Source organism: Mauremys reevesii, linkage group 26, assembly GCF_016161935.1.
Source record: "Mauremys reevesii isolate NIE-2019 linkage group 26, ASM1616193v1, whole genome shotgun sequence".
Classification (NCBI taxonomy): Eukaryota; Metazoa; Chordata; order Testudines; family Geoemydidae; genus Mauremys; species Mauremys reevesii.
In genome coordinates, this window is record NC_052648.1 from 12,759,274 (window position 1) to 12,897,864 (window position 138,591).

The 138,591-nt window shown below is 58.1% G+C and overlaps 4 protein-coding genes across 8 annotated transcripts in view; 2 read left to right on the forward strand and 2 right to left on the reverse strand.

The window, feature by feature from the left end:
• The first annotated feature begins 6,267 nt into the window (after positions 1-6,267).
• On the forward strand, positions 6,268-19,385 carry HMG20B (high mobility group 20B). 3 transcript variants are annotated; one of them, XM_039515692.1, is made up of 11 exons: positions 6,870-7,425; positions 7,561-7,686; positions 7,834-7,936; positions 10,566-10,671; positions 11,085-11,288; positions 11,722-11,842; positions 12,007-12,059; positions 12,833-12,911; positions 13,556-13,771; positions 14,391-14,523; positions 15,530-19,385. In XM_039515692.1, exons 3-11 carry the CDS (start codon positions 7,899-7,901, stop codon positions 15,540-15,542), a joined length of 963 nt encoding a protein of 320 aa, XP_039371626.1. In that variant the 5' UTR covers positions 6,870-7,425; positions 7,561-7,686; positions 7,834-7,898; the 3' UTR covers positions 15,543-19,385. The 3 variants fall into 3 exon arrangements, with proteins under 3 accessions (XP_039371624.1, XP_039371626.1, XP_039371625.1); XM_039515690.1 differs by lacking the exons at positions 6,870-7,425; positions 7,561-7,686 and adding an exon at positions 6,268-6,322; XM_039515691.1 differs by having other exon boundaries at positions 6,870-7,686.
• A 2,354-nt stretch (positions 19,386-21,739) lies between these two features.
• GIPC3 (GIPC PDZ domain containing family member 3) lies at positions 21,740-32,410 on the forward strand. The gene is made up of 6 exons (XM_039515876.1): positions 21,740-22,000; positions 23,782-23,967; positions 25,155-25,335; positions 30,578-30,690; positions 31,606-31,687; positions 32,256-32,410. The coding sequence occupies exons 1-6, from the start codon at positions 21,767-21,769 to the stop codon at positions 32,405-32,407; spliced, it is 948 nt and encodes a 315-aa protein (XP_039371810.1). The 5' UTR covers positions 21,740-21,766; the 3' UTR covers positions 32,408-32,410.
• Positions 32,411-35,679: 3,269 nt separating this feature from the next.
• On the reverse strand, positions 35,680-104,305 carry TBXA2R (thromboxane A2 receptor). 3 transcript variants are annotated; one of them, XM_039515253.1, is made up of 5 exons: positions 104,145-104,305; positions 80,004-80,555; positions 79,319-79,427; positions 40,293-41,307; positions 35,680-35,971 (listed from the first exon to the last, which is right to left on the reverse strand). In XM_039515253.1, the coding sequence occupies exons 4-5, from the start codon at positions 41,112-41,114 to the stop codon at positions 35,702-35,704; spliced, it is 1,092 nt and encodes a 363-aa protein (XP_039371187.1). In that variant the 5' UTR covers positions 41,115-41,307; positions 79,319-79,427; positions 80,004-80,555; positions 104,145-104,305; the 3' UTR covers positions 35,680-35,701. The 3 variants fall into 3 exon arrangements, with proteins under 3 accessions (XP_039371187.1, XP_039371186.1, XP_039371188.1); XM_039515252.1 differs by having other exon boundaries at positions 79,319-80,555; XM_039515254.1 differs by lacking the exon at positions 104,145-104,305 and adding an exon at positions 84,075-84,242 and having other exon boundaries at positions 79,319-80,555.
• A 29,927-nt stretch (positions 104,306-134,232) lies between these two features.
• The window catches only part of CACTIN (cactin, spliceosome C complex subunit), a 10,209-nt gene continuing 5,850 nt past the window's right edge, over positions 134,233-138,591 (reverse strand). The window contains exons 9-10 of the mRNA XM_039516127.1: positions 135,558-135,817; positions 134,233-134,872 (exon numbers count right to left, since the gene is read on the reverse strand). Of these exons, the coding sequence (XP_039372061.1) occupies positions 134,382-134,872; positions 135,558-135,817 (751 nt within the window). The 3' untranslated portion in view covers positions 134,233-134,381. The remainder of the gene's footprint in view (positions 134,873-135,557; positions 135,818-138,591) is intronic.

The window sequence follows — 138,591 nt, forward strand, 5'->3', positions numbered from 1 at the left end:
AGGGGGTCGCTCTGGGGGGCTGTGCAGAGAGTGGCAGGAGAGGGCACCGGAGGGGTTTGCTGGGGAGAGTTCACTGGCGCCGAAGACGACCAGGAGCCCCCAAGACTCACCACTGGCCTGGAACTTTGCTCAGGCCTCCTGAACTCTGTGCGCAGACACACTGCTCAGTGTCTGCCCTGTCAGACTGTGCCACCGCTGGGCCCGTGGGGCCTTGGCTGGGGGGCAGCCCTGTTCTACTGCTCCCCCTATATTCCCCCGTTGTGTTTCTCCTCTCATCCCTCTGTAAATAAATATCTCCCTTTGTTATAGCCATTGTACTTTTCCTGTGGGGGGGTGTGTTCACTCTGGGGGGGTTGGAACAGGTGCCCCTGGGGTGGAAGGGATTTTTCCTGCTGCCTTCCTGCGCGCGCCGTCTCTTGGCCAGAGCTGCCTGCAGAGCAGACTCCATCTTGGCCACGAGGGCGCTAAAGTTACACTTGAAAGTGAGAACAGGCATTTGCATGGCACTGTTGTAGCCGGCTTCGCAAGGTATTTATGTGCCAGATGCACTAAAGATTCATATGTCCCTTCATGCTTCAACCACCATTCCAGGGGACATGCGTCCATGCTGATGATAGGTTCTGCTCGATGATAATCCAAAGCAACGCGGACCGAAGCATGTTCATTTTCATTAACTGAGTCAGATGCCACCTGCAGAAGGTTGATTTTCTTTTTGGTGATTCAGGTTCTGTAGTTTCTGTATTGGAGTGTTGCTCTTTTAAGACTTCTGAAAGCTTCACACCTTGTCACTCTCAGATTTTGGAAGACACTTCAGATTCTTAAACCTTGGGTTGAGTGTCTGTAGCTATCTTCAGAAATCTCACATTGGTACCTTCTTTGTGTTTTGTCAAATCTGCAGTGAAAGTGTTCTTAAAATGAAAGCATGTGCTGGGTCATCATCTGAGACTGCTATAATGTGAAATATATGGCAGAATGTGGGTAAAACAGAGCTGGGGACATACAATTCTCCCCCAAGGAGTTCAGTCACAAATTTAATTAACACATTTTTTTCTAAGAGCATCATCAGCATGAAGCATGTCCTCAGGAATGGTGGCCAAAGCATGAAGGGGCATATGAATGTTTAGCATCTCTGGCACATAAATACCTTGCAACGCCAGCTACAAAAGTGACATGCAAATGCCTGTTCTCACTTTCAGGTGACATTGTAAATAAGAAGCGGGCAGCATTATCTCCTGTAAATGGAAACAAACTTGTTTGTCTTAGCGATTGGCTGAACAAGAAGTAGGACTGAGTGGACTTGTAGGCTCTGACATTTTACATTGTTTTGTTTTTGAGTGCAGTTATGTAACAAAAAATCTACATTTGTAAATTGCACTTTCACGACAAAGAGATTGCACTACAGTACTTGTATGAGGTGAATTGAAAAATACTAGTATTGGAGCATAAGCTTTCATGGGTGAATAGTGGGTGAAGAAGTGGGTATTCACCCACGAAAGCTTATGCTCCAATACTTCTGTTAGTCTGTAAGGTGCCACAGGATTCTTTGTTGCTTTTTATAGATCCAGACTAACATGGCTACTCCTCTGATACTTGAAAAATATTATTTCTTTTATTTATTATTTTTACAGTGCAAATATTTGTAATAAAAAATAATATACACTTTGATTTCAATTACAACACAGAATACAATATAAATGAAAATGTAGAAAAACATCCAAAATATTTAATAAATTTCAGTTGGTATTCTATTGTTTAACAGTGCAATTAAAACAACAATTAATCGTGATTAATTTTTTTGAGTTAATCGCGTGAGTTAACTGTGATTAATCAACAGCCCTAGTATCTATGTTGAAAATGAAGGCAGATCACCAGAAGGTGATGTATCCCAGACATGTTCCTTTCAGGCAGGAGGTAACAGAGGCACACCTCCCAGTCTGCTCTGTTGTACACCTCACAGTGTGGGTCTAGGCAGAAGAAAAGATTGTGAAATCTACAAGAGAGGAACATCCCAGGATAAACCAAACGGCAGGAGTATCCTCTTTATGACTAAAGAGACAGGATTGTTAGGGTATATCTGGAGGGCAAAAGGAAACACAGGCTCCTCCATCCAGGAGGCAAATCAACAGATGTTTGTGTTATGAAAGGAGGGTCACAGCCAGCCTGGCTGGAAAATGCTGGTGAGCAATATTCCACAGGCTATGAAAGTGTCTTGTTAAGGAGGTCAAGACTCTAGAATGCTTGTTAGCATTTTGGTTTATATGTAACTGTTGCCGGCACAGAGGGCCGAGGACAGCAACAGTGGGGGTTCGTTGCCCGGTGTGCGCCGCACTAATTAACACACCAGGGTGGAGAAGCAAAACCAGGTTTATTTGAGCCCAAATAAGGTGCAAGGGAGACATAGCAATCTCAAATCCTGCACACAGATACAAACAGCTCTCTCTCTTTTTACATGATTTCAGCTAAGCATTTTCATTCCCCCCCACACTCCTCCCCCTTACCCCCCCTTCTTCCCCCTCCCGTCTATTTTCTATAACAAATACATCATGCAAGTAGCCATTACACTAAGCAGATTAAATCATACTTGGCAAAAACCACTTTAGCTCGTTAGTACCTCTTCTGTGAACAGTTATCTGTACTTTCCCACCGTGGAGGCCCCGTTCTCATGCATATAACTTTAATTACAGCATCTGCTTTCCGCCTATCTTATTTAGTATTGGCTACATCTAGTGTCAAGCAGCCTTGCAGCTGCCAGTAGTCAGCACATAACACAAGAGGTTACAAAAGTTTAGTAAGGCTAACAAAAGCACTTTACATAAAGGTACTTTGGGTCACATAGGCCCAAAGCCATCCTCCCGAGCCACCCAGATCCATGCCTAGTGACACCAACATAACCATTTGTTTCCAATATTTCTACTTGCTACTGCCTGAGTGTCCAGGCTCTGTTCAGTAAACTTAGGCCTGATTTCACTATAAACCAGGGATCGGCAACCTTTGGCCCGTGGCCCGTAAGGGTAAGCCCCTGGCAGGCAGGGCTGGTTTGTTTAACTGCCACGTCCGCAGGTTCAGCCGATCGTGGCTCCCACTGGCTGCGGTTCGCCACTCCAGGCCAATGGGGGATGTGGGAAGGGCGGCCAGCACATCCCTCGGCCTGCGCCGCTTCCTGCAGCCCCCATTGGCCTGGAGCTGCGATCGGCCGAACCTGCAGATGCAGCAGGAAAACAAACTGACCCAGCCCACCAGAGGCTTTCCCTGATGGGCCGCATGCCAAAGGTTGCTGATCCCTGCTATGAAAAGATCTGAGCACTGTGTGTTAAGCGGAACGGTGATCCAAGGGAAAGCTGGTGATCTTTGTTTCTTTGGAAGCAGTGAATCTGTGAATACTGCGAGTGTCCAGTGAACCAGGTGATGGACGCTCCAGGGAGACGCTTGGAGAGCTCAGGGGTTGGAACATGACAGTAGCTAACTTGGGGAGAGAGGGAGTTGGGGAGCTGACCCCCAGCAGGCACTGAGGAGGCTTCCTCACGCTAAGGGCAGGTGGTAGCAAGGAGCCTCCCAGCCCTAGGTCCTCCTGGGAAGCATCACATCTGGGCTGGGGCATTGTCATGTTACTAGCATGGCAAGAGATGTTGACCAAGTGAATCTATTTTGTATCTGTGCCTTGAAGATGGTTTTAAAAACAGCCCTGAAGCCAGATCCACTGCGGCCATTGGGTATTGACGTTGTATCTGTGCACAGCTCTGAGCTTCTGGTTCTCAGGGATGCCTGGGAGCCTTTGGTGCCCGTTTCCCACCTCGGGGGTTTGCAGACCCTGACAACTTTTCTGGGGCTCCTTTGATGCTCAGCCAAGGCCAAAAATGGCAGACTGCCATGTGCGATTTGAAGCAGGTTCACAAAATGCTGGAGGCTTGGCCAGAACCAAGCAAGTTTTGTGTCTCTTCAAGTGTAGGGAGTCCTGGCTGTATGGGGGAGGCATATTGGGGGATGGGGGCCCTGATGGGGAGGTTGGGGGGTCCTGGCTGGGGTGGCTAGAGAGTCTGTCTGGGGTGTGTTGGGTGGCGGGGAGTAAAACCCTGGCTGGGGTGTGTTTGTGTGTAGGCTACAAACCCTGGCTGGGGTGGGGGTACAGACCTTGGCTGGTGGCTGTGGGCGGTAGAGACCTTGCCTGTGGGGTACAGACCCTGGCTGGATGTGTGTGGGGAGGGTACAGAACTTGCCGGGAGGAAGGCTGGGGTATGTGGGGAGCACAGAACTTGCCTGGGGGTATGTGTGGGGGTACAGAACTTGCCTGGGGGTACAGAATTTGCCTGGATGTGGGGTACAAAACTTGCCTGGGTGTGTGTGGGGGTACAGAACTTGCCTGGGGAGGGCTGGGGATGTAGGGTGTGTGTGGGGTCATAGACTCTCTCTGGGGTGTGGGGGTACAGAACTTGCCTGGGTGTGTGGGGTACAAAACTTGCCGGGGAGGGCTGGGGATGTAGGGGTGTGTGTGGGGATCACAGACTCTCTCTGGGGTGGGGGGTACAGAACTTGCCTGGGGGAGGCTGGGGATGTAGGGTGTGTGTGGGGATCACAGACTCTCTCTGGGGTGTGTGGGGGTACAGAACTTGCCTGGGAGGCTGGGGATGTAGGGTGTGTGTGTGGGGGGTCACAGACTCTCTCTGGGGTGTGGCGGGGTACAGAACTTGCCTGGGAGGCTGGGGATGTAGGGTGTGTGTGGGGATCACAGACTCTCTCTGGGGTGTGTGGGGGTACAGAACTTGCCTGGGGAGGCTGGGGATGTAGGGTGTGTGTGTGGGGGTCACAGACTCTCTCTGGGGTGTGGGGTGTACAGAACTTGCCTGGGGAGGCTGGGGATGTAGGGTGTGTGTGGGGGTCACAGACTCTCTCTGGGGTGTGGCGGGGTACAGAACTTGCCTGGGGAGGCTGGGGATGTAGGGTGTGTGTGTGTGGGATCACAGACTCTCTCTGGGGTGTGTGGGGGGATACAGAACTTGCCTGGGGAGGCTGGGGATGTAGGGTGTGTGTGTGGGGGTCACAGACTCTCTGGGGTGTGGCGGGGTACAGAACTTGCCGGGGAGGCTGGGGATGTAGGGTGTGTGTGGGGATCACAGACTCTCTCTGGGGTGTGTGGGGGTACAGAACTTGCCTGGGGAGGCTGGGGATGTAGGGTGTGTGTGGGGTCACAGACTCTCTCTGGGGTGTGGGGGTACAGAACTTGCCTGGGGGCAGGCTGGGGATGTAGGGTGTGTGTGTGTGGGATCACAGACTCTCTCTGGGGTGTGTGGGGGGGTACAGAACTTGCCTGGGGGGGCGCTGGGGGATGTAGGGTGTGTGTGTGGGGGGGTCACAGACTCTCTCTGGGGGGTGGCGGGGTACAGAACTTGCCTGGGGGCAGGCTGGGGATGTAGGGTGTGGGGGTCACAGACTCTCTCTGGGGTGTGGGGTGTACAGAACTTGCCTGGGAGGCTGGGGATGTAGGGTGTGTGTGGGGGGGTCACAGACTCTCTCTGGGGTGTGGGGGGGGTACAGAACTTGCCTGGGGGGGGAGGCTGGGGGATGTAGGGTGTGTGGGGGGGAGTCACAGACTCTCTCTGGGGTGTGGGGGTACAGAACTTGCCTGGGAGGCTGGGGATGTAGGGTGTGTGTGGGGGTCACAGACTCTCTCTGGGGTGTGGGGGTACAGAACTTGCCTGGGGAGGCTGGGGATGTAGGGTGTGTGGGGAGTCACAGACTCTCTCTGGGGTGTGGGGGTACAGAACTTGCCTGGGAGGCTGGGGGGGTGTGGGGTGTACAGAACTTGCCTGGGGAGGCTGGGGATGTAGGGTGTGTGGGGAGTCACAGACTCTCTCTGGGGTGTGGGGGTACAGAACTTGCCTGGGGGAGGCTGGGGATGTAGGGTGTGTGTGGGGGTCACAGACTCTCTCTGGGGTGTGGGGGTACAGAACTTGCCTGGGGAGGCTGGGGATGTAGGATGGGGGTGTTACAGACTCTGGCTGGGGAGAGGGAGGGGGAGGGGAGTCGATTACATTTGGAAACTGTCCCTTTAAGACCCTCCCCTCTCTCTGAGGCTCCGGAAACCGATTTCTGATTGGTTAGGGCCCCTGTCGCGCGCAACCGAACTTGACGCAGCCAGGCACGCACTGCCGTAGCCCCTCCCTCTGTCTCTGACGGAGGCCGTCCTGCCCAATCACCGCCTGCCTTATCTACATATTGCCCCCAGGATGGCCAATCCAAGTCCTAGCTGTGGGTAGCTCATTAGCATAACGAGGGTGGGAGGGAGCAGGGAAGGGCGGTTGAGACTGAGACGGGGTTGCTGAGCCAGGGAAGTTTGGGGCGGTTGGTGGGGGCTGGGAGGTGGGGTGCGGGGGGATTAGAGGGGGGGAGAGGAGGTGGGGCTGGGCTGGGGAGGAGGTGGGGGTGCGGAGGGGGATTAGAGGGGCGGGAGAGGAGGTGGGGGCTGGGCTGGGGGAGGAGGTGGGGGTGCGGGGGGGGATTAGAGGGGGGCCGGGGGAGGAGGTGGGGGGGCTGGGCTGCGGGAGGAGGTGGGGGTGCGGGGGATTAGAGGGGGCTGGGGAGGAGGTGGGGTGCGGGGGATTAGAGGGAGGAGGTGGGGGCTGGGCTGGGGGAGGAGGTGGGGGTGCGGGGGGCTGAGGGATTGGGGGGGGTCCTGGGTTGGGGGCTATGAGGAAGCCCCGGGGAAGGAGCTGCTGCAGATGGTGCTGGGGGTGGGGGCAGGCATTGCTCACAGAATCAGAGAATCTCAGGGTTGGAAGGGACCTCAGGAGGTATCTAGTCCAACCCCCTGCTCAAAGCAGGACCAATCCCCAACTAAATCATCCCAGCCAGGGCTTTGTCAAGCCTGACCTTAAAAACCTCTAAGGAAGGAGATTCCACCACCTCCCTAGGGAACCCATCCCAGTGCTTCACCACCCTCCTAGTGAAATAGTGTTTCCAAATATCCAACCAAGACTGGGTGCTCTTCCCCTGGTCTGACCTTGTTAGTCAATAAAGGGCTATAATAAGGGGTGGGGGGGGGCAGAGCTCCCCATCCCGCCCCTCACTCCCCAGTCCCCTCTCCTGGTTGTCTCCGTGACCACTTGTGTCCCATGCTCAGTGCAGGGCCTGGGAGCCAGGAGGCCTGGATTCTGTTTCTGCCTTAGCCACTGACTCACTGGGTGACCTTGCACAAGTCATTCCCTGCCTCTGTGCCCCAGGTTGAAGAAGCCCATGAAGCACTCTGAGGGTGCAGATTGTAATTCACGTTATAGTGTTACGCTTGTGAACTTTAGTAGGGTTGTGGATCAGGGCACGTAGAGCTTCAAATGAGCATCTTTTCTTATATAAATTGAAATAACTCAGCTGGGAAATTCCCCAAGCAACATCCACTCTCCTGGCCTGCACAGAAAAGCAGCTGCTGATCAGACTGTTAAGTATGAAGTGCTGTGCCAATGTTGCTTTAAATAATTGTATCTCTTGAATATCTTTTCTTTTCAGTGCAGTGTTAAGGTTGCAATTTAAATAACCTTGTTTTGTTTTTCACATTTATCATTTTGCTTCTAGAGGTGATAAGGGAAGTTATTTGACCAGGGTCACACAATGAGCTAGTATGTGAGCTGTGAATAGAACCCAGGAGTCCTGAGCCATCAGAGCAGGAGACAATACTTCCTCCTGAGTGGGATGTGTCAGGTGGGCACTGGGGCCTTGTTTTGGCTGGATTGTAGCTTGCTCAGTTGCTGCTGGGTTTGAGGTTTGCTACCTCCAGTTTCCAATAACCTTTCTCCCTGCTGCCCAGTTGCTGAAATGTCCATAATGAAACTTGATTGCACGTTACAGGTGGCCTGGTCTGAGCTGCTTGAGCATTTCCTGGTGCTCTTAGCTGGTGTCTGCAGAACTTGGTCATGTCGCATGGTGCAAAACAGCTGGCCGCTGGGATCTTGTAAGTGTTGCAGGTTCTTTCCCCTTACGAGACTGCAACAGGCCGACTGTTGTGGTCATGGTGATGCTGACAGGCCCCGTAGTGCCTGACAGCAATCAAGTCTAGGTAATAGATTCATAGAGCTTAAGCCTGATAGGACCATTAGATCATCTAGTCTGACCTCCTGCATAGCAAGGGCCAGAGACCTTCACCCAGTTACCCTGGATTGAGCCCAATAGCTTGTTTGGCTAATGCATCTTCCAGAAAGGCAAGTGAAGGCTCCCTTGGTAGTTTGTTCCAATGGTTAATCAGCCTCACTGTTAAAATGTTGGGCCTAATTTCTAATTTGCCTGGCTTCACTTTCCAGCCATTGGTTCTTGGTCTGTCCCTCTCTGCCAGATTAAACGGCCCGTTAGTCCCTGGTATTTTCGCCCCAGGTACGTGTAGGCTGTTATCAAGTCAGCTCTTGATCGTGATGAACTAAACAGATTGAGCTCTTTAAGTCTCCCACTGCAAGGCATTTTTCCAGATAATTTTTTGTGGCTCTTTTCTGCACCTTCTCCAATTTTTCAAGAGCCTTTTTAAAATGTGGACCCCAGAACTAGATGCAGAGTTCCAGTGTTGGTCTCACCTGTGCCACATACAGAGGTAAAATCCACTGCCTGCTCCTGCTTGCTGCTCCCCGTTTGTACGTCCAAGGATCGGATCAAAGATCTTGTTGTCTTAGTATCGTACTGGGAGCTCATGTTGAGTTGCTTCTCCATTATGACCCCTAAACCCTTTTGGAAACCCTGCTTGCTTCCTTTCTAGATGAATAACTTTGCATTTGGTTGTATTAAAATGTGTTTTGTTTGAATGGGCCCTGCTTACCAGACACTCCAGATCACTCTGTATGGCTGCCCTGTCCTCAGCGTTAGTTACCACTCTGCCGGTCTTGGTGTCATGCGCAAACTTTATCGGCACTGGTTTTATATTTAATTCCAGATCATTGATGAACATGTTGAATAGCATCAAGCCTAGTACCAGTCCCTCTGAAACCCCACTAGAAACACCCCTATTTGATGGTGATTCCCCACTGGTAACTACCCTTTGAGATCTGTCACTTAGCCAGTTCTTAATCCATTTAGTGCTTTATAGATAGTGGAGCCTACTAGTTTCTCTATCAGAATGTCATGCAGTAGTAACTCAGATACCTTACCAAAGTCTGTTACATCTACACAGTTACTTTTGTCGGCCAAGCTTGTAATCTCAAAGAATGAAATCAGGCTTGCTGACCGGACCTGTTTTCCATAAACCCAGGCTGACTGGCCTTAATCATTTTGTATTTTCTGTTATTTTGCACAGGACTGATGTCAGGTTAACAGGCCTATAATTATCTGAGTCATCCCACTTGCACATTTGGAATATTGGTACAACATTAGCTCTTTTCCAGTCTTCTGGAATTTCCCTGGTATTCCAAGACGTACTAAAAATTAACATCTCCTCCGAGATCTCCTCAGCCAGCTCTTTTAAGATTCTTAGGTGCAAGTTCGCCAGGCCTGCTTATTTAAAAATACTTATCCCTAGCAGATGATGTTTAACATCCTCCTTAGTTACTAATGAACTCAAAAGTACTTCATCATGCTCCTATGATACTCGATATCATACTACCTCTTTCCAACTGCAGAGCAGAAATACAGAACCTTTTTCTGCATCATCATTAACAGGTTTATTTTCTCCATCTAGTAATGGGTCTGTACCTTTGCTAGGATTTCTTTTGTCCCTATATACTTAAAAAAATTCCTTCTGATTGTCTTTAGCTTTGCCAGCCATGGATTTTTCCCTGATGTCTTTAGCTTCCCTTATTAATTTTCTGTACTTCATAACTGCTAAGTTATATCTGCTGCTATTTACTTCCCTGGTTTTACATTTCTTATGGATTGCTTTTTGATTTCTAATTCCTGCCTTCACTCATCCTGATCCTGTAACTGGACTTGTTCAGGGGGAGCACCACTGGGGTTCCCTGGGGGCATATCTGATTGCGGGAGCTGGGCCCTAGTTTGCAGTTCTGCCTTGGACTGTGGCTTGTGTAAGATGCTCCAGATGAAGGCACAGCTCTGCTGTATGATGCACCAGCACCAGCCCTTTCCTCCTCTCCATACTGTGCCGGGGGGTGTGTGGAATGTTGTCTCCAGCCATAGATCAGTGGATGCGCTGGGTACAAGGACTGACGGATGGCCCTTGGAACTGGCACCCAGAGGAGTATAACTTTAGATCCAGTTCTCAGTCATGTGAGAACCCTTCTCGTTCTGACTCTTCTCTGCAGCTGCTTGACCTACCAGCAGAGGGTGTGACTTGGGCTCTAGCGTGTGCAGGAGTGCGCCAGATTACCCTGGGCCATGCTGGTCTTGGTGGGGTTTAGTTACTACAGTGCTAACTGGTCCCAGCAAGGGCTGCTGTGGGGAAGGGTGTGGGAGCTCTGGCATTGGGAGGAAGTCGCCATCAGCTACCTCCACCCAGCTTCTCCCAGTAGGAGTCACTCTTGTGAAGGGCTGTGGAGAGTGCTGGCTGCGTGGGAAGCTCAGTGCTCCCAGCAGGAGGCGCTGAAGAGCGTAGCAGTGTGCACCAGCAATGCCATCCCAGTAGTGTGACACAAGCTCTCTGGTTGCAGACATGCCACCGGCAAAGGCCAGCATGGAAACTTCCTGGTGGCCATCAAACAGGAGAAGGGGGAAGTTGCCCGGACCAGCAGCGAGAAGCCCCACGGCGAGGAGGAGGTGAGCCCCTCTGTGACGTAATCTGGCTCTTCTGCTTTCCTGGCCCGCCATGGGCACAGGATCCCTGTTGTGGCTTGTCCAGGCTCCTGCTGGCTCGAATGCAGCCGCACGGTGCTGGGACAGCTGGGTTTACAGCGCTGCAGGGAGCTGCTTTGCAGGGGGTTTGTGCCACAGAAATGCATTTGCTTACCCTGCAGTAGTCCTAGCGTAGCCGTGCAGCGTGCCAGGCTGCCGCAGATGGTATGGGGGCCTTGCGGCTGCAGCCCGGGGCTGGGAAGAGAGGCCAGGAGTCCTGGGCTCGGGAGGGCTCACCGCAGGGGGCTGCATGGTGCTCTGTCCTCGCTTCCCCCTGTGGACACATCCAGTCCAGCAGGGCGCTTGGTTTCTTTCCCTCCCCTGCTGTGGGGCGACAGCCAGTGAAGAAGAGGGGCTGGCCCAAAGGGAAGAAGAGGAAGAAGATCCTGCCCAATGGCCCCAAGGCCCCAGTGACCGGCTACGTCCGCTTCCTGAACGAACGCCGCGAGCAGATCCGCATGCAGCATCCCGACCTGCCCTTCCCAGAGATCACCAAGATGCTGGGAGCCGAATGGAGCAAACTGCAGCCCACGGACAAGCAGGTACTGCGGGGGGGGGAGCGTCCGAGGAGACCCCTCGCGTTAGCCCAGCCACATCCAGCTGGGACCTGGCTCACAGCCGCGCTCAGGCTGAGGATTGCACCTTGAGTTGGAGGCTGCATCTGGGCCGGGGTCTGCGGGACGTACCCTAATTGGCTGCTGTGCTGTGGGTCTGGGGTCCGTTCCCTTCCATAACTGTAGGGCATACACGGAGCCCCCTGACTGGCCGCTCAGTGAGGCCAGAGTGCCAGCCAGCAGTGAACTCCTTGTGGCTGCCTGATTCGGCTGCCATTGATCCAGGGGAGCGGGCCCTGACTCGTGGAGTCACGCCCTGGAATACTTGCTGGGCCCCTCGCTGGGATCCAGGCTCTGGGCTGCTCCTCGCCCCCGTTCCCTGCGCTGTGGGGCGTGCCCGCCTGACCCCGGCTGATTTCAGCGGTACCTGGACGAGGCGGAGCGCGAGAAGCAGCAGTACATGAAGGAGCTGCGGGAGTACCAGCAGTCAGAGGCCTACAAGATGTGCACAGAGAAGATCCAGGAGAAGAAGATCAAGAAAGGTTGGTGCTGGGGGCGTGTGGGGCTGGGTTTTGGCACGGCCCCTAAGCCCAGCGTGGTGCGCTCTGCCCTGCCCCCCACTGACACTGGGGTGCGAAGGGGCTGGCAGGGTGGGCCTGGCACAGCAGGGTGAGGTGAGTAAGCTCTGACCCCTTTGTGCCCCCAGAGGATGCTGGTTCTGTGTCTGTGAACACTCTGCTGAACGGGCACCCGCACAAGGTAAGGACCCTGGCGGCTCTCTGGGAGGGTGGCAGTGCCCACGGGAGGGGCCGGGGTGCCAGGTGCCAGCTGGGGGAAGTGAAGCAGAGGAGCACGGAGCCCCTCGTAGAGCATGAGGTGGTAAATCCTGTCCAGCTGCCTGGGCCCTGCCAGGGCTGCCACGGGCTGGTGGGTGGCAGTGGTGAAGTGGGGCCTGACTCCATGCCCAGGCTAGCTGGTGTGAGGCGTGTCCGGCTCGTGCTGTATGGCCCTTAGCTCAGTGCATGTGTCATGCCCCCTCCTCTCCCCGGCGATGCTGCTTACCCAGTCCATGTCTGTCCCCCCCTGTGCCCACACATCCACTGACCGTGCCAGGGGCTGCCTGTCTGTCCCCTGCCACCTCCCTAATGTCCTTCAGGCCATTGGCAGACTTGCTGCATGTGACCCTGGCCTGGCAGTGGGGCATGAGGGGATCTTGGCTGCAGACTGGGATTAGACAGAGCTGCTCAGCTGTGCCATGTGGAGCTGCCACGGCTGGGGACTATGGCTTGGCCTGGCCTGTTGGGGTGAGCCCGGGACTATCGCCCGGCCTGTGCGGGACCCACCAGCTCCCCTGGGGCCATGTGTTGGGACTGGAAGGAGCCCTTACGCCCCACTGCCTTCCCCCATCCTTGAGCTGAAGCAGAGCAGGGGCCGTGTGTGTACCCCAGGGGAGGCAGGAACCCGCCCAGGCAAAGGGAAGTTCATCCCTCGGGCTAGAGTCACCCTGTTAACCTGCATCTGCTCCCGCCCAGGGCGGGGACTGCGGTGGGGACGGCTTCTCCACCTTTGACGTGCCCATCTTCACCGAGGAGTTCTTGGACCAGAACAAAGGTACCGAGCCTGCGGGAGGGGGAGTGTTTAACTTGGTGGGGCAGTGACCGTCCTGCATTGTGTTTGCACAGCTCCTAGCGCAGTGGGGCTCCCTAGAATACTATCAGCGACTCAGCCCAGGCCAGGCTAGAGACCGTGGTGCCCAGTGCTCTCACCTCCCAGCGGGGGCGGGCCCAGGATCCCTGGTGGAAATAGACCCCTGGCGCTTGCCGTAGCTGCTCCCAACCTGGCCCATGTGGCTGGGCAGTGCCTGATCCGTCCCAGCAAGCCGCGCGCAACCCCTAATGCCCCAAGGGGGGTCGCAGCCTGTGGACTTGGCCTGCACCTGCTGGTCCCATCAGCGTCACGGCAGGGTGCCAGGCAGCCCTTGGAACAGAGCTGCTGATCCCAGCATCCTGCCCGGAGTCGACTTCCACCTCAGTTGGCCCAGCAGGGGCCAGGTGCGGGGGTTGATGGGCTGAGAACACGGGCAGCACCTAGCGCCGTGGGGCCCTGATCCTATGGGCTCTGCCATAACCGAAGTCGCTGACGGCACTGCTGTGTGAGCCCGGCATTGGCCCCAGGCCTGGCTCAAGCTGGGGGGAGCTGGCCTCTCCCCCTTCCTCTGCACTGACCCTCCCTCCCTCCTGTCTGCGGTGGGGCAGCGCGGGAGGCCGAGCTGCGGCGCCTGCGGAAGATGAACACGGAGTTCGAGGAGCAGAACGCCATCCTGCAGAAGCACACGGAGAGCATGAGCTGCGCCAAGGAGAAGCTGGAGCAGGAGCTGGCACTGGAGGAGAGGCAGACGCTGGCCTTGCAGCAGCAGCTCCAGTCCGTCCGTCAGGCCCTGACCACCAGCTTCGCTTCCCTGCCCATCCCAGGTGAGCCCAGGCGGCAGAGAGAGGAGGATCATGGGAACACGGCCTACAGAGAGCCCCTCCCTGAGCAGTCCTCTGGCCGTCGGCTGGGCTGTCACTGGAAGGGGGAGCCCGGGGGTCTGATACTCTGCACATGAGGGGTGGCTGGAGATGGGGCGTGGGGCCTCAGAAATCTCCCTCCTTTTCCCTCTCATCTCCAAGGATCCCAAAGCACCCCATGGTGGCACTGAAGAAAGGCGTCTCTTTGGCCCCCTGGCAGTGTAGCCCCGCCTAGGCTGGAGTGTGGCTGGCTCAGCATGCAGCCAGCAGGTGTGGGCAGAGGGCGGAGAAAGTGTCCGTGGCAGAGCAGCCGTGGCTGTGGCGTGGGGGTCTCCCCAGCACGCCCACGTGTGGTAAACTCACTCCGGGGGTGAAGAGCCAGCTGGGGTTTGACCCAGAGGTTGCAGGGGACGAAGGGGTGAAGGGCTCAGTTCTGAGGGCGAGGCATCCTGCTGCCCTCCATAGAGTGCCAGTCCTGACCCCTCCAGGGCTGCCCGTGCATCGCTGCCGCTGGCCTCAGGGGGCATTGGGCTCGGGATTCCGGCCGGGCTCCTGCGCTTTGCTAACCAGGCCCCTGTCCCAGGCACTGGAGAGACCCCCACGCTGGGCACCCTGGATTTCTACATGGCCAAACTGCACAGCGCCATCGAGAGCAACCCGCTCCAGCATGAGAAGCTGGTCGTGCGCATCAAGGAGATCCTCTCCCGGATAGCCAGGTGAGGGGGGGCTCTTCCCTGCCAGGCCTGAGGGCGGGGGCCTGCAGGGTTTGGTGACTGGTGGGGCTGGGACCCGCCTGGCCTGGGCATAGGCCATGGTAGCTGTGGGCTGATCCTGGCAGGTGCTCAGTACCCAGAACTCTGGGAGTGAGGCCAGGATTGGTGCGGGGAGGGGGGTGAGTCAGCTCTCGGCAGGCGAGAGGAGGATGTGGTGGGATCGACCCAGGCTGCCCTGGTGCTTGGCTTCCCCCTGGACCATTCTGGGGGGATGAGGGAGGCATGTGGGGCCCTTGCAGCATGTCACACTGGTGGTGCCAGGGGCTGTGGGGGGATCTTCGCTGCCTGGCTGTGCTCTCCCTAGGCCCCAAGCCTGTTCTGACAGCCCCTCACAGCCAGCCACCCCTTCCTGGGACGCAGGTAGAACAGCCCAAAGGCCCCCAGGGCACCCACAGGCCAGCTCAGGGCTGAGCAGACCTGTGACTGGCAGCGTCCTTGCGTGGTGCTTGCAACTCCACATTTTGGGGGCCACGTGGCCAGGGGATGCCCCCATTTTAAGTGGCCACTGTGGGGCGGGGGTATGTCCTGGGGTCCCTCTCCCTGCTGAGATTTCCTCCCCGTCTCACTGCCCTGGGGCACAGGGAATTGGCATGCTGACCGCTAGAGCTGTCCTGAGCTCCTGCTTGCTGGCTGGAGCCGGCCCTGCCTGGCAGGGACTGGACGTGGCCGCTGCCCCACAGGTGAAGTGAGCTGCTGGCTCTGGCTCGGTTTCCTGGGGGCAGGTGTCTGCGTTGCAGCAGCTGCCCCTGGGGTGAACTGTTGCCCGTGTGGGCAGTCCCATGGAGACCGAAATCCCCCTGTCTCCAGGGTGGGCTGGAGGCAGGCTCCTGGGGCACTGCCTGTTCTGGGGAGGAAGAGCCCCTCCGGCCCCACACCGCTGCTCCCCCACCCCCGAGCTGCCGAATGAGCCGAGAGCCGAAGCAAGCCGTGTTTTTCCTTCCTGTTTTAGTGAACACTTATGAAAGGCCTGGTGTGTCCTGTGGCCCAGCGCTGACTTGGACTGGGACCCTCAGCCACCTCCTCCCACCCTCCCTGACACCTGGAATCCGCTGGAGCCTTGCGGCTCAGCACCTCCGCCTTGCACAGATCTTTGCTGGAGAAGGGCTTTGAGCGGGTTGAGTAACTCTTGGTCCTTCCGTGCAGCTGAGAACTGTGGGCCAGGCCCCCGTGGGGCCTTGAGGGGCAGGCCGCCAAGCAGGGACAGCAGGGCAGCTTGTGGGGTCACTTCTCGGCTCCTCCTGCGCCCCGGCTCGCTGAGTGCCAGGGCTGGGGCTCAGTGCAGTGCCCCGGCAGCATGGCTGGATGTGCTGCAGGCCCCATTGCAAGCAGGTCCTCGATTCTCCAGCGAGGCCCCAGGATTGTGCAGCGATGCTGGAAATCCTCCAGCAGTTGCGTTAAATTAAACCACAGCCTTAAAGCTGCCCCTGGCAGCTCACTGTGACAGTAAATCAGGGTGTCTCGGGCTGGCCCCACCCCCCAGCTGTCAAGGTGACGGAGAAGTCTGTCTTGCCAAGGCAGGGCAGAAGCGCTTGTCGCTGGGAGGGTGCTGGTGTAGACCAGGCACTGCTGTCCTTACCCTAGTGTCACCTAGACCTGCACTGAGCAGAAGAGGACACAGCAATGATAAGGCCATGTCCTGCCCATGTTAGCGCAACCTCTCCTAGAGCTGCATCAGTGGTCAGGCAAAAATAGATGGGTTCCCTCTTCCCCCCACACAAAAAATGTCTGTAAACCCAGCCCGAGCTCTCAGCAGTGAAATGGTTCAGTGTTGGCATTTAAACTACCATCATTAGGTTTCAGAGTTAACCAACTGCCGTGAAGGGGGCTGTTCACCCCTCTTGGAGCAATTGTTTCAGGCTGTCTGCAGACTCAGGTGTTCACGCTTGAGTCACATGAGGGCTGTCGCTCTGATGAGCGCTGCAATCCTGGCACTCTGTGGTGGGACGGGAGCTCTGCTCCCCATCCCTAAAATAGCATGACTGAGTATTATGGGGCTGGCCCTTCCAGTCCCTGCTGAGCCCTGCCTGAGGGGGCCCGGGGAAGCCATGTCTGCAGGCCGGGGTCAGGCCAGCTCTCTTGTTCTCAGCATGGTGTCCTCTGCCTTAGTTAGCTAAGGGGCGTGGATGGGACCAACTGGGTCAGTTTGGTTACAGTCCTGCTGCCTGGAACAGGTCCCTGCCTGCATTTGGGTCTGTGGTGTAGATGGGCCCTTGTCTGCTCACTGCTGAGTTAACCCAGGCTCTTACCCCAGTGGAACCTCAACCCCCTCCTGGCCCCACACAACCCTGTCCCCTGAGTTTGGTGGTGCTCTCAACCCCGGCTAGCTGGCCCGAGTGCCGCTTTCACTCGGCGGGCAACCTGCCCACTTTGCAGTGCGGGTGCAGGCTAAATCACTCAGTGCTGATAGTCCTCCAGTGCCTTCCCACAGGTCCCCCGCGTGCCCAGGACAGATGAGTTCTCCCACAATTCACTGGGAAAGCCTCCTAGAGCAGCTCAGCTCACTGCAGCACAAAGCACCTGGGAAGAGCCCCTGAAGTCCTAGTGACACCCGGGCGAGTGCCGGGCCGGCACAGGCATAGTAACAGGTCGGACGCTGCTCGCCCTGGCTGGGCTGGCCTGGCCTGGGCTCAGACCACCTGCGTTACTCTGCAGTGTAGTCATATCCCACCAAGTCCCCAGGGTTACGTTCAATTCCCTGCCATCCTGCCCTGAGCCCACAGGAGTCGTGAGGGGCAGAGGGTGGGGAGACAGCACCCATTTCAGTGCCCAGTAGGTGCCCGGAGCTCTGGGAAGGGAGGCAGTGCAGTGGAGAGCTGTGCCCTGACAGGAGGGCGCCGTTCTCTGTGCGTGGGCAGGGGTGGGAGCCCCACTCCATCCTGGCCAATCCTGTAGACACCACGCCAGGGATGGCCACCGAGGGCACGTCTACACTGCGGTTCAAACCCGCGGCTGGACCATGCCAGCTGATTCGGGCTCACGGGGCCTGCGCTACAGGCCTGTGTAGTTGTGGTGCAGGCATTTGAGGTGGAAGGTCCCAGAGCACTGAGCCCGAAAGCCCCTTAGCCCGAGCCCTGCAAGCACAAGTGAGCCGGCCCGGGCCAGCCACGGGTTGTTAATTGCAGTGCAGACGTGGGCTCACCTCTTAACACTTGCCAGTCCGCCGTAAAGGCCAGAGATGTGGTCTGGCTCCAAACGTCCTCGCAGCTGGGGCAGGAGGCCTGGCCCGGCTGGGACAATTCATTCGTTTTTACAAAGTTATTTAATCCAGGCGGAAGTTGACTGTGACCAAACCTCTGGGTGAGCAGCGAAGAGTCGCTCAGTTCCCTCCCGGAGCCTCCTGTTGGGCTGGCCTGTGAGAGATGGCGCTGGAGCGTGACGCTCTGGGCTGAGGGGTTTAGATCCGATCACAGCACCTCTCCAGGCATTTTGGTGGGCAGAGTAGGGACCAAACTGCTGGGCCAAGGGCAGTGCTGGCAACTTGCCTGCAGCTCCTAGCACCAGGCACTGCCAACACCGGGCACAGGGAGCAGGTTTCCTCTGCAAGGAGGGCTAGGTGTCTGGGGGAGGAGTACGGTGCGCGCTCTGCACTGCGGGTACCTGTGGCAGGATCCGTCCTTCCCTGGGGATGGACCATCTGTGTGTGCTGCCACTTGGAAATGCCTGTCCGCAAGCATGGCACCTGGCAGCAGCCCAGCCCAGCCCTGCTCAGCCAGCAGCACGGTGCTTTTCAGCCTGTGCTCCGCAGAGCCCTGGGGAGCCGCTGCCTGTCTAAGGGGTCCACGAAAGGGTGCCGTTACCACAGCCCAGTGCTTTTCAGCCAGTGGCCCGCAAATCCTTGGGGGCCCCCAGACTGTAAGATTTCCCAAGGAGTCTGCACCTCCATTCGAAATTCTGTAGGGGTCTGTAAATGAGAAGAGGTTGCAAGGCCCTGGAATAGCAGGTCTGTCTTGGCTGAGAACAGCTGCTGAGTTACAAGGGGCCGTGCCCTTGTGGTGGCGGGGCTGGGCCTTGGCTTGGGAGCTCTGGGTAAACTCCCAGCGCTGGGCACATCATACGGCTCTCTGCCCCTTGCCGTCCTCCAGCGGTGCAGGGGAGAGCGGCTCCCTTTCCTACCTCCCGAGGAGGCGTGAGGCCAGATTCCCCAGTCTCAGCAGGGGGCTGAGATATTCCAGTGATGGGGCTGTGGGAGCACCTAGCTACCCCCTCCCTGTGCTCAGCGCGCTCCAGGAGCTGCACCCACTGGGGCCCGCTGAGCAGCATTTTCAGTGCCTCTCCTTCTCCGTCACCTGAGTAAGGTCAAAAAGAACAGGAGTACTTGTGGCACCGTAGCGACTAACACATCTATTTCAGCGTAATATAGTTGTTAGTCGCTACGGTGCCACAAGTGCTCCTGTTCTTTTTGCGGATACAGACTAACACGGCTGCTACTCTGAAACCTGAGTAATGTCAGTGGCTTAAAAGTTCCCCTTGTGCAGGAGCTGCCCTCGTACCTGCAGCGCCCATCCCTGTTCTGCAGAGCTCGGGGGTCTCTGTCTTAACTCAGTGTCCCCCTGAAGTGGGGTTAGTCACTGATCTCAATCATGTAATTAGAGAGACTTATTTTCTTACTAGCACTACGTAACACAGCACGATTTCCAGTTAGCAGTCGCCTCTCCCTTGGGGCTAATGCTCTGTCCGCTACGGAGCGACAGCGAGAACTGCACTGGTTTATGTAAGCGTCTCCATGTCGCGGCACTTCGGCCGCAGCCTGCAGTGCCTGGGAACGGCCAGGGAGACGTTTTATACAAATAAAAATGGGGCAGAGACTCAGTGTGTTCCCTGAGTGAAAGTGGTCAGGGGTAGGGGTGGGATCGTGGGCAGAGTGTGTGGGGGGGTGTAGGGTGACCAGACAGCAAGTGTGAAAAATCGGGACAGCGTGGATTTTTAGGAGCCTAGATAAGAAAAAGACCCAATAAGTGGGACATCTGGTCACCCTAGCAGCACTGCCGTGGTCCCCCCGTTGTCACTGAGTGACACCTGGCTGCTGGAACAGCCGAAACCCTCGCTGTCTCGCGCTTCAGCAGGCACACCACGAAGCAGCCCAGCCCCTGGCTATCTCCTCCTTTGGCGCGGGGTGAATCTGGGATGCGGGGGCCTGCTCTACATTACAAACAGAACCATCTTGCTCTGGTCCCACTACACCCCCTGTTCCTGAGCTGCTCCTCTGGCTCCGAGCCGGGCACCGAGGGTGTCTGGGAGGGCTGGTGCACACCCAGAAATAAGCCAGTCGTTCTTAGCAGTGCTTGCTCTGAGCTCGCTTTCAGCAGCCCTCGCAATGAGGCTTCTCGCTTGACTAACCCTCTTTCAGAGGTGAAGGGCTTTGAAGAGGAGCATCCCCGAGGCTGGAGGGTTTTGTGGCTAAAGCCCAGGGCCTGGGAATTGGCAGATCTGGGCCCCTCCTTGGCTGTGCCACAGACGTCTGTGTGACCTTGGGCAAGACACATGACTTGAGATTAGAGACCTGGCTGCTGCACGAGCGCAGGGTGAGGGAAGTGGAGTGTTTGTGAGCAGCATGTGATTCTAGAGCAGATACTGCGGGGACAAGTGCCCCTTAGGACACAGATCCATAGAGCTTCTGAGTGTCTCAGAACCAGTGACCAGCGCCCAGTTCTGCCGCCGCTGTTCACAGCGTTCGCTCCTGCAGTCGTTCCGTGCTCCCCGGGTGGCTTAGGCCTCGCACTGCCCACTTTGCGTGTGGGGAGCCTGGAGAACCTTCCCTGGCAGGCAGGGACCCCGTCTAAGTGGCTGTCCTGGTGATGCAACACAAATGTCCCCTTGGGACAATGGATGGGAGTCTCCATGATTCCAAATCAATGTGACTCAACTCACATGGCAGAAGAGCCTTTTTATTTTCTCCCAAACTCCCCTAGGATCTGAAAGTCAAGCTGGGTTCCCCTGCCTCCCTCAGCAGCCGCAGCAATGCTGGTTCTGCAGTAGGACCCTGGCTGTCCCTTTTGCTGGTGCACGAGATGGAACAGAATCCTCCTAGCAGCCAGGCAGTTCCTGCAGGGCTAAGGACTTGGTGGTGTCAGCCAAGGCAGCAGCTGTGGCATGAAGACAGAGCGCAGCCATGTGAAATATTTGCCTTCTCATTAAAATCCCCCGCCCCGAACTCAAAGTTCTTGTTTAGATTTCCTTGGTCTGGGTTTTGCAAAGAGCTCAGCTGCTGCTCTCCCATCCCAGAGGAAACCCCAGCGCTGGACCGGAGATGCTGCCTTCTGATCCAGATAACTTCCACCTCGAGATCAGTGCAGCTTTTCCATGCTGAGGTGGAAAGCCAAACCCACCACTCTGCCAAGCAATGCAGGCAAAGTCCCTTTTGGGGCAGGGCACTACGTGGGCTGAAACCAGCTGGGAGGGGGGTTGTTTACAATACTCACTCCTCCAAGCGATCGCTTTCACACACGGCTTCTGCTAACACTGGCCAGGGGCCGGGGGCACCCTCCAGGGGCTGGTTCCTGTAAGAGGTTTAGGAGTCTGCCACTGCCTCCGGCCTGGCCTGGCCCCGGAGCACCAGGAGTGGAGGCTGCTTCGGGGCCCAGCGCTGCCTGTGCATTTCCTGGCCAGTGGGGTTTGAACAGCTGCCCGTCTCCGGGGCTCGGGCGCAGTGCCCCTGGCCAGGGGAAGTATGTAACCCCTGGGAACCTAGCACGGTCCTTTGTTCCCCTCCAGGTGTGTGACTGCTGCTGCCTTGCAGTGACCAGAGCCCAGGTGCCAAAAGCTGGTGCACATACATCCCCAAATTGCTGCTTCAGTCCTTGGCAGTGACCCATCGTAAGTGCTTCAGAAGGTGCTGTTTTTATAGGGTCTCTCTCCTGGTGGTAAACACCCTCTGGCCGTTAGCTGGAAGCTGCGGTGGTGGAACAGCCAAATCCCCGTTGCCCCTCGTAACCCCTCAGCAGAGCAGCTCTTCCCGGGGGGTTGCTGCTGGATCTTCCCACCCCCCAGGTCCCTGCAGCTTGGAGCCCTGCCGGCATGGAGGGGAGCTCATCTGACGCTCCTTGAATTACCTGCGCTCCGGGGATCAGATTCGCTGGGCTGGGAGCTGGAGCCATCTATAATTCAGTGGGGGCAGCTCCCATCGTGGCCCTGAAAGCAGGGCGGCAGGATGCTGCAGAGATCAGGCGAGGAGGAGGAGGAGAAGCCCATGGAGAACGGGGTGTCCCCGGAGCAGGGGGCCACAGAGGCCTCGCCTGAAGTGGGGAGAGCCGGGGATGGTGCCCCCGCTGCCTGCTCGCAGCCATCCCCGCGGGTCCGGCCCAGGCTGGTCTTCCACACGCAGCTTGCCCACGGCAGCCCCACGGGCAAGATCGAGGGCTTCAGCAACGTGAAGGAGCTGTACGCCAAAATCGCCCAGGTCTTCGGCATCTCTCCCACGGAGGTGAGGCAGGAGCAGTGGGGGGGGGGGGGGGACGGGGGGGCAGCGGCTAACCCAGCCGAAGAGCCAGGATACCTGAGCCCGACGCACCCGTGCAGGGGCCGAGGCTCCCCACTGCCCTCAATCTGGAGGGGGCACGTTGGAGCCCTGCACGTTCCAGCTGGCTGGCCCTGGTCACCAGAGGGTTAACACCAAGCTCTCTGGTTACGCTGCAGGACGCCATGGAGCGTCTGCCTAGGCCTGGGCTGCCTTCCAGGCCCCGGGTCCTCAGCTATGCGCCAGGGTCCGTCTGGTACATGCCGATCCGGTATGGTCATTACCAAGCCCCCTGTGGGCGGGAGCCCTGGGCTCTCTCTGTGACCCTGGGCAAGACACGGCTTCCCCGGCTTCCCCACCTTTCCAAAGATCTGCGCCTAGAAGCGGCTGCGGATCAGTACGGGCGATAAGAGCTCTGGATGGTTTGTTCCGTAGCCAAGAAACCTGGGACTCTCAGGACCAGCTGGCACAGGTTTACCTATGCCGTGGCTGGCTGCCTACCCCATGGGGCTGGGTGCTTTGAGCTGAATGGCGCTAGGGAGAGGCACGTTATTCCGCCGATTGCCCCGTAGGGGTTCTGCTGGCCTGGGGGGTCAGCAATGGGCTGCTGGAGCTCTCACCTTTAACCTGGTTCGATCCAGCCCAGGCGAGTTGTGACTCTCACTTGTTACCCTCTGATGCTGCTCAGGAGCGTGCATGAAACGGGGATCGCTCTCGTGTGGGCAGAGCTGAGGCTGCCCGTCAGCTCCCTCGTGTTGTTCCTGTTCACGCCTAGTTCACTACTCCTGGGCAGGGCCGCAGGAACCCGTGCTGCTGCGGGTGCTCTCTGAGAGCCTGCCCCTGCCCCTCCATCTTGTCGGGGTCAAGCTTGCGACCTCAGCTGTGGCTCCGGCAGCATAGTGTACGGGAGACTCCAGATCCATGTCTCAGAAATTCACCCTCGTTATTCGTCAGTGCATCCTAGAGACCCCAACCGAACCCAGGCCCTGATTGTGCTGGGCGCTGCACAAACACCGTCAGCCAGGCCCTGTCTCTGAAGAGTGTGAAATCCAAACAAGCCCGACAGGGAAGGATGGTTTTCCTCATTTTACAGATGGGGTCACTGAGGCACAGAGCAACTAAGAAATTTGCCTGATCTGTCAGAGTCAGGAAATGTACTGAATCCAGTCTGGTTAATTAACCCACAGCCAACCTGCTTCTAGAATAACAAAACAAACCCCCGTCATGTTTGAAATGCACCTAGTTTTGCCCATTCTGAGTTGCAGACCCTGGAGTTCCAGTGAAGGCTGCGTGGGGATGGCTTAGTTCTGTGGGTGGTTTGTTTATTTTTGCACAGTGATGGTCACCCGAAAGGTGTTTGGCTCAGGGCGCTGCTCAGGAATAATGTGGGGTTGTTGCGTGTGGTCGTGGGCCTCCGTTTTCACAAGTGGCTGCAGTCGGGAAAGGGAACGTGTCCAACAAACGCAAGGTTCGCTTCCCCGATTGGCCCATCTCCCTTTTCTTGAGGCAAGCGCCTTTCACGTGATCCTCAATGCACAAAAATAGATAGAATAAGCCCCAGGACCGGCTTGTCCCCCCCCCCCCCAGGCAAAAAGCAGAATTCCAGGTAATTTCCCACGTGCGGGTGGGGCTGCCATGGTTCTGGGTGCTCTGTGCCCCTCTGGTGCATGCCAGCCGCTGCCCTGCTGAGTGTGTTCCAAGCTTCCCACTCCGGTGGGCAGAATGGTGAGGGAGCTGCTCTCTGGCAGATCCTCTTCTGCACCCTCAACACCCACAAGGTGGACATGCAGAAGCTGCTGGGGGGCCAGATCGGCCTGGAGGATTTCATCTTCGCACACGTGCGGGGCGACACCAAGGAGGTGGAGGTGACCAAGACGGAGGATGCGCTGGGGCTGACCATCACCGACAACGGGGCAGGCTATGCCTTCATCAAGGTGGGTGAGGGCCATGGGCTGGAGGAGCCGCAGGGGTGGAGGGGGAATCGTGCCAGGGATTATCCATGGCGGGGGGGTTAATGGAAAATTGGGGGTTTGGTGAAAAGTGGCTGTCGGCTTCTTGTGGGAAACCTCTGTTAAAAACCTGCACCCCCGACACCCAAACTGTCTAGAGTTGGGAACCCTGCCATGGTGCCCCTGGGAGCCACAGTTTGGCTGTTTCATGTTCCCATTTGCCTTACTCCCCAGCTGGACTCTATCTCCCATGATGCCTCACCGAGAGGGGAGAGCCTGGTGCATCATGGAAGTAGTAGTCCAACCAGGAAAGCCGGCCCCTAGAGGAGGGTAGGAGCAACAATCACTGAACTGCAACTCCCATGAGGCACCAGGTGGCGTTTCTCAATCGAAATATTGACCGTTCAGGATGGGGCCGGGGGCGAGGAAGGCTGGTTTCCAGGAGATGGCCCATGGGGCGGCTCATGCAGTCCGGCCCTGGGACTGCTGAGTCGGGAGCAGAGAGTTTACAGATATTTCTTCTCATTAAAATCATCTCCCCACACATGTAACGGCCCCATTCACTGCACACAGCACATGGAGTCAGATGGGGATGAATGGGGACATGGAGGAAATGGCGCCAAACAGAGAGAGCCTCGTTCGAGGAGGCGGCGGAGAGAGCTTGGCCGAAAGGCTCTGAGAGCCGGGCTGCTCTGGGGAAAGCGGAGCGGGGGCCTCTGATCTCACCTGCAGCCCCCCTGCTTCAGGGCCTGAGCCAGCCTCTAGCTGCGGGGTCAGGAGGGGCCTGGCCCCAGGACAGGTCACTGTAGTGCTGCCTGCAGGGATTCCTGCACCTTCCTTGGCAGCACCTGCTGCTGGTGCCGGGAGATTGGGCGGGGTGGGTCAGAGCCCTGCGGATCGTCCCCCCCCCACAGAGTCCTGGAGCTGGGGGGAGGGAGGCAAATACCCCCCCCGGCCCCCGCTAACCGGCGTGTCCTGTGCGCCCCCCCACCCCGGCTGTGTCCTCGCGCCACCCCCTGCCCCCGCTGACCGGCGTGTCCCGTGCTGCCCCCCCTCTGGCTGTGTCCTCGCGCCGCCCCCTGCCCCCGCTGACCGGCGTGTCCTGCGCTCCCCCCCGGCGGTGTCCTCGCGCCGCCCCCTGCCCCCGCTGACCGGCGTGTCCCGTGCTGCAGAGGATCAAGGACGGGAGCATCATGAACCGCGTCCAGACCGTGTGCGTGGGCGACAGCATCGAGGCCATCAACGACCAGAGCATCGTGGGCTGCCGCCACTATGAAGTTGCCAAGATGCTGCGGGAGCTGCCCAGGGCCCAGCCCTTCACTCTGAGGCTGGTGCAGCCCAAACGGGCCTTTGGTGAGTTACACGTGCACAAGCACACACGTGCACAAGTACGTGCACACACGTGCACAAGCACACATGCACACAGCCACTCTGCAACCGCAGGGTCAAGTGTTTGCTGCCCTTGGCCTTTGACCCAGGGGATGGGGGTTAAACTGGCTGCCTGAGCATCACAAGCTGCTGCAGATTTGCCCTTATCATGGGCGCCAACGTATATGGGCTCCTGGGGCTTTAGCCCCAGGAATATTCACAGACAGGGGCTCTGCTCCAGCAATATTTGGAGCTAGGTTTCTCCCCTGCTCTGCGCTGCTGGCAGCCCAGAGCCCTTTAAATCCCAGCCGCGGCCGGGAATCAGAGGGCTCCCGGCCGCAGCTGAGATTTAAAGGGCTCTGGGCTCCCCGCCGCAGCGGGCAGGGAGGCTCTGGGCTGCCCGCTGCGGGATTTAAAGGGCTCTGGGATCCCCGCGGCTGCCAGCAGCCCAGAGCCCTTTGAATCCCAGCCCCTGGCCGCTGATTGCCCCCTCCCCAGACCCCGGCCCCAACTGCTCCCCAGGACCTCCACCCCCTATATAAGCACCACTGGTCCTTGTTCCCCGATTACCCCCTCCCGAGACCCCTGCCCCTAACTGCCCCTTAGGACCTCAGCCCCTATCTAAGCCTCCCTTCTCCTTGTCCCCAACTGCCCCCTCCTGAGACCCCACCCAACTTCCCCCCCAGGACCGCACCCCCTACCTGTCCCCTGATAAACCTCCTGGACTCCCATGCCTATCCAATTGCTGCCTGTCCCCTGACTGCCCCTTCGAACCTCTGCCCCCACCAACCGCCCGCTCCTTGTCCCTTGACTGCCCCCCGGAACTCCCTACCTCTTCTCCAACCCCCAAACCGCTTACTGTGCCACTCAGACCAGCGTATCTGGCTCCGTGCAGCTCCAGACAGTTGCTGCCATGCTCCCCCATGGAGCCCACAGCCCTCTCCCACCCCCAGCACCTGCCTTCCAGATTTGAACACCTCAAAATTCAGGAGTGCTCAAGCTCGGTAGGGGCAGCTTTTACTTCATTTCTCCCAAATCAGTTTCCCCTGCAAGGTGCCAACTGAAGGTGTTGGAGAACAGAGAGATCGGGTGGCCTCCTAATGCCTGGAAAAGAGACAAAGGCCGGAGGAGGGAGTGTCAGTGCCTGTGCGGACTTCTGGGAAGTGCACGGTGTGGAAGGGGATGCTGGGATGCTTTGGAACAACTCCATACAAAGCCAGTCAGGACTCTGGGGGAGCCTCCTCTCTCGGAGCAGACTGTCTCCAGGGCAAGAAGCTTACACCTTCCTGGGTCTGACCTCGGAGCATTCAGCCCTTCCACACCATGCACTTTCCAAAGTGAGTCTGCCCAGGCTGGTCCTGGGGCAACCAGAGGTCGCTGCACCCCAACTCCGCAGTCAGATGTGACTCTCAGCCAGACAGTAAAACAGAAGGTTTATTAGATGACGGGAACACAGTTTAAACAGAGCTTGTTGGTACAGAAAACAGAACCCCTGTCAGGGTCCATCTGGGGGGTGGGGAGCCCAGAACCAAGTTCTGGGTCTCTCCCCATTTCCCCAGCCAGCTCCAAACTGACACTCCCTCCTCTGGCCTCTGTGTCTCTTCCGGACAAGGAGGCCACCTGATCTCTTTGTCCCCAACACCTTCAGTTGGCATCTTGCAGGGGAAACTGAGGCACCCACACAGTATTCAGAGAAAATATTAAGAACATTCCCACTTCATCACAACAGGTGCAACAAAATATAATACTGTATATTGAAGTAGGCAAGTGCTGCTTCTGACTTTCCACTTTTAATTGACCCTTGTAATCTTGTGGCACTGACGCGTTGTAGCTTCATTTTATATCGGCTTACAGGGCGGGAGTAGGGGGGCACCACCATTTTGGGCCCCACCAAAAATTATACAAACCTGCCGCCTATGGCCCTTATCACAGAACCAGCATTCAGAATAACTGGGAATCACTCGTCAGTAGAGACCCCAGGCTGCGGGTCAGGAGTGAGGGGCACCGGCTGAGCTGGTGGGGGGACCCCAGGGCTGGGCTGGCAGGGTCTGCGGGTCGCGAGTGAGGGGAACCGGCTGAGCTGGTGGGGGACCCCAGGGCTGGGCTGGCAGGGTCTGCGGGTCGGGAGTGAGGGGCACCGGCTGAGCTGGTGGGGGACCCCAGGGCTGGGCTGGCAGGGTCTGCGGGTCGGGAGTGAGGGGCACCGGCTGAGCTGGTGGGGGGACCCCAGGGCTGGGCTGGCAGGGTCTGCGGGTCGGGAGTGAGGGGCATTACTGTGGCAGACTTTAGGACTGTGGCGCAGTGTCTCCATTGTCAGACGGGTGCAGGGAGGGGATGTGGTCTGGGGTCACAGCGAGTCTATGGTCGAGCTGGGCACTGAGTCCCGATCCTGGGTCCCAGCCCAGAGTGTCTGACCCATGAGTCCATCCTACATCTGGCCTGGGTTTGTAGGACCAGTGATGTTAGGGGTGGGAAAGCCCTGAGCCCCCGCAGCCCATCTCCCAGCGAATGGTACAGAGAACATTAAACAGCCGCCGCCTGGGCCACCCAAAACGCTCCTCCGCAGCTCTGCCAGCGCTCCTCACTCCCGACCCGCAGCCCCCCCACTCTGCCAGCGCTCCTCACTCCCGACCCGCAGCTCTGCCCCACTCTGTGGTGCCACTCACTCCCGACCCGCAGCCCCCCCACTCTGCCGGTGCTCCACAATCCCGACCCGCAGCTCCGCCCCACTCTGCGGTGCCCCACTCCCGACCCAGCCCCACTCTGCCAGCGCTCCTCACTCCCGACCCGCAGCTCCGCCCACTCTGCGGTGCCCCTCACTCCCGACCCACAGCCCCGCCCCTCTGCCTGCGCTCCTCCCTCCCAACCCTCAGCTCCGCCCCACTCGGCGGTGCCCCCCACTCCCGACCCGCAGCCCCCCCACTCTGCCAGCGCTCCTCACTCCCGACCCGCAGCTCCGCCCCACTCTGCGGTGCCCCTCACTCCCGACCCACAGCCCCCCCACTCTGCCAGCGCTCCTCACTCCCGACCCGCAGCTCCGCCCCACTCTGCGGTGCCCCTCACTCCCGACCCACAGCCCCCCCCCGCTGCCAGCGCGCCGCACTCCCGACCCGCAGCTCTGCCCCACTCTGCGGTGCCCCTCACTCCCGACCCGCAGCTCTGCCCCACTCTGTGGTGCCACTCACTCCCGACCCGCAGCCCCCCCACTCTGCCGGTGCTCCACAATCCCGACCCTCAGCCCCCTCCTGCCCACTCCAGCCTGGGGTCTCCAACCCAGCTCTAGCAGTGCCTCTCGGCCCCGGCCTGCGTCACCCTCTGCTCTTCAAGCCAAGGACCTTCTGGAGCAGGGTCGCCGCCCTGCTGGGCAGCGTGACGTTCTCATGACGTGCCCAAGCCTCCCCCAGCCCTGCTGGCCCCATCCCCCGAATGTGGCTGCTGCGTCTGAGCCGTGGGGGCTGCCCTGGTGGGAAGGGAGGGGGCCAGGAAGCCATGGTACAGCCCTGGGGTTCTTCCATTCCCCCTTCCTTCCCCCCTCCCCCGGCCTCCACCTGCCCCCTGTCTCCTGCTCCCCTGGGGAATGTCGGGCAGCCCATGTCAGTGTCTCCCACCGGGGGCGCTGACAGCACGACTGGGCCCGGTGCTGAAGCCTGTACCCGGCATGTGACCTGCTGCCTCCGGGGGCGCTGCTGGGGCCGAGGGACTCCCCGGGGCTGGGCCCGGCCATTGGCCCCTGGTTTGAGGTAGGGTTGCCAGGCATCCGGGTTTCGACCGGAACACCCAGTCGAAAAGGGACCCAGGCAGCTCCGGGCAGCACTGCTGACTGGGCCGGTAAAAGTCCGGTTGGCACGGGGCTGGCAGACTCCCTGCCTGCTCTCCCGGAAGCGGCCGACATGTCCAGCTCCTAGGCACAGGGGCAGCCATGGGGGCTCCCTGCGCTGCCCCCGCCCTGAGCGCTGGCTCTGCAGCTCCATTGGCCAGGAACCTCGGCCAATGGGAGCTGCGGGGGCGGTGCCTGTAGGTGGAGACAGCACGCAGAGCTCCCTGGCCATCCCTTCACCAAGGAGCCGGACATGCCAGCCACGTCCGGGAGCCACCCGAGGGAAGTGCTGCCCAGAGCCTGCACCCCAAATCCCTCCTGTGCCCCAACCCCCTGCCCCAGCCCAGAACCCCTACCCGCACTCCAAACCCCTCAGCCCCACCCCAGAGCCTGCACCCCCAGCCAGAGCCCTCACCCCTCCTGCAACCCTGCCCCAGCCCAGTGAAAACGAGCGAGTGAATGAGGGTGGGGGAGAGTGAGTGATGGAGGGAGGGGCTTTGGGGCAGGGGCGGGGTCGAGGGGCAGGGGGTGGGCAAGGATGTGTAGTTTTCTGTGGTTAGAAAGTGGGCGGCCCTAGTTTGAGGTGGGAGTTAATTGTGTTAATTGGGGAAGGGAGCTCGGATCCCATTAATTCAGGCCTGGGACCAGTTTGGGGCTTTCCGCTTCCACCCACTGCGCAGCTGGGGGATCAAGGCGACTGTGCACCCCGTTGGGGCCGGGGGCTGCCTGCACTGGCTGAGCTATTGCTAGAACGAGTTAATGCCGTTCCCAGCCTCGCTGCAGCTTTTAATCTTTCCCACGGCCCTCCAGCACCCAACTGCCCCTCCCCCCCCACAACCCACCACAGCCCACGTCCCCCGACACTGATTTACCCCCACTACTGCCCTCCCCCACATGCCCTCCACACTGCCCCTCAACACCCCCGGGCTGCAGGCATCCAAGGGATACTTGGTCCTCACGCAGCCCTTGACAATGGGCTCTGTGGATCAGCTGCCACGTTCCACCCCAGAGGTGGCTGCATTCCAGCCATGCAGAGAGAAGGGCTCTGTGCTCTACTTTTGGGGTGATGTTCAGTGGAGCTTAGGCTGTTCTCCCTGGGGTGCCCCAGGCTCCCATGTGGGGCAGACCCTGGATAGGCCAGTTGACAGAGCCCCAGAGTGTGATAGGCCCTAGCGGGCTGATCCACCCCCACCCACTGCCAGGGGTCAGTCACTTCCTGGGACTTCCTGTGCGGGAGGATGGGGGGGGGTTGGGCCAGGGGCCCGTTGCCCAGGCCCCCAGGGGGTGTCCCAGGTGGAGCTGGGTCTTTGCTCCCGAGCTGGGCATGGTGCCCTGGCACTAGGGAAAGACACCAGGACCCTGTGCCCACCCTGGTACCCGCTCTGAGCAGCCCCCTCGCCTGCCCCCCAGATATGATCGGGCAGAGGACCAAGAGCAGCAAGTGCCCGGGCGAGGGCAAGGGGGCCAGTGGCAAGGAGACCCTGCGGCTGCGTGCCCGGGGCGCCGCCAGCCTGGAGGAGCTGGTAAGTTGGGGGGTGTATCCCCTCCCCACAACCGAATCGGGGGAGGAGGCAAAGGGGGAGGATACGTGTATGGGGTGAAATCCCCGGGGGCCTGTGAGGGGGGCTCACACTGCCATTCCCCAAAGCTGGCTGCTGCCACTCCCGCCCCCCGCCCAGCCCCCCACCACCGGAGCTCTGCCCAAGGACCCAGGCGTCCTAGCGAGAGGAGGCAACTCCAGGACCTGCAGGGCGAGGGAGCCAGGGGCCTGGGCACGGGTGCCAGTGACTACACGGGCTCACACAGGTGGGTGCAGTGAGTCCCATGCGTGCACGGTGCTGTACACACAGTCACCGCCCCTAGGCCATGCCAGGGGGGACAGTCGTGTGAAAACGTGCACAGCGCCAGAGATGCCCCTCGTCACGCCTGGCTGTGCGCACACAGACACGCGTGTACACTCACCGGCCGGCTGTCGCGGAGCCAGGCAGGGCTGGGGGGGCGGGTACCTGCTCCCCACCCCACCCCGGTGCTGCAAAGGGGCCGTTTCCTGTCGGTGCCCCCTGCTCTCCGCCTGGGCGGGGGGGGAGTCCAGGGCCGGCCCAGTGTAGCCGCTCTCCATGCCAGGGGGCCCCGATCCGGGGCTGGGGGAGGTGACCCTGTGGGGGGTCCAAAACCAGCAAGGAGCAAAAAGCTGGTCTGGGTTGGGCCAGGGAACCCCCTTGGTGCACAGTCGGGTCCATCTGGCCAAGGCCCCTCCCCCCCCAGGGGCTCCCCTCCGCCAGCCCCTGTGCCCGTGGGGGGTGCGCCCCAGTCCACGAAGGCCCCTCCCATGGAGCCAGGCCTGACACTGGGCCTGGCCCGGGGCCTCCGCTCCAGCTCCCTGCGGCGACTGGGGGCTGCGATGGTTGAGCCTCCAGTGACCCGGCCCCTGCCCACAGCCCAGCGCCCGGGAGGAGGCGGCTGCCCGGAGCGTGGACGACCTGCTGGAGAGTTACATGGGCATCCGGGACGTGGAGCTGGGTGAGCGGGGCTGGGTCCCGGGGGGGACAGGTTCCAGGGTCCTGGGGAGGGCAGGGGCCGGGCCCCGGTGATGCGGGGGGTGGGCAGGGGCTGGGCCCCGGTGATGCGGGGGGAGGGCCGGGGCTGGGCCCTGGTGATGCGGGGGGAGGGCAGGGGCTGGGTCCCGGGGGCGGCGGGAGGGCCGGGGCTGGGTCCCGGGGAGGAGCAGGGCTGGGCCCCGGTGATGGGGAGGGCAGGGGCTGGTTCCCGGTGATGAGGGGAGTGCAGGGGCTGGGCACAGGTGATGGCGGGAGGGCAGGGGCTGGGCCCGGGGGATGGCAGGGGCTGGGCCCCGGTGTTGGGGGGGAGGGCCGGGGCGGGGTCCCGGGGGGGCGGGGAGGGCAGGGGCTGGTTCCCGGTGATGGGGGGGAGGGCAGGGGCTGGGCACGGGTGACTCGGGGGAGGGCAGGCTGGGCCACTGCCTCGTTGCCCTTCTCAGCAGGTCCCTCGGCCCCAGGGCCTGTCCCGGGGGTGTCGGGGCCCGGCCCGTAGCCCTGCCCCCCAGCTGAGCTCTGTCCTCTCTCCGTAGCCTCAACCATGGTGGAGGTGGCCCGGGAGTGCCTGAGCCCCGCGGACTTTGCCAAGAGCCTGGACTCGGTGCTGGGCGAGTTCGCGTTCCCGGGCGAGTTCGTGGCCGAGGTCTGGGCCGCCATCAGCGGAGCCAAGGGGGGCAGGAAATAGGGGGGGCGGAGCGCTTGGCCTGTGCCGCCTGCTCCCCGGCTATGTGCTCCCTCCCGCCCCAGCGGCAGCCCCCGTCCTCCTGCTCTGGGGGGAGCCCTGCGGCGCCCGGGCCCAGCGCCTGCCCCTCCGAGGAGCCAGGCCCTAGTGAGATGGGGTGGTGGGCCCGGGGCGGGGCGGGGGGGGGGCTAGTCCAGGCCGTGGTGCCCATCCTGGCTACGAGCCCAAGAGCTGGCAGCTCCTCAGGGCCTCAGTGGGTCCATCGCGGCCTCCCCCTTCTGCCCCCTGCATAGCGGCCAGGGCTGGGGCTGAGCCCGGGGGGCAGTTGGGGGAACCCTGGGGAAGGGGGGACAGGCCAGGACCCATGTGGGGACGTGGGGCTGGTGCGACTCTGACCCTTTCCTCCCCCTTTGTGCCGATGACTCCCCCCCCCCCAGCCAGCCAGCGGGCGAGGGGGCAAGGGCCCGGCTCTGAGGGGTGAGGGGGCAGGGGCCCAGCTGTGGGGGCCCAGGGGACAGGGGCCCGGCTCTGGGGGCCCAGGGGACAGGGGCCCGGCTCTGGGGGCGAGGGGCCCGGCTTTGGGGGGACAGGAGCCTGGCTCTGGGGGCAGCTGGGTCAGTGCAGCAGCCTCCCCCATTGGGCTTGTTGGCCGCTGCAGGGCCAAGCGTCTCCGTGGGGGTGTTTTGCCCACCACCCCTGGGCCCATGGCAAGCCCGGGCTGTGCCCCAGACGGGGCCGGGGGGCAGCAGTGGGACCCCCGGTCGTGCACAGGGCTGGGTCAAGGTGGCACTTTCTGGCTGCCCGGGGCCGAAGGGGCCCAGGGACCTGGCTCAGCGGCTGTTGCCGACGTCTGGGGCCTGCAGAGGTGGGGAGCGGCATGAAGGCAGCAGCCAGCCCCGGCTGGCGTGGGGGGCAATCGGGGAGGGAGGAGCCTCAGCCCCCCCAGCAGATCGGGGTGGGGTGCCGGCTCCGCAGGCCTGCTGGGGGCTCTCTCTTGTGGGGACCTGCGGCTGCGGGGCCAGTCGGGCCCCAGTGCCCTCCCGCCCGGGGGCGTGGGTCAGACCCCGTCTCGCCCGCTGGTGCTGGCCAGCCCCGTGGAGCCGCTTGCTGGGCCCAGCCGGGCTCCTCGCCAGGCAGGGACCATTCTGGGTGGCAGCCTCAAGGGAGGCCACGAGGGGGAAGGGCTGCCCTGGCCACCTGTCCCCCCCCGCCGGCCCTAGCCCCACCCCGGCGCATGGAGGAGCCAGGCCCCCTGGCAGCGATCGGGGCAGAGCCAGGCGGCTTCGGTTTGTTCAAAGCCTCCATATTTCTCTGCTCGTTTGCCCCGGAAGCCCAGGGCCCCTGAGGGCTGAGATGAGGAGCCGCAGCTGATGGGAGAGAGCCGGGCCGGGCAGGAGTCGCCGTGTGAGCTCACGTTTCATGATATGTGACGCATTTCTCAGAGCCCCAGCTCCTGGAGTCCCGGGATCGTGGGACAATCTGGGCGTTCATTAAAAACAAACAAACAAGGTCAGTTTCTGGCTCCTGTGGTTGTGGAGGAAACAGTGGGAAACGTGGCAGGCGAACGGCCCAAAGGGCCCCAACCCCAAAGCACAAGCCCCCCCGTTTGTTAGATCCTGTCAGGCGGGGGAAGGGCCGCAGAGTGCCTGGGCTGGGGGGCCGGGAGCTCTCTCCTGACAAGCCAACCTCCACGAGCTTTAAAGTCCCTTCCCCGTGCGGCGCCCCAGAGCTGCGCCTGCCCGGCCGCTCTCCAGTCGGCCACAGAGTCTCCCAGGGCCCGGAGCCCGGACGGCCCGTGTTAAAAACAAACTCCCCAGTGTTCGCCGCGCACCTTCCCCGGGCAGAGCCAGGCGCCGAGAGCAGGGCCAACCAGGCTTTTATTGCTGGAACGAGCGTGCGGATTGCTGCCGGCGTGCCAAGGTGATCGCCTGCCTCCCAGCCAGCCTGGCCCCTTCCTGTGCCCCCTTGTGCCCCCAGACAGCCCCCGTCCCCCAGGCAGCCCCCAAGAGCCCCCACCCTGGATAGCCCCCATCCCCTTCCCCAGCCAGCCTTGGCCCCTTCCTGTGCCCCAGACAGCCCCGTCCCCAGGCAGCCCCCAACAGCCCCCAACCCCTGGATAGCCCCCATCCCTTCCCCAGCCAGCCTGGCCTTCCTGTGCCACCAGCCGGCCTCCCCTTCCTGCCCCGACAGTCCCCTGTCACCCTCCCCAGCCAACCTCTCCCCTTTCTGTGCCCCCATGTGCCCCCAGACAGCCCCAAGAGCCCCCACCCCTGGATAGCCCCCATCCCCTCCCCAGCTGGCCTGTCCCCTTCCTGTGCCCCCAGCCAGACCCCATCCCCAGCCAGCCTCCCTTCCTGCCCCCAACCGCCCCCTGCCCCTGGACATCCCCCAACCTCCTCCCCCAGCCAGCCTAGCCCCTTCCTGTGCCCCCGGACAGCCCCCATCCCTGTGCTGCCCCTCTAGATAGCCCCGTCTCCTTCCTGCCCCCGTCCCCCTCCCCCAGCCAGCCTGTCCCATTCCTGCCCCCCCTGCCCCGGACAGACCCCTCCCTGTCCTGCCCCCCCAGCCAGCCTGTTCCCTTCCTCCCCCTGCACGTCCCCAGCCCCCTCCTGCCCCCGCCCCAGGCTGCAGGGACAATGGCTCCCTTCCAAGCAGCAGTGGGGGCTGTCGTCCATGGGGCCGAGTCCAACACCCAGCCAAGGCCCAGGCAGGAAATTCCAGCCGTGACCCCCGGCCCGTGTGGCGCCGGGCGCAGCATCTCGGCGGACACCGGGAGCGACGCGCCAGTGGGTGCACTTGCAGTGGGGGGGGGGCACTGGTGGTGGGTGCAGCTGGGGTGCTCGGTGGGGGGGGCAGCTCCTACTCCAACGATTGTGAGTTTTTAAATGAGGTTTTTCTGCCCAAGTGGTAAAGCCAAGAGTCGTGGAGGTTGGAGTGGGGGGGAGGGAATCTCCATCCCGGGGCTCTCAGCACCCACCCCAGGAGCACATGGGCCGTGGGTGCTGGCACCCTCCAGGATGGGGCGTGGCCTTTGGAGCTGGTGCTGAGCTCCCCATTCTGCCAGCTCGTGGCTGTGGCATCCAACCTCATGCTTCCTGGCAGGGGTCAGGCAGGGAGCTCAGCCCCACAGCTCCCTGCTGCCAGGCGGGCCGGGCCCAGAGATTGGAGGCAACATCAGTTCAGGTGCCAACCCAAAGCGTCTGTCCCTGGGGCAGCCTGAGTCCCGGCTGGGGCCCGTCTCTCCCTCGTGCCCCCCTGGCAGTGCCCACTCCTCGCTGCCCGCCCAGATGCCCCCCGCTACTGCAGCACGGACTCCTGGGTGAGCTTGCGGCGCAGCGAGGGGTTGAGCATGGGGTAGAGGGAGCCGATGGAGGGCCGTGTCTTGAGGCTGGGGTAGATGCGCTTCAGCACGGCCCTGCGGAAGAGGATGTAGACCCAGGGGTCCAGGATCTGGTTCCAGGTGACCATGCGCAGGTAGATGAGCAGCATCTCCTCGGTCTGCCGCGGGATCTGGCGGGGCAGCAGGTCGGGCGCGGGCTCCTGCAGGACCGTCTGGATGATAAAGATCTGGGGGGGAGGGGAGAGGTTAGGGGGAGGAACAGGTGCGGGCAGGGGGTCTCAGTGGGCCTGCAACCACGGCGGTGTCATGCCCCATGGCCTATGTCCTGCCCCTGCCTGTCCATCTGTCCAGCCCACCACAGGGGGGTCACGCAGCATCTGTCTGTCTGTCCATCCCACCACAGGGGGTCACGCAGCATCTGTCTGTCCATCCCCCCACCTGCCTATGGCCGTGCAGCGTCCGTCCGTCCGTCTGTCCATCCCCCCAGCCGTCTATGGCCACACAGCATCTGTCCATCTGTCATCCCACCACAGGGGGTCACGCGGCGTCTGTCTGTCTGTCCACCCCCACCCCCCCGTTCCACCTCTGGCCGTGCAGCATCCATTCGTCTGTCTGTCCATCCCCCCAGCCGCCTCTGGCTGTGCAGCGTCTGTCTGTCCATCCCCCCAGCCGTCTATGGCCACACAGCGTCTGTCTGTCTGTCCATCCCACCACAGGGGGTCACGCAGCGTCTGTCTGTCTGTCCCTCCCCTCCCCCCTCCGCATCTGGCCACGCAGCTTCTGTCTGTCCATCCCCCCCCCCGCCTCTGGCTGTGCAGCGTCCGTCCGTCTGTCTGTCCATCCCCCCAGCCGCCTATGGCCACACAGCATCTGTCCATCCCACCACAGGGGGTCACGCAGTGTCTGTCTGTCTGTCCATCCCCTCCCCCATCCGCATATGGCCACACAGCTTCTGTCTGTCCATCCCCCCACCCGCCTCTGGCCATGCAGCATCCGTCCGTCTGTCTGTCCATCCCCCCACCCGCCTATGGCCACGCAGCGTCTGTCCATCCCACCACAGGGGGTCACACAGTGTCTGTCTGTCCATCCCCATCCGCCTATGGCGCGCAGCTCCATCTGTCTGTCCAGCCCCCGACCGCTTATGGCCACACAGTGTCTGTCTGTCCATCCCCCCACCCGCCCCTGGCCGCACAGCGTCTCCCTGGCCAAGGACTCCCAGGGGCGTCTGCTGGCTGCACCCAGCCCCTGGGCTCTCCCTGGCTCTGGCCCCCAGCCGGGGGTCCCTGCACAGGGTCTCTCTCCATCCAACCCCTCCACTAGGGTTCAGTGGGGCTGTGGCTGGGACACTGGCGCCCCCTGCGGTTGGATTTATTATTTCTCTCTATTCTGGTTGTGCACAGAGCCCAGGGCCAGCTTTAGGAAGTGCGGGGCCCAATTCGAACAGTTTTTGACTAAAAAAAAAAAAAAAAACCCATGTAAAAACACGTGGGACTTGTACTCACGGGCGGTGCTCTCTTTGGCGGTGGGTCCTTCACTCGCTCCAGGTCTTTGGCAGCACTGAAGGACCCGCCGCCGAAGTGCCACCGAAGAGCCAGAGCACCGCCAGGTGAGTAAAAATTAAAAAGGTGCCTCTAGCCAGGGAAGGGATTCTCACTGGGCATGGGACCCTCTTAGGCTCGGGGCCTGATTCGGGGGAATTGGTGGAATAGGCCTAAAGCCGGCCCTGACAGAGCCACCCCCCCCCCTCCAGGATCGGGCCCTGCCCAGTGCGGTGCCGCTCACTGACATGAGGGGGCTTTGTGGCTAGTGCATGGGGCTGGGCCTCAGGAGCATTGAGACCCTGGTCTGCCAGCCTCCATGGACAAGCCCCCAGCCGCCCTGTTCCTCAGTTTCCCCTCTACATGGGGGAGCCGGTCTGCCTGCCTGAGGGGCTGAGGCACATGGGGTGGGGTGTGCCTAGCCAGGCGGGGGGCAGATGGGGGTAGTCAGGGCACCGGGGGGGATGGGTCAACGCACACCAGATGGGGGGGCACTGGAGCGGGGGTGGGTTGGTCAGTCAGGCCGGGGGCAGGGGTTGTCAGACCTGGAGGGGCGGGAGTGTGTGTGTGGAGGTGTCAATCAGGCCAGGAGGGGCGGGGGTATGTGCAGGGGGTCAGTCAGGCCAGGAGGGGTGCTGGAGGCGGGGAGGTGTCAGTCAGGCTGAGAGGGGCGGGGAGTGTGTGTGTGTGTGGGGTGTCAGTCAGGCAGGGATGGGGTTGGGTGGGTCAATCAGGCCAGGAGGGGCGGGGAATGTGGAGGATCAGTCAGGCCAGGAGGGGATGCTGGAGGCGGGAGAGGTGGTCAGGCTGAGAGGGGCGGGGATGTGCAGGGGTCAGTCAGGCCGGGGGCTGGAGTGGGGAGGTGTCAGTCAGGCTGACGGGCGGGGGTGTGTGTGGGTGGGGTGTCAGTCAGGCTGGGATGGGGTTAGGGGGTCAGTGAGGCCAGGAGGGTGCTGGAGGCGGGGTCAGGCTGAGAGGGGCGGGGATGTGCAGGGGTCAGTCAGGCCAGGAGGGGCGCTGGAGCGGGGTCAGGCTGGGCGGGGAGGTGCAGGGGTCAGTGAGGCCAGAGAGGGGAACTCAAGCCAGGGGCGCGGCTGGGCGGGGGGCAGCCAGATCCTGATGCTGTTTATTGCTTGTCCGTACTGGGGGGGGGGCCCCAGCTCAGGGCTGATGGGGGCCAAGCCACAGGCAGGGCCGACAGGGCGGGGGGGGGGCGGAGCCGGTACAAATTACCGGGGCCCGGGGCCCGGCTTCGTCAGCCTGTTTAGCTGGGCCGCCCTGGCTGGGGGGCCCGAACCCGCCGTCGGCAGCCCTGGCCACAGGGAGGCTGGATGAGGGGCATTGCAGGCTGGGGTGAGCACCGAGGGCTCTGTGCTGAGCAGAACTTCAAGGCTTCATCCACACTGCAACCCCCCCCTCCACACACACACTGCAACCGCCACACACACTGCAACCCCCCCACACACACTGCAACCCCCCCACTGCAATCTCACACACACACTGCAACCCCCCCCACACACATTGCAGCCCCCCCACACACTGCAATCCCACACACACACTGCAACGCCCCCTCCACACGCACACTGCAACCCCCCACACACACTGCAACCCCCACACGCTGTAACCACACACACACACTGCAATCTCCCACACACACTGCAACCCCCCCCACTGCAATCCCCCCCACACACTGCAACCCCCCCACTGCAATCCCACACACACACTGCAATGCCCCCTCCACAGACACGCAGCAAGCCACCCCACACACACTGCAACCTCACACACACACACACACACACACATTGCAACCCCTCCCCCCACACACACACACCCCGCGTGGCACCGAGGCTCAGCACCAGCCGGGCACCTGTCACGGGCCAGAGCCATTTGGGATCAGGCCAGAGCCTGGCTCTGAAACCCGGGGAGGGGGGAGGGGCTCACAGCCCAGCTCCAGCTCCAGCTCCAGCCCCAGCGGGAGCATCCACGTGGCTGGTTTTAGCCTGAGTGTGCAGCCCCACAGCCCCACGCATGTGCCCCAGGCTCTGAGACGTGCTGCCCCTGGGGCTTTGTTGTCATGTAGACTCAGGACTTGGCTAGCATGGGGCTGCGGGTCGGGAGTGAGGGGCACCAGCAGAGCTTGGGGGAGCCCAGGGCTGGGCTAACGGGGGCTGCAGGTCGGGATTGAGGGGCACTGGCAGAGCTGCGGGGAGCCCAGAGCTGGGATAGCATGGGGCTGCGGGTCGGGATTGAGGGGCACCAGCAGAGCTGGGGGGAGCCCAGGGCTGGGGTAATGGGGGCTGCAGGTCGGGATTGAGGGGCACTGGCAGAGCTGGGGGGAGCCCAGAGCTGGGCTAACGGGGGCTGCGGGTCGGGATTGAGGGGCACCGGCAGAGCTGGGGGGAGCCCAGGGCTGGGCTAACGGGGGCTGCGGGTCGGGATTGAGGGGCACCGGCAGAGCTGGGGGGAGCCCAGGGCTGGGCTAGCATGGGGCTGCGGGTCGGGATTGAGGGGCACCAGCAGAGCTTGGGGGAGCCCAGGGCTGGGCTAACGGGGGCTGCAGGTCGGGATTGAGGGGCACTGGCAGAGCTGCGGGGAGCCCAGAGCTGGGATAGCATGGGGCTGCGGGTCGGGATTGAGGGGCACTGGCAGAGCTGGGGGGAGCCCAGAGCTGGGCTAATGGGGGCTGCGGGTCGGGATTGAGGGGCACCGGCAGAGCTGGGGGGGAGCCCAGGGCTGGGCTAGCAGGGGGCTGCAGGTCGGGATTGAGGGGCACCGGCAGAGCTGGGGGGAGCCCAGGGCTGGGCTAACGGGGGCTGCAGGTGGGGATTGACTGGAATGCTAAACTAAGGCCATAAAGGCCCCTGCTGATCCCGTCGCGTCCTGGCCCATGGCAGTGAATGCCAGCTCGAAAGCCAGCAGCTGGGGGGCCCAGCGTGGCAGGGGCTGGGGACTCGGCAGGCGAACGCACCCGTGACCCAGTCGCGAAGCCAGCGCTGGGTGGGGGCCTTACCAGCAGGGGTAACCAGCACACGGTGGCAATGATCATAATGCCCACGAGCTGCACCATCATCTCCACCTCGCTGTCCCGGCGCCGCTGCACCGACTCGCGGTCGTGGTAGACCCGGCACAGTGTCACCACGCTGACCGTGTTGAAGAGGAAGGAGAGGCCAACGGCCAGGATGCCCAGCAGGGCGAAGATCAGGCAGAAGGTGACGTTCTTGGCGTCATGCAGCATCGTGATGAAGCACCAGGAGTTGGGGAACTGCAGGGTGTATTCCCCCAGGCCCAGGATGGGCAGGAGTCCCAGGGAGAAGGAGAAGGCCCAGACTAGGCCTACCATGAACCAGGCTCGGCGCTTGGACATGCTGGTGGAGCGGGAGAAGGGGCGGTTGATGCCGAAGAAGCGCTCCCCGGCCATGGTGGCGCCGAGCAGCAGCGGGCACTGGCCGAAGAAGACCATGGAGAGGCCCAGGAAGTTGCAGAGGTAGCAGGCGGGGTCGACCACCATCCAGTTGAACTTGGTGAAGTGGTAGGAGATGATGATGGTCCCGGTGACCAGCAGGCCCAGGAAGTCCGTCACCACCAGGCCGCAGAGGAAGATGAGGAAGGAGGAGCGGGCGCGGCTGTGCATCTTCCGGGAGGAGCTGACCAGCACGCAGAGGGCAAACAGATTGGAGGCAAGGCCGATGCTGCCGAAGGCGGTGGAGAACCAGCGCGAGACAATCAGCTTCTCGCTGAGGTTGGCGCTGAGGGTGGCGCTGAGGGTGGTGCTGAAGTTGGTGCTGCGGAAGCACGAGCCCAGATCGCTGGCCAGGCTGCCATTGGCCTCCATCCCTGGCCACGGGCAGGGCGGCTCCCCCAACACACACGGCACCTCTGCAGCCCAGCTTCAGGCTTCCCTACAGCCGGGCTCCACGGCGCCGCAGCCTGGGGGGGGCCTTCTCCTGGGGCTGGGCACTGCCCCACGCCAGCCTCACGCGTTCGCCAGAGAAGCAGCAGGAGGTGCCCAGGTTGCTCCGCCAGCCCTTTGGGGAGAAAGAGGACAAGTCAGTGCCACGTCTGGCTCACCCGGCCAGCAGCTCCCAGCCCCACTGCCATGGTGCCCTCCCCACATGGCTCCCAGAGCGCCAGCTTGGGCCATTAGATGCCAAGGGCTGGGGCTCAGTCCCCGGGACACCGTTAGGGTGATACCCCACATCGGGGAGCAGTGTCACAACCCCCCCGGTCAAGCGCCGGCAGCAGGATCTTTGGCACCAAAAGCACACGCCTCTGCCACTTGAGCTCACGGAACAGCTCCTTCGCTGGCAGCAGTAGTAGGCTCTTATCCCCTAGCGGGACCAACCACTAGCTGGGTCTCCACCTCACTCAGCCAGTGCATTACAGAGCTCCGTGCTCGGGGGCCCAGTGTCAACACGGAGAGGTTGGGTTTAGGGGTCAGTCAGGACTCCTGGGTTCTCTTCCACACATTGGCACACGCTCGCTATGCAACCGTAGCCGCAGGCCCGTCTCTGTGCCCACTGGTACCCCGATGCCCTAGCGCAGGGGGTGAGTCGCTGCCCTGAGGGTGCGGGAGGGGCAAGGCTGTTGTGCTGGGGAAGGTGGGGAGGAGGCTGGACGCGCAGGGGATGGCTCCAGTTTGGGGTCACTCCAGACAGCCTGCGGATCAGTGCTCCGAGCCGTGCTCGCTGCCGTGGGTGAGTGCCAGCAGCCTTGGGCTGGAGCCTAACAGCAGCGTCTGCCCGGCGAGTGCCACCTTCTCCAGCTACAAGGAGCCCCCCATGAGCCCCCCACGAGCCCCGAGCTGGAGGAGCTGGGGAAGAAAGCAAACCCAGAGGGCTGCCTCCCAGAGCAGCCCTAGAGGTAGATTCTGCAGCAGGGACCTTTGGACACAGGTGATGCCCCATCCATCCAGCGGCTTCAACTGGCCTCCTGTCCCTGTGCTCACTAGCTGCTGGCGCCGACTCCCTGCCCTGCCTTCCCTCCCTCCCCCCAGCCCCACCATGGCCCTGATCCCTCCTTTCCTCCCCATCTAGTGACCCCCACCCCCAAAATCCCAGCACTAACATGACATTTGCAACCATTGCTCTGCTCGCCTGTCACACCCCTTCCCCTGCCCCAGGCCGGTTGGGTCTGTTTCAAAGCCAGGGCCAGCTCTAGCGATTACTCTGCCTGTGCAGCGCCTGGCACCACGGGGCTCCATCCTCTGTGCAATAACAGCTGCACACACACAGCCTGGGGCCGGGCTCACTTGTGTGGCCTCGCTCCAGCCACTTCCTCGCTGTGCAGTGGAGATGGTGCTGGGCTGCCATTGAAAAGGCCTTTTATGCAGGTAGTTGGGTGCAAACTCCTTGAAACTGGCAGGCATAACAGCTGCCTTCATTCAGGAGAAAGGTAAGAAACAAGCTCCTTTATGAAACAATCAGAGCGACAACCCAAAGCACAGGCACGAGGAAGGCTGGAGTAGGAGGTGCACCAGGGGCTTCCCAGGGATCAGATAACAAAACACAAGAGTGGGAGACTGATTAAGTTGAGAGAAGCAGCAGAAACACAGGAAGGAGCAAAAAGCCAAGAGGGAGTTTTTGGGCAGAGTACTGGCTGAGAGGGGCTTGGAACTGTGACCAAAGAAATGGTCTCCTGCTGTTTGATTCCTGCAGTGTGCAGGGAAACGGGACTTTGTACATCCCCTTGTAAACAAACAGGATTCCACAAAGGAAGCACCAGCCTTCACCATCACTGTCCCCTCCTGAAGGCCCCGGCCTGTCGGCGAGCCAGCCGGAGCAGTCGGGAGCTACAGCCGGAAGGCGCGAGTTCGGAGCCGCTGGGGGCCCATGCGGGGTGAGTGTGGGGGAGGGTGTCTCAGTCTCGTCCCTTTGTCTCAGCAGCATGGGAACCACTGGCCCCCTTGGGCAGCCTCCCGGAGGAGGGGCTCCAGAGAGGGGCCCTGCGCTGCTGGGCCGTGGGGCTGGGGCTCCGACCCGGCCCCGCAGGCTCGATTCTCCGGGAGACGCCGGGCAGCTGGTTTGCGTTAGCAGCCCCCCTCCTGCACACGCAGCGCGTTCCCCGAAGGAAAGTCATTTGGGGCTGTTTACACGATTGCACTAATCCCCCCTGGTGCGTTGTTTAAAGAGACTTGTTTTCAGCTCATCTGCTGTCAAACAGCCCTAAATAATCCCAGCCGCTCGCTGTGATGGACGCCTGGATTCCGGCCGAGCTCCTGCGCCCGTCCCGGGACGCTCACCAGCCGTTTCTTTCCATTTCCTCCTTGGAGCCCGTGTCCCAGAAAGGGGCGACAGGGAGTAGCCTGAAGCCGGGTCACAGGCAGGCTGAGGGTGCCCGGGATGGCGGGGGTCAGCGTGGGACGTCCAGCCCTCCAGGGGATCTAGCGGGGGCAGGATTTTAGGGGCTGTTTGGAGCAGGTCAGCTCACCTGCCAGGAACCGGTCGATGAATCGTCCGCCATGGCCACACCGAACTGCCCCCTGCACATGGCGTCAGGCCCGAGTTCCCTGAGCGCTGCGACCCAGCCTCGGACGGACGGGCTTGGGCCGAGCAGGGGCCATGCACAGCTCAGCCATTGGCACCTGAAGCCTGGCAAAGCTCGGAGCCCGACTGGAGCCGAGATCAGGCTGTATCTTCTCCGCAGGATTCGAATGCCTGGGGGGCTGTCTAGCACCCAGACACCACGGTGAGGAGTCTCCAGCAGGCTGCAGCCCTTGGCATGGACCCAGGAGCCTGCGGGTACGGGGGACAGCGGCGCCCCGCGTAGGGCCCTGGGCGGGAGAGGAGGGTGTGGCCGCAGCCTCTCCCCTGCCCCCCCACATGGGTCCAGTCTAGCCCTGGGGTTTGGCTCAAGGACCTGGCCAGCGTCACCCTTGGCCGCCTGCCTGTCTGGGCAGAGACCTTCCGCCTGCAGGGGCGGGGCCCCTCCCGCACACGCGCTGCTCCTCGAGCCGGGGGCTGGGGCGCGACTTACACAACGCAGGCCCGGGGGCTCTGGGGGGGACCTGTCCATGGGGTGGGGGGATCTGGCACTAGCCCCAGCCCAGAGCAGCGGTGCTGGGTGCTGCTCGGGCCAAGGCCAGCTCCCTGCGATTGCACTAAGCAGGCCCAGCAGGGGAGGGTCCTACCCCGCTCTGGTTCCCAAGCCCCGTGGCCTGGGGCCCGGCTTCCCTCAGGGGCTGGAGGAGGGCAGCTGCTTCACTCCTCTGGCCTGCTGGGATCAACTGCAATAACCCGGTGCCAGCTGGGGGGCTCGGGGCGCCCTGCTGCAGCACCGGGGGGCCGACACCGACTCTCCTGGCTTGGTCCAGGACCGGCCCCGGCGGGTCTGCCCAGTTAACGTGCTGGACAGCGCTGCCTGCGCTTTCACAAGGCCTTTAAAATGCTTTATGAACATCCATTGGCAAAGTCCCGTGACCCAGGAAGTCAAGGATCAGGACAGATGGGGAAACTGAGGCAGGGAGCAGGGCAGTGACTTGCCCAAGAGCATGCCTGGAGCTCAAGCCAGGCTAAAGGGCTGGACAAGAGGATGGAGAGAAACTAACTGAGCAGAAATCTTTGCCGGCTCCCCGAATTTGTCCCCATTTTAAAATCCGATTCAGGAACCTGGGGAAATTACTCCGCTTTAGGGTGGGGTTCGAATTGGAACCGCTAGCGCAAATCCAGACTAGCCCCCCATGTGGACACACTCATTCTGCAGCCCAAGTGCCTTTTTCTGCTTTAGCGTAACCCCCTCTGGATCAGCGTCTCGTTCCAGGGAGCGATTCTGGTCAATTTCCCCATGCAGACAAGGCCTGGGTTACATCGGGGCAAACCCTCCCTCTTCACTCAGTTCCATTAAGTGGATTTTTAATCTGCAGTTGTGAGGTTTCAGTTTCGACCCCAGTCTGGTAAATCTGTCCTTGAACAGAACCAAACTCGGCCTGGCAGTAAGACCCCAGGGTCCCTTTACAGGGCAATCCAGGGCTCATCAGGTCCTCCGGCGCCCAGCAGCCCCGACATCCTCCCGCTCCGTGTCTCTCAAAGCCAATGATCTGGTAGTGGCAGGCTGGGTTGGCATTGGAAGCAGCTTTCCTGGGGAGAGCTCTGTTCTGGGGGCCGCGCCGCCGGATACATGAATCTTTCTGACCGTCCTATGCCAATGAGTCTGAGCATCACATTCTCGCTGCCCCAGGCCCGGGCTGTCATTTCATCACCAAGGAGCCAAGAGACGCCTCCTGTCTGAACGCCCGTATCACTGCAGCTCGAGAGAGCCAGCGGAGGAGGGAGGAAAGTCGCGAGGGGAGAGAGCGCAGTGTGGGCGGCTCCTCTCTGCACCGAGCGAAGGCGCAATGGCAGCCTGGCTTTGCAGAGCCCTTTCAAAGGGCCGTGTGCAGAACACCTGGCTCCACGGGCCCCCAGGGGAGTGGGTTCAGGGAGCCATTGTGGTGCCCTGGTTAGGCACCAGTTTGGGGTGGGAGCGGATGTGGGGGAGGAGGAGCTGCCGCTGAGCCAGCCCCCCCTGCCCAGCCCCCCGGTGCCATTCTGCCAGCGCCAGCCCAGCCCAGCCCCCCTCCTGCAGATGGGGCTTGCCCCAGGCGCGCTGTTCGCCAGTGGTTCGCAGGGGTGGGACTAGCCGGCTCCTCCTGGAGGCCCACGGTCTGTGGTAAACCAGGACTCCCCTGCTGCACCCAGAGGTGTCACCTGGGGCTGGAGAGCAGAGCGGCGCCTGGGGAGGCCGTCAGAGCAGCTGTGCACAGGAGTCACTTATTGGTTCTGCATCTTTTGGAAGCAGCTTCTCTGCGAAGTGCAGGATCCCTGGCGCAGGGACCCGGTTTCTGGGCCGTGCCGCTGGTTCAGCTTTTCCAGCTCCTTGCTGGTGTTTAGAGGCCACATTGACCAGGTTTTCCTACCATCACTGGCTTTTACCCTGCTCGGTGCACACCTCCAACACCAGTCTGCACCTGCCGGATTCGGTCGGCGCAGCCCGGCCATGCAGCCACCTCTGGGCTGGAGCACAGCACGGCCACGCTGCACGGCAGCCCAGTGAAGAAGGAAGGAGGCTGCTGCATCCAAGTGCCCCGCAGGGGGAATTCCACGTGGGCACAAGGCAGCTGACTCCCGCTGGAGATGCAGCGCGACCACGTCTTCCTGACAGGGGCTCACACTGCTCTGCTGATGCATCGCTCACAGCGGAGCCAGAGCTGGTTCATTTACACCGGGGCAAAGGGGGCAGAAAACGCTCCCACGGTGCCAACTGTCCTGCCCGTTTTGAGGGGCCCCTGTGTCAACCCGGAGCCTGAGCTCATCCTGCACTTGGTGATCCTCCGTGGCTCAGCGATTGCAACACACCAGGCCCCGTGGAGGCGGGAGTGGAGCCGGCTTTTGACCATATTCAGCCGCATCTGCCTTAAATCGAGCGGCATCTGCTTCCATTTATGCCGCCCCCCTTCCCCATCGGGAGGGATAAATAAATCCTGGCGCTGTTGTAATAAATCCTTCCCGTAAAGGCAGTGGGCTGAATCCAGCCAGGTGCCGCGTGTGCCCCACGGAAGTCACGGGGAGGAACAGCTGATCCACACTGCTGGAGCCAGAAGGGAGCAGATTGCGGGCAGGCGGGTGGGCTGCAGCTGAGGGCCGGACAAAATGGATTTTTTGAAAAAAATGGGCAAAAGTTGTTTGAGGTCAAAACAAAAACAACATTTTTTAACAAAGCAAAACATTTTAAACCCCTTTTGGCTCAAGGGAAACATTTTGTTTACAAGTCGAGCGTTTAAAAACAATTAAAGGGACTTTTCAAATGAAAAGTTTTTGAATAAAAAAATCGAAACATTTGTTCAGATGGGGGCAGGTTGGGGTGTTGGTGCCTCCAACCTAAACGATTTGGCAGGTTCGGCATGAAGCCGTGAAACATTTCAGAGTCACCGAAGCTGCATTTTTCCCCAGAAAAAAATTTGTTCAACAAATTTCCCACAGCTGCAGCTGCAAATGCAGCAGGAATTTGACCACAACACCACGTGTCTGCCTGTGAAGTAACGGCCCTGCCCTGATGTCTCAGACCCCAACTTCCCGGGCCTAGTTCTGATCTGACATACTCAGGGTAAGTCCACTGGCGTCCGGATCAGAAACAGGCCTGTGTCTCTCGCAGGGCGAACTCCCCTGGGCAGGAGGGGTTGGAAATCCAGGCTGCTGAGACGCTACCTGTGCAAACAGCGGGTGACCTGTGACCCCCAGCTCCAGGACGGAGGGGCAGTGGAGTTAATGGTTAGAGCAGAGTGGGCCAGGATGCCTGGGTTCCATTCTCTACTCTGGCACGGATTCGGCCTGTTCATTAAGCAAGACTCTTAATTCCCTGTGCCCAGCTCTAAACTGCAGCCGATCGGCACCGGTGACGTCCCTGGGCACGTGGGGGGTGAGAACTGATGAGCGTCATTTGAAAATGTTCACAGCTCCTCCAGCCAAGCAGCCGGTGCTGTTTGGCCAGCGAGCTCTTTGGGGCATGCTAGGCGCGCGTGCACCCAGCACAGCCCGGCCCCTGGCACCTCTGGGTGCTGCCGCTATGCACGGCGATACGACGAACAACAGGGGTTTAGAGGGATTTTCAAAGCCAAACCTAGCTGGGAGCTAGACCCCAAGGTCAGGCGAGCGGCCCTGATGGAGGAAACGCCACACATTGCGCTGGCCCCTCCCTGGGCCCCCAGCAGCCCGTCTCGGTCCCACAGGCAGGGACCGGCGCCTTGATTCCTGGAGTCTCCTGCCCTTCCCTCAATGTTTGTGCAGCTGAACTTCGGGGCCTGCGACCGGGGTCCCCCGCGTCTGAGAACGTGCTGCTCAGGGAGCAAAGACCTGGTTGTTAATGACCCAGCGAGGGATCCCCATTCGCTGAGGAGCCCCCGGCTCCAGGGGCAGTCCAGGCTCACAGGATAGAACCAGGCTGAGGGATCAGGTGCCCGAACGTCTCGTGGTGAGGATGCAGCACCTCGTTAGCGCAGCTGCGATTCCCCGGCCGCCCCGTCTGGAATTCGTCAGCCTGGCACAGTCCCCAGAACGAGCGGCCCAGGACGCTGGGCTGCCAATCGCTTTGCAGGGAGGTTGATGCTGAAAGTCGTCATCTGGCTCACGGCTGGGGAATGTGAGGAATCCAGGCTGAAGGCTGAGCTGAGCCTGGCCCCCTTGTGAAATGACGCCTGCCGGGAGAGGCTGAGTCCAGCAGCTGGTAGCTTCCCCCAGCCCACGCCTTGCCTCCTGCTGCGGGCGGCTGGCATGGCAGGAGCAAGGAGCGCAGCTGCTGACTCACCGTGTGACTTTGGGAAAGTTGTGTGCCTCAGTTTCCCCATCGCCACAATGGGATCAGGGACAGGGGCTGCGAACAGGGAGTTTCCCAAAGGAGTTTGGAAGGGGAGTGGGAAGGGGGCAAGGTTCACTTGCTGTTCTTTAAAACCTGTAAACTAAACTATATTCAAAACGTCTTGATTTCAGCAAAACCCTTTCAGTCACTGGGAAGCTGCAGGAGACAATGCAGAAGCCCAGCAGGAGAGTGGGGGCTACCCAGTTTATTGCACCCAATGCAGCATGTATGATTACCTGCCCTGTGGGCGGGTGGCGTAGGTGTGCAGTCGGTGCAAGGAGCTCCTGGCCCTCAGAGACCATGTACGGACTTTGGAGGCCAGGGTGGCGGAACTGGAGGAGCTAAGAGAGGCAGAGAGGTATGTTGATGAGGCTTTCTGGGACACTGTAGAATTGTCCCACCTCCGGTCAGACAGCCCCTGCGCTGTTGAGGAGGATGAAAGGCCCAGGGAAGCAGAGCAGTCAATGAGAGCGGAGGGAAACCTTCCCATAGTTGGGACCCTCCTTCCAGATGGGGCTGGGGTTGCCTCTCGCACTGAGGTTGCCTCTCCGGGGGAGGGAACTCCAGTTGCTAGGAAAAGGCAGGTGTTAGTAATGGGAGATTCGATCATTAGAAACGTAGATAGCTGGGTCTGTGATGACCGGGAGAACCGTATGGTGACTTGCCTGCCTGGTGCGAAGGTTGCGGATCTCTTGAGACATCTAGATAGATTTATGTGTAGTGCTGGGGAGGAGCTGGAGGTCGTGGTACATGTAGGTACCAATGACATAGGGAAGGGTAGGAGAGATGTCCTGGAGGCCAAATTTAGGCTGCTAGGGAAGAGACTGAAATCCAGGACCTCTATGGTGGCATTTTCAGAAATGCCCCCAGTTCCACGCGCAGGGCCAGGTAGGCAGGCAGAGCTTCAGAGTCTCAATGCGTGGATGAGACGATGGTGTAGAGAGGAGGGGTTCGCGTTCATTAGGAACTGGGGAAACTTTTGGGATGGGAGGAGCCTATACAGGAGAGATGGGCTCCACCTAAACCAAAGTGGAACCAGACTGCTGGCACTAAACATTAAAAAGGTTGTAGAGCAGTTTTTAAACTAGGAGATGGGGGAAAGCCGACTGCTGCAGAGGAGCGTGTGGATCAGACACAGACTTCTCTTAGAAGAGAGTCTGATGATAGAGAATCTCCAGGTTATAGTCAGGAGCAGAGGACGGAAGAGGATAATGTAAGGGCCAGATCAGATGATAAACAGTCACATAAAAAAGAATCTGGCACATCAGAAAAGGGCAGACAAATAAACAGGGACAAGTTTTTAAAGTGCTTGTACACAAATGCCAGAAGTCTAAATAATAAGCTGGGTGAACTAGAGTGCCTTGTGATAAAGGAGGATATAGATATAATAGGCATCACAGAAACCTGGTGGACTGTGAGCAATCAATGGGACACAATCATTCCGGGGTACAAAATATATCGGAAGGACAGAACAGGCCGTGCAGGGGGAGGAGTGGCACTATATGTGAAAGAAAATGTAGAATCAAATGAAGTAAAAATCTTAAGCAAATCCACATGTTCCATAGAATCTCTATGGATAGAAATTTCATGCTGTAATAAGAATATAACATTAGGGATCTATTATCGACCACCTGACCAGGACAGTGATAGTGACGATGAAATGCTAAGGGAGATTAGAGAGGCTATCAAAATAAAGAACTCAATAGTGGGGGATTTCAGTTATCCCCATATTGACTGGGTACATGTCACCTCAGGACGAAATGCAGAGACAAAATTTCTCGATACTTTAAATGACTGCTTCATGGAGCGGCTGGTACGGGAACCCACAAGGGGAGAGGCAATTCTCGATTTAGTCCTGAGTGGAGCACAGGAGCTGGTCCAAGAGGTAACTATAGCAGGACCACTTGGAAATAGTGACCATAATATAATAACATTTAACATCCCTGTGGTGGGAAGAACACAACTGCCCAACACTGTGGCATTTAATTTCAAAAAGGGGAACTATGCAAAAATGAGGGGGTTAGTTAAACAGAAGTTAAAAGGTACAGTGACTAAAGTGAAATCCCTGCAAGCTGCATGGACACTTTTTAAAGACACCACAATAGAGGCCCAACTTCAATGTATACCCCAAATTAAAAAACACAGTAAAAGAACTAAAAAAGAGCCACTGTGGTTTAACGACCATGTAAAAGAAGCAGTGAGAGATAAAAAGGCATCTTTTAAGAAGTGGAAGTCAAATCCTAGTGAGGTAAATAGAAAGGGGCACAAACACTGCCAAATTAAGTGTAAAAATGTAATGAGAAAAGCCAAAGAGGAGTTTGAAGAACGGCTAGCCACAAACTCCAAAGGTAATAACAAAATGTTTTTTAAGTACATCAGAAGCAGGCAGCCTGCTAAACAACCAGTGGGGCCCCTTGACGATCGAAATACAAAAGGAGCGCTTAAAGATGATAAAGTCATTGCGGAGAAACTAAATGGAATCTTTGCTTCAGTCTTCATGGCTGAGGATGTTAGGGAGATTCCCAAACCTGAGCCGGCTTTTGTAGGTAACAAATCTGAGGAACTATCACAGATTGAAGTGTCACTAGAGGAGGCTTTGGAATTAATTGATAAACTCAACATTAACAAGTCACCGGGACCAGATGGCATTCACCCAAGAGTTCTGAAAGAACTCAAATGTGAAGTTGCAGAACTATTAACTAAGGTTTGTAACCTGTCCTTTAAATCGGCTTCGGTACCCAATGACTGGAAGTTAGCTAATGTAACGCCAATATTTAAAAAGGGCTCTAGGGGTGATCCCGGCAATTACAGACCGGTAAGTCTAACGTCGGTACCGGGCAAATTAGTTGAAACAATAGTTAAGAATAAAATTGTCAGACACATAGAAGAACATAAATTGTTGGGCAAAAGTCAACATGGTTTCTGTAAAGGGAAATCGTGTCTTACTAATCTATTAGAGTTCTCTGAAGGGGTCAACAAACATGTGGACAAGGGGGATCCGGTGGACATAGTGTACTTAGATTTCCAGAAAGCCTTTGACAAGGTCCCTCACCAAAGGCTCTTACGTAAATTAAGCTGTCATGGGATAAAAGGGAACTTCCTTTCATAGATTGAGAACTGGTTAAAAGACAGAGAACAAAGGGTAGGAATTAATGGTAAATTCTCAGAATGGAGAGGGGTAACTAGTGGTGTTCCCCAAGGGTCAGTCCTAGGACCAATCCTATTCAATTTATTCATAAATGATCTGGAGAAAGGGGTAAACACTGAGGTGGCAAAGTTTGCAGATGATACTAAACTGCTCAAGATAGTTAAGACCAAAGCAGATTGTGAAGAACTTCAAAAAGATCTCACAAAACTAAGTGATTAGGCAACAAAACGGCAAATGAAATTTAATGTGGATAAATGTAAAGTAATGCACATTGGAAAAAATAACCCCAACTATATATACAATATGATGGGGGCTAATTTAGCTACAACGAGTCAGGAAAAAGATCTTGGAGTTAACGTGGATAGTTCTCTGAAGATGTCCACGCAGTGTGCAGAGGCGGTCAAAAAAGCAAACAGGATGTTAGGAATCATTAAAAAGGGGATAGAGAATAAGATGGAGAATATATTATTGCCCTTATATAAATCCATGATACGTCCACATCTCGAATACTGTGTACAGATGTGGTCTCCTCATCTCAAAAAAGATATTCTAGCACTATAAAAGGTTCAGAAAAGGGCAACTAAAATGATTAGGGGTTTGGAGAGGGTCCCATATGAGGAAAGATTAAAGAGGCTAGGACTCTTCAACTTGGAAAAGGGGAGACTAAGGGGGGATATGATAGAGGTCTATAAAATCATGAGTGATGTGGAGAAAGTAGATAAGGAAAAGTTATTTATTTGTTCCTATAATATAAGAACCAAATGAAATTAATGGGCAGCAGGTTTAAAACAAATAAAAGGAAGTTCTTCACGCAGCGCACAGTCAACCTGTGGAACTCCCTGCCTGAGGAGGTTGTGAAGGCCAGGACTAAAACAGGGTTTAAAAGAGAACTGGATAAATTCATGGAGGTTAAGTCCATCAATGGCTATTAGCCAGGATGGGTAAGGAATGGTGTCCCTAGCCTCTGTTCGTCAGAGGGTGGAGATGGATGGCAGGAGAGAGATCACTTGATCATTGCCTGTTCTGTTCGTTCCCTCTGGGGCACCTGGCACTGGCCACTGTCGGCAGACAGGACACTGGGCTGGATGGACCTTTGGTCTGACCCGGAACGGCCGTTCTCATGTATCCCCTTGAAAAGTGCTGTGCGATCCTGGGACAGATGATGCTGGAGAAGAGCCAGGTACCGTGATTATTGCTTATCCAACCTTAGTGAAAGCCAAACCCGACGGCTCTCGCCTTGGGCTGCCCCTGGGGGTGCCAGGACCCCTGGACAGCTCCCACCTGGGGCTACAGCCCCTGGCATTTGGGCCACGCCATAATCCTTGCCCGACAGCCTCCCGCCAGCGTCCCCAGCTCTCCCGGCCTAAGGAGGCTGCTGGTGTTTAGAGCAGGACGAGCTCGCTAATCCCCTCACTGCGTTGATAACAGGCTGGGATTAGTTCAAATGCTGCCTCAGTGCTGAAATATCCCCAGATCCATTAGGCCAGGCACCCACGTGGCCTTCTATGAGCGACCACAGCCTGGCTGGGACCACACGGGCACACGCAGGCAGGTCAAAGCACGGTCACACTCACGTGCTGGATTTCCCATCTCAATCTGCACACCCCGGCGTGCCAGCCCGGGCATGGGGCACCGACCCCAGCCCAGCATCCACACCCCGATGTGCCAGCCCAGGCATGGGGCACCGACCACAGCCCAGCGTCCACACCCCGACGTGCCAGCCCAGCGCCCACCCGCATGGGGGGGACTCGAGCCCAGCCCCCCCACCCCCCGCGTGCCAGCCCAGGGGGGGGCACCGACCCCAGCCCAGCGTGCCAGCCTGGGCGCGGGCACGATCCCAGCCCAGCGTCCCGCTACGTGCCCAGCCCGGCATGGGGCACCGATCCCAGCCCAGCGTCCACGCCCCAACGTGCCAGCCCGGGCATGGGGCACCGACCCCAGCCCAGCGTCCACGCCCCAACGTGCCAGCCCAGGCATGGGGCACCGACCCCAGCCCAGCGTCCACGCCCCAACGTGCCAGCCTGCGCATGGGGCACCGACCCCAGCCCAGCGTCCACGCGCCAACACGCCAGCCCGGGCACGGGGCACTGACCCCAGACCAGCGTTCACACCCCGACGTGCCAGCCCGGGCATGGGGCACCGACCCCAGCCCAGCGTCCACGCGCCAACACGCCAGCCCGGGCACGGGGCACTGACCCCAGCCCAGCGTCCACACCCCAACATGCCAGCCTGGGCACGGGGCACTGACCCCAGCCCAGCGTCCACACCCCAACATGCCAGCCTGGGCACGGGGCACTGACCCCAGACCAGCGTGCACCCCCCGACGTGCCAGCCGGGCATGGGGTGCCAGCCCGGGCACGGGGCACCGACCCCAGCCCAGCGTTCACACCCCGACACACCAGCCCGGGCACGGGGCACTGACCCCAGACCAGCGTTCACACCCCGACGTGCCAGCCCGGGCACGGGGCACTGACCCCAGACCAGCGTTCACACCCCGACACACCAGCCCTGGGCACGGGTGCTCCTCTCCTGATTTTCAGAGTCATGTGTATAACTCCACATGTCAGTCTTGATGCTGACACTCTGTGGTTCATGTCCAGCCCCCTGTAACTGACTAAATCTCCATGACTTTTTGGAATAAGGTCCCAAGCATCCTTCGCATCACAGGACAGGCAGGGCAAGGGCATTTCCTTCCTGCGTGGGGAATCAGCCTGCGTGTCCCGCTTCGGCTCAGAGCCGGGAGCCCGCTGGCCGTATTCTCCACGGACGGACAGTCGCTGTTCGGTTTCGGATCATGCTGGTGCCTTTTCACTGGTTCCCATCCTGCCTTCGAGCTCTGAGCTGACACCAGTCGCTTCATTTTCGCTCCAGGTGTCAGTCTGGCACCCGCCCCAGGGTGTTTGCATCGGCATCGTGAGTACAGTCCTAGCTCAGGGCCCACCGCGCAAGGAGCTGTACAAAGACCCTGCGCAAAGGGATCCCTACCCAGGGAGCTCAGTCTTGGTCTAGGACAAGACACACAAGGGGGTGAAACAGACTGGGGGGGCAGCAGTAGCACTAGCAGGTTTTTGCACCCCAAGCAGTGGGCTGAGGTCACCGCTGGCCCAGCCATCGTCAGAGTTGAGTTTCGCTTTGCTTCTTGCTGGGGGAGCCAGCGGGGAAGGGACAATTCTCCGTTCTCTACCTCGCGTCTGGCCTGGCCATTGGCCGCGGCCCCAGGCCCGGCGAGCGGTGAGTACCCAGGGTCCTGCGTGTACACGCCAAAGTGCTGGAATCCTTGTGGGAAATGGGAGTTCGTCTCCTAAATCTGCTGGGCGTGGCAATGCTGAGCACAGCTGCACAGATCTGCGTCAGAGAGTCCCAGACCCCGCCCAGGTGGGGGGCTGCTCTGGAGGCAAAGAGGGGAGAGGAACCCAGACCTCCCGAGTGTACCAGACTTTGTGGGATGTGCTGCGTTTTGACTGTTGCCCAGAAACAGACACAGCCCCCCCTCCCCCCATGGAGCCTCAGGGAGGGCTGCTGGGTTGGAAGCGCGGGGAGCACGGGGTCCCTTCTACTGAGCACTGCTTGTATTTCCTTCACTGTTTACGAGCACGAGCCCACACACGAGAATCAGCCCCCACCCCACTTTGCGAGAACAAGGCGATTGCATAACGTCCCTCCAAGCAGAGCCGGCTGCAGCTCGCGAAGCTGGCAGAGCCGAGCCTTTCAGCGGAGCCTGCCAGGGATAGGTGCTATGGTCAGGCCATGCCCAACATGCTGCTCTGAGAGCCCAGGGTTTCTAAGCTCCAGTATTTTATTGATGTCTGGCAAACAGGCGCTCACCCCACTTGGCAACGCATGTTGTAAGTCACCCCTGAGGGCTGGTCCCCAGCAAAGCTGCAAATACTCTGTAATCCACGCGGTACCAGTCCAGGCTGGGAAGCTGAAGTTCTCCCTTCCCAGCCGGCTGGTGATGCTGGCAGATGCGTGTCACGGCAGCGTGCAATAGCCTTTGGTTTTCTAATTGTCTTTGCAAAGAAACTGATTGAACTCCCCCAGTGAGAAAACAGCCCTGCCCACGGGGTCTCCAGTTCAAAACCTTTCTCCTCCCTCAACTGCGGGGAGTCACTCAACAGAACACAGGGGTTCCACATTTCAGCCGTTTGTCCCCCCGTCCGAGTGCGGCTGCCACCCCGACAATGCACGGTGGGGAGGGCCCGCTCCTGCTCTGTTACCGGAACTGCAGGTTGAGCGGGTGCTTAGCCCCCGCAGGCCAGCACATTGGTCACACTGAGTCGTGTCTATCCCCATCCAGCATCCTAGCCCGTCGTTCATCTGATCCCCGGGCACAAGCCGCCTTGCTCCCCGCACCCACCTCCAGCCGGCAGCGGCTTTACCTGAAGGATCCGGCTACGGAAGTCAGGCCAGGACCTGAGGCTCTTAATCCGCATTTACTCGGGAAAGCTCATTTGGAGAGAAAGCCTGGGCCCGATTTGCCCCTGCCCAGCCCTGGCACCAGGGCAGAGGAGGTGATTTTCTGGATCACTGGTGCCGTGTGCTCTTTGCCCTGCGTCTTGTGCAGCCATTGGGACCAGGCAATGGAGGAGCAGACCCCAGACGTCCGAACCAGAGACTGGCCCAAGCCACAAATCTCGGAGCCAGATTTTGACCTTCCCAAAATGCAGCTGCAGAGCTCAGAGGGGCTTTGACTCAGCCCGTTGCGGAGACAGGGGCCAGTTCAGAGCCTGGCAGGGAGTGAGAGAGGAGAAGGACCTCACGGGTCCTCCAAGCCATCTCCATGGCCGGGCTGAACCCGGGAGAACGTCGCGAAATCCAGACCCAGGCTGGCTGACGTGCTCCTCACGGCATCTCATGTTCCCACCCCACCCTGCTCTCCCTCGGTTCAGCGCAGCCACCGATCACCACATCCAGCTTCTGCTTTCACACGCCCAACTGGTACAATCCACCTGGCCAAGCAGGGGCCTGCCCCCAGCCTGGGTCCCCGCTGGAGCTGATGCTGACACAGAGCCCAGGATGGCGGAGGGGGAGGAGCTCAGCACATGCCCCCGGGGGATTCTCTGCCAGCCTCTTGCAGCCTTAGGGCCCTGGAGCAGGAGGTGAAGCCCCACCCCGGTCGGTCTCTCTCCGTTTCTGCCCCCAGCCTCCGCGCTGGCCCCCGCACCATCTCCGGCCCTGCAGCTCCGTGACACCCGGAACCACCCTCCTCCGGAGCAGCAGTTCTGTGCAACGCTCCCCTGGAAATACGTGGGGCCTGATCCTCCTCTGCCTCACCCCCTGCAACCCACTCGCCTTCCACGGAGCCGAAGCTCCACCCCACGGCGGGCCTGGCTGAACCTCATCAGCCCTCTCCCCGGCCCCAGAACCGCACTGAGGCTGTTTCAATACAGTCTGCAGGGCCCCCTGCTCCCACGTCTCCAGTAGTTCCCCTGTGGCCACCCTACGCGTGAACCGGGGCCAGCAAATCCGAACTAAACCCGGATCCCCTACAAAGAAACGGCAGGAGGAACTAAGCCGATTATTTCCTGCTAAGCAATGGAAACAAATTTCAGCCATTGCGCCGACCTGCTCCTTGGGCCTCCGGCTAAGATGAACCTATGGCACGGAGCAGCAGTTCTCAACCGGGGGCCGCAGCCCACTGGGGGTCTGTGAGCTGTTTCAGGGGGTCCAGCAAGCAGGGCCACTCGGAGCCCTGAACCCCAGCACCCCCGCGGGGCTCCCGAGCCCCCTTCCAGCCCCCTGGGGCAGACTCCTGGAGCCCTCCCCCCGCTGGGCTGCGGAGTTTCTATGGCATGTTGGGGGGGCCTCTTAAAGAGAAAGGTTGAGAACCCGTCTCTGGCAGATGCATTCCCCCCCCCCCAACCGTTCACACAGGTGCTGCTGAGTCCGACAAATGCCGCGGTGACCCGGCAGGGGCAAACTTCACCCATTGCTGTGGGAAGGCTCCTAGACCCTGTGGTTCGAGGCAGAACTGAAGGGGCCAGTTAATTTTTTCCTCTCATAACATTGTGTTACGGGCTAACCAGGTCATCTGAACCCTGCGGGACACGTCCAGTTTTGGGCCCCACACTACAAGGAGGATGTGGAAAAATTGGAGAGAGTCCAGCGGAGGGCAACAAAAATGATTAGGGGGCTGGAGCACATGACTTATGAGGAGAGGCTGAGGGAACTGGGATTGTTTAGCCTGCAGAAGAGAAGAGTGAGGGGGGATTTGATAGCAGCCTTCAGCTACCTGAAGGGGGGTTCCAAAGAGGATGGAGCTCGGCTGTTCTCAGTGGTGGCAGATGACAGAACAAGGAGTAATGGTCTCAAGTTGCAGAGGGGGAGGTTTAGGTTGGATATTAGGAAAAACTTTTTCACGAGGAGGGTGGTGACGCACTGGAATGGGTTCCCTAGGGAGGTGGTGGAATCTCCATCCTTAGAGCTTTTTACGGTCAGGCTTGACAAAGCCCTGGCTGGGATGATTTAGTTGGGTTTGGTCCTGCTTTGAGCAGGGGGTTGGACTAGATCCCTCCTGAGGTCCCTTCCAACCCTGATATTCTATGACTCTAGGTTAGCGAGAAGCTGAGTAAATGTGAAAAGCTGCTCTGTGTATTAGTGCTAAGCAGAGCACCAGTAATGGGTAAAATACCAGTTCTGCAAAACTGGAAACCCAACAAGGCCCCACAATCGAAGAGCGGAGCCCGGCCGCCGGGAGCTTGGCCAGCCTGGGAAGAATCGTACAGAGACACTCCAGACAAATTCCCCAGGATGCGGGTGCTTTCCTGGAAGTGTCTGAACGACGCCCCCACACCTCCCCCTCTGCTCTACCTACTTCCTTCCTGTCCAGCTCTAGCCCCCTCCTCAGAATTTAGCTTCTCGTCTGTGTCTTATCATGTGACATGGGGTTTATGATGGTTTCTCTGCTGTGCTGAGCTCTACCTCTGTTTATGGTGTTAACGGAGAAGTAGCGTTATCGGAAGGTTTAACATCAGTGTCAAAATTCTTCTCTCAAAACTTAACCTCAATACCAACGTTTGTCTCTCAGGTGGGTGTTTACAAGAATCTTTATGACACCGCAGCCTGGTTTGAGGTTGGGTGGTTCATTTCCCAGGGTGTCCTTTGACTCTCCCCTGTAATCAGTCACTGGCTTTTCTTTCTCTCCAGTGTCCCCTTCTGTGTGAGCTCTTAATGTAACCTACTTGCTGGGATTTTGGTACTCCAGAGTCCGGCAAGATAGGGGCCTGGGGGCGCCTGCACATTGGCTGCCCTTTGGGGAGCTGTCTCCCCACCCCAGGACTGTACATGTGCCAAAAATCCAGCTCCCTTTTTGGGGTTACCCTGTGTTCCCCACTCCCAGCACTGAGTCCTGCCCCCTAGGGCACGGGGTTCTCAAACTGGGGGTCGGGACCACTCCGGGTTATTACATGGGGGGTCACGAGCTGTCAGCCTCCACCCCAGACCCTGCTTTGCCTCCAGCATTTATAATGGCGTTAAATAGATAAACCAGTGATTTTAATGGAGAAGGGGGGTCGCACTCAGGAATATAACACAGGGGTCACCGGTACAGAAGTCTGAGGACCAGGGCTGAGCTGTGCTCTCTGGGCGAGGTGTGTTCACTCTTTGATCAGATGCACCTTTCCCAGCAGCTCCCATAACTGCTCCCTGTCCCAGCAGCCTGGGGGAAAACACCTCCCTCTCTGGCACTTGGGTCACTTGCTTTCTCACAAACCACCAGCTGGCAATTTCCTGGTCTCAACTCCTCTGTTATCACAGGCCTTGGAGCTGCATCTTGATTTAAAGAGACAGTTACTTTCCAAAAACTTATCAGAAATAGCGTCCTGAAAACCCTGGACCTGGATTGGGTACCCTGTGCCACCCCGTCTCTGTCCCGGAGCAGTCAGCTGTGTGGCTGCCCCCCTCCAGGAGGTCCCCCTGTTGTTGACCCAGCCATTCCGTCCTGGGCATCCTCTCCCAAATGCCCACTGAGGAGACATGCCTGCACCCCCAGCGTTCCTTCCCCCATTGCCTCCCCTGGGTCCCCCCTAAGACACACTGCTCTGTGCTCCCCGAGAAGGGGTCCGTCCCTTGTTCGGCTGCAGAGCTCTGCCAGCTACCACCTGGGACAGTTTCCTTACTCGCTGGCAACCCCTCGCCTGCCCCTGTGCCTCAGGGCATGTTGCCTTCTGCAGGAAAGAAGCTGCTCTCAGCCCCTCCCACACTTGGAAGCACCCGGCTCCCCTGTGCTACAGAGTCACAGGAATCTCCACCCACCTCAGTGGGGTCTGAGATTCCCTGCCCCTTCTCTGGGCTCCCCTCTGGCACCCATTGCTCTCTGCTCCCTAGCGCGGGATCTGTCTCTGGTTCAGCTGCAAACTGGCAGCTAACAACCTGGACAGGTCTCTCCCGGGCCGGCATCACACCCCCATCCCTTCCCGATGTGGGGCTGCCTCCAGCTGCAGGGCAGGAGCTGGTCACACCTGGAAGCATGTGGCTTCCCCCTGCTGCAGAAGAATCAAGGAGACTCTCTCCCATTCGCTCAGCAGTTCCTGAGACCTGACCCTTTCCCTCCGGGGTCCCAGCACAGAACTCCCTCCTGCTGCAGGCAAATACTTTAGCCTGAGCTACATGGAAAAAATCATTGCCAAGGAGCAAGTCAGCTAGGAGGTTCCATACCCCCCAGTCAAAACACTTCCCAACCTTCCCACTCCACATGGACTTTAGCTAGCGGGACGAGGAATCTGCTTTCGCCCACCCCACAATCTCTGCCATTTGGCCAGGTAACATACTGGCCTTTGGGACCACACGCTGCTTAACCAGAGAGATCTGGGCCCCTGTATCCCTCTGCCCCAAGCATTCCCTGCCATCAATTTTGACAACCGTAACGTGCTCCATATCTGGTTCTGCAGAGGCTAACCTCACAGAACCAAGATGCCAGGTTTCGATTGCCGGGGTGGGTTCAGTTGAGGACAGTAGAACGAACATGAGCTCTTGGTTGCCTGCTTCCTCCCAGCACAGGGCATTTATTCCTCAGGGGATCAGTGGAATCACACCAATAGCACCTTTTGGGCTCCTCTGTTTTTTACAGGAGATTTGGGATGAGGGTTAGAGGAATGGTTTTGGGGAGGTGAGTATCCAGCCTCCCAGCCACCCTCCTTCTTGCTAGGAATAAAATGGGATCCTCCCTTCCCACTACCTTTAAACTCCTGTTCTGACGGTTTGCTTTCAATAGCTGCCTGGGTCTGTTCAAAGGCATCAGCTGGCATCACCATCTCATCCACAGCCTTTACATTTTGGTCCCCTAGACAGGGCTTTACATCAGCCTTGCAATATGCCTAGGAAATGCTCTTCACCCACAAGATCAAACAGTCCCTCAAAGCCTGTAACACCCACATTCCCATCAAATCTTTCATTTTATTCCCATATTCCCCATTACTCAGACCAATATCCCTCTTCAGATTCCTAAATTTAACTCTATGTTTCAGGCGTAATCTGAACCCTTTGCAAAACAGTGTTTTTGAATTTACAAAAGTCTAAAGCATCCTCAATAGGCATTTCATTGAATACATTCAGAGCTTTACCAGTTACTTTTGCAATCAGGGTAGGAACTTTCTTGGCATCAGGGGTTTCATGCACTGCACACGGCCTTTCAGAGGTGGTCAGATATTCAGCAATATCGTCTGCCTCATTGTATGCAGGACATAAATGGTCCCAACTGGGGATTTTCAGAGTGATGGGAATCGCTGGGCTCTGGTTCTGCTTCTCTAGTGGGTCCAGCTGGTGTTTTCACTTTCTCTCTCTCTCTCCTCCCACTCTCTTTCTTCCTGCTTCTCCTTTAGCATCAGCTCTTTCCGTTCCAGTGGTCTCTGGCGCTCACTTTCTTTTTCTGCAACCTGCAGTCTAAAAAGCTCCAGCTTCACAACGGCTTCACTGCTTTCACTCGTTTGCTTTTCTGTTTCTACTTCCTGCTCTCGATATAAGCAAACAGAAAATAACAAACTGGCAGCCTCTGCCTGATTGTCCTCAGCCACCGCACTTAAAATCTTACACTGGTGTATGAAATGCGAATCTAGCTCAGTACAACAAGCTGCGTATTTCACCCTGCTCACGGCGCCTCTGTGACGGGATCCCCGGGGTGCAGCCTGTGGGACCGCTGTGCCCTGACCTCTCTCCAGCCTGGGCTGTCTCACACAACGCCTTGCCAGTGACAAGCAGCAAACCCCTCCAGGCACTGTGAGCACTCAGCACAACAGCGTGCGGAGCCCCACACCCAGCTAGGTTGCATGAATGTCCCAGAGCCACTCACGAATCACACAGACCAAAGCACCAGAGCCGATTCCCCCCAGCTCCCAGCACTGCACCTCAGGAATATACCACCTTGCACTGCTCAAGACAAGCAGTGCAGATTTATTAATTGGTTCACCTCTTCGTCCATGGAAAATGGATATACACCAGCCTTTGTAACCTGAGCAAGCACCCGAACCAAACACTTCAGGCAAACTCACTAGTAAAGATAAACAGTTAAACAAATGTATTGACCACTAAAGACAGATTTTAAGTGATATTAAGTGATAGGCAAAAAGTCAGAGTTAGTTACCAAAATAAAATTAAATATAAGCATGCAGTCTAACCCAGTGGCGGATTAACAAATTTGCCGCCCCTAGGCCCTCAAAAAATTGCCACTCTCCCCCCCGTGCCAGCTCACCTCCGCTCTCCCGTGGCAAGCCTGGGAGGGAGGGTGGAGAAGGGGAGTTGTGGCACTCAGGGGATGGCAGCGGTGGAGTGGAGATGAGCTGGGCGGGGAGCGGTTCCCAGCCCCCCGGGTTACTCCCCACACCCGCCGGCCCCAGCTCACCTCTGCTCCTTCTCCTCCGAGCGCGCCGCTACTCGCTTCTCCCTCCCTCCCAGTGCTTTCGCGCGGCGCGCCTGGGAGAGAGGTGGCCCGAGGGAAGCGTGGCGCGCCTGGGGGAGGAGGCGGGCTGGGGATTTGGGGAAGGGGCGGAGTTGGGGAGGGGGTGCGAGCAAATTTGCCGCCCCTGCAAATTTGTCACCCTAGGCCTAGGCCTTGTTGGCCTAGGCGATACTACGCCGCTGGTCTAACCTCTCAGCTCTATTAGCCTGGGTAACAGCTAGATGACGCAGTTTTTCTCACCCCACTGGATATTACAGGTCATAATACACAGATTTCACCCGTGAAACCTGGGCCAGACTCCTCTGTTGGAGTCTTCAGTCTTCGCAGTGTCCTTGTTGTGTGCAGCATAGGTGGGGGCAGGAGAAAGGCCCAGCATGGGGCCCCCGTGCTCTGTTTGATACCCTCAGTCCCCTGTGCTTGGAGAACACAGGTCCCGGCGTGTCTGGGGGTCACTGCTGAGTCCCCAGGCAAGCGTGTGGCCTCATGCAGGGGTCATTGACTTGTAACTCCCTTGCTGGACAATGGCTGGTGGGGATTGTTTTGACACCTGCCCGGCATTGGTTACTTTCCTTATTTCCCTATATCGTTAGTTAGCTGATAATTAACCTGATTCCCCAACTTCCTGCATGTTTTAGTGCCAACCATACAACACAATCGTATAACTTCATATGCAGTAACGATACACCAATTAGACAGAGCAGTGGGTTTCAGCCAGTCAGAACCTCTCACTCGGCCTGCTTTATATGCCAGATCAATGATCGATACTGGAGGAACGTGGGGGTTACAGGACGCTCCCCCACGGTTTAGAATGTCACATCTTATCTGAAGCATTTTTCTTTCCCTGGCTGGATTTTTAGAAGCCAAATGTGTTTGTTTGTAAACTGTGTAATAAAAACCACTGATTTCTATTTTAACCAGTCATAGTGTGTTTAAACTAGAGCTAAGGTTACGCAGCACCCGGCTAAGGCGTTATGAGCTGCTGCTGTGGATTTTGTTCTGCTTGGTTTTTCTCTCTGTCTTTTTTTTAAAAAGTAATAAAAAGTTCATAGGAAAAAAGGTCCAGTGTGCCGGGCAGAGGTGTTAGAACAGTTCTCCGAGGAAACCGTCTCACACTGTGAAGCCTGGAGATGCTGTGGCCCATGCAGGGTTTCAGCCACAGAATTTACAGTTGATGTTGTTTGAAAAATAAGGCTAAGGACACGTGCACACATGCGAGCTGCAGCCCACTCCACCCTCTCTGTGTGCATCCCGGAAACCCCAGCCCCACCGCAGCTGGCTGGAGAGTCACACCAGCCACAGAGACATGCAATGCACCTGCAGGGAGATGGGCTAATCATAGAATCAGAAGCAGCAAAGAATCCTGTGGCACCTTATAGACTAACAGACGTTTTGCAGCATGAGCTTTCGTGGGTGAATCCCCACTTCTTCGGATGCATAGAATCAGAGAAGATCAGGGTTGGAAGAGACCTCAGGAGGGATCTAGTCCAACCCCCTGCTTAAAGCAGGACCAACCCCAACTAAATCATCCCAGCCAGGGCTTTGTTAGGCTTGACCTTAAAAACCTCTAAGGAAGGAGATTCCACCACCTCCCTAGGGAACCCATTCCAGTGCTTCACCACCCTCCTAGTGAAATAGTTTTTCCTAATATCCAACCTAAACCTCCCCCTCTGCAACTTGAGACCATTGCTCCTTGTTCTGTCATCTGCCACCACTGAGAACAGTCTAGATCCATCCTCTTTGGAACCCCCTTCAGGTAGCTGAAAGCAGCTATCAAATCCCCCCTCACTCTTCTCTTCTGCAGACTAAACAATTCCAGTTCCCTCAGCCTCTCCTCATAAGTCATGTGCTCCAGCCCCCTGATCATTTTTGTTGCCCTCCGCTGGACTCTTTTCAATTTTTCCACATCCTTCTTGTAGTGTGGGGCCCAAAACTGGACACAGTACTCCAGATGAGGCCTCACCAGTGCTGAGTAGAAGGGAATGACCACGTCCCTTGATCTGCTGGCAGTGCCCCTACTTATACAGCCCAAAATGCCATTAGCCTTCTTGGCAACAAGGGCACCCTGCTGACTCATATCCAGCTTCTCGTCCACTGTAACCCCTAGGTCGTTTTCTGCAGAACTGCTGCCTAACCACTCGGTCCCTAGTCTGTAGCCGTGCATGGGATTCTTCCGTCCTCAGTGCAGGACTCTGCACTTGTCCTTGTTGAACTTCATCAGGTTTCTTTTGGCCCAATCCTCCAATTTGTCTAGGTCCCTCTGTATCCTATCCCTACCCTCCAGCGTATCAACCACTCCTCCCAGTTTAGTGTCATCTGCAAACTTGATGAGGGTGCAGTCCACACCATCCTTCAGATCGTTAATGACGATATTAAACAAAACCGGCCCCAGGATGGACCGTTGGGGCACTCCGCTCGAAACTGGCTGCCAGCTAGACATGGAGCCGTTGATCACTACCCGTTGAGCCTGACGATCTAGCCAGCTTTCTATCCACCTTACAGTCCATTCGTCCAGCCCATACTTCTTTAACTTGCTGGCAAGAATACTGTGCAAGATCGTATCAAAAGCTTTGCTAAAGTCATGCTCACTCCTTTTCATCCGTGGGCCTCCCTAGAAGAGGAAGGATGGTCCAGTGATTCGGGAGCTGTTTTGGGAATCAAGAAAATGGGGTTCAATTCCCAGCTCTGCCACAGACTTCCTATGTGCCCTTGGGCAAGTCACTTAATCTCCCTGTGCCTCAGTCTCCATTGTAAAATGGGGTGAATACCCCTGCCCTATCTCACGGAGGGGTTGTTAAAGGTGCTCAGATACTGTGCTGAGAGGCCAGATGAGTACTTGAGCACTCACAGCGTGTTACCAGGGAACGTCAGTGCCATTAGCCCCGTTTTAGAGGCGGGGAAACTGAGGCATGGAGAGGGGAATGACTTGGCTGTCATCCCACAGCCCTTCTGAGGCTGAACTGGAGATGGAACCCGGCTTCTGTGACTTGTCGGCCAGTGTCTGAGTGTTTGGCATGATGCCCCTCTGTACAGCAGAGTTTGGACACTGGCATGGAAGCCCCGGGGGAGTATTACTGAAGAGGACCGTGGCTGATATGACTGGCTGATGCGCAAACAAAAAGGGATCAAGAAAGCAGGACAGCACCACCCCCCACGACCAACCCTCACCAGCAAGGAAATACATCATGCTGGGACCCCTCTTCACTTCACCCAAACGCCCACCTGTCAGTCTACACTGCCAGGGCCGGACCCACATCATCACGAGAGCCTGCCTGCCCCATTCACTAGATACACGAGCCTCCCTCGCAACCTAACGCAAACCCTCGCTCACAGAGCAAACATTCTGCTGACACGTGAGCAGGTTAAGGTTGCACCGAGTCAGGCAGGAGGCTGTGAGGATGATCCGGATTCCTGGGCTTCACTCCGGCCTCTACCATGACCTTGGAGCAATTCACGGGCCTGCCCCGTGCCTCAGTTTCCCCAGCTGTGCAGCAGGGATAATGATACTGCCTTGTAAAATGTGTTGAGTTCCTTGCACGAAAGGGAGCCAGGGAAGGGCAGACGTGCTGTGAACGCCATCCCCTGACAAGGAAGCTGCCCTCTGCCCCCCACCCCCAATCCAGGCCAGCCTGAAGCAATCGCACGTGTCTAGCTGGGCATGGTGACTTGTAGCCCTTTGGGGATGCTGGAATTTGATTACTCCCAGGGATGGCGCTTGCTGCACATACTGGCCTTATTGGTAAGTTACATGCTGAGATTCCTGTGGCATCTTTAACCCCATCAATATTCATGGCAAAGGAATTCACTGGCCTGGAGCCTCCCCAGAGTTCTGCTTCACCAAGGGAGACCATTTCCCTGCTAAATCAGAGCGGGGCCAGAACCCAGGGCCCAAACCCCTCCCACCTCTGGGGCCTTGGAAAACTGGATCCAAATGATATTTTCTTTGCAGGCCTCCTCCCATCCCGGTGCTCTGCAGTCCACCCAGGAGTCCTGCTGGCTCCGGGGCTGAACGCTAGGAATTCACTGTTTTCATTCCGGATGCCAGGAGCTGCTCCAGCCTGGGAAAACACATGCCACAGAAAGGTCCCATCTTTCTCTGGGAAGTCAGCCTCCCATCCCCCGTCGTGCTCGGGAGCGAGTTGTCTATGGTTGAAAGTGAATTCCATGCTGGGGAAAGGTGCCAGACTGACAGCCTGGGAGCATGGCGCAGAACACGCTGCCCCCCACACCCTGCCCCACTGCAGGACCCGACAGAGGCCAGACAAGCTCAGAGCCCAGGTCCAGCTAGCCCAGGATCCTGTCTCTGCCAGCTGCTGCAGAGGAAGATGGAAGATGTGGGATAAGCTGCTGTTTCTTCCCTCCCCCCGCCCTGACAGGCCTCATCCCGCGCTCTCCTGCTAGAGATCAGCTGAGATCCTGAAGTACGACGCGCCGCGTCCCTCCCAGACGTTCTGCTGTAATTCATTATGATCACTGTGGACAGTCTTCACAGCCTCGGAAAGCACAGAGCCATCGGAATGTGGGGCTGGGAGGGACCTCGAGAGGCCCCTGAGTCCAGCCCCCTGCGCTGAGGCAGGACCAAGTAACCCGAGACCAGCCCTGACAGGTGTCTGTTCAGCCTGATCTTAAAAACCTCCAGTGACGGGACGCCACCTGCGGAGCCCGTTCCAGAGCTTCACTCCCCGGACAGTTAGGAAGTTTCTCCTGAGATCTAACCTAGATCTCCCTGGCTGCAGATGAAGCCCATTGCTTCCTGTCCTGCCTTAAGAGGACATGGAGAGCACTTCATCACTGTCTTCTCTAGAACAGCCCTTAGCACGATCGGATTGTCCCCCCCCGCCCCCACCATCGGCCCCGGCCCCCAGTCTTTTCTCAAGACTAAACATGCCCAGCTTGGAATCTTTCCTCATAGCTCAGGGTTTCTCATTTGGGTGGCTCTCCTCTGGACTCTCTCCAATTTGTCCTCATCCTTCCTAAAGTGCAGCACCCAGAACTGGACGCAGTTCTCCAGCTGAGGCCTTACCAGTCCCGAGCAGAGTGGGACCGTTACCTCCCAGGTCTTACCTACAGCACTGCTGCTAATACGCCCCAGAATCATAGGAGCCTGTTGTGCAACTGCCTCCCAGCATTGGCTCGTTCGATTTGGGAGCCACACTAACCCCAGATCCGTCCAGCCGTGCGACCCCCTCGCCAGCACTGCCCATTCTGTAGTTGTGCGCCTGAGCTGTCCTTGCTAAGGGCACTTTGCACTTGTCGTCATGGAATTTCATTGTGCTGAATTCAGACCAATGATCTAATTTGTCAGGGTCATTTTGAATTCGAATCCTGTCCTCCAAAGTACCTCCCAGCTGGGTGTCATCTGCACGGCACACTCTCCACTCCATTATCCAAGTCATTAATGAAAATATTGACTTGTCCCGGACCCAGGACTGACCGCTGCAGGACTCCACTATATACGCCCTCCTAGGCTGATAGATTAGTTATCAATGGTTCACTTTGATTACCGTCTTTCAACCAATTGTGCCCCCACGTTATAGATATTTCTTGTGGCCTGTGTTCCCCTAGTTTGCTTAGGAGAATATCATGTGGGACTGGGTCAAAAGCCCTATAAAATCCAGACCTAGCACATCTCCTGCTTCCCCCCAGCCACTAGGCCTGTCGGAGAAGGAAATTAGGCTGCTCTGCCATGCTGACTATTCCTTATAACTCTGTTATCCTCTAGGGGCTCACAAACTGATGGTTCACTAGTTTATTGCAGTGTCAGAGGGGAGCCGTGTTAGTCTGGATCTGTAAAAGCAGCAAAGAGTCCTGTGGCACCTTATAGACTAACAGATGTTTTGGAGCATGAGCTTTCGGGGGCGAATACCCACTTCGTCGGATGCATCCAGTATAATTTGTTCCAGTATCTTTCTGACTGGTCCAGAATTCCCCAGATTCTCTCTGGTCCCCTTTTTAAAGGTAAGTCTTGGTTTGCCCTTCTGCAGTCCTCTGGGACCTCATCTATCCTCCAGGAGTTCTCCAAGTTAATTGCCAATGGTTCTGAGATTGCTTCAGCTAGTTCCTTAAGTAAAGTCAGCTGAATTTAACCAGCCCATGCTGACTTGAATACATCGAATGTATCTAAACATTCTTCAACCTGTCCTCTCCTTATTTGGGCTTGTGTTCCTTCCCCGTTGTTAATATTCATTGTGCTGAGTATCTGGTCACCATTAACCTTTATAGTGACGAACGAAGCAAAATAGGCATTAAACACTTCAGCCATCTTGATGTCATCAGTTAACAGGCCCCGTTCCCCCAGAGGAGCGACCTGCACTTTCCTTCGTCTTTCCCTTCAATAACCTCTTCTCACGGCCTTTTATCGTCCTTGCTCCCTGTGACTCATTACGGGCCTTGGGGCTTCTCCACACTACAAAACTAGGTGGACTTAATTGAGGTCAACGTACAGCCACTGCGGTCATTCAATCGCCCCTTGGTGTCCATCCTAACCTCTACTGGCTCTGCTCAGGGCAGCGGCACTGGGACCGCTCTGAGCTCCCTGCAACCGGCAGCCATGCTCAGAGTGGGGAGCCCCAGCAGTGAGGGGGGAGCCCAGGCAGCAGCCTGCTGGGAGCAGGTAGCCAAGACCCTGGGGTGGGGGGGCAGCAGGGCTTCCAGAGGACAAAGACATTCTCCTGGTCTCATGCCTTTCTTCTGAATCATGAAATCTATCATGTCCTGATCACTTTCACCCGATGCCCAATCTCTTTTTGAACCTTGTTAATCTTGTTTCTTGGCCACAGCATCTTCTTGTGGCAGTGAGTTCCCCAGTTTAATCACTCATTGAGACCGTATTCCCTTTGATTGGTTTGGAATTTCCCACCTTTTCATTTCACTGAATGCCCCTTTGTCCTTGTGTTATGGTGAGGGAAGGAGAACAGGGCTCCTGAGCTCCCCTATTTACAGACCTTTCTCACGTCTCCTTGCTGGGGTAACATCCCAGCCTTTTCCATTTCTCCTCCAAGGAGAGTTTTTCCAAGCTGTTGCTTATTCTCCTCATCCTTGTCTGAACTCCCTCTAGTTCTGCTGTATCCTCGTGAGCCGCAGTGACCAGCATCGCACGCGGTGTCCAGGGGAGGCTGCACCACTGATTTACATAAAGGCATTAGAAAAGTCTCTGTATTATTCCCTTATGCAGCCTCACCCTGTGCTCGCTCCTTTGGCTGCAGCTGCACATTGAGCAGGAGTCTCCTCTGAGCTGTCTACAATGGCTCCCTTTTCTCGACCCTGTATGGAGCATGGGCAGTTTGTTTTCCCCCTGTAATCTGCATTGCTTTGCATTTGTCGACTCTGAATTTAATCTGTCATTAGAATCAGAGAATCTCAGGGTTGGAAGGGACCTCAGGAGGTATCTAGTCCAACCCCCTGCTCAAAGCAGGACCAAACCCAACTAAATCATCCCAGCCAGGGCTTTGTCAAGCCAGGCCTTAAAAACCTCTAAGGAAGGAGATTCCACCTTCCTAGGTCATTGTGTGGCCTGTTTCCCTGCCAGGGTTCCTCTCTGAAGTTCCCTGACTGTGTTCTCTGGTCCTGACTCACCTCAATTACTGTTTGTCCTGGGCAGACCCCCCCCCCACACTCACACACTGCTCCCCCCCCTTCCCACATCACTAACAAACATACTGGATACCCCAGCCTAGCACAGAACTCCCGTGGCGCCTGCTGTTCACCTCTGGCCATGATGAAAATTCGCCATTGAATCCTAGTCTTTGTTTTCTGACTCTGAACCAGTTTTTGATCCGTGACAATGTTTTGCCTCTTGCCCCATAGTGATTTAGCTTCTTTAGCAGCTAAAAAAGCTTTACTTGGAAGTATAAATAAATTATGGTCAGTTGGTTCTTCTTTACTCACTACTGTACCAACGTGGGCAAGGAATTCTAAGATATCAGTGAGACCCAATTTTCCTTAGCTGAATCCTTCCTGGTTTGACCCTGTTTTTAACTAGCTTCTCAGCTGAGAGGTGAGGCTGATGGGTCTATATGGAGCACCCTGGAGCCTTTTCAAAATACAAGTCCAAGATTTGCTCCCTCCAAGTCTCTGGAACAGCAGGTGTTTTGAATAAGGGATTTCCCGGTTTGGTTAGCAGCTCAGCTGCCTCGTACCTCGGTTCCTCCAGAACCTCTGGCTGGCCCATCTGGGTCTGGGCCCGTATTGCATTTTAAATGATCCGTCTGCTCCAGCAGCTCTCTCGTAGCAGCCAGAGAGGCGCCCCGGGGTAGGAATTCCCATGACATCTCGGCAGTGAAGACTGATGCAAGGAAATCATTTGGCTTCTCAGCAATGTCCTTATCTCCCTTGATTGCTCCCGTTAACCCCTGGTGATCCAGCAGGCTCACCCATTCTTCTGAGAGACTTAAAGACTTGCTTGTGCCTGGTTTTTACACCTTTACCTATCTGGCCCCTCTGACTTCCCCCTCTCCTATCGCCTGCTGCACTTTGTGCTCCTGACTGGTGGACTCATGGGGTCGGGGTCTCCGAATCTGGCAGGATTTCGGTTTGCCTGAAAACGCTCTCGACCCTGCCGTGCAGTTCTGTTGCTTGGCTTCTCCCCTGCCCGGCTTCCTGTTGGTTGGGTGGGACACGTGTCTGCTGAGACTCTAGTGTTGTAGCCAGGCCCCGTCTGGGGATTCGATTCCGTTACTTGCAGCTTTGGGCCCTTCGCCCTTTCCAACGTTCCCCGCCTGGCTCCTCCCCGCCCCGGGGTGTTGACTAATTATATCGTGGTCTCGGGTCCTGAGTGGTTCAGCTCCTGTCTCTTCTCGAATTAGCTCGTGTCAGTTACCTCGGCGTCACCAAGCAGAGCCTCTGGCACTCGCTGCTCCACGGCGCAATCACGGAAAGTGTCCAGATTTGTTTCTCCCGCCCCGTCCCCTTGGGCTGGGTGACCCGTCCGTCGGCGGGTCGCTGAAGTCCCCCGTTACTATTGGTTTGCTGCCTTGCCCCTAGTTTCGGTTCCTAGATCTGGAGCCCGGTCGTGCGGCCCCACTGATGCAGTGACACGTTCCTACCGCTGGGGATGTGCAGGCCTCGCCGCTCAGAATTCCTCTCGCACGCGATTCTGTGGCCGCTTTATGCTTCAGCACTGCGCCCCCACCGCTTTGGCTTCCTCTGGCTTGTACCCAGGTATGACCCATGGCCATTGGTCTCCACGGCGATGCTCGTCTGGAAGAGATCGCGAGGGGTCATCTCGTCCATCCCCCGGCGCGGAGGCAGGACCAAGTCAACTTAGAGCCTCCCCACAGGAGCTTGTCCAACCTGCCCGAAAAACCTCCGGGCCGGCAACGGGGATTCCACAACCTGCCTCGGTCACCTGGGCAATGCTGAGCTCGCCTGAGCGTTCCCACCTGAATCTCCCGGGCAGCTACTGCCCGGCTTGGGGTCATTCTGCCCCATCTCCGCAATGGCCGAGGCCGTCCCCAGGCAGCCCAGGGTTCGCTTTGCCATTTCTTGCATTTGCACACAGGCATTTCTAGGGTTTAGTTTTGACCAGGTGCCAGTTTGTATTGAACCCTTTGGTCTGAGTTACAGACTTCTGACCTGTTCCTGCTCTCGTGCAGGTGCACTTTGCACCACCCCTTTGATCGGACGCCCAGACACCATTCCGACCTGGGAGCGCCTCAGCTCCTGCCACCCTTCCACCAGCTCCCGGGTCAAACATTCCTCCCCAGTCTGAGGGACGCCCGGTTCCACTCAGACTTAGGGGGAGCCCATCCCTTCGGCAGAGGCGCCCCCTTCCCCGAAACGTTCCCCGATGCCGGATACATTGAAGCCCCGTTCCTCAGGAGACTGGCTTCCCCAGCGCTCCACAACGCCCTCCTGTGCCAGGTCCATAAAGAGCCCGGAGCATCTGCTCCTTCAGGCCAGCAGCTCTGCCCTCCCGATGCTGCCCCTGGGCTCTGAGCTCCCCGAGCTGCTGGCACCAGCTACTTACATAAGCCAGGTGGCCGCAAGCTGGTCTGCGGCGGGTCTCCACACGGCGCAGTCAGACTGGGCTTTAACCCTGCATGGAGCAGGGCTGGATCTCGTTTGTGGGCTGCTCGTTATTCAGGTCAAAGGGTTTTCTTATTTTCCAGATTTCAACCTCTTAGTCGACCCGACTGTTAACGGAGCCGCCCTCCCTGCCGTGCCCGGCCCACACAGTGCAAACGCCCCCGTGCTCGCTCCGTGTGGGACCCCCCCCGTGCTCGCTCCATGTGGGACCCCCCCGTGCTCGCTCCATGTGGGACCCCCCCGTGCTCGCTCCATGTGGGACCCCCCCCGTGCTCGCTCCATGTGGGACCCCCCCCCCCGTGCTCGCTCCATGTGGGACCCCCACCCTGTGCTCACTTCATGTGGGACCTGCCCCTGGTGCTCGCTCCGTGTGGGACCCCCCCCGTGCTCGCTCCATGTGGGACCCCCCCGTGCTCGCTCCATGTGGGACTCCTCGCTGCTCGCTCCATGTGGGACCCCCCCGTGCTCGCTCCATGTGGGACCCCCCCATGCTCGCTCCATGTGGGACCCCCCCGTGCTCGCTCCATGTGGGACCCCCCCCCATGCTCGCTCCATGTGGGACCCCCCCCCATGCTCGCTCCATGTGGGACCTGCCCTGGGTGCTTGCTCCATGTGGGACCCCCCCCGGATGCTCGCTCCATGTGGGACCCCCCCGTGCTCGCTCCATGTGGGACCCCCCCCGGATGCTCGCTCCATGTGGGACCCCCCCCCCGTGCTCGCTCCGCGCACCCACTTACAGCCTGGACCTGAGCTTGGTCTCCTGACGCCTGGTGCCAAGGACTCTCCTAGGAGGCCTCGCTCGGCGACACCCACCTGACAGTGGGCGTGTGTCTGCCTGTTTGCTGGTTGTTAACTGCTCCTGCCGCAGCGACGGCGCCTCCCCCAGCCCCTGGTGTCTAGCCCCCAGCACAGCCCCACAGAGTGCAAGGCCCAAGCGAAGGAACGGACGCTTACCGGGAGGTGCAGCTCCTGCTCCGCCCAAACACTCCCGTGCTCACGGGCTCTGCTGGGACCTCCGGCCGCCGAAGCTACAGCCACCAAAGCCACCTCCCACCTGCTAATTCCTGAGCCTCCCGGTGGCTGCTTTCCAAGAGCCTGGCCAGGGCCCAGGAGCCCAGAGCCCTGCTAATCCGAAACCAAAGCAGGTTTACCGCCAGCGCTTTATTGCTGCTTTAACTGCGCCCGCAGCAATTCCAGGGTAAGGTTCAAAACCAGCCGTGACACTTCCCAGAAGGAACTGCCACTCGGGCCAAACTCCCTGGGCGCGCGCTGCCCATTGTCTCCTCCCTGGAGCTGGGGCCTCGCAGGCCAGGAGGCCGGTTTGACAAGCAGGCCCGGACGTCCTGGAAGAGCAGTGACTTCAGCTGTCACTTAACCCGAATAACATCCATGAGCGATCCACCTGGGTGGGCCTGCCCACACTCCCGGCCGGCACACGGGCGTTACCAGGCTTGACCGGGCCCTTTGGTTTTCCAGTGGTCCCTAAGTTAATAGCACATGGTCCTGGTTTGAAATCCGCATGTTGAACAGAACGAAGCTCAGACAGAAACGGCTGGTTTTATGGCAATGGAAATGGTTATTGTTCAACAAGCAGACCTTCCCCTGTGGTATTTACAAGCCGAAAAGTGAAACCAACCCTACACAAAAGGGAAACTGACAGGTAGCTCACCTGCAAATGCAAAAGCAAACAGCTGGGCCAGGCAGAAGGGAACTGACATTTTTTAAATTCTGCCCATTTGAATTGCTAGGTGCTAGGACCCTGGCGGGGAGAAATATGTTTACAGCAAAATTAGGGGCTTGATTCCGATCTCCCCCACTCTGGCGTAAGTCTGAGTGCAAGGGAAATCAGGCCCATGCTATTTAAACGGATCGTGTCCTCTTAAAGCTCTGGGGTTTGGGTTGGTTGGTTTTCCCCACCACAAGCTCACTTCCTGCCCTCATTGCTTCAGAGCTTAAAAAAGGACCTGAACTTGGTGTGTGTGTCACTCCGACAGAGAAATTCTGCAGGCCCACGTCCCTCTTTCCCCAGCTGCAGCCCATAAACAAGTCACAGTTTATTGTCATTCCTGATTAGCACCACAGCAGGGGCTTTTCTGGGGGCTCCCCACTGCTCACATTTGCTGGGAAGAGCCTGCGGGAAGAGAGACAGATTGGACACTGCACACTCTTGTCCAAGATCTCCTACCGGGCAGCCAGGGTTGGCGGGTGGTCACCCCCAGAACGGGAGCACAGAGGCCAGGCGATGAGCTGGGGCAGAGATCGGGATGTTTAGTTCAGGTGTTTACAGGGCCTTGTCTGCACTAGACAGGGCCCGGTGCTCTCCTGGCAAACCCTGCAGTGGAGATGCAGCAAGAGGGCATCTGTGGCACGGCTTATCCCAGTGCCCAAGCAGAACAAGTGATCCCAGCAAATATAACTGGGGCCCCACCAGGGCTTTGCCAGCAGGCCCATGTTGGTCAGAGGTGGGAGGTTTTTCAGTTGGCAAAACGTTTAAGTGTCGACCTGGCGCAGTCTCCCTCTTCCCACCAGGACGTGCCATCCCCAGGGCGGGGAGCCGGACACGCGCTAGCGCTGCTCCTGCTAGCAGCTCCAGAGAGCAGTGTGGCGGCAGCACTGGGGGTTAGACGCCCAGATAGAAACCCGCCTGCCCCCCGGCTGCGGACTCAGTAGCAGCGTAGCCACGGCTCAGGATAGCCACCTCGGTACATGCCCCAGTGGAGACTCAAATTCCGTTGGGCTGGGCACTTGGAACTGGAGTCGGCCGCCTCCCATGCGCCCCATCATGGCCACAGGTCACGCTACCGGCAGCCGGCCTCAGTTTCCCTTCTTGGACTGGTTAAATAAAACTTCCCTTGGTCAAAAATACCCCTCCCTGGGGACTAGGCTTTTAATAGCAAATTAACTGCAAATAAGAGTCACAAATCCATTCCCAAGGCTTCGCGAGACAAGGTTTCCCTGCCTCCTCCCCAACCTCCCTGCCTGGGGCCACCCCTGGTCTGCAGCTTCCCTGCAGGAGCCTTTCCTCACTTTGTGAAGACTCTCTGCCAACTTCCTGGGCTCCCACCTGCAGCCCATTCTGGGGACTCCCCAGGGGTGCCTCTAGCCCCAGCCCCTCGAGCCACCCGGTACAGCACCACGCGAGCACACAGCCCTGCCCCCAAACTGCTGACACGCTCGACAGCCCGGCCAGGTGGAGACAGGATCCATAGCCCCATTTCACAGACCAGGAGCTGAGGCCCCAGAGGTGACCCTGGGAGGCGGAAAACCTGGGCCTGACGCCCAGCCCCACGGCAGAGCAGCCAGCCCCTGGCTCTGGACCAGACAGTGACAAGGGGGGGGCGTGTAACCCTGCGTGGGGTAGGCCAGCCCTGCCCCCAGGGGAGCCGTCTCACTCCCCTGCTGCACCTCCGCATGCCGCCAGAGTCATTCCCTGCGCCCTGCTGGCTGCCCCCTGGCAGATCCTCGCGTGGGCCTGAGTACGGCATGAGAACCAGCTCCAGCAGGCTGGGGGAGGAGGTGGCTGCGAGGCCCCGTGGCCCCCACAGGGACCTTGGCTAGAGCAGAACCGCTCAGCCCTGCAGTGCCCCGATGGAGCTCTGTGCCCCACCCCATCGTTGCGTTGCTCTGGGGGCAGCCTCAGCCAGCCCCTGCAAAGGGCCTGGGGACGCATTTGGAAGGATTGCGATTGGGACGTGTCATCGGAAGCTATCGCAAAGGCCTGGTTCCGCCTGCTTCGCTGGGGTTACTGGGACACACACGCACCCCGGAGCTCGTTGTAATGCGGTCCCTGCAAATTGCCAGCAGCAAGAACAAATCCGTTGCGGCTGGGACCTCACAGGCGGCCCTAAGCTGTGTTTCATTGCGGGCTGGAGAGACAATACGAACCCTGCCCGGGTCTTGGCATCAGATCCCTGCCACGGACACGAGGCTCCACAGGAACAGGGTCCCTGAGGGCAGAGTGTGACTCTGGCTCGGCAGCCCAGCGCAGAGGTGCGGGAGCTTCGCCGCCGGGGCTCCCTGTTTTTCTAACATCAGTAAAACACAGACCCAGGGTGAATTTTCACGGCGCTGCTGCAGCTGGCGTTAACTCCTTGGGCTTTGGCAGACTCAGGTTTGTTTTATCAGCCACCGTGTGTTTTTCTAAATCGCTTTTCTTCCGATAAAGGCGTCGATCGGGTGCACTGGACGCCTCGTGCCGCAGTTCTCCTGGCTCCACTGGCACTCAGCTCCCATGGGGATGGGCCCCGACCAGAGAGCGAGCGTGAGCGTCAGCGTGCGCTGCCGGGGTCTCTGGACGTTCCTCTCGTGTCTCTGCTTTCTCTTGTGCCTCATTGTCCCTGAGCAGCCTGGTGACTTCAGGAGGCCCCACGGGCACAGTGCATCTTGGGCCGGATTCTGCTCTCGTTTCCACAGGTACAAAGCGGGAGCGGAGCCAGTGCACGTGCTCCAGGCCAACGCCGGTGTGACCGACAGGAGAATCTGGCCCCGGCCCCTGCAAAGGTCCTAGCTAAGGAGCAGCAAGCCAAGCGGGGGAGAGGCTGGGGTGGGCTGGCCCCTTCTCCCAGCTGCCCCCGCTGCTGCAGGCCTCTCCCTGCAGTGTGTTCTCCCGGGCTTGGCCAGCCCACGATGGAGCTCCAAGGAGCTCTCTGTCCCCAGCTCTCTGCAGGTGGGCCTGGGCCTGGGGGCAGTTTCTCCACGAGCCCTGGGGAAATGTCTCATGGGCTCCCGGCCTGGCCGTGTCTTTGGGCCCTGGTGGCTAAGAGGGGAGTGATGCGGGCACTCGCTATGGGGAGGGAAGGCACTGGCGGGCTCTCACCAGAGGGGCAGGGGACACCCCCAGAGCAGTCCTGCTCTGACCACTGCCCTACACTGCCAAGCCCAAAATAAAGGCACAAAGGCAGGGCCAACGTGACGTCCCCTCCCCTGGCCATGGGCCGACGTCCTGCTCCCACAAGGGGTCCACACCAGCCGTGGCAGCCCAGCGTGGCACAGCCTCAGCAGGAGCCGTCTGGCCAGGGCAGGAGACAGAACCAGCGTTTGGGGGCCATGTGCCGAACAGGGAGGGACCGAGCCACAGACCCCAGGGGGCTCGGCCCCAGGTTCTTGTGCAGCCTGTCTCTGAACTGCCAAGTGCAGCAGCAGGGGCTTTGATTTGGACTCATCTCCGGGGTCCTTTAGCCCTGGCCATTGCAGCATCTGACACATGACTTCCCGCCAGCCTGGGCCATCTCTCCCTCTGCAGCCCGCGGCTCCGTCCTTGGGGGCACATCGGAGAGACGCCATGCACACGGGCGAGCACGCGGGGGTGAACCGGCCCTGTGGGCTCAGAGCAGCGCAGCACTCGCTGCCACTTGTAAGCCAGCCAGAGCAGCTGGTGTCCTGCTCACGTGCGTCGGTCTGAGCCAAATCCGGCTCATCCCGGGGATACACCCGAGGGCAGCGGCTGCCCCCACGGGCTCTGTGGCCTTCAACCAGCCGCATCGCATCGAAGCCCAGCACAGACAGCAGCCACACCGACCTCCCCCGGCACCCTCCGTGCATCGTCCTCCATGGGGCGTAGCCAAGTGCCTGCCTGCAATGAGCCACCTCGGCCACTTCTAAGCCTGCACTGGGTCACCAGCTTCCACTGGCACAAACCAGCCCCTTTCGCTCCGCTCAGCTGGTGGCTGCTGACCTCAGAACTCGAGAGAAAGTCTCCGCCCTCTCGGCCAAGGGCATCTTGCCGCCTAGATCCAGGGGCGAGCACAGAGGAGAACAACAAAACTCCTTCTGGGGCGGGAGGGCTGACAGCCCATGGGAGATTACAAAAGCGAAATGTTTATGGTTTGGCTAAGAGACGACTCCGAGGGACATGATAACAGCCTGCAAGTATTTGAAGGTTGTAAGCGCTGAGGCTAGCGGGGGATCAGCTCACGCTCAGGGCTGCAGGCTGAAGTTAAGCGAAGGAAAATTCAGGCTTGATACCAGGACGTGTGTCCTGCGGCTGTGATCACTGTGGATTTGGAGTGGCGGGACCAAAGGCTGGCAAAGCTCAAGGGAACGTGTCACAGGGAATAACCCTGAACAGGCCTTTTCCTCTTTGAGTGTTTGATTTCGTGGAGAGAGGGGCCAGAACAAAGCACATCGGAACTCGGTGGAAGTCTGGAATTGGCTCCAGACCCAAACCATGTGTTTGAGCCCATCTTTAATTCAGCTACAGCCAGACAGCTCCAGCTGCAGCTAGCTTGCATGAGACTAGCTACACACTCAGCCCAGGCGGGCTGGTCACAAGCCACTTCCCCCAAACCCAGTCACTTCATCCCAGCCTCTGACAGAGCCATGCTGCTGATAGCCAGGCGGGCAGCGATGGAAAGAGGCTGAATTCCTATTTATTTTGTATCTTTTCCATAAAAGGGAAAAGTGGAAGATCTTTACAGCTGGTGAGGAAGGGATGCCAGGCAGGGGTTGCGTACACACTTGGGTTCAGTCTCTGGTCTCACACAGACTCGGTTTCTATCTGTATTTCCCCCACCACAAACATCTGTTGTTAACGTCTATGCTGAGTGAAATTAACACGCCTTGGCTGTAACTCACAATTAAAGTTTCTTTTTCAAGGAAGCCCTTTTTCGTTTGCAACGCGCTGTGCCAATCAATTATATTTTCCACCTACCTTTGGCAGTGCTCGGTCCTAGGGGGATCCCTGGGAAGAAGGGGTGCAGTCCCACGACGGAGAGGCGCTCCTGCTTGGCGGGTGGCTGGCTGAAGATCCTCTTTCCCAGCTGATGGAAGCACAGATGTGGGGGGGGGGGGAGAAATGACTGTGCAGAGGGGCGGAGAGACAGACCAAGAGAGGCTGCAGCCTTTTAACTGCTGCCTTGGCTCCTTCCCCCGAGCCAGCGAGCGAGGCAGACGGGGGTCAGGGGTCAGCGATGGAGCCGAGGATGGGAACTGAAGCGGTGGACCAAGCAGGGAGGTGCATGGGAAGGCTCAGGCGCACTCGTGGGGCTGTCCCGCAGTGGTGACATGCCACCGCCTACAGGGAAAAGGAACCCGGACCCTGGGCAGACCCCAGTGGAGGGTCCTGGGGGGCGAGGAGCTGGGAAATGACTCAGAAAGGCACCGTCTAGCAAGCATCACAAGACCATAAATAGTTGCCCATCTGCAGCACAAGAGGGGGTGGGATGGAAACAGAGTGCGCTCCGTAGACTGCAAAGCCTCATCCTGCCGAACGGAAGGGAGGCATTCATTTCCCCTCACCATCCCCCAGCAAACGCAGCGGGTGAAAGCAGTTAAGGACCCAAGGAATCCTAGCGAAGTCCTGCTTTCCAAAGCGCCAGGGATCTCAAAGCACTTACCAATCACTGAGACCCCCTCCCTCCATGGGATGGGGAAGTATCACTGGGCAGAGGGGAAACTGAGGCACGGAGCAGCTGAGGGCCTGATTCTGCAACTCTTGACTCAGGATCATTCAGATGAGGAAAGGCTGCCGAATTGGGCCCCGGGTGACTTGTCTGAAGTCACAAAGTGAGTCCTTGGCAGAGCGGAGAACAGACCCCAGGAAACCTGGTTCCTGTCCCCCACGTCCTGCCCCGTTGAAAACAAATGAGCAAGGGCCTGCTCCTGCTCGCACTGAAGTCAGGGGGAGTTTTGCCAATGACTTCAGCAGGTTAAGGATCATGAATTACGCAGCCACCCTTCTGCACAAGCAACTGGCTCTGTGATCAACGCCCCGGGAGAAGAGAGATCGCTCTGTATAAGGCGCTGCACAGCCCGGGACGTTCAGTGACGTCAGAATGGATTCCACACCAATGGAGAAGAGACAGGTTCCGGGTGGGGTTGGAGTCTCTGTCCTCGGGATCATCTGGCTGGGTCAAGCACCCTGAATACCGCTGGCTCCATTGCTATAGCTGTGTGGGAACAAGGACACAGCGTTTGCCTAGAGCTAAATTTATCAGCCAGAAACTCCTCAAGCTGTGGACTGAGCGTGTCCCGCAGCAGGCGAGCCTGGCACCCTGACTTTCTAAGGTAGGTCTCCCCAGGGACGGCAGCAGGCTGGGCAGAGATGGCCCTGGTAGCGCAGGTGACATCGCTGACAAACGAGCAGGATCACAGGCTGTCAATTGCAGCGAATGAGGCTGTGTGGTCGAATGGTTAGAGCGGGGCTGCAGGGCTACATTCCAATCCCAGCAACCTGGTCTGGGGCAAGCCCCCTCCCCAGAGTATTCCCCTGGGGGCGCGGGACAGAGCCTTGGTCCCCGGCACCCCCGTCACATTGCAATCGGCATGAATTGAACGGGGGTCGCTGGTTGGAGGCTCAGCTGAAGCTGTTCGGAATGGCCATGTCTGGGGAGAGACCTGTCTGGCTTCTGAGCCACCCGTGTGTCCACACCCCAAACTCACATTGCACATGTGTGTGTGTGTGTGGCCAGCCAGACACCCCCACCCAACCACCCACACCCCACACCCACACCCACACCCACACCCTACACCCACACCCCATGCACACACCCCACACACCCCAAACTCACATTGCACATGTGTGTGTGTGGCCAGCCAGACACCCCCAACCAACCACACACCCCCCACACCCCACCCTACACACACACACACACACACACCCCCATGCACACACCCCACACACCCCAAACTCACATTGCACATGTGTGTGTGTGGCCAGCCAGACACCCCCACCCAACCACACACACCCCACACCCACACCCCCACCCTACACCCACACCCCATGCACACACCCCACACACCCCAAACTCACATTGCACGTGTCTGTGTGTGTGTGGCCAGCCAGACACCCCCACCCAACCACCCACACCCACACCCTACACCCACACCCTACATACACCCCACACACCCCAAACTCACATTGCACATGTGTGTGTGTGGCAGGCCAGACACCCCCATCCAACCACACACACCCCACACCCACACCCACACCCTACACCCACACCCCATGCACACACCCCACACACCCCAAACTCACATTGCACATGTGTCTGTGTGGCCAGCCAGACACCCCCACCCAACCACACACACCCCACACACACACCCCACCCCAGCCCCACACCCTACACACCACACACCCCAAACTCACATTGCACATGTGTGTGTGTGGCCAGCCAGACACCCCACCCAACCACACACACCTACACACACCCCACACACACCCACACACACACCCACACCCTACACACACACACCCCATGCACACACCCCACACACCCCAAACTCATTGCACATGTGTGTGTGGCCAGCCAGACACCCCACCCAACCACACACCCACACACACACACCCCACCCCACCCGACACACACATCCACACCCCATGCACACACCCCACACACCCCAAACTCACATTGCACATGTGTGTGTGTGTGGCCAGCCAGACACCCCCACCCAACCACACACCCCCCACACCCACACACACACCCCCCCCACCCCAAACGCCCATTACACCTGTGTGTGTGTAGCAGGCCAGACACCCCCCCCCAACCACCCCCCCCCACACCTACCCCACCCTACACACACAACCACACACCTCATGGACACACCCCACACACCCCAAACTCACATTTCACATGTGTGTGTGTGGCCAGCCAGACACCCCCATCCAACCACACACCCACACACACACCCCACCCTACACACACCCACACCCCCTGCACACACCCCAAACTCACATTACACATGTGTGTGTGTGGCCAGCCAGACACCCCCAACCAACCACACACACACACACCCCACACCTACACACTCCCACCCCACACAGCCCCACATCCCCTACACCCCACCCCACCCCACACCCCACTCATCCCCACACCTACACACCCCCATCCTCAGCCCCCCCACACCCCATGCCACCCCCGCCACACCTACACACACACACACACACAAGCTCTGGGTGTATCTGGCTCAGTTGTTATATAAACACATTGCCTGCCTGTTGCTACCCAAGGATCTCCAAACACTTAACAAACAGGAATTAACTGAGTCTTACAAAACTCAGTCAATGAGACATGTCGCTTTTATCGCTGGCGATGCTGCTTGTCTGCATGACCGGGTTACGGTGGCAGAGCTCCAAGGTATCCCCGTGTGTAATGACGGCACATCCAGGACGACCTAGTGGCCGGGCTGGGTCAGATCCCAGGAGATCCCAGTATCCAGCGACAGGCCAGAGGGCAGAGCCCGGGGCAGGCAGCAGGAGGCACCGCCAGGGAAGCAGCCCTGAGCAGGGGGATCCCAGCTGCGTGGACAATTTCCTGCGCTCGGTTTAAAGACACGCAGAGACGCAGCCAGGACTCCGGAGCTCCGCCTGTCCCCTGCCCGAGTTCTGGCCCCGCTAGGGGGTGACGGGGTGGCAGGTGGGGGCCCACTAGCACCCGAGTGCCTCACGGAGCAGGGCCCTGGCAGAGGAAGTAACCCCACCTCCCTGAGCAAGGGAAGGACGCGGCCGTCAGCCTGGCCGTGCTGACACTGGGTCAGGCCGGCGATGCTGAGGGGTGCGGGCGTTTCACACCCCGGGGCACCGGCGTTATGCCCAGCTAAGTTCTAAGCGCTGAGCAGGCCTGAGACGCTGATCTGCCCCAGGCCACCCAGCCAGCTGGGGAGAGAGCCCAGCTCTCCAGGGCTGCCACAATCCCAGCGCTCCCCTGTCTGGAGGCTGGGTGGACGAGGGAATAGGCGCGAGCAGCTCGCTGGGCAGTGTGTCAGATGGGCAGCTGGCTAGATCAGCCTGGACAGAAAGGCGGGTGACTAGGGAGCTGCTGGACAACGGCCCAGTAGGCAGGTTAACACCGTATCTAATCTCACCCTCGTATTTATAATTCACCATCACTTCGCTGTAACCTTCCCTCCCCGCCTCCGCCCTCCCCCCATTTTCTGAAATCGACAGGGAGTAGCACTGGGCATCTTAATCTGGGTTAGTCACTTGTTTACGATGTGGTGAATTCCATTGCCACGGGGCGGGGGTGTCCACCCCTAGCACTGTCCAACCCCCCGGTCCCTGCGGGCTGGGGCCAGGCCGCCCGCGGATGACAGACGGATGACTCGGCCAGCCGGAGTGTCAGCAGCCAGGTCACTGCAGCTGGGAAGCCCCATGCCAAGCTGAGCAGGGAACGGACGTCCTGGGGTCAGGGTCCTAGCTGCACCGGAGAGCAGCATAATGCCCAGCGGCCAGGAGTGCCTGGGATTGGGACTATCCGCGAGGCCTGTAGCTGCTCCTTGCCGCTCCTGGCCAGGCAGTGACTCCCAGAGGAGCCAGGCAGTTATAAACGCTGCTTTCCCAAAGGGAGCGGGGCTGCTCTCTGCCCAGGAGAGAGCCGCGCTACCCACAGGCATGGCTCCGCCCAAGCCAGGGCACTCAGATCAAACCAAGCCACCTTCTGCCGGCCACGTTCACTGCGCATTGCACCCACCGAGGCACGCAGCAGGGTGCTTGTGGGATGCACCTGGGGGCTTTCCGATCAGAGTCCCTCTGCTGTCACCGCCCTGGCAGAAAGCCACTGCAGCTGGGGCATTCCAGGCTTGGGAATTTTACACACACCCTGTGGCTGTTTGCGACTTCCCAGCAGCTCAAACACAGCTCAGATCCTCCTGCTCTAAAAGCACAGGTCCCAGCTAGCTGGGCCCATGGAGAATCCCCCTTAGCTGTGCGGGGTCTGTGACACACAGCCCAGCAGGCCTGGTCCCGGCCATTAGCAAGTGGTGGCGTGCATACACCCTCGCCTCCATTATCATACCTTGCATTGCGCCACTTTCCCCCGGGTCCTAAAGCCCAGGGACTGGATTCTGAGCAAAGGACCCGGTGTTTGTCTCCACTGCAAGAGAAGAAACCCCTGGCAGCGAGGTTCAGAGCCCGGTCAGGTGGCATTACGGGGCTAACAGCAGTGTAGCCCTGCCTGCTTGGGCTGGAGCTTGGCCTTTGCAATCTGGCGAGAGGGGAGGGTCTCAGAGCCCGGCTCCAGCCCGAGTGGGAACGTTCACTGCTGTTTCTAGCCCCCTTGCGCGAGGCCCAGGCAGCTGACCTGGGCCCTGACACTCATGTTCCCCGTGGGGGGGGGGGGGGTGCAGGATGGCAGCACCCTGGGGCCAGCACGGTGAAGATCTGGGTGCTCTGAACTCTAGGGGGCAGGCAGGCCTGAGCTGCTGCCACTACCAGGGGCAAGGAAAATAGGTTTGCACCCGTATTTATTTGGCCTCCATTCCTGTGGGTCCTTGGGGCTGTAATATGAGCACCCCACAGCCCCCTGTGAAGCAGGGCAGGGCCATTGTGTAGCTGGGGAACTGAGAGCAGAAGTGGTTTGGCCAAGGTCACCCAGAGAGTCTGCAATGAAACAGAGCCGTGAAGCCAGCTGTCCCACGTCCCGAGCACGCGCGCTCACCCCCGGGCCAGCTAAAGATGGCCAGGACGGCCCCACAGGCTCAGCTCGGAGCGGGCCACGCGGAATGGAACGAGCTCTCTCCGGAGAACGCGCTGACTGGCTGGGCTCCCGCGGGGCTTGTGGCCCGAGTGTTCCTCACCCCCTTAGGCCGGGGCTGTTGTCAGCAGCCTGAAGACCCAAACACAGCGGTTCGTGCCGAGGGTGCGGGTAATGCAAAGAACAGCCACAGCTACGCGACTTAGAGTGACAGCATCCAACCGTACAGCAAACGTCACCCTCCCCAGGGGGGTTTATAAACCCGGCGAATCACAGCGCCTACCGCTGACATGCAGCTGCCTCTGGGGTGGGACGTGTCAGCTGTTGAACAGCAGCATCGCAGCTTAAGCCAGGAACTGCAGAGTAGTGCGTGCTCGTGAAACTGCAGGGGGGTTGTGCCCAGGGAGGCTGGAGGGAACCTGGCCAGGACCCCCGCGTAACATCGCTGTGCTTGTGCCCCGGGCTCTTTAATGGCCGAGTCTGGGCAGTACTCCACAGCGCCCCCTAATGCCACTGGCTCAGAAGTTAGGAGGGCGCCTACTGCAGCTCCACCCCCCGGCAAGCTTTCCATGGCCCCGTGTGACTCCCAAGGCAGCCGCAGCGCCCGGGGGGCTGATGCTGGTGGAGACTCCTAGGTCACTCTGCTTTGGACGCTGCGCCTGTTTATCTGGCCTGGCCTAGCAACCCGGGTGTTTCCGCTCAGCCCGAGCTGTCAGGTCTGACGCTCTGCAGCCCCCCGCCAGAAGCCAGCGCCAAGGCATCCGGCGCAGATGGATGGGCCCCTTTGATCTGCGCTGCTTTGAAGGCGCCCAGCCCCTCTGGAAATGTTACTTCTGAGCGGGGGCCGTGTGAACAGCGCAGCCTGTGATGCTGTGGCAGCTGGCAGGACACTAGCAACTCACAGCCCCTGGGTCGGGGCTCGAACCCCTGGCCAGCTCTGCCCCCGGTGTCAGGCCGAGCTCTCTCACTCACCCCTTCTCACGTCGCCTGCCCCCTTCCCCCAGGCTAGCCCAGTGCTCACCGCTCCCTCGCCCCGCAGTTTGGTCTCATCCCTGCCTGGTATCTCTGCTCCCATCAAGTCTTGTCTGTCCCAGTGCCCCCCAGCGCTCCCGGCCTGCGACCCCCTGGGCTGGTGCATTCCCTCCCAGCTGCTCTCCCTTGGCTGCTGCAGCCGGGCCGGAGGAGAAGCAGCTAGCAGGGAGGTGGCCACAGGCGTGCGATGAAACGGGAAGTGCTCAGTGCGCCTGTTACTCACCACCGGCCACCTGCCCCTTGGTCTCGCTGGAGAACGGCCAAGCAGCCCTGCAGCTGAGAGGCTGCTAGACGATCCGAGCCCTAGTCCCAGCTCTGTGGCTTCACCTCTCCGTGCCTCCATTTCCCCACCTGCTCATGGGGGACAAAGCTGACTCTGAGCCCCTCCGATGGGCGGTGCCAAGCACCATGCTGCGTGGGCTGACCCCGCTGTGCTCGGGACAGGCGAGCAGGCCGAGAGGGTGGTCTCCTCTGCGGGGGTTGTAGGACCAGGCTCACCAGGAAGAGCCCCTCACACAGGGTCGCCTCCAACGATTCCCCAGTGCTCATTCTCATACCCCCCCAAGCCCACGGGTTCAGTCTGCACCAGACAAGGCCCCTGATGGGATCCGAGGCAGATCCAGCTGGGTTCTGCTTTGGCTAATGGCCGGGGGATGTGTCTGCATGTCAGCAGGCCCTGGCAGAGCAGAGGACACGTTTGTCCCTGAACCCACCTCATACAGCAGGAGAGACTTGCTTGGCCACTCAGACCACGTCCAGGCCTGGCTCCAGAACCAGCCTTGTCCCCATGCCTGCTGGCCCAGCTGACTCAGCCTCTCCAAATGATGAGACTGCAGGGCAGAGGGAGCCTTGCGGAGAGGCAGATGAGCAGAGCCAGAGGAGGAGAAGAACTGTGGACACTCTGGGTGGCTCAGTCACTGGGCAGCGTAGAAGTCAGCTGTCTAAAAACCATTGAAATCCGTCCTTTCTGAATGGGAGGAGGAGGATGTGGAAAACCAGGGAAGGTTCAGAAGAGCCACAAGAACAATTTGGGGTCTGGAGAACCTGCCTCACGGTGGGAGGCTGAAGACACACACGCTATTTCCCGGGCTGGGAGGAGGTTAAGCTCCTACCTGGGGGAAGATCTCTGAGAGCAGAGGGCCCTTAATGGAGCAGACAAAGGCCGAGTGAGATCCAGGGGCTGGAAACTGACGCTAGATCAGTTGAGACTAGAAATCCGAGGCCTGTTTTAGGTGGGAGGGTGATTAGCCATGGGAACGACTCACCTAGGCAGGTGGGGGATTCGCCATCATTTGGGATCCTGACGTGAGGACTGACTCACAAAAATACGCTCCAGCTCAGCACGAGCCCTGGGCAAGCCAAGGAATGACTGGGCGGCCTGGGGAAGCCAGAAGGACAGGCTGGTCCCATCGATGAACGGCGGGAGGGCCCAGCTCCCGGTGGGCGAAGGCACAAATAAGGAGATGACTGCCACAGCCGGGGAAACTGGCTTCAGGGTGGGGTGAATGGGAGCGCGATGGGTTTGGAGTCCAGGCAGAGTAGCCCAGGTTCCCAAGGCGACTAGTGGTTTTGGGGGTCCAATTTGCCACCCCTTAAAGGAGCCTGATTCCCTCTAGGCGGGTGCTAAGGTCCCTTGAGGGCATCTCATGTTGCGTCCCCCGAAATCACTCGGCACTTCGGAATGCATACCCAGGGAGTCCGAACCCTAGCGCCCACCAGGACTTGAGACCCTCGCGAGATGATCCTGGATGCTCAGGGCTGAAATCCTGCCCAGGGGGGCCCAGGATCAGCTCCCGCCCATGCAAGGTCTCAGCCCATTCACTTCCCTTGGCGAACCCAGCAGAGGAGTCTAGCCTGGAATCCTCTCAGATTCACCCCAGAAACTCTAGTGAAGTCAAAGAGGTGTCTCTGCCCCCCATAGGGTCTGTTCATTCATCACATCAGCCCACCCCTTGCTTCATTCATCACATCTCCCTCCCCTTTGGCCACTCTCGTGTCTGCAGTGACAAGCCATAGGGAGCCCAGAACCAAGACAGGAGAGTAATTCCTGGGTTCCTGAAAGACTGAGATGCTGATCCAACGAGCCTCCCCAGTAGCGGCTTTAACCCAGAGCCAACATAGAATCATGGAACCATACAAGATTAGGGTTGGAAGAGACGGCAGGAGGTCATCTAGTCAAAGCAGGACCAACCCCAACTAAATCATCCCAGCCAGGGCTTTGTCAAGCCAGGCCTTAAAAACCTCTAAGGATGGAGATTCCACCACCTCCCCAGGGAACCCATTCCAGTGCTTCACCACCCTCCTAGTGAAATAGTGTTTCCTAATGTCCAACCTAAACCTCCCCCACTGCAACTTGAGACCATTGCTCCTTGTTCTGTCATCTGGTACCACTGAGAACAGTCTAGATCAGGGGCCAGCAACCTTTCAGAAGTGCTGTGCCAAGTCTTCATTTATTCACTCTAATTTAAGGTTTCACATGCCAGTAATACACTTTAACATTTTTAGAAGGTCTCTTTCTATAAGTTTATAATAAATAATTAAACTATTGTTGTATGTAAAGTAAATAAGGTTTTTAAAATGCTTAAGAAGCTTCATTTAAAATTAAATTAAAACAAAGAGCCACCTGGACTGGTGTCCAGGACCTGGGCCGTGTGAGTGCCCCTGAAAATCAGCTTGCGTGCCGCCTTTGGCACGCATGCCTTAGGTTGCCTACCCCTGGCCCCTCTCCAATTTGTCCACATTCCTTCTGTAGTGGGGGGACCAAAACTGGACACAATACTCCAGATGTGGCCTCACCAGTGCTGAATAGAGGGGAATAATCACTTCCCTCGATCTGCTGGCAATGCTCCTACTAATACAGCCCAAAATGCCGTTAGCCTTCTTGGCAACAAGGGCACACTGCTGACTCATATCCAGCTTCTCGTCCACTATAATCCCCAGGTCCTTTTCTGCAGAACTGCTGCCTAGTCATTCGGCCCCCAGCCTGGAGCAGTGCATGGGATTCTTCCGTCCTCAGTGCAGGACTCTGCACTTGTCCTCGTTGAATCTCATCAGATTTCTTTTGGCCCAATCCTCTAATTTGTCTAGGTCACTCTGGATCCTATCTCTACCCACCAGCATATCTACCGCCTCTCCCCCCAGCCTAGTGTCATCTGCGAACTTGCTGAGGGTGCAATGCATCTCATCCTCCAGATCATTAATGAAGATGTTAAACAAAACCGGCCCCAGCACCGACCCTTGGGGCACGCCGCTTGATACTGGCTGCCAACTAGACATGGAGCCGTTGATCACTACCCGTTAAGCCCGACAATCTAGCCAGCTTTCTATCCACCTTATAGTCCATTCATCCAGCCCAGATTTCTTTAACTTGCTGGCAAGAATACTGTGGGAGACCGTATCAAAAGCTTTGCTAAAGTCAAGATGTATCATGTCCACTGCTTTCCCCATATCCACAGAGCCAGTTACCTCATCACAGAAGGCAATTAGGTTGGTCAAGCATGCATGGGCGGCTCCAGGCACCAGCATGCCAAGCGCATGCTTGGGGCAGCAAGCCACGGGGGGCGCTCTGCTGGTCGCCGCAAGGGCAGCAGGCAGGTTGCCTTCGGCGGCATGCCTGCGGAGGGTCCGCTGGTCCCGCGGCTTTGGCAGACCTCCTGCAGGTTGCCGCCAAATCCACGGGACCGGGGTCCTCCCGCAGGCAAGGCACCGAAGGCAGCCTGCCTGCCGTGCTTGAGGCGACAAAATACCTAGAGCCGCCCCTGCAGGCATGACTTGCCCTTGGTGAATCCATGCTGACTGTTCCTGATCACCTTCCTCTCCTCCAAGTGCTTCAAAATGGATTCCTTGAGGACCTGCTCCAACATCAGCCAACTCCCTCAGCACCCTCGCATGCAGCATCCGGCCCCATGGGCTTGTGCCTGTCGAGCTTTTCTAAATAGTCCTTAACCTGTTCTTTCACCACTGAGGGCTGCTCACCTCCTCCCCATACTGTGCTGCCCAGTGCAGCAGTCTGGGAACTGCCCTTGTCTGTGAAGACCGAGGCAAAAAAAGCATTGAGTACTTCAGCTTTTTCCACATCCTCTGTCACTAGGTTGCCTCCCCCATTCAATAAGGGTCCCACACTTTCCTTTACTTTCTTCTTGTTGCTAACATACCTGTAGAAACCCTTCTTGTTACCCTTCACATCCTTTGCTAGCTGCAACTCCAATTGTGCCTTGGCCTTCCTGATTACACCCCTGCATGCTTGAGCAATATCTCTATACTCCTCCCTAGTCATCTGTCCAAATTTCCACTTCTTGTAAGCTTCCTTTTTGTCTTTAAGCTCTGTTTAGCCAAGCTGGTCGCCTGCCATATTTGCTATTCTTTCTGCACATGGGGCTGGTTTGTTCCTGCGCCCTCAGTAAGGCTTCTTTAAAATACAGCCAGCTCTCCTGGACTCCTTCCCCACTCATATTAGCCTCCCAGGGGATCCTGCCCATCAGTTCCCTGAGGGAGTCCAAGTCTGCTTTTCTGAAGTCCAGGGTCCGTATTCTGCTGCTCTCCTTTCTTCCTTTTGTCAGGGTCCTGAATGACCATATCATGGTCACTGCTGCCCAGGTTGCCACCTACTCCTACTTCCCCTACCAATTCTTCCCTGTTTGTGAGCAGCAGGTCAAGAGGAGCACGGCCCCTAGTTGGTTCCTCCAGCACTTGCACCAGGAATTTGTCCCCAACACGCTCCAAAAACTTCCTGGATTGTCTGTGCACTGCTGTATTCCTCTCCCAGCAGATATCAGGGTGATTGAAGTCCCCCATGAGAACCAGGGCCTGTGATCTAGTAACTTCTGTTAGTTGCCTGGAGAAAGCCTCGTCCACCTCATCCCCCTGGTCTGGTCCTCTATAGGAGACACCCACCATGACTTAAATACAAGGGGGGACCAGCTGTTGAGCATGAGGGGTTCACCCATGTATAGGAGACCCTTCCAGTGAAGTGGGCAATGAAGGCAGCGGGCAGCAGGGTGTGCTCCCTGTTGTTGTAATGTGCCGTAGGAGCAGGGTCTCTCTTGAGTCCATGGTTTTAGTGCCTAGCAGAGGTAGGAACTGAAGCTCCCAGGCTGACCTTTGAAGGTGTTGGGCAGATTTCCTTTGAAGCGCAGACTGAGAGGGCAGCTAGGCATGATCTCTTTGAAAGCGGGTCAGTTTTGTAGCCAGGATGATGTGTAACCTAGGGATGAGGCCCAGGCCTAGGAGCTGGGCATGCTGGGTTCTAGCCCCCTCTCGGGGAGAGGGAGGTGGTGAGGATAGGGGACTATGAGCCAGGCTTCCTGCATTCTGCTGAGGCTTGGGGAGGGGCACATGGCCGAGTGCCCAGAGGAGGCACTAGAGAGTTGAGTGCCTGTGTGTGATCATGGGATGTTGCCTCTATGATACTATTTTCCCCACCTTGCTGGGGGACTGGGACCCTGCCAGCACTGGTGTCTGTAAGGTGCTTTGAGATCCTCATAATGCTGGTGGTGTTAGCACAGGGGAGGCAACCTATGGCACGTGAGCTGATTTTCAGTGGCACTCACACTGTCCAGGCCTGGCCACCGGCCCGGGGGGCTCTGCATTTTAATTTAATTTTAAATGAAGCTTCTTAAACATTTTTAAAACCTTATTTACTTTACATACAACAACAGTTTAGTTATTTATTATAGACTTATAGAAAGAGACCTTCTAAAAGCGTTAAAATGTATGACTGGCACGCGAAACCTTAAACCAGGGTGAATAAATGAAGCCTCGGCCCAGCGCTTCTGAAAGGTGGCCGACCCCTGTGTTAGCGTCTGTGTGACACATCGTTCCTATTCTTCCAACCTCTCTGAACGCTCCATGCTGCCTGAGGACAATATGGAAGCTGCCCGCCCCCCCCGCACACGCCCCCTCTGATCCTCGCAGTCACTCTGCAGACACTGAAACTGGAAACAGAAAAATGGTTTCCAAGCAGGAGTGTATTAGAGCCAAAGCCTGTGTGTATAATGATTCCCAGCATCATTCGCTAACGGTGATGGAAGAGATCCTGGCACCAGGCCCCGGAGCCAGCTGCTCCCTGGTGAGCCTCCCATCTGCAGTCAAGTCTAGCGAGATGAAAGGGTTGTTTGGGAAGAGACTGGAAGGGATCCAGCTCTTACTCCAGGGCATGGAGCTGGCCCAGCCGAAGGGTGAGCGGAAGCTCCCCAGGCAGACACACAAGGCCCAAAGGAGGCATTGGGGAGACTGGGTGGCCCAGAGAAGCCGGTACGGGAGAGCTGAGAGACCCAGAGGGGACTGTGGGGAGAGTGAAGGGGGCCAGAGGAGCGAATAGGCAGCTCCCAGGGCGGGTGACGGAGCTCAGAGGGGATACAAGAGCGATCAGATACACTGCACACCGCTGACAAGGGGATTCGGCCCCATGCTGCTCACCGCACCCACATCCTACTGGCTCCAGGACTCCATCCCTGGGCAGGGAGCGGACTGGCTCTGTGCATGGCATTGCTGTCACTCGGATCGGTGGCATGGCAAGGTTCCTCGGTAACCTTACGCCCCAGAGCGGCATCTGGCCTAGGTTCCAGAACAGCCCAGGAGGCTGCTCCCCATCCTGCAGGAAAGGCCTGTGGGACTCACGATTCGGGGCCTTTGGAGAGTTTCTGGCTGGACCAGGAGGAATCATAGAATCATAGAATTCAAGATCAGAAGGGACCATTATGATCATCTAGTCTGACCTCCTGCAAGATGCAGGCCACATAAGCCTATCCACCCACTCCTGAACTAATTCTCTCCCTTGACTCTGCTGTTGAATGCTCCAAATCATGATTTAAAGACTTCAAGTAGCAGATAATCCACCAGCAAGCGACCCCTGCCCCATGCTTCGAAGGGAGGCGAAAAACCTCCAGGGCCACTGCCAATCTACCCTGGAGGAAAATTCCTTCCCGACCCCAAATATGGCGATCAGCTGAACCCCGAGCATATGGGCAAGACTCTCCAGCCAGACCCTCTGGAAAAGGCTAACAATATCCCAACATTGACCCTTTGTACTAATTACCAGTGTGGCACGTTATTGACCTATTGACTAACCCCGTTATCCTATCATACCATCCCCTCATGACACTTATATAGCTTAATCTTAAAGTCATGGAGGTCCTTCGCCCCCACTGTTTCCCTCGGTAGGCTGTTCCAGAGTTGCACTCCTCTGATGGTTAGAAACCTTCGTCTAATTTCAAGCCTAAATTTCCTGACTGACAATTTATATCTGTTTGTCCTCGTGTCCACATTAGCACTGAGCTGAAATAATTCCTCTCCTTCCTGGTATTTATCCTCTGATCTATTTAAAGAGTGCAACCATATCTCCTCTTATCCTTCTTTTGGTTAAGGAAAACAAACCGAGCTCAAGTCTCCTTTCATACGACAGGCCTTCCATTCCTCGGATCATTCTAGTGGCCCTTCTTTGTACCCGTTCCAGTTTGAATTCATCCTTCTTAAACATGGGAGACCAAAACTGCACACAATACTCCAAATGAGGTCTCACCAACGCCTTATATAACGGGACTAGCACCTCCTTATCTCTACTAGAAATACCTCGCCTAATGCATCCCAAGACCGCATTAGCTTTTTTAACAGCCACATCACATTGCCTACTCATAGTCATCCTACGATCAACCAGGACTCCTAGGTCCTTCTCCTCCTCCGTTACTTCCAACTGGTGCGTCCCCAGCTCATAACTAAAATTCTTGTTAGTCATCCCTAAATGCATAACCTTACACTTCTCATTATTGAATTTCATCCTGTTACTAATACTCCAGTTTACAAGGTCATCCAAATCTCCCTGGAGGATATCCCGATCCTTCTCCGAATTGGCAATACCTCCCAACTTGGTGTCATCCGCAAACTTTATCAGCCCACTCCTACTTTTGGTTCCGAGGTCAGCGATAAATAGATTAAATAAAATCAGACCCAAAACCGAACCTTGAGGAACTCCACTGGTAACCCCCCTCCAACCCGACAGATCACCCTTCAATACGACCCTCTGCAGTCTCCCCTTTAACCAGCTCCTTATCCACCTCTGGATTTTCATTTCGATCCCCATCTTTTCCAATTTAACCAGTAATTCCTCATGCGGTACCGTATCAAACGCCTTACTGAAATCAAGATATATTAGATCCACCGCATTTCCCCTGTCTAAAACATCTGTTACTTTCTCAAAGAAGGAGATCAGGTTGGTTTGGCACGATCTACCTTTCGTAAAACCATGCTGTAATTTGTCCCAGTTGCCATCGGCCTCAAGGTCCGTAACCACTCTCTCCTTTAAAATTTTTTCCATGACTTTGCATACTACAGATGTTAAACTAACAGGCCTGTAGTTACCTGGGTCACTTTTTTTCCCCTTCTTGAATATAGGAACTATATTAGCTAATCTCCAGTCAAACGCTACAACCTCCGAGTTTAGAGATTTATTAAAAATCATCGCTAACGGGCTTGCAATTTCACTTGCCAATTCCCTTAATATTCTAGGATGAAGATTATCCGGGCCCCCTGATTTACTTCCGTTAAGCTGTTCAAGTTTGGCTTCTACCTCAGATACCGTAATGTCTACTCCCATATCTTCATTCCCATCAGTCCCTCTACCACTATTCCTTAGCCCTTCATTAGCCTCATTAAAGACCGAGGCAAAATATTCGTTTAGATATTGTGCCATGCCAAGATTATCCCTAATCTCCACTCCGTTTAAAGTTTTAAGCGGTCCCACTTCTTCCTTCTTGGTTTTCTTCCTATTTATATGGCTAAAAAACCTTTTGCTATTGGTTTTAATCCCCTTCGCTAGGTCCATCTCCACCCGGCTCTTTGCCTTTCTCACTGCTTCCCTACACCCTCTGACCTCAATAAGGTAGGTTTCTTTGCTGATCCCTCCCATTTTCCACTCCTTGTACGCTTTCTGTTTTTTCTTAATCACTCCTCTAAGATGCTTGCTCATCCAGCTCGGTCTAAAACTGCTACCTACAAACTGTGTAGACAATGTACTGGGGACGCTGGCTCCAGCAGTGCCAGCTTGCCCTTGTGCACAGGGCGAAAGGGGGAGTGAGGCTCATGCTGCTGTCTGGAATGGGGTTGTTACCCCATGGCAGCGGAGTTTGCAGCAGCCTCTTAGGATTCCTGCAGTTCAGAGAGGAATCTCCAGAGGCAGGTGGGGGAGGAGAGAGCATCCAGTTCTGAACAAGGTGCCATGTGTAGCCAAGATTGCACACGTGGGTGTATGTGTATTTGCGTGTAGCCCTGGGTGGATATATGTGTGTGTGTGTGTGTGTGTGTGTGTGTGAGTCTGTGTGTGTATTTGTGTGTAGGCGGATGCATACATGGGTGTACGTGTATCTGTGTGTAGCCCTGAGTGGATACATAGAATCATAGACTATCAGGGTTGGAAGAGACCTCAGGAGGTATCTAGTCAACCCCCTGCTCAAAGCAGGACCAACCCCAACTAAATCATCCCAGCCAGGGCTTTGTCAAGCCTGACCTTAAAAACCTCTAAGGAAGGAGATTCCACCACCTCCCTAGGGAACCCATCCCAGTGCTTCACCACCCTCCTAGTGAAATAGTGTTTCCTAATATCCAACCTAAACCTCCCCCGCTGCAACTTGAGACCATTGCTCCTTGTTCTGTCATCTGCTACCACTGAGAACAGCCGAGCTCCATCCTCTTTGGAACCCCCCTTCAGGTAGCTGAAGGCTGCTATCAAATCCCCTCTCACTCTTCTCTTCTGCAGACTAAATAACCCCAGTTCCCTCAGCCTCTCCTCATAAGTCATGTGCTCCAGCCCCCTGATCATTTTTGTTGCCCTCCACTGGACTCTCTCTAATTTTTCCTCATCCTTTCTGTAGTGGGAGGCCCAAAGCTGGACACAACACTCCAGGTGTGGCCTCACCAGTGCCGAATAGAGGGGAATAATCACTTCCCTCGATCTGCTGGCAATGCTTCTATTAATACAGCCCAATATGCCATTAGGTTTCTTGGCAACAAGGGCACATTGCTGACTCATATCCAGCTTCTCGTCCACTGTAATCCCCAGGTCCTTTTCTGCAGAACTGCTGCTTTGCCAGTCGGTCCTCAGCCTGTAGCAGTGCATGGGATTCTTCCGTCCTAAGTGCAGGACTCTGCATTTGTCCTTGTTGAACCTCATCAGATTTCTTTTGGCCCAATCCTCCAATTTGTCTAGGTCACTTTGGACCCTATCCCTACCCTCCAGCATATCTACCTCTCCCAGCAGCTTAGTGTCATCTGCAAACTTGCTGAGGGTGCAATCCATCCCATCATCCAGATCATTAATGTTGAACAAAACTGACCCCAGGACTGACCCCTGGGGCACTCCGCTTGATACCGGCTGCCAACCAGACATCGAGCCCTTGATCACTACCCATTGAGCCCAATGATCTAGCCAGGTTTCTGTCCACCTTATAGTCCATTCATCCAATCCTTTTTTAATTTGCTGGCAAGAATACTGTGGGAGACCGTATCAAAAGCTTTGCTAAAGTCAAAGTATATCACATCCACCGCTTTCCCCATATCCACAGAGCCAGTTATCTTGTCATAGAAAGTAATCAGGTTGGTCAGGCAAGACTTGCCCTTGGTGAATCCATGCTGACAGTTCCTGATCACCTTCCTCTCCTCCAAGTGCTTCAAAATGGATTCCTTGAGGACCTGCTGCATGATTTTTCCTGGGACAGAGCTGAGGCTGACTGGTCTGTAGTTCCCCAAATTCTCCTTCTTCCTTTTTTTAAAGATGGGCACTACACACTTGCCTTTTTCCAATCGTCCCGGACCTCCCCCGATTGCCACGATAATGGCATTTTCAAAGAGAATGGCCAATGGCTTTGCAATGACATCAGCCAATTCCTCAGCACCCTTGGATGCACTGCATCCGACCCCATGAACTTGTGCATGTCCAGCTTTTCTAAATAGTCCTTAACCTGTTCTTTCACCGCTGAGGGCTGCTCACCTCCTCCCCATACTGTGCTGCCCAGTGCAGCAGTCTGGGAGCTGCCCTTGTCTGTGAAGACCAAAGCAGAAAAGGCATTGAGTACTTCAGCTTTTCCCACATCATCTGTCACTAGGTTGCCTCCCCCGTTCAGTATGGGTCTCACAATTTCTCTGACCTGTGTGTGTGTGTAGGTGGGTGCATACGTGGGTGTCTGGGCATTTCCGTGTCAGTGAGACTCTGGGGGAGTGTAGAACTACAAAGGGGGGGGGGGGCGGGGAAAATGACCACATTAACCCTTTCCATTCTGATGCCTTATTGGCTTCCATGTGGGTGAGAAAAGAGGGGTGCCAAGAGCCAGGTTCACCCAGACAGGGAGCAGACAGGCAGCCAGCAGGCCTGGAATTGGCCTGGCACGTCCAGAACTGAATGGGTGTGTAAACCAACCAGAACCAGAGCAAGGGAGCAGGCAATGAGGCAGGCGAAGGGCGCTGAGCAGGCGCTGACCCCAGGCGAGGAGCTGAGTGGTGCATGGCCAGGCTCACATGAGAGCGCTGTCCTGAGGGCTCACATTTCTCAGCACTTAGGAGACCATCTCTGCGCGTCCAGTCGCTGTAGGGTGGCCACCTATCTAATGGCTGGTAACTGGCCCCCCTGTCATGACTCTTCCCCAAGGCCCCGCCCCTGCCCCGCCTCTTCCCCAAGGCCCCGCCCCTGCTCCACCTCTTTTCCCAAGGCCCCGCCCCTGCCACGCCTCTTCCCAAGGCCCCGCCTCCATTGATCACCGGCAAGACAGAGGCCACCTTGCCCACCACCTGCGGCTGCGCAGGGCCAGGTGCCACCGTGAGGCACAGGAACGGCCTGGCCCGGAGGCAGCTGCTGCTGCGCTACCTCCTCCCTTCCACTTAGGCCTTGCCACCTTTCCCACAGAGCAAATCAAATGGCCATCAGGGCTTGGGCACCCGTCCACACCAGCCGGAACCCGGACTGTCCTGGTGAAAACCAGACGGGGGCCACCCTACGTCACGGCGACCCCTGACTTAGCGCTAGCGTCGTCCTGCCTTCACAGGCCTGTGAGGGGAAGGGGAAAATTCTCACCCCAAATCTTGCCTGCCTCATAGGACGACCTGTCCCGGGGGTGACTCCACTGGCTGCCAGGGGGCTAGAGAACCGAGGGCTGAGTTCATCTCTCACCTAACTGAGCTGAAGGCAACAGAGTGCAACAGGGCTAGCTGGACCTGCAGGACATGAGGCTGGGATCTTCCCCCCACTGTATTTCCATGGTCCCCTCCCAATTCAGAGCTGGAAAAGGCAGAACTCAGCCCGTCTGACCTCTGGTATCGCGCAGGCCCTTCCACGGCACCCTGTGCTGAGCCCAGCTTGTGTCTGGCTACAGCACCTCCGGAAGGTGGGGGAGTCCACCACAGCCCTGGCGAGTTTGATCACCCTCCCTGCTAAACATTTGTGCCCTAATCCCAGTTGGAATCTATCCGGCAGCAGCGTCTTGTCCTGCCCCTCTGCTAGATGGAAGAGCCCTTCAGTGCCCGGGATTTTCTCCCATTGGAACCCCAGAGAACATCCCCCTCCACCCCCAAGTCACTGATTAGTAATTATGATCGGTATTGCGGTAGCACTAGGAGCCCCACTCAGTGACCAGAACCCCGGAGGTGCCGTACAGACACAGCACAGAAAGATGGTCCCTGCCCCCTAAGAGCTCACAGTCGGCGTGACAATTCCCCACTGACAGCTACTGTCAGAGAGCTGCGGGTCAGCCAGCTCTCGGTCCATTTAACAGGCACCATATTGATATGTCGGGTGCTAATGGGTTAATCAGAGCAGAGCTCAGGCAAAGCCTTCACATTAGCCAAGCACATTACATCTCTGCAGCCACCTGCCCCAGCCCTACCCTCTCCCCCCGCTAGGCTCTCAGGTACCCGGTGCGGAGCAGGGATCAGTAGAGGACACGGACCTTGCAGCCCTGCAGTGCTAGTCAGAACACACCTTGGCACTGGCCCTAAGGGAGCTCTTAGTGGAGGGATTTGGGAGCTGCCCATAGATGCTCTGGAAATGGGAGGTGTGGGGAACTGTACCTTTAAGAGGTTCATGGTATGTAACACACTGGCCATTGGCCTGGGGACACTGACTGCAGTCTCTGCCCAGCCCCTTGTCTCTGCGCGGACGTGTACGCAGCAGCTGGGAGGCGTAAGTCCCAGCACAGGCAGACGTACAGGTAGCAGCAGGGCGGTGGCCAGGCCTAGCAGCCCACGGTCGTACCCAGGGGCTCGGCAGGGCTGTCCTTGCTCCGTGGAGTTCCCAAAGTCGTGGGAAATGCAGCAGCAGGAACGTTAAACAGCTGCCACAAGCACTGTCCCATGCGCGCCGTGTGTCAGCCCCCTGCAATGCATCTGCGCCCGCGGAGAGCGCTGGGGCAGCAGCTGCAGGGATGGAAGAGAGCAAAGAACTTTGGAGACTCTCTGATTAACTTACCAGCCTTTCAGCTCTGTAGAGGGGCCGGTAATCAGAGCCCAGGGACAGGAAATTGCCAGACACACGTAGCCCTGATCTGGTTACTCCTGGTCCCAGCAAGCAGCAAGGGAGCCTGGGGCGGTTCTGGTGACAGGGGTGGGGGCTGAGGGGCTCGTCCAACTGCCAGCGCTGCTCCCCTCCCCTCAGCCCTCCCCCCATCGCTGCCCCCTTGGGCTCCTCCACCCCTCACCCCCTCCCCTCAGCCCTCCCCCCATCGCTGCCCCCCTGGGCACCCCCTCCCCGATCACGGCCCCCTCCCCTCAGCCCTCCCCATCGCTGCCCCTTGGGCTCCTCCACCCCTCACCCCTCCCCTCAGCCCTCCCCATCGCTGCCCCTTGGGCTCCTCCACCCCTATCACTGCCCCTCCTCAGCCCTCCCCATCGCTGCCCCTTGGGCTCCCCACCCCGTCACTGCCCTCCTCAGCCCTCCCCATCGCTGCCCCCTTGGGCTCCCCACCCCTATCACTGCCCCCTCCTCAGCCCTCCCCATCGCTGCCCCTTGGGCTCCTCCACCCCTCACCCCTCCCCTCAGCCCTCCCCATCGCTGCCCCCTTGGGCTCCCCACCCCTATCACTGCCCCCTCAGCCTCCCCCCATCGCTGCCCCTTGGGCTCCTCCACCCTCACCCCTTCCCCTCAGCCCTCCCCATCGCTGCTCCTTGGGCTCCCCACCCCATCACTGCCCCTCCCCTCAGCCCTCCCCATCGCTGCTCCCTTGGGCTCCCCACCCCTCCCCTCCCCTCAGCCCTCCCCATCGCTGCTCCTTGGGCTCCCCACCCCTATCACTGCCCCTCCCCTCAGCCCTCCCCATCGCTGCTCCTTGGGCTCCCACCCCTATCACTGCCCTCCTCAGCCCTCCCCATCGCTGCCCCTTGGGCTCCTCCACCCCTCCCCCTCCCCTCAGCCCTCCCCATTGCTGCCTCCTTGGGCTCCCCACCCCTCTGCCCCCTCCTCAGCCCTCCCCATCGCTGCTCCTTGGGCTCCCCCACCCCTATCACTGCCCCCTCCCCTCAGCCCTCCCCATCGCTGCCTCCTTGGGCTCCTCCACCCCTCACCCCTCCTCAGCCCTCCCCACATCGCTGCTCCTTGAGCTCCCCACCCCTATCACTGCCCCTCCTCAGCCCTCCCCATTGCTGTCCCCTTGGGCTCCCCACCCCTATCACTGCCCCCTCCTCAGCCCTCCCCATCGCTGCCTCCTTGGGCTCCCCACCCTCACCCCTCCTCAGCCCTCCCCATTGCTGCCTCCTTGGGCTCCCCACCCCATCACTGCCCCCTCCTCAGCCCTCCCCCATCGCTGCTCCTTGGGCTCCCCACCCCTATCACTGCCCCCTCCTCAGCCCTCCCCATCGCTGCCTCCTTGGGCTCCCCACCCCTCACCCCTCCCCTCAGCCCTCCCCACATCGCTGCTCCCTTGAGCTCCCCACCCCTATCACTGCCCCCTCCTCAGCCCTCCCCATTGCTGTCCCCTTGGGCTCCCCACCCCATCACTACCCCCTCCTCAGCCCTCCCCACATCGCTGCCCCTTGGGCTCCCCACCCCTATCACTGCCCCTCCCCTCAGCCCTCCCCATCGCTGCTCCCTTGGGCTCCCCACCCCAAAAACTGCCCCCTACCCGCAGCCCTCCCAAAGGACCAGGCCCACGGCAGGCCAACGTTCATTTAACACAGAGCACAGATCTGAGCAGGATCAATGGAAACAGGAAATCAAACCCCCGCAGTTCGAGAGCCCAGCTGCAGCTACTGCGACATTCCCCTGCCTCGTACAGCCCGGCTCACCCAGCGGTTCGGTGCCGCGGTTAAACAGCCGCATTGCCATGGTGAGCCAGGCAGCTGGCAGCTCGTCCCGTAGTGAACTGGCTGTCCCTGTGCGCCAACCATCATCGTCTTCACTTGTTAATGGGGGAACCGCCCCAGCCCCCGCCGCTGGGTTTGTTGAGAATCGCCCCTGGAGCGACCCCAATCACTTGATCAGCATTTTGCTTGGATATAGGAAATAGGCATCCAATGTGCAGTCTGACACGCAGCCTGCAAGCAGCCGTCCAGGGAGCTGAGCGGCTCCTGCCTGCCCAAGGGCGTGCGCAGGAATAAACATTTGAAGGCTTTTGGAGGGGCCTGTTCTGTACCCCTCCTGCAGCCCCTCGGCCAGAGGAGCTCGCTCTCCCCACCGCAGCCCCTCGGCCAGAGGAGTTCCATGCCCCCATGCATTATGGGGGGGCTGTGCCCCTCCCACACCCCGTGCACACTCCTCCCTGCCAGGAACCTGTTTATCACCCTCTGGTGACCAGCCCCAGCTCACAGGCCTTAAGAACCCAGTTTTCAGTATGGAACCGGAACGCCGCCCGTATTCACTGCACAGACATGTCCCAGTGCTCATGAGGCCTGGTGTGACACAGGCATTCAGCATGACACTCTTTGGTGAGCTACACCCCAGACCCAGGGGACCCCTGTAACCCAGCTGCACCCACACCCTTTGCCAGTGGGCACCAGTGGTCCCTGGCTCACAGCCCTCGCCCCACCTCCCTTATCTGATAATGAGTTTGGGGCCCTGCAGATTGGATCCAGTCTGCGCCCGGCTTGGGAGGAGGAATTATGAAAGGCCTGGATCCATCAGAACTTTGGGGTCCCTTCTGCACCCCTGAAAAAACTCTGGGTCCCTCTTGACTCCTGAAACTTCTGCCTCCCTGTTCCCGCCTGAGCCCCTTGACTGTCAGATCAAAGCCTCCTCCGGCTGGAGGCCCTTGGGGCCATAGGAGACAGTAAGTGCAATCACTGGCATTTCACAGCGGGTAACTTTAACTCCTGTGTCGGGGCCCCCTCAGCTCCCTGGATCCTGCCAGGAGCCCGATTCCCGGATTTGGTCAGGTCCCCAGGATTTGGTGCCCTGCCCAGTCTCTCTGCTGAGCCCTCTGTCTAGACGGGCTTCGGGCAGCAGTTTCCCACATGGGAGAGCTGGGGGGGAATCTCCTGGCCTGTGCTAGGAGCACAGACCCAAGGAGCAAATGGTCCCGTCTGGCCTTGCTCTCTATGAATCTGTGAGCACTGAGATTTCCAGCGGCCGCCGGCTGAGCCCTGGCACGGGGGGTAGGACGGAGCTGCTGTCTGCTGCCTGGCTCCCAGCAAGTTTACATAGGACCAGAAACGGGTTTTCATCAGGGTAATTCCCAGGCCCCTACAGAACAGCAGGGCTGTACATACGGCCTCCATCGCCCCGCGTAGGAGTGAGCTCCTGGGCATGGGGGAGGCAGCTCCTGTGTCCGCTGCACCACAGGCAGGGGGCTCGCGGCTTTATGGACTGGAGGAATCTCTCAGCCCTGCCCCTGGGATAATTAGCTGCCGGCCATTTGTTCTCGTTTTTTGCTAAACCTGGTTCTGTTCTCCCCCTGGTATAACCTCCCACCTCCAAACAGCGGAGCTGAAGTCAGCGTAGCTTAGGTCGATTTACCTGGCCGTGAGGACGGCAGTGAGTCGACCGCTGCCGCTCCCCTGTCGACTCCGCTTCCGCCTCTCGCTGGAGGGGAGGGATAGCTCAGTGGTTTGAGCACTGGCCTGCTAAACCCAGGGTTGTGAGTTCAATCCTTGAGGGGGCCACTTAGGGATCTGGGGCAAAAATTGGTCTTGCTAGTGAAGGCAGGGGGATGGACTCGATGACCGTTCAAGGTCCCTTCCAGCTCTAGCAGATTGGTATATCTCCAATTATTACCTTAGTCGACGGCAGAGCGATCCCCGATAGACCAATCCGGCGGTACCCTCAGAGACTCTCTGCTAGAGACTGGCTCCCCTGGGCTGTCACTTCCGCCAGGGCAAAGTGGCTGGAAACGCCCCATGTCTGACCAGGGAGGGCTCTACACCCATTTGGCCCTCCCTTTGCACTGCTGCCAATGACTGCACAGCGGGCCAAGCAACCCAGACGCAGGCCATTGGTTCTAGCCCTGCCACTGACACTGACTCGCTGGCTGACCTTGGTCAAGTCAGTGTGCTGCTCCGTGCCTCAGTTTCCCCAGCTGTAATGTGGGACAAGGGGTTTGACCTGGCTCACGGGTCTAGGGGGGGGCTCACTCAATGGATAATTATAAAACACTTGGAAATCCTCAGCGGGAAAGCGCTTGAGCTGTGCCGGGCCCCACCTTCCCGCAGCCGCTAGCCGGTCGTGGCCTGCGACTCAGCAGCCCTGGGAGTGTGCTCACCCCCCGCCCCGGGTTATAAGGCCTACGAGTGCTGGGGCGAAAGGAGATCTGCCTCTAGCTCACGCAGGCAGGGGTCTGGGCTCCAGCTCCAGTGCTGCGCACGTGTTCGGCTGGGCAGCGGCGTCCACTGCCTGGAGACCCTGATTTGGTCCTTTGCCACAGCGCCCACATGAGGGGTAACACACGTGCTGCTACTCCAGCCTCCACAGCTCTCCCTCCCTCCCTCTGCCAGCAGCTGTCCCGGGGCCAGGTGACCCGGGACCTATTCCACCCCCCTGCCACTGACTTGCTGGGTGGCCTGGGTGGGTCCCTTCCCCCCGCTCTCTCTGTGCCTCTGTTTCCGTTACCCCCAAAATGGGGACCAGGTTCTTACCCCCTTTGTGATGCCCTTTAGATCCAGGTGCTGAAGTGCTGGGCCCCTGAACCCGGACACATCTCCAGAATCCAGCCTGGGAGGAGCCCTCGCTTCCCACCCCACAGGCCTGCAGCAGCCCGGTCAGGATGCAGGCCGGGCTCCGGGCTCTGCACAGCTCAGTGCTCTGTACACCAAGTGGGAGTTTGGTTTGTGATGTGCAGTTTCATTTGGCTCTTTCGCTCCCTCTGACCTACAAACCACAGGCCCAGCTTACGCCCCGCCCCCCAGGACAGAAATGCAGGCAATGGTCTGCTCCGCAGGCCAGAAATAACCCTGCTGCCCTGAGCTGTGCGATTCAATGGCCTCTCGATGGCTTTAACAAGCAAGCAGCCAGAGAGGCATTGGGACAGAGCCTTAGGGAGTGCAGCAATTGGCTGGCTGAGCCTTTAGGGACGGGGATAATCACCAGCTGCACTCCCAAAGTGCCTTTATTAGAAGTTATTTACCCTGCCGTGGCACCGCCGAGCCCCGGGCATGGAGCCGGACCCCATCGTGCCAGGCGCTGTACATATGCAGAACAAGACAAGAGGGTAATTAACCACTGGAACAGATTCTCCTTTACTGACCATTGCTTAAATCAAGACTGGATGACTGTGAAAAGCCCAGCTCTAGGAATGATCTGGGGGCAGGTTGTCACGGAGTGTGGGGGAGTCCGGCCCTGCACCCCTCTTCCTGGGACTCACAGTGGCTCTCAGCCAGCCAGTAAAACAGCAGGTTTATTGGACAACAGGAACACAGGCTACAGCAGAGCTTGTGGCACAAGCAGGACCCCTCAATCGAGTCCTTCTGGGGTTCAGGAAGCTTAGTCCACAGCTTGGGATTCCCTGAATTCCAACCACCCAGCCCCAAACCGAAACTAAACTATCTCCCTCCAGCCGCCCCCTTCCTTTGTCCAGCTTCCCGGGCAAAGGTGCTGACACACCTCCCCGCTCCCTGGCTCAGGTTACAGGCAGAGCACCTGTCCCTCACCCAAAGTCCTCCCCGGCTCCCCCATCACCCACACAGACAGTCCCTACTCCATCACAGCTCTCCCCCCTTCGAGACTGAACTGAGAGGGGTCACTCTGCCCAGTGACCTGGGGAAGTTCAGGGTTGGCGCTTCCCTTCACATGGACCACGTCCATGTCATAGTCCTGCAGGAGCAGGCTCCACCTCAGGAGTTTGGCGTTGGCTCCTTTCATCTGGTGCAGCCAGGTCAGGGGAGAGTGGTCGGTGTACACGGTGAAGTGGCGCCCAAAGAGATATGGCTCCAGTTTCTTAAGGGCCCACACCATGGCCAGGCATTCCTTCTCGATGGCCGCGTAGTTCTGCTCCCGGGGTAGCAACTTCTTGCTCAGGTACACGATGGGGTGTCTCTCCCCCTTTTCATCCTCCTGCATCAACACCGCCCCCAGGCCCGTGTCTGAGGCGTCGGTGAACACCAGAAAGGGCTTGTCAAAATCTAGGTTTGCCAGAACTGGGCCACTAACCAGAGCCTCCTTCAGCGCCTGGAGAGCCTTCTGGCACTGCTCGGTCCAGACCACCTTGTCTGGCTTCCCCTTCTTGCACAGCTCAGTGAGGGAGGCGGCTATGGCGCTAAAGTGGGGCACGAACCTTCGATAATACCCCGCCATCCCGATGGCCAAACCTGCTTTTTGGTTTGGGAGGCAGGCCAGTCTCTGATCACCTCCACCTTGGCTGGTTCCGGCTTTAGGCAGCCGCTCCCCACCCGATGGCCCAGGTAAGATACTTCAGCCATCCCCACCTTGCACTTCTCAGCTTTTACGGTTAACCCAGCCTCTCGGAGTCGGTCCAGCACTTGTTTAACCTGGGACACGTGGTCCTCCCAGGTCCGGCTAAAGACGCAGATGTCGTCAATATACGCCACGGCAAAACTCTCCATCCCCCTCAGTAGCTGATCCACCAGACGCTGGAAGGTGGCCGGCGCTCCCTTGAGGCCGAAGGGCAGGGTCAGAAACTCGTAGAGCCCCAGAGGGGTGATAAAGGCCGATTTCAGCCTGGCATCTGCATCCAGCGGCACTTGCCAGTAGCCCTTTGTAAGATCCATGGTGGTGAGGTACCGAGCGCCTCCCAGCTTGTCTAGGAGCTCGTCAGGCCTGGGCATGGGGTAGGCATCAGATACGGTGATGGCACTGAGCTTTCGATAGTCCACACAGAACCGGATCGACCCATCCCATTTGGGGACCAGCACCACTGGCGAGGCCCAAGGGCTGGAAGACGGCTGGATCTCCCCCAAAGCCAGCATGTCCCTGACCTCTCTTTCTAGGTCCTAGGCAGTTTTCCCGGTGACCTGAAAAGGGGAGCATCTTATAGGGGAATGTGACCCAGTCTCCACCCGGTGGACAGTCAAATTAGTGCGTCCAGGCTGGTTGGAAAACAGCTGTCGGTACAGATGCAGCACCCCTCTGATCTCAGTGTGCTGGGTCGGGGTCAGCTGATCAGAGACGGGAATCGCCTCCAGGGGGGAACCAGCTTTTGTCCCTGATCCATTAAAGGGTCATCTCCCTGCTCCTCCCAATGTCCACACACGGCCAACACCACATTCCCCCTGTCATAGTATGGCTTCATCATATTCACATAATACACCCGGCGGTGATGTGCCCGGTTAGACAGCTCTACCACATAGTTTACCTCATTTAGTTGCTTGACAACCTTGAAGGGCCCTTCCCAGGCAGCCTGGAGTTTGTTTTTCCTCACAGGGATGAGAACCATCACTTGATCCCCGGTGGAGAAGGCGCGGGCCCGCGCCGTGTGGTCGTACCAGACCTTCTGCTTCCTCTGGGCTCGGGCCAGATTCTCCCTGGCCAGGCACATGAGCTTGGCAAGTCTTTCCCGGAAGGTCAGGACATACTCCACCACCGACTCTCCATCGGGAGCGGCCTTCCCCTCCCATTCGTCTCTCATCAGGTCCAGGGGCCCCCTTACCCGCCTTCCATATAACAGTTCGAAAGGCGAAAACCCGGTAGATTCCTGGGGTACCTCCCGGTACGCGAACAGCAGGTGAGGTAAGTACTTGTCCCAGTCCTGCGGGTGCTGGTTCATAAATGTTTTTAGCATCATCTTTAGCGTCCCATTGAACCTTTCCACCATCCCGTTGGACTGGGGGTGATACACTGAGGCCCATTTGTGCCAGACCCCACATTTCTTCCACAAGCACCGGAGCAGGGCCGACATGAAGTTGGACCCCTGGTCCGTTAAGACTTCCTTGGGGAACCCCACCTGGCTGAAATGGTCAGCAGCGCATCTGCCACAGTGTCTGCTTCGGTAGAGGACAAGGCCACCGCCTCGGGGTAGCGAGTGGCGAAATCTACCACCACCAGGATGTATTTCTTCCCCAACCGGGTCGTCTTGCTGAGAGGTCCCGCTATGTCCATGGCCACCTTCTGGAAAGGCTCTTCTATGATGGGTAAAGGCCTCAAAGCCGCTTTCCCCTTGTCCCGGGCCTTCCCCACCCTCTGGCAGGGATCACAGGATTGGCAGTACTGTCGGACACCCCAGGCCAGTAAAAGTTCTGTAGCAGCCTCTGCCTGGTGCGCCGGATTCCCTGGTGCCCTGCGAGAGGGATGTCATGGGCCAGGTACAGTAGCTTGTGGCAAAACTTCTGGGGAACCACCAGCTGCCTCCTGATCCCCCATGACTCTACTTCCCCGGGGGGAGCCCATTCTCGGTACAGGAACCCCTTCTCCCACAGGAACCTCTCCTTGCAACCTCTCCTCATGGTCTGTACCGCACTGAGGTTAGCCCGGTCCCTGGGCTTCCGCCAGGAGGGATCTTTCTGCAACTCGGCCTTGAACTCAGCAGCTGGGACAGGGATGGGGACCTGCTCTCTCTCGCTGGCTGGGTCTGAGGCCGCAGCCTCTCTGAGCCCTGTCCCTGGGCGTTCCCTCTCTACCAGGTCAGGGTCCTGCACCTCGGGCAGAGTACCTTCCCCGTTGTCAGGATGCAGAGCCCTGCGCCGACTCTGACTATAGGTCACAACCAGGACACCCCGGGCGTTGCTTGGCCAGACCTCCAGGTCCGCCCCCCATTAACACCTCCGTGGGCAAATGTGGGCGTACCCCCACGTCCTTGGGGCCCTCCTTGTCCCCCCACTTCAGGTGTACCCTCGCCACGGGCACCTTCAATGGGGTCCCGCTCACACCCCTCAGGGTCAGGTAGGTGTCGGGCACCATCCGATCTGGGGCCACCACCTCGGGCCGGGCCAGCGTCACCTCTGCGCCCATGTCCCAGTACCCAGTGACCTTCCTCCCATCCACCTCCAGGGGAACCAGGCACTGTTTCCGGAGGGGCAGCCCCGCGCCCACCCTGTAAACCAAAAACTCGGAGCCTGGAGCATCCAGCCCCCCAGAGGAGCTGACCTGGGGCCCTCCTCCCTCCTTCACAGGCGGTACTCGGCCGGCCCCCCTTTCCTGCGAACGCTGCCCCTCGTACAGCTGGGTCTCTACCAGGTTTACCTGGTGTGGGGTCGGTCTGCTCAGTCTGTCCTTGAGCCTGGGGCACTGGGACTGTATGTGGCCCCTCTGGCCGCATTGATAGCAGCTCATGTCCCGTTGGTCCCCTCAAACCGGTCGGTTGTCCCTGATGCTGGACGTTCCCCTTGGGAGGGGGCTCTCCCTATTCCCCCTTTGGGAGGTCCCAGGATGACTCTCTCTCTGCGTCGCGACGGGCCTGTTCCTTTGGGGATCCTCCCTGCCACCCCCCAACCGGCTCTTCACAAAGTCATCGGCTAGCCGCCCTGCATGTCGCGGGTTCTCTGGCTTTTGGTCCCTCAACCACAGCCTCAGGTCGGATGGGCACCGCTCATACAGCTGCTCCAGCACCAGCAGTTTAATCACGTCCCCCGGCGTCTGGGCCCCATCTGTCCACTTGCTGGCGTACCCCTCCATGCGGACGGCCAGTTGCAGATAGGAGACCTCAGGGGTTTTATCCTGACTCCGGAACCTCTCCTGGTACATCTCCGGGGTCAGCCCAAACTCGCGCAGCAGGGCCTGCTGGAATGGGTCGTAGTTCCCTTTCTCCTCCTCTCCCAGCTGGCCGTACAATGCCACGGCTTTGGGGTCCAGTAAGGGGGTGAGAACCCGGAGCCTGTCCGCAGGATCCACCTGGTGCAGCTCGCAGGCCGTCTCAAAGGCATCTAGGAAGTCACCCATGTCCTCCCCCTCCTTGCGCGGGGCCAGGATGGACTTATCAAAGCTCCGCGCCGGCCTGGGCCCCCCCTCAGACCCCGCCGCCCGGGGCCTGCTGCCCCCCAGCCTCGCCAGGTCCAGCTCATGGTGACGCTGTCGCTCTTTCTCCTCCAGTTCCACCTGTCTTTGTCTCTCTCATTTTCCCTCTGTCTCGCTTCATGTTCCCTCTGTCTCTCACGATCCTCCAGCTCTCTCAGTTTTAGCTCCCTCTCCCATCCCAGCCGCTTCGGCTCCACGGATGCCGAGCGTCGCCGGGACGATCCCCTGCTGGCCGGGGGGGTCACGGTGCCCTCGGTAGTCGCTGGGCTCCCCCTCCCCCTAGGCATAGGAATGGGGGTCTTGGGAAGCCCTCAGCCACCGGCTGACCACTCCCAGCGGGGACAGACACTGGTGCCTGCGCTGCATCTGCCAGGCTGCTTCCCTCAGAGACAGGGATCAGTTCATTCACGCGATCTCCCTCCTCCAGCTGGGCAATCAGCTGGTCTTTGGTGAGCCTCCCTCTGTGCAGCCCCCTCTGCTTGCACAGCTCCACCAGGTCGCACTTGCGCTGCTGGGCATACATCTTCCTGCTGGCCGCTCACAGGCCGGGGTGCTCGCCGCTCCCCACGGGTTCCAGGGGGACCCCTAGTGCACCAGCCCTTCTTGCAGTCACCACCTCTCTGCCAGGGTCGAGCCGCAGACTCCTCCGCCCCTGGGACCGCTCGCTGCAATCCCCCGGGGGACCCTGTTACTGCAAAGTCCTTCTCACTGGGCACACACTCCCAGGGGTTAATCACCCCTACAATCGTCCCTTCGTTTTACTGCTCCCCAGTCACTTACTGCAGGAAGCGCTGTCCACGGGGTGCAGTAGATCCCACCTCTGCCAGTTGTCACGGAGTGTGGGGGACTCCGGCCCTGCACCCCTCTTCCTGGGACTCACAGTGACTCTCAGCCAGCCAGTAAAACAGCAGGTTTATTGGACAACAGGAACACAGGCTACAGCAGAGCTTGTGGGCACAAGCAGGACCCCTCAATCGAGTCCTTCTGGGGTTCAGGAAGCTTAGTCCACAGCTTGGGATTCCCTGAATTCCAACCACCCAGCCCCAAACCGAAACTAAACTATCTCCCTCCAGCCGCCCCCTTCCTTTGTCCAGCTTCCCGGGCAAAGGTGCTGACACACCTCCCTGCTCCCTGGCTCAGGTTACAGGCAGAGCACCTGTTCCTCACCCAAAGTCCTCCCCGCTCCCCCATCACCCACACAGACAGTCCCTGCTCCATCACACAGGTCTCTGGCCTGTGCTAGACAGGTCAGACCAGATGATCTCAATGATTCCTGTGACGTTATATGATTAAAATATGACCCTGTAGATCAGGGGTAGGCAACCTATGGCACGGGTGCCGAAGGCGGCACGTGAGCTGATTTTCAGCAGCACTCACACTGCCCGGGTCTTGGCCACCGGTCCGGGGGGCTCTGCATTTTAATTTAATTTTAAATGAAGCTTCTTAAACATTTGAAAAACCTTATTTACTTTACATACAACAACAGTTTAGTTATTGATTATAGACTTACAGAAAGAGACATTTTAAAAACATTAAAATGTATCACTGGCACACGGAACCTTAAACCAGAGTGAATAAATGAAGCCTCGGCCCAGCACTTCTGAAAGGTTGCCAACCCCTGCTGTAGATCACTGTTGCCACCATTGCGTATAATTGCAACAAATCTCATACCTCAGCGAGCTGCAAACTTTAGCAACCCCCATTTTGATTTAAAATTTTTCATGGAGCCCCAACTCCCCCACTCAGCCCCAGGGCCCGCCCCTCCTCCACCCCTTTCGGCAAGGCCCCACCCCACCTCTTCCTGCCCCGGCTCCATCCTTGCCTCTCCTCTTCCCCGCCTCTTTCCGCCCCCTCCCCTGAGCGCACCCTGTCCCCACTCCTCCTCCTCCCTCCCCGAGCCTCCTGCACGCCACCAAACAGATGTTCCCCAGCCTGCAGGAGGCACTGGGAGGGAAGGGGAGGGGTTGATCAGTGGGGTTGGCGGCCCCAGACGTGATTCTGCCCCCTCCCCCGAGTGCACCCCATCCCAACTCCTCCCTCTCCCGCCCAGCGCCTCCTGCATGCGGGGAACAGGAGGGAGGAGTTGATCAGCGGGGCCCACGGACCCCCTGCAGCACCCTCGCGGACTCCCAGGGGTCTGCGGACCCCAGTTTGAGAAACACTGTTTTATGGCATGTGAGGTGACATTGGAAGTTATGGTTTGCTGAATACGATTATCCTGTTTGTATGCAGGTATCATTTTTGTACCTGAAGTTATGAATATTGACTATGTACCTGTATTTCAAATGTGTTTGCTCCTGTGGTAACACCCACCAGGCAGTTTACATGGAGTCTAGCCAGCACATTGTGAATGGAGTATTCGAGTGATGGCCCATCTTGACACAAGAGTATCCCCACCTAACTAGAATATGGGTAATGGCCCCTGTTATGACTCATCGAAGCATGCAGGGGCATGTGACTAGATCATGTGACATTAAACTCCATCTTGTGCCTGTAGTTTTCCACACACTGTGCTGAGGGGTTTGTTTGAAACAATGAGTTTCCCTCCACATGGCAGAAGCTATAAAAGGCCCTTGAGATGTCTCCATTTTTGCTTCTTTCCTGCACTAACCTCTGCACTTACACTGATGGGAGCATTCTAACCAGGGGACTGAGGACCTTCCAATTTGGGACCCACCAGAGACTTAACAAGCCAGCAATTAACAATTCCATCGCTGCTCCAAACCTGATCCAAGAATTTTGCAATCGTTTGTATGTATTTGATTCCTTTAACCCATTGTAACTCTCACCTTTCTTTCTTTTTATAAATAAACCTTTAGCTATTAAATGCTAAAGGATCGGCAACAGTGTGATTATTGGGTAAGATGTGAGTTAATATACTGACCTGGGAACACGGCTGGTCCTTTCGGCTCAGAGGAACTATGTTGTTTGTTGAAGGTGGCTTTAAAGAACCGCTCATCATTAAGTCTAGTGTCTGGGTGTTGAATCCAGGACTGGAAAACCTAAGGAGGCTGCATTTCTGACTTCTTGTTAGCCAGGGTGGTGAGGGAGACGTTTACTTTTGTTGCTGCCTGGGGTGGGATATCTTATAAGAGAATAACCACCAGCTTTGAGGTGTGTCTGGCCCGTTTGTCAGCAGCTTGTCCTGAATTTGCTATTCTCAGCTGTGACCCGCTGAGACACCGTGACAGTCCGTGGTGGGCCAGACAGAGACTTAGGGCAGCCTTTCCCCCCAGCAGATCCCAAAGTCTTTCCAGAACAAGGGCCTGATCGTACAGGTAAAGCTCTAATTAAAATCGGGGGGGGACAGACATTCTCTCCTGCACCAAGGTCTGACAATGGGCTCGGTTACAGCCAGGTTACAGCTGCCTGGCTCTGGCCCCAGTGTAAATTACAGCAAAGAGTCTTGTGGCACCTTATAGACTAACAGACGTTTTGCAGCATGAGCTTTCGTGGGTGGTGGAAATTTCCACTACTTGCATCCGAAGAAGTGGGGATTCACCCACGAAAGCTCATGCTCCAAAACGTCTGTTAGTCTATAAGGTGCCACAAGATTCTTTGCTGCTTTTACAGATCCAGACTAACACGGCTCCCCCTCTGACAGTGTAAATTACGTAGCTTAAGGGGGCTGGTGATGCACCCTAAGGAACACACCAGCTGAGAATTTGCAGAGTGGCGCCAACTGCCCCTCCCTAGCCTCATCATGCCCTGTCCCTGGCCTGACACCCCCCATGCTGGGGGTCGTTCACCCTAGCTGAGAGGGTCCTTCGGCCTCATCCTGGTCGCTGGAAGTAGGAGAACAGCTTATGCTCCAAAGCAGCTTTTCTATCCCTCCCATGTTGTCATTGACTATAGTGACTCTGGATGTTCTCCATAGAAACATCCAGTCCCATTTGGAATCTTGCTACGTTCTTGGCCCCAGCGACTTCCTGTGGCAGGGAGCTCCGCAGGGCAGTTATGTCCTGTGGAAAAGCATTTCCTTTGGTCAGTTTTTAACACTCTTCTAGAGCCTGACTGCAAAAGGGCCAGAGTCCAGCAGGTTGCAGGAGCTTGCTCGGCTGCAGAGCCCTCTTTACGCTACCCAGGCTAGATGCTGGAATTTAAGGTTTGGTCCTGACGCACACAGCACGACTGTTCACTTTGGGGCCCTCAGGCCCAGGCTTGCGATCGGGGCTAAAACCCATGGGAAGGCGCCGCTGGAGTAACAGCTGGAGGCTGGCTTGGCCTAACCAGAATGAAAGAAGAGAGTGTGACGAGCTGAGCATGGAGCGACCAGGCAGCGTTGCTGTGTGGTGTTAAAGGGGCTGTGCTCCACCCCAGAGCCAGCAGTCTTTCAAGCAGTACGATACAGTGGATCTGTGCAGTGCTTTGAGCCCTGGGGGATGACACCCCGTTCTCTAGGCCACTCTGCGCCCTTGACTTATAAGGGGTCCTCAGCACCAGCTTGCCGCCCCTGAAATAGCCCCTCTGGCAGGGCCTCTGGGGCCCGTCTACACGCCCTGGCCTGTGTGGAGGGAGGGGGTGTTGAGGGCTGGGGTACGGGGTGGGGGAACGTGTGCTGGAGGAGTCGCCGGGAGGACGCTGGGTTGATTCCTGCTTGTGCCATTGTCTTTTCACTGGCTGGGAACCAAGGATGATTCAGAGCCACTGACCCCACGCTGCCTTGGGAGCTGCAAGGGCTGAGCAGAAGCTCCCCCGCCAGCTTGCAGGGCCCTGCATCCTGGAGATTAGCAGCCCGAGCCTCTCTCGGGAGCCAGCAGGAAAGAGCCCAAGAAGGGGCCTTGCGCAGAGATCCCTCCCCTGCCTGCGGCTGGCCAGAGAGCCAAGTGCAGATCCCAGCTGCTGAGCCGGCCTCCCTGCAGCCTCACCCCCCACCATGCTGGAGCCTGCCCGGCCCCTCCGGCAGGGTGGGGGGAGGCGCGAGGGCACTGGCTCCTGAGGGCAGTGCAAGGAGGTAGGAGCTCTCTCAGTGCCAGGGAGCCTGGGACTGGGGCAAGCCGCAGCCCTGAGGGGGAAGGGGGCCGCGGGGAGAGTCCCCTGCACTGGCCACACCGGACAGCGAGGCCCAGGGGGACGTAGCAAGGGAGATCTGCTGCGCCAAGCGGTGGCTACGTAGGCAGGTGCTGGAGAGCAAACTCAGGGGCCAGGCGGGCTAGAGGGAAGGGCCCTGGGGGAGGGGGGTCTCTGGCTTGAGTCTACAGGGAGGGGCCTTTCTCTAGCCACAGACGGGGGTTTAAGCTGCTCACAGCCCCCCCGGCAATGTGGCTTTCGGGGTTATGCTCAGCAGCTCTCTCAGCATCACAGGATGGGCTAGTGGTTAGCACCGTGCTGGCCTCAGAGCTCCTGGGCTACATTCCTGGGTCTCCTCTTGCCTCACTCTGTGACCTTGGCTAATCCATGAGCCTGCTGGTAACAGCCTGGGGCAGCCCCGCCACGGGCACATCCCCCGGTGGCTCTGTGTCCCATACCGAAGGCCCTTGGCCCCTCAGCTGGGCGTTAAAGGTCAGGCACTGCTTCTCCGGGGTCTCTGTGAGGACTGAATGGAGGCTGCTTGGCCTTCGGAGCTTGTGATTCAATACAAAGAATTAGGGCTGATTGTTTTCCCCCCAAGGCATTTTGACATTTACAAGCCAGTACAGGTGTGGCCAGTTGCCCTGAGGTAGCCCCCAGGTAGCCTCTTGTCTCCCCGTTATACGTTGTTTTATGGCACCTGCATTTTCCTTTAAAACATTTTTTACACCCACAAAAGTTTCCAAGGAGCAACAGATCCCAAAGCCAGACTAACCGAAGATGTTCTCAGCACAGCTCCACCTCCACGCAAAGCCAAACTGGGATACAGGTGCAAGTTAGATCATCAGTTGCAACAAGGAATTGGTGTCCCACTGGATGAGAGATTCATTATGTTAATAAAGAAAGTGTTATAATCAACAGTAAAGGGAAGCAATGGGAGAGGTAAATTGAGGCAAAATGTCTGTAAAAATTAGAACTGGCTGAACAATTTTTGATGGAGCAGTTTTTCCATTAGGAAAGACCAATTCAATGTGAGAAAGTTTCACAGCAACATATCAATTTGGTCAACGTTTTCAAAAGGAAATTTTCAAACCAAAGCATTTTGACAAGGTCCAAATGTTTCATTTTTGTCAAAATGTTTGACCTTTAATATTATGTTATAAAATATAAATAACACAAAAGTCAAAAGAAAATGTTTTGATCTTATTGAAATGAAATGTTTCAGTCAGGTCATTTCCATGTTTCCAAAACGAAATATTTTGGAATTTTCATTTCATGGTAAATTTCAACTTTTTGTTCTGATTTGGGACCAAAGGAAATTCAGAAATAGTGGAATCTCTGTGGAAGGGGAGCTCCGTGTTCCGACCCGCTGTATGAACGAGGCGTATGAATGAGCTCCTAAGGGTACTGGCAGAAGCCCCATTTAAAACTAGACGAGATGCTCGTAACTATAGTAGGGGATGCTCCTGAGCTGGCAGATGAACTAGATGGGACCTAATGGGTATTTTCCATCTATAACTTGAAAGATCTTTTATCTATTCCCAAGCAAGGGCAAATCCAGCCTCGTCTAGGCGCTGCCACAGAACAGACACTATATAGGAATAGTCTCCACTACAAACTTATGGGGGTGGAACTACGCTGTGATCTAACCTCCGGTGTAGACAGCGCTACGTTAATGGGAGGGCTTCTCCCGTCGCCATAGCTACCGCCTCTCTTCAATGTAGGTAGCGTCTTCACTAAGCGCTACAGCAACACAGTTGCACCGATGCAGCGCTGCAGGTGTAGACACATCGGGCTAGCCCTTGTGAACACATGGTAAGATAATCAACCCTGGAGCTGCTAGACTGAAATACAACCTGAGCAACCCCCCAGCTCCAGGCTGTGCCCGCTGAGAGGGCATTTCAGGCAGGGCCGGTGCAACCATTTAGGCAACTTAGGCGGTCGCCTAGGGCGCTGGCATTTGAGCGGCGCCATTTTCTTCAGCAGCGACCAGGGCGGCCGGATCTTCGGCTGTCCCAGTCGCCACCGGCATTTAGGTGGAGGGAGCTGGGGCAGGGGAGCATGGGGAGGGCCACCTGCAGCAAGTGGGAGGGGGGCAGCATGCAGGGGAACTCCCCACCCCAGCTCACCCCTGCCCCGCCTCCTCTCCGAGCACGCCGTGGCTGCTTCACTTCTCCCGCCTCCCAGGCTCGCAGCGCCAATCAGCTTAGGTGCCGCAAGTCTGGAAGGCGGGAGAAGTGAAGCAGCCACGGCGTGCTTGTGGGCGGAGCAGGGGTGAGTTGGGGTGGGGGTGTGCCTCAGGGCAGAAGGTCGGGGGTGGGGAGCTGCCAAAAGGGGGGCGCCTCAGGGCGGAGGCGCGGGGGTGGAGGGCGCAAGGTGGAAGTTTCACCTAGGGCGCGAAACATCCTTGCACCGGCCCTGGTTTCAGGGAGAGGCAGGTTAGGACGATCTCCTTGTCGGCCGAGCAGGTGCTGCATGGCTGACCTTTAGCACAAGAAGCCCTGTGAGGCAATGTGCCCAGCACCATGGTGAAAAGCTGGTGCCCCAAGGCAATCATCAGAGCCCCAGTTTTCATCTCTCAGCAGAATCCCCACCCCGCCCCACTCCTGCGCAACAGTCTCTCGTGTATCTGCTCCAGGTAGCAGCATGGACGGGTGTGGTCACCGGCTCCTGCCCTGAGTGCATTGGGAGACAAGAGGCAGGGACACTGGGCAGCACAGGCTGGTAGCTGGAGGGACAGAGAGAACCCAAGGTCTACCTCTGCCCAGCAACCTCAATACAGAATCCCCTCTATTCATCACAGCTGAGACCACGAGCGAGAGTGGAGGAGCAGACAGCAAAGCCCATGTCTTCTATAGCCCAGCAGCTGCCTGCCTCTGTCTGCTATGGAGGAAGAGATGAAACCGTGGTGGAATTACACACACACACACACACACACACACACACACACACACACACACACACACACACACACACACACACACACACACACACACCCCGCAATCATGGCTGCTTAAATGTTTTTTCACCAGAAAATGCAGATTTGTCAAAACCAAAACTGCTTGCAGGGAAGGGTTGGTTTGCAGGGCCGCCCAGAGGGGGGGGGCAAGAGGGGCCCCCACGAGAGTTTTTCGGGGGCCCTGGAGCGGGGTCCCTCACTCGCTCCGGGGGCCCTGGAAAAGTCTTGCGGGGCCGGGCGCAGGAGCTTCTTCGCTCCCGGTCTTCGCCGGCGGGGGGGTCTTCCGCTCCGGGGCGGAAGGACCCCCCGCTGGCGAGTTACCGCCGGAGACGGAGCGGGACCCGCCGCTGAAGTTCAGCTCGGTCTTCGGCGGTAATTCGGCGGCGGGGGGCCCTTCTGTTCCGGGACCCGCCGCCGAAGTGCCCCGAAGACCCGCGGCGGGGGCCCCCCGCCGCCGAATTACCGCCGAAGACCGGGCTGCACTTCGGCGGCGGGTCCCGCTTTGGCGGTAATTCGGCGGCGGGGGGGGGGGCCCCGCCGTGGGTCTTCGGGGCACTTCGGCGGCGGGTCCCGGAACGGAAGGGCCCCCCGCCGCCGAAGACCCCGGGCCCCCAGAATCCTCTGGGCCGCCCTGTTGGTTTGAACGAATTTCCCGACTCAAAATACTTTTGGCAACAAGTTTCAAGATTGCCGCAATATCCTATGTTGCCGTTTGCAATATGAAAAGTCCCACTCTAGAGTTTTTGGGTCAAAATTTCAGTTTGTTTAAAGAAAATAAGTTGTTTTTTTTTTAAAGGCTGAAATCAAAACAAGGTGTTTTGAAATTATTGAAAGAAACATCGTGCTTGTCCCAGTTTGCCTTTTTTTGGGGGGGAGGGTTATGAAAAAAATTGAATTTTGATTTTTTAGCTCAATTTGGGATAGGGAAATTTTTTTAAATATAACAATTCTTGCAGGCTGGGAAAACCACCAAACATAACCCTCAAACCGTGAACTAGGCTTAAAGCCACGTGGTGCCACCTGCCTGAGTCTGCAGCAGGGAGACGGGTGAATTGCCCCATGCACCCCATGGGGTGCTTATGCCCAAGTTAAAACCTGAAGTACTCAATGCTTTTTTTGCCTCTGTCTTCACGAACAAGGTCAGCTCCCAGACTGCTGCACTGGGCAGCACAGCATGGGGAGGAGGTGAGCAGCCCCCTGTGGAGAAAGAAGTGGTTCAGGACTATTTAGAAAAGCTGGATGAGCACAAATCCATGGGGCCAGATGCGCTGCATCCGAGGGTGCTAAAGGAGTTGGCAGATGTGATTGCAGAGCCATTGGCCATTATCTTTGAAAACTCACGGCAATCGGGGAGGTCTGGGATGACTGGAAAAAGGCTAATGTGGTGCCCATCTTTAAAAAAGGGAAGGAGGAGGACCTGAGGAACTACAGGCCAGTCAGCGTCACCTCAGCCCCTGGAAAAATCATGGAGCAGGTCCTCAAGGAATCAATTCTGAAGCACTTAGAGGAGAAGAAAGTGATCAGGAACAGTCAGCATGGATTCACCAAGGGCAAGTCATGCCTGACTAACCTAATTGCCTTCTATGAGGAGATAACTGGCTCTGTGGATGAGGGGAAAGCAGTGGATGTGCTATTTCTGGACTTTAGCAAAGCTTTTGATACGGTCTCCCACAGTATTCTTGCCAGCAAGTTAAAGAAGTATGGGCTGGATGAATGGACTATAAGGTGGATAGAAAGCTGGCCAGATCATCGGGCTCAACGGGTAGTGATCAACAGCTCCATGTCTAGTTGGCAGCCGGTTTCAAGTGGAGTGTCCCAAGGGTCGGTCCTGGGGCCAATTCTGTTCAATATCTTCATTAATGATCTGGAGGATGGCGTGGACTGAACTCTCAGCAAGTTTGCAGAGGACACGAAACTCGGGGGAGAGGTAGATACACTGGAGGGTAGGGATAGGATCCAGAGGGACCTAGACAAATCAGAGGATTGGGCCAAAAAAAACCTGATGAGGGTCAACAAGGACAAGTGCAGAGTCCTGCACTTAGGATGGAAGAATCCCATGCACTGCTACAGGCTGGGGACCGAGTACCTAGGCAGCAGTTCTGCAGAACAGGACCTAGGGGCTGCAGTGAACAAGACGCTGGATACGAGTCAACAGTGTGCCCTTGTTGCCAAGAAGGCTAACAGCATTTTGGGCTGCATTAGTAGGAGCATTGCCAGCAGATTGAGGGACGTGATCATTCCCCTCTATTCGACATTGGTGAGGCCTCATCTGGAGTACTGTGTCCAGTTTTGGGCCCCACCCTACAAGAAGGATGTGGATAAATTGGAAAGAGTCCAGCAGAGGGCAACAAAAATGATTAGGGGGCTGGAGCACATGACTTATGAGGAGAGGCTGAGGGAACTGGGATTGTTTAGTCTGCAGAAGAGAAGAATGAGGGGGGATTTGATAGCTGCTTTCAACTACCTGAAAGGGGGTTCCAGAGAGGATGGATCTAGACTGTTCTCAGTGGTGGCAGATGACAGAACAAGGAGTAATGGTTTCAAGTTGCAGTGGGGGTGTGGGGGAGGTCTAGGTTGGGTATTAGGAAAAACTATTTCACTAGTAGGGTGGTGATGCACTGGGATGGGTTCCCTAGGGAGGTGGTGGAATCTCCTTCCTTAGAGGTTTTTAAGGTCAGGCTTGACAAAGCCCTGGCTGGGATGATTTAGTTGGGGTTGGTCCTGCTTTGAGCAGGGGGTGGGACTAGATGACCTCCTGAGGTCCCTTCCAACCCTGATAGTCTATGAATGTTAAAGATGGCAATTTAAATGACATTCTTCACCATCTCACTTGCCATCTGCAGGGTGCAGCATAAAGGGACACCATCATAGGACCTAATCACATCTGCCACACTGTCAGAGTCTCGCTCACCTGCACATCTACCAACGTGATATATGCCATCATGTGCCAGCAATGCCCCTCTGCCATGTACATTGGCCAAACTGGACAGTCTCTACGCAAAAGAATAAATGGACACAAATCAGACGTCAAGAATTATAACATTCAAAAACCAGTCAGAGAACACTTCTGCCTCCCTGGTCACTCAATTACAGACCTAAAAGTCGCAATACTCCCAACAAAAAAACTTCAAAAACAGACTCCAATGAGAAACTGCAGAATTGGAATTCATTTGCAAACTGGACACCATTAAATTAGGCTTGAATAAAGCCTGGGAGTGGATGGGTCATTACACAAAGTAAAACCTATTTCCCCATGCTAATTTCCCCCCCTACCATTAGTCACACCTTCTTGTCAACTGCTAGAAACGGGCCATCCTGATTATCACTACAAAAGTTTTTTTTTCCTGCTGATAATAGCCCACCTTAACTGATTACTCTTGTTATAGTTAGTATGGTAACACCCATTGTTTCATGTTTTCTCTGTATCTATATAGATCTTCCTGCTGTATTTTCCACGCCATGCATCTGATGAAGTGGGCAGTAGCCCATGGCGTTCTTGCCCAGGCTGGTTCCTTTGCGCTGCCCCAGGGTGTTGAGGAAGAGGGGCAGCCTTTGCCGGAGGGAGGGAGCTGGGCTCCAGCCACATGGGGGAGATCAGCTGTGACATTGCGGGGCCGGGGCTCTGTACACCGCCTGCCTCTCAAATAATGGGGATCGGGGCCCCGGGTTCCAGAGAGCACTTTGGTCAGGCCCTGTCTGGGCAGCGCCCGGCGCAACAGGACCCCAATCTCAGTCAGGGGTCTGGGCAGTGCCTGGCGTGACGGGGCCCCGATCTCAGTCAGGGGGTCTGGGCAGTGCCTGGCGTGACGGGGCCCCGATCTCAGTCAGGGGGTCTGGGCAGCGCCCGGCGCGACGGGGCCCCGATCTCAGTCAGGGGGTCTGGGCAGTGCCTGGTGTAACGGGGCCCCGATCTCGGTTGCGGGGGACCTGGGCAGTGCCCAGTGTGATGGGGCCCCAATCTCGATCCGGGGGGGTCTGGGTAGTGCCCGGCGCAACGGGGCTACTAACTCAGATTGGTGCCCTGTGACTATTGGCATCTTCCATTCTGTGGAGCGAGGGGGAAGCCACAAGCTTAGTTAACTGAGTTCAAAGAAACTTTTTCCTTCTGCTGCCATCCGGTCAGTTACTAGGGTTACTTCCTAGTTCGGTGCATTAATGGATCCGGCAGCTTTGGGATCTCGGCCTGGGGTGCAGAGAATCTCCTCTAGGGTTCACCCACGTAGGTCCCCTCATCTCTGCGCTACCCCAGAACACTTTGACGTGATGTTCTCGGGAACTAGCAGACACAGGGAACAAGGCTGGAAGCAGCAGCCAAAGTCTCTCCTTAAAGAGCAGGGGTGGCCAGGGATTCGGGAACCTTGCAGAGGGCAACTTTGGGACCAGCATAGCCAGAGGAATCCAAACCCCACTGCTCAGCTTTCTGCAGCTGCACCTGGGGTGAAGAGGGGCTCCTTACGGCAGTTCCTATCTGGTTTACAGTGATACTAGAACAGGGGTGGGCAAACTATGGCCTGGATCCGGCCCGTCAAGGTTTTGGATCTGTTCTGTGGGATTGCCAGCCCCGCGCCGCTCCCAGAAGCTGCCAGCACTGCAGCCCCTGGGTGCAGGGGGCTCTGTGCGCTGCCCTCACCTGCAGGCACCGCACCCCGCAGCTCCCATTGGCCGTGGAATGTCCCTATCATGCCAGGGGTGGAGAAACTGAGAGGGGGAAATCCTCAACCAGTAACCTTGACCGCTTCTCACACCTTGTCAGACAGGACTGGACGCTAAAGCCCAGAGCCTGGAAGGTATTTGGTGCCCATAAAATCAGCAACATCTAAACCCCTAACTCATAGAATAGCAGGTTCAGAAGGGATCTCAGGAGGTCACCTAACGCCCACCCCCTGCTCAAAGCAGCATAAATCCCCAGACAGATTTTTGCCCCAGATCCCTAAATGGCCCCCTCAAGGATTGAACTCCCAACCCTGGGTTTAGTAGGCCAATGCTCAAACCACTGAGCTATCCCTCCCTCCAACTCCTTTGGCCTCATCTGACTTTTTGTTCCAGCTTCCATGATCCACTGGACTCGCCGGATCAAGGAGGTGCTGAGAGTGCAGGAGGCGGTGGAGAGCAGGGAGAGCACGGGTCACTGGAGGAGATTGAGTTCTGGAGGAACCGCTGCATCATACCTGCTTTGAGCAGGGGGTTGGACTAGATACCTCCTGAGGTCCCTTCCAACCCTGAGATTCTATTGTTCTATGATCAACCTGTCTGAGATCAGCAAACAGCTCTGCAGGCAGGGAGTGACGCACATCGAGTCCATCCTGGTGCTCTCCAAGTCGTCCTATGTAGCACCCTTCCAAAGGCTTGGCAGACAGATCCAGGTAGGGGTGGAGACAGGGCCAGGCTGAGCGGGGAGCCCCGGGAGGAGTGGACCAGAGCTGTGTCCCCCTTTGGCCACCCTGGTGTAAAAACTTGTGCCGAAGGTTGGCTTCCAGGGCTCATGAAAGGGAGGGATCCCTACAGTAACCCCAATCTGTACATGCAGTGCTACTGGCCCAGTCCGGGGCTCTGCGCACACCGCTCTGCCGATGCCCCTCAAGCCCTGGAGGGGCAATGCCGTTTGACTTTGGTGCAGGAACCAAAAAGGCCTTGAGAGTTTAATTTGGGCCTGGGAGCCCTGCAGGCAGAGCGTCCTGCTTTCACTCGGACTCGGAGCCTAACAGACTCTGCGTCACCTTGTTCCTCAGGATCAGCCTGCCCGCTCGAACCCCGGATGAGATACCCCTTGGATTTTCACTTTGGGGTCTGAGTTTTTTCTCTCCCCCTGGTGATTGTTTTGCAGGAGGGGTCTGAGCACCCGTAGTTGAACCTCCGAGTCCTTTCGATCCTGACAGAGCCGTTCCGGGGGCTGTCCACACTGCGGCCCAAAGACATCCCTGGCAAGCTTCCCCACCTCATCAGCCTCGTCCGCTTCATATGGGTCAACTCCTTATAGTACAGTACCAGAGAGAGAATCACAGCCCCCTTCCGAAAGGTGTGGGGGGTGGGGGGTAGTGGGTTAGAGCAAGGGAAGGTGGAAGCCAGGACTCCTGGGTTCTATCTCTGGCTGTGGCAGGGGTGTGGGGTTTAGTGGTTAGAGCATGGGGCTGGGAGCCAGGACTCCTGGGTTCTAGTTCTAGCTCTGGCTGTGGCAGGGGTGTGGGGTTTAGTGGTTAGAGCATGGGGTTGGGAGCCAGGACTCGTGGGTTCTAGCTCTGGCTGTGGGGTAGGGCTAGTGGTTAGATCAGGAGACTAGACATCAGGACTTCTGGGTTCTATTCCCAGCTCTGGGAGGACAGTGGGGTCTAGTGGTTAGAGCCAGGATGCACTAGAGCCCACCTGGGGACTATTCTTAGTCTCATCTGGTTTGAACTTTACCAAGTATGACAAAGTTGGAGATTTTTGTCGTGTGTTACATGAATACCATGTGCGCACCTCAGTTTCCCTGTGTGCTGCGTGTTTAACAGGGCGATGGGAGAGGGTGGGATGCAGGAGGGAGGGAGTGGGTTGACCTGGGAATGTCGTTTAGTTTTACTGGGGCTGTCTGCATGGGGGAGGGGAGAGCAGTGACTTCAGGTGAGGGACGTACCTGAGCCAGGAGGGGGGGTGGGGCGAGTCGACACCTTTGCCTGGGGAACTGGACAAAGGGAGGGGGAGAGGAGGGGGGAGCCGGCTGGGGGGGGTTTGGTTCAGCTTTGGGCTGGCTGGGAAGAGGCAGGACCCCCAAGTCTGGGGTCTGAGCTCCCTGCCCCCCCGAGGGACCTGGCTGGGGGGTCCTGGCTGTACCCACAAGCCCTGCTGAGGGCTGTTCCCGTCGTTTAACAAACCTTCCATGTCACTGGCCAGCTGAGAGTCACGGGGAATCGCAGGACGGGGGGTGCAGGGCCCTGACTCCCCCACACTCCGTGACAGAGGGTTTGTTGTGGCAGAGGACCAGTGACCTTGCCTAGCGGCTGGGACCCCCGAACAACAGCCTGGAGATGGGGAACCCGAACAAATGGTGAACCGGAGACTGAGGCCGACCCCAGCTTGGCAGCCAGCCGGTTCTGGCCAGTGGGAGGGCAAAGGGCTGAGGAGAGACCTGACCAGCCAGGTCCAGCCAGAGGGGAACAGAGGACAGAGGGCCCCAGCGACCGGTTTACCTGGGACAGAAGCAAAGGACGGGGGAGGAGCTGTTGGGGGCGGTGAGGTCGGAGGCCCAGCTGGGAAGCGCAGGGTCTCGGGGCTGGAGACGGGGAGCAGGCAGAGCCCACTGGATGCAGGGGAGACTGGGATGTGCTGGGCTGAGGGAGGCCAGGCCTGAGGGCCCTGAGAGTTTCCTGGGCTGGGTTCAGACGCTCACTAAACCCTCCTGTTTTATGCTGGCTGAGAGTCACTCCAGTCTAGAGATCAGGGTTGCATCATTCCCTCTGGGAGTGGAGGCCCCGGGGGTCCAGAGCGCGTGGATTCCCTGAGCGGCCCATGGCGAGAGACAGGCGTGCTGAGGCTCAGAGAGGTGCGGTTCCAGGAGACAGAGGGGCTTAACCCCCGAGAGAGCATGGACCCCCGGGACCGTTCAGGGCCAAGAGTGGGCAGGACCTGTGAGACTGTGACCCCAAACTCTCTGCCTCAGTTGTATCTGGTGGCAGCAAGTTCCTCGGGTTAATAATCCTCTGCCCCGGATCATTTCTTCCTGTCACTCTGAGGTGTGTTGCCATCGAACTTCCTGGAGAGCTGGTCTCTTTATCGCTGAGAATTGTTGCCCAGGAAGAGTCTTTGTTTACTTGAAGAGGCCAAGGCAGAGCTGTGCTGACCCTTGAATCATTTCTCCTTAGATGAGCAACAAACTTACCCAGATGTGTTACCAAGCCATTTCCCTGGACCGGATTTTGGACGGTTACGTGGTATCCAGCAGACAGTCTCTCCATGACTGTATCTCGTGTACGAACGCATGGCAGGATTGTTACCTGTATGCAGCTCAGATGCACAACGGGTGGGCAGCGGGACAGCTCAGCGTCTGCACCCTGCAAAACCAGTGGGAGGATGTAAGGGGAATGCAGCAGCTGATGAAGGAGCCCAGATTAGCTGCTCCTCTGGATATCCCCAGAATGGAGACAACCTGGGCATTGGCAGGATGATCTTCCCCCTCCCTGCTTCAGCCCTGCTGTCAGACCCCTCTGGGGAGAAGGGAGGAGTTCAGTCCGTGTGGCCTGTTCAGTTCTTGGTACCTTGGCCCAGGCTGCCAAAAGGTGGCCAGAGACATACAGCCCACTAGGGACAAACTGAAACATGCATGAGTGGAACCAGTGAGCCGGATGGGAAAGGGCCTGGGTCCCATTCCCTGGTCCCTTCTCCCTGGTTCTCCTGAGCTGTAAGAACCAGAATCTCATGATTAGGGAGGTCAGGTTTTAGTGGGCGCCTGGTCCTTGACAATGACGTTGAAGTTTTACTTCTCTGCTTCAGATTCAGCTTTGTCGAGCTGGATCAATATTTTATCAGACAAAGACATTAACGTGCAAGCAGCAGCAAAGGCAAATAGAGCTGAGTGGGGATTATGTTACTGAGCTTTGCTCTCAGGTTCTGTGATCTCCCCAGAGCTCCTGGGCAGGATAATCCTCCTGGGTCGTCCTATGGTGGGAAGCGATTCTGGGGCATCTCGAAGGCTGTGAGCTCTTCCATTCTTTCCTGGGGCTCTCTTGGGAGCGGGAGCAGAGAGAGGGTCTGCAGGCTTGATGTGCCCTTTGGGGGCTGTCTCAATTCAAATAACGTGCGTTTGCGAACTCCTGCCCTGGGATTCATGTCCCAGACCCCAGAGCCTGTGAGCGAGGAAACTCTTGGGTGACATTCCTGTGTCTTGTGCCAGCAGGGCCCTGCCTTCTGTCCCCAGAGCGCGGCTCTGCCTTTTCTGCAGGGCCTGGACGATAGACGTGCTGCTGCCTCTGAGAAGCAATGGAGACAACATGCCCACCTAGGAGAAGCTACTCCCCATCTCAGTGCCTGCCTCGAGGCAGCCGTTGGGCATGACAAACCTTTTCTCGTTCTGCATTTCTAACGGGCTTTCCGGGAAAGGCTGGGTCCTGGGCCAGACTAACATCTCTGCCCAAGTGGATGCATTTGTTCAGTGCTGCAAAGACCTCCTGGGGGTACGTGGCAGTGGCACGTGATTCCCCCCTCGTGGTGACAGGACTAGGGACATGCCTGGCATTGCCCTGCGGGACGATAATCTCACTGCAGCATTGGCACCCTGGCATCGTTGTGCGAGGAGGCTGCATCTCAGCCTGACAATTACTGTTCATTTACTTGGAGCCAACAGCTGCTCTCAAGTGCACCAGGACAAATCCATCTGCTTCCCCGACAGAGCAGTCTGGCGTTCAGCGATTTGTACAGAGCCTGAGACAAGTAGCAGGTGCCGTGTAGTGATCGTTAACAGCTCAGTGCCTGGCATCAAGCACTCCCCCCTTCCCCACACACACCCAAAGCACAAGAGCGTTCAGCCCAGCGTGATGCGGGGAGCTGTGCGGGAGGTACACAGCCCTGGGTGACAGTGGGGAGCCCCACCCAGGAGGTAGCCAGCCCTGGGTGGTGGCGGGAACGCAGCCCTCTGCATCAGCTGGCGTTTTCAGTGTCTGATCGTCCCTGCTGCTCCGGGTACATTTCATTCTGGTGGTGACGTGTGGAGAACTGTGGCAGACGCTCCTTCCCCGCAACACATGCAGCGTCATCACATCGTGCCATGCTGCCCCGCATGCAGTCAGACTCAGGCTCAGGCTGATGGGGTGCAGGCAGCCCCAGGTCAGCTGTGCCTCAGTGAAGATGCTCCCTGCACTGATCTGATGGGAGGGGTTCTCCAGTCGGCCCCCTCACCGAGAGGTGGTAGCTAGCTTGAAGGGGGAATTCTGTCTACACTGGGGTGGGGCAGTTTAATCCAGTGCTCAGAGGTGTGGATTTTTCACACCTCTCCGTGTCATATTGACCCAGTTTCCTAGTGTCGCCCAGGCCCGTGACTTTGCACCGTCAGATCTTTGGGACAGGGACTGTCTTTTGTGTTCGGTGGCTGCACAGCGCTACGCACAACAGGGTCCTGGGACAAGCCCGGGGCTCCCAGGCACCAGGACAAGACCAATGAAAGCCCCTGCTGGCACATGGGTGGGGCAGCTGGGCCAGGTAACCCACTAGGCGTCTCATACAGCCAATGAAATCATTGCATGCAAATTAGCTGTAACGTGAGGGTGGTGGTAGAATCATAGAATCGTGGGCCTGGAAGGGACCTGGAGAGGTCGTCCAGTCCGGTGCCTTGCCCTCAAGGCAGGACTACGTACTAACTCGACCTTCCCTGACAGATGTTTGGTTGAGTTACCGCTGGTACCACGGACTCCTGCATGGCCAATACATGCCTTGCTTTGCATGGGTGTCATTTGTAAAGTCAAAATAACTGGGACCTTAAAACCTGGGCGATAACAGACAGCAAAACCCAGTGATGATTGAACCTGGTGATATTCTGAACTGCAAGAGCTCCCAAGCAGGTGTGTAGGTGTTTCCATCCCGCCTCACTGACTCAACAGACGTTCAAGGCGACACACAGACGGGTGACAATCCTGGAGCCTTATTGTATAGACAATAACAACATCAGGGTGGGTGGCTCCCTGCTAGGGTGACCAGACAGCAAGTGTAAAAAATCAGGACGGGGCGGGGGGTAATAGGAGCCTATATAAGAAAAAGCCCCCAAAATCTGAACTGTCCCTATAAAATCAGGACATTTGGTCACCCTACTCCCTGCCAAGATGGGGTGGGGTTGAACGACGTCTCCCAGCAGCCACTAGCTGCTCCCACGGCCTAGGAATGTGTCCGCTGAGGCAGCAGGTCAGTGGGGATGAGGGTGGGATTCAGGCCGAGCAATGGGAAGGCAAACCCCATAACACTGCGGGGTACTTGGCAATAGGTTTGCGACTGCCAGCAGCACTTCGCCCGCTCCGCTGGGAGGATGGGACGCTGACCCCACTGCCCTGTTCCTTTGGACACCGGGGCCCCCGGATGACCCAGAACCTGCTGGAGATAGAGGAGACCTTTCAGAAGCACCTGCACACCCCGCGGAACAGCAAGGGTGGGAGCCTGGACATTCGGGCATGAGGATTTTAACTGGTGAGAGGGGCCCTCTGGTCGCAGGGCCTGGTGGCAGAGTCTTCCCCCTCTGACAGCTCTCGCAGTGGGCATGGGCTCAGCCCAGTGTGCTCCCTTCCTCTCTGCTGAGACTGCTAAGGACGGTGCCAGCTGCATGGGTCAGGCCTGGATAAGCACCGGTGACTACGAGCATTGGCAGGGACCTGAGCTGGCAGGGCCGGATTGGCCCCATTTCCTACCCCCGTGGCCAGCAGTGGAAGAACGGGGCTGTGTCAGAGGCCTCCCTCCCGCACTGTCGGGTTACAGACGGATCCGCTGTCACAGAGCAAGGGATGGTGAGTGAGTGGAGAGGTAGTCGCCTCCTGGGTGGGGCTGGTATGTTGCAGGGGGCGACTGTCCCTCTTGTTCCATGCTGTCCGCTTCCAGGAAGAGGGGAGACTGAGTGGGAGGGATGCTGGGAAAGGGGAGACATGGCCTGTTGAGGGGTGTGTGTGGGGGGGGGAATATGAGCGCTGTCACTACGTCCTGGCCAGTTGGGGCCCCCTGCTCCCAGCCAGCAGCGTTGACCCAGCAAGGTGGTGGCAAGTTTGTGCCTGTTTGCTGTTCTACAGCAACTTTTCCCTTCTCGCTGCGAAGCCCGACCGCCCTGCGACGCGAGGGGCCGCTCTGGTGTCAAAGACCTGGAGGTGATGGCCCAAACCCTGATCACCTCGGCCTTCGAGACGGTGCGGGACGTGGAGCACGGCATGGAGATCCAGGACCTCCTCCATCCCGTCTGCACGAGAGGCAGCGGGGCAGGGCCCTGTCAGAGCACGGTGTCCTGAAGACGATTAACCTTTCCCGACACAGAGGCCAGCTATTGACTGGATGGCTGGGAAGTCTGGAAGCTCCTGGAATGGGGGAGCAGGTGGCAGTTCCAAGACTGGGGTGTCAGTGGGGAACAGCCTCTGAACCAGGTGGTTCTGAGTGGGGGCAGTTCTCAGACATGGCAGTCAGGGGGTGCACGCTCCTCGATTGCCTTGTTGTGGGCTGGGGGAGGGTGACTCCCAGACTGCTGATGGGCTCTTCCGGGAGCTCAAGGTAGGAGAGAAGCTCCCCTGGCCCGGCCCAGCCGGCTGGTCCCCTTGTGGTGTACGGGAAGGGCTCTTTGGAGGGCTGGGGAACCGGGGCACTCGGGGGGGAGCAGAGAAGGGGGCCTGTCCTAGTGCTCTGCTCCCCGCTCCTGCAGCCCTTAGCTGGAGGTCATTGGAGGGGCACTGGGGGATTGTGCTGGGAGGACCAATAGGGCCAGTGCAGCTGCAGGGCCCTCACTTCCTGTGCTCATTAGACGTGGTGCAGAGGCTCACCCCAAGCCGCCCATTGGGGGCGTGGTCTCTTGTTCACCACTGTGTGGCGTTCTGGGGGTGGGTGTGATGCATGTCAAAGGCATGTCACGGGGCCGCCCAAATGAGTGTTCCCCCATCCCTGCTGGACCCCCCCCCCCAACCTGGGGTTGCTTCGTTTCCAACCAAAGGATTGGAACTGGGAAATTATGGAGACTTCCAAGGTGAAGGTCGAGCAGTTTAAGAGGACAATGCCCCTGCTCTCAGACCTCAGGAACCCGGCCTTGCAGGCTCATCTGAGGGCACCATCTGCACACGCTTTGCTGGCCCTCTGGAGAGTGGCTGAAAGCTGCTCCCCCATAGCGTAAATATACGGGATACTGTGCCCCTGTGATGCAGCAGGATCCCACTGAGGGACAGAATCGTCCTCGGCCTTTCCTTTGTCCTGGCATCTGAGGAGCTCGCGGTTAAGAAGTTTCCCAACCCCTTTATGACATGGGTAAATTCGCTGTTCCCATGAGGCTAAGAGCAGAGAAGGGATGTGCCCAAGGTCACAAAGAGTGAGTGGTTTGGAATTGAACCCGAGTCCTGAGAGCATCACGCCCCTGCCCCCGACTACACTCCCCTTCCTCAATAGGAAAGAGAATGCAGGTGTCCTAACCTCCCGCTCTAACCCCCAGCCCCCACTCCTCTCCCACAGCTGGGGAGAGAACCCCAGAGCCCTGGCTCCCATCCCCCGCTCTAACCCCCAGCCCCCACTTCCCTCCCAGAGCTGGGGAGAGAACCCAGGCGTCCTGGCTCCCATTCCCCTGCTCTAACTCCCAGACCCCAGTCCCCTCCCAGAGTGGGATTAGAACCCCTGAGCTCTAGCTGCTAGATTGTGATTGTCCTGGTGTCCTAGGCTCTGCTTGGCTCTGGGTGTTGTGCGGCTCAGACATGAAGTCCATTTCCTTGGAGGACTCAGCCAGCGCACCGGGTTTGTTACCACGTGGTTAGTGCACCTCTTTGCAGAGTTAAAAGCAAAGGGACTCGACTCTGACCTCGTTCGTCAGCCCCACAGGAACATATGCTCGGTAGCGAGGGAGAATTCCTCTCCTAACACTGGTGATTCACTGCACACCACCACGTGGGTTCAAAGTACTCATATCTTCTGTGGGCGGGACAAGCCTCTGGGATCCTCAGCTGGGTCCTTGAGGATCCCCGTCCTTCCACTTGGCTCACCCTAGAGCTGTGGGGGAACCCGAGTCTCTGGGGTGAGGCCTCGGGGCTTTGGGATGGACCGTTACCCCCAAGCTGCTGCCTCGCTCTGGCATCGCTCCCCAGCTCTGCGTTGCTAGGGGAAGCAGATTGCCCCAGCACGGTCAGGCCTGGTGACACACACATTGTCACACTTTCAGCCCAGCACACCCAGAGCGTGATGCAGCAACCCTGGTCTAAAGGGGACATATGCCAGTAGAGCTGGGCCTGCACAGGACGGGGATAATGTGCCCGTAGCCCCAGGAGGGGCTGCGCTGGTCCTACCCTTGGTTCAAAAGCACCTTGAGCTCCCAGGACAGACGCTGTATTCGAGCCAGGCAGACCCTGCCAGGGAAGCCCTGCCCTTGCCTGTCTCCCAGCCCATAGTGTCCCGGGACGGACGCTGTCCCCTCCCACACACTAGCTGGTGGCCCATATACCAGCTTCCAGGCCATACGCTATCCCAGTCCATACGCTGTCCTGGCCCAATACTAGCTTCCAACACATCCGCTATCCTGGCCCATCCACCAACTGGCACCTCCCAGCCCAGGCTCCTCTCTGGGCCAGACTTTGCTCCCATCTGGAATCCCTCAAGCCCTTGTTTATTGTCTCCTAAATCCCCACACCCATTAGCAGCTCCGAGAGAGCATCTGCCCCCCGCCCGCCACCCCCAATCCCAGGGATGTGCTCCACGCTCTTAGGGGAGCCGGACTGCAGGCTGCTCTGCTCCAAGGGGAATCTGAAAGCGGCTGCAGACAGCGCCGGCCTCGTTATTTCTGTGTCCCCAGCAGCCTTGGGGTTTCTGCTTCTCCCATCACACGCTCCAGCCCCCCGGCTACCTCGAGGGGTTAATACACTGAGCTGCGTTTCCAGCTCCCCAGCCTTCACCGCCTGCTGCTCACGGCCAGGAAACTGCAATTCAAAGAGCTGAGTGGGCGCTGGGAGCATGTGCCCTCCCCGGAAGGGGGCAGGCCCTGGGCCCTCCCCGCCACCCTCTCTGGGCCCTCAGCCAAGGCAAGATGGGTCTGGAGAAGGAGCTGCCAGGACCAGCCTGTGAGAATTGCACTAGGCTTCAAAAGGCAGCTTGGCCAGGCAAGATGCCCACCAGAGGGCAGCATCAGGCCTGTGCCACATCGTGCCTACGGGCCAGGCCTTCCAACAGCCCAATCCCAGCCGCTAAGGTGGGCCAAGCTCTGGCCAGGTGTGATGCTGGCACAGCCCCCCATGGGTGCACAGCTGGCTAGGGCACTGCAGCAGGGTTAACGCCCATCCTTCCTGCACGTGGTGCTGATGAGTGGCAGAGAAGCCAACCACAGGGCAGAGCCTCTGGAAAAACACACGGGGCTTTGCACACGCCAAACCGAGCCCGTTTAACCCACCTTTGCTGAGCCTGCCTGTGCCATGGGTGCCAGAGCACGAGCGTGGCCAAAGCTGGGCCTGCCACCCTCAGCGCCTGCCCTCTCCCACTGCCTCCTGCCCTGGCTGGCTGTAACGGTTGTGCCAGCCAGGAAGAGCCACTCATCAGGCAGGAGGTACCAGGAGCGTTGGGACGTCTGATGGCCAGCTGGGACTGGCAGGGCAGCGCCAGCCCCATTGCCCCGTTGGAAAGCTAGTGTCCAAGGGGAAAGCCTATCCTCAGGCCAAGCCCTCTCCCGGCCCAGGGGCTGGGCCTGCTGCCCCCCACTCAGGGGGGATGGGGGAAGATGCAGCTGCTGACAGGCCAGGACTGTCCTAGGCCCGTGGCCCAGGTCACTGCCCACAGAACAGGACAGCACTCGCGCTCCAAGTTCAGCAGCAGAGCAACGGCTGGTGGGTAAAAACCTCCCCCGCACGGCCCCCTGCCCCCGTGCTCATCCTCCCAGCTGGACACCAGCCCCCGGCAACTTTCATCTTGGCCACGGAAGGCAGCGTGAGTCCTGGAAAGGGCCAGAGGTGGCGTGAGCAGGAGCAGGGGGTGCGGGGCTCCCAGCAGGGAACTGAAATGAGTCTGGCTGACAAGGGAGGGAAGCTTGCCAGGCCGAGCTCCCAAAGCAGGATCTCTCAGTGAAGGTCCCACAAGAAAGGGCGCGGAGGCCACTTCTGGGGAACATCTCCCTTGAGAGGAGTCTGGCACGGGCCCCTCAGGCCTGGAAACCATCAGCGGGGAAGGCCCAGTCAGCTCAGGACACAGAGCCAGCTCCTTGGTGCTCGGCCTGTCAGCACGCAGGGCGCTGGCTGCTAGCTCCCGCCAACATGGGAGTGAGGAGCTTGCAGGGCCTGGCAGGGCAGGCTGGGGTAGCAGGGGATAGCCCCCCATCGAAGGCAGCCCACTGGGGAGCATGTGGGGCCATCTGAGCAAAGGAGGCAGGACGCCTGGGTTCTATTCTGCACCTCTGTGGACAATGAGGGGGCACTGGGGAGGAGGCACCGGGCTGGACTGATGGCAGTCAGAGCCTGGGGCAGCAGGTGCTCAGATGGATCAACGGGCGCTGGAGAAGCAATGTCGTGTGCCCACGGCTGAGGGCTGAGCTGGGAACCCAGCGCAGGAGCCTGGAAGCTCACAGCACTGGGCTGGCTGCTCACCATCCCCTCTCCATGAGACACCAGCTGACGCCCGTTAGCCCCGCTATGCTCTGACTGGCCCGCGAGGCTGGGAATCGCCCCAGCAGTGAGGGGAAGGGGGCAGGTCGGGCAGTGGTTTTACCTCACGCCACATCCCTCTGCTTGGGCACAGGGGACATAGTGCCACCTTCCCACTAGTGCACCTGTGGAGGGTGGGTTCCCAGGAGAGGCTGGTGGTTATCTGGGATGGGCCCTTCCCCTCCTGCGCCCCAGGATTCCCAGCTTCCCGCAGCAGGGACGGATGGGGAGAGCTCCCATGGGAACACAGCTCAAGGGAACAGAGGGCTTTTCCAGGGAGCGACTGCTCCAACCGAGCACACAGCGAAGCACGAGCGCTGGCCCCCCTCTAGCGGCTGCTTTGCAGGCGGCAGGAGGCTAGCACTGCCTCTGGGCTCTCCTGGCCCCTTGCGGCCCAGACGCCAGGAGGGGCTCTCGCTCACAGAGAATCTAGGTTTATTTTGCTGGGTGAGTCGCAGCACAGGATCCCCTACCAGAGCCCATTAAAAACACAAGGAGAGCCCCCGCCCCGACACAAGGCAATATACAGAGCGCGCCAGCGGGCCCGCCGGCAGGGAATGCCCCTGCAGTACAGAGCAGCGGTGGAGCACGCAGAACCTGCACCCTCTGATGTGAGCGCTCGCCCACGGGTCCAGCAATGACGCAAAGGGCCCCTCCAAAGGGAGGCAGCCCAGAGTCAGCGGGTGGCGGGCAGCCGCCCGGCGCCCTCACCTGCGGTAACGGTACCGCTTGAAGTGGAACCAGAGCTGGAAGATGCCGTTGGCGAACTGGCAGCGGAAGCCGTGGCGGTGCGAGTACTCCCACTCCCGGTTGACGATCTTGAAGGCGATGTCCTCGTAGGGCGGGCCAGCGTGGAAGCGCAGGATGGCGAAGTCCTTGTTGTCCTGACAGGCCTCCAGGAAGTACTCGGGCGTGGAGCGCTTGTCGATCAGGTCGGGGTAGAAGATGTTGAACTTGTAGCCCTGGACGATCTTGGGCGGCGGGTTGTCGAAGTCGTAGTGCGTCTGGTTGTACTTGTTCCACTCGAAGCCCGTGTGGACCCGGTTGAAGAAGCGGGGCTTGCGGGGCCGGTACTTGTCCGCCCATAGGTAGGCCTTGCCCGTCAGGGGCATCTCCACACTGAACTGGGCCTCGTCGGCGCCCATGCCCTCCCTGGCCCTGCGGAAGAAAATGTCCTCGGCGCTCTCGCTAGCGTCGCCTGCGGAGGAAGGGGCAGGGGCTGGTTAGTGGGTGGGGCCTGCAGCACTACTGCTCTGGGGGCTGGTTAGTGGGTGGGGCCTGCAGCACTACTGCTCCGGGGGCACAGGCCTGGCACCATCCCAGGGTGATCCAGCCCAGCAGGACCCAGCCTGGGAAGGGGACTTGAGGCCTGACTGTTCCACCCCCAGCAGCCCGAGGCCTTGAGCTGGGGGCCACTCTGAGGCATGCTAAGGAGGGGAGGGAGGAGCCCGCATGCTCTTCTACTGGTTACAATGCCAGGGGCCAGGCCGGAGGCCGCTGAGATCAGGGGGTAGGGGGTGCAGAGGGCCCCGGCTCCATGGGGATGGGCTGGCTGCTCCATAGGAGGCAATAACCTGGGGAGATGATCCACTAACCTGGGGTCTGGGTGTCCCTGGTCTGCTCAGGCTCCGCCAGCCCCTCATCCCACACCCCCTGGGGCAGGCACAGACTCCCAGGGCTTTGCTGAGTCTGTCCCAAGCAAGGAGGCTGCCAGGCCTTCCCCGGGGAGCTGCTGCTCTCCTAGAGACCCAGGCCTTGCGCCGTGGGGCAGGCCCTGCCATCTGGGCACAGGCAGTGTCTGAATGAACCTGCCAGGCAGCACCTCTCGGTGACGCAGAGACCCTGAGGAGATGGACACACCCGGGCCAGCCAGCAGCTGCTACCTGTGGCCTGGAGCTGTTGTCTCAAGAGCAGCAGCCGCTGGAGATCCTCCTCGGCCTCAAGCACGTGCGCGTCGCAGGGCAGCTCGTGGGAGTTCAGCAGCCTGGGGCTGTACCTCCCGGCGTCGTAGTCGTCCAGGCTCTGCTGAATCAGGTCCTCCTCCATCAGCACCGCTTCCCCCTCCCCCTCCCCCTTGGCCTCCGAGGGGGCTCCCTCCGTGGAGGGGCCCGGCTGCGCTGCAGCGCTCTCCTCCGGGTCCGGCCTGCAAGGCAGAGGGGAGAGAGGTTACGGCGCTGGGGGCCGGGTCACGCAGGGCAGGCTCAGGCAGTGAGGAGTCTGTGCTCCCACAGGGCACTGCCCTCTGCGGCTGAGTGCGAGGGGCCGGGCTGCCCCATGTGCCACAATGCCTCTCCCCTGTGCCGGCCTGGCGCCGTCGAGCTGCTGCAGCCTCCACAGGCCAAACACAGCGAACTGCTGCTGCTCCAGGGCAACCATCCCCTCTGGCAGGCAGGGGAACGGGGACACCCCCCAAACACTACACTCAGAACGGGGCCTTCTGCTGCCCAGGGCTGGGGCAAGGGGATGATCCATGCCCCAGAAGGGAAGAACCCACCCTGCAGCGCTCGCGACAAGGCACCGACGCTGGTCTCTGGAAGGATGGGGGCACCTTGCTGGGTCCATCGTCTGGGGGTCGATGGGGGGGAATATTTGCCTAAAATGGCAGGAACCCGACTGGAGGGGACCCCCTCAGGTGCCGTTAGCCTCTTTGATTGAGGCTGAGCAGCTGGGAAGGAGGAGAGGTGTGATCCACCCCCAGGAGCAATTCCCAGCCCCCGCCCCATGGCTGCTGCCGCTGGGAGGGTGCACAGGAGTCTTGGTATGGAGTCGTGCTGGCACAGTGAATGGCACCGATGGGGGGGGAAGGGAAAGGTACTGGAGGGTCTATGGCAGCGGTTCTCAACCAGGGGTCTGCGAGCCCTTTCAAGGGGGCTGTGGGGCCCCGCAGCTGAAGCCCCGATCCCCTCCGGCGCAGTGGCACGAACAGCTCCTGGCAGAAGAATGTCCTAGCGAGGTTGTACTGAGCATGCTCACTCGAATTGAGCTGGCTCAGTAGTTAGCTGCTATTGGTGGGGAGATGTGCCGCTGCCGGTGCCTGGAGCAGGCAGCGTTCCCTTCCCCCACACTGGCGCCCTGCCCCGGGTTGAAGCTGCTCCTCAGCTCTCGGCCCCCTTTGCTCCCACAGAGGCAGCTGGTAAGAGCCACCCGGGTGGGGAGACCCGGCTCTGTGGCTCCAGACCCCTCTGGGAACAGGGATCGCAGGGAGTCCTCCCAGCACACAGCCCCTAATACCCCTCTCCCTGGGCCCTGCAGTTCTTATAGCAGATTGAGGCAGGCTTCAGCAAGAAAAAGGTTCTGCGGGGCAGGGCTCCATTCCTGGCTCTAGAAGAGGGGTGGTCTGGGGGGAGAGCCAGGGCTGCAGGGAGCTACGAACCCTGTCTGTACAAAGGCGACATGGCTGCCAGTCTAGCAATGGGTTCTACTCCCAGCACTGGACGGGTGCAACCTCTCACTGGTACCAACAGACCGACCGCTGCCGTCTCCTGCAGCAGGAGGCCTTGGGCGGTGGGGAGGGAAGTGCTCAGAAACCGCAGGGTTCAGCGGAGCAGGGCACAAACTCACCATGTCCAAGCTCCCCACCAGTGCCCTTCCCCCAGCTCAAGAGTATTTTGTGGGGCAGGTCAGTCTCTCTTCGCTCCTGACGTGTCAACTGTGACTCCCCCTGCTGGGATTGCGGCAGCCTGGCGCACCCCTCTGTAAAACCAGCCAGGTAACCATGTATCCCCTGGGAGCCGGCCCATCACCCCGGACACTAGATCTGACCGACGGCAGCCCAGAGATGGAGGGATAAGAACATAAGAACATAAGAAAGGCCGTACCGGGTAAGACCAAAGGTCCATCTAGCCCAGTATCTGTCTACCGACAGTGGCCAATGCCAGGTGCCCCTGAGGGAGTGAACCTAACAGGCAATGATCAAGTGATCTCTCTCCTGCCATCCATCTCCATCCTCTGACGAACAGAGGCTAGGGACACCATTCTTACCCATCCTGGCTAATAGCCATTTATGGACTTAGCCACCATGAATTTATCCAGTCCCCTTTTAAACATTGTTATAGTCCTAGCCTTCACAACCTCCTCAGGTAAGGAGTTCCACAAGTTGACTGTGCGCTGCGTGAAGAAGAACTTCCTTTTATTTGTTTTAAACCTGCTGCCTATTAATTTCATTTGGTGACCCCTAGTTCTTGTATTATGGGAATAAGTAAATAACTTTTCCTTATCCACTTTCTCAACATCACTCATGATTTTATATACCTCTATCATGTCCCCTTAGTCTCCTCTTTTCCAAACTGAAGAGTCCTAGCCTCTTTAATCTTTCCTCATATGGGACCCTCTCTAAACCCCTAATCATTTTAGTTGCTCTTTCTGAACCTTTTCTAGTGCTAGAATATCTTTTTGAGGTGAGGAGACCACATCTGTACACAGTATTATGGATTTATATAAGGGCAATAATATATTCTCAGTCTTATTCTCTATCCCCTTTTAATTATTCCTAACATCCTGTTTGCTCTTTTGCCCGCCTCTGCACACTGCGTGGACATCTTCAGAGAACTATCCACGATAACTCCAAGATCTTTTTCCTGACTCGTTGTAGCTAAATTAGCCCCCATCATGTTGTATGTATAGTTGGGGTTATTTTTTCCAATGTGCATTACTTTACATTTATCCACATTAAATTTCATTTGCCATTTTGTTGCCCAATCACTTAGTTTTGTGAGATCTTTTTGAAGTTCTTCACAATCTGCTTTGGTCTTAACTATCTTGAGTAGTTTAGTGTCATCTGCACACTTTGCACCACTGTTTACCCCTTTCTCCAGATCATTTATGAATAAATTGAATAGGATTGGTCCTAGGACTGACCCTTGGGGAACACCACTAGTTACCCCTCTCCATTCTGAGAATCACATGAAACCTGCCCAC

Bases quoted from the DNA above. Each gene is read 5' to 3' on its own strand.
- HMG20B (XM_039515690.1), top strand. From the start codon at position 7,899: ATGTCGCATGGTGCAAAACAGCTGGCCGCTGGGATCTT. The intron at 10,672-11,084 runs GTGAGCCCCTCT...GTGGGGCGACAG, and splicing joins AGCCCCACGGCGAGGAGGAG to CCAGTGAAGAAGAGGGGCTG. The intron at 11,843-12,006 runs GTTGGTGCTGGG...TTGTGCCCCCAG, and splicing joins GGAGAAGAAGATCAAGAAAG to AGGATGCTGGTTCTGTGTCT.
- GIPC3 (XM_039515876.1), top strand. From the start codon at position 21,767: ATGGAGAACGGGGTGTCCCCGGAGCAGGGGGCCACAGAGGCCTCGCCT. The intron at 30,691-31,605 runs GTAAGTTGGGGG...CCCTGCCCACAG, and splicing joins CCGCCAGCCTGGAGGAGCTG to CCCAGCGCCCGGGAGGAGGC. The intron at 31,688-32,255 runs GTGAGCGGGGCT...CTCTCTCCGTAG, and splicing joins CATCCGGGACGTGGAGCTGG to CCTCAACCATGGTGGAGGTG.
- TBXA2R (XM_039515253.1), bottom strand. From the start codon at position 41,114: ATGGAGGCCAATGGCAGCCTGGCCAGCGATCTGGGCTCGTGCTTCCGC. The intron at 35,972-40,292 runs GTAAGGCCCCCA...CCTCCCCCCCAG, and splicing joins TGTGCTGGTTACCCCTGCTG to ATCTTTATCATCCAGACGGT.